The following is a 142,175-nucleotide window of genomic DNA, read 5'->3' on the forward strand; positions in this document are numbered from 1 at the left end:
CAAACTCACAATCTGGTGTTAACGAAAGAAGGTGAAAGGACATATCTCCCAACAATGACAACGGAAAAATAAAGGTACACATCAGCATTTGTAATCAAAAACTACTACATACTGTACTTGGGAAGTCTTCTGGGGAAAGATCATTGGCATCTAGTGAGGACATCACTAAAAGTCTTGTGCATATGATATGTATGAGACAATGATGCCACTGGAGGGTGGATGGACGGACCCTTAGGAAACTGTCACTCACAAAACCGTTCCATGACAAGAGAAAGTAAGAGATGTAAAAAGGATTGGTTTTCCCCATCCCCACCCCCTGAAGCATTACAGATTCCTTCTCAATTGTCGGAAACAGCCTCTTCGAGTCTCAGTTCATTTGTTTGTTGGGGTTTTTTTTTGTGTGTTTTGTTTTGTTTTTTTTATTATTTTTTAGAAAAAGTCTTCATCTTTTGAAGAAGTCCATCCATTTCTGAGATGCAACTTGGTTCCACAGCACCAAAGAGCTTCAGCTCTCTCTCCCCTTTGATTCGCCCACAGGGGCTATAGGGAAGGACTGCTGACCACACGCCATTCCCAGAGCCGCCATCCCATAAGAAAGAGAAGTGCTTCTTGGGACCCTTCTTTGCATTCATCTTCTTGAAGAAGTCTCATTGCTCCAGAGGTGCTGGGCCCAGCTGCAGCCGCCTTGTGCAAGAGGAAACAGATGAAGCTGCTCTCTTCTCTTCCTTTGGAGACTCCCAGTGGTCTTGGAGCCCTTTTCAAGAACGCAATTGCTTTATTATTATTATTTAAAAATATTTCATAGTTTGTGGTTTGTTTTGTTCTTTTTTTTTTGTTTTTCTTTTTTTTTTTTTTTCAAAATAGTTGTCTTTTTTTTGTTCCCTTTTTCCATTGCTTAAATTCTAGAAGCTCTTGGCGACTTCTCATTGCTGATGACAGGGTGTTTCTTCCTGTTGCCATGATCCTCAGAGCAGCTGCCTGTCTCTGGTCCATGTAGAACACTCAAGAACTGTAGTTCGGACATACAAGGGCAAAGGGGAGCAGGGCCTCAAGGAAGAGGAGTAGGAGGACACGTTGCTATCAGACCTCCACAGACTGAATTTGGTTCATCTGTGCTCTCATCACCTGGATACTGTTAAGGATTTTCTTCTGGTGTCCTGCTAAAGTGACCCCAACTCGCAGAATGTCCCTTTTGGAGGAAAAGAAACGAACACCATATAAACACCACGTTTTTCTCACAGTAGAACAAGTTCATATATGAGCATATTCCATATATGCAACAAATACATGCAAACCTGGTGAAACCTCTACTCCTTTTTGACTCTCCCTGGCTTTGCAATTGCTACCTACCTGCATCACCCCTGGAGTACTGGAACCTCAATAGAGACCACAGGCTCTGCTCATTTTTCGTAAGTGAATTTGCCTTAAGGTTTTCTACCCATGCATGGTTTTGTTTCTTTCTTTGCATGCTTAGATTATCTCTTTTTGTGACACAGTAACCCATTTCTTCCATCCCTGGGGACACACATCGTCAGCAGCGTGAATCTCACTCCCCCCTGTGCAGATGATGGTTGTTCTTGCTACCTTTGCTTCAATCTGATGAGGCCATCAAGTGATAAACTTTTGCTACTTACCCTCTTCACTAAATCGCAACAATCTCATTTTTCCACTGCTTCTACTTTTTATAGAGAGTAGGCATCTGGGAAGAACAAAGGTTGTGCCAAGAGCATGAAAGTGGCTCTGTGGTGTTCGTATCTGTGGTCACTCCAGATGAGTTTGTTACTCATCTCCTCCTTGGTGGGTAAATCTCAGTCACGAATTCTTCTAATCAGGCAATAGACAGCATTCAAGAGATGTGACCTGTACCTGACTGTAAGGATTTTCAGTTGCCTTTTCTCCTTCCTTGAGCGTTAGGAATAGATTTTTAAGAAGTGTGGCAAAATGCTTGCCTGTTTTAGACTGGAAGTCAATGGGCAAAGAAGGGTAAACAGGGGCTCCAAGGAAAGGTGAGAAGAAATCCTCTAGCACAAGTGGCACATGAGCTTGCTTTACTTGTCCCAGCCAGATGTGCTGAGCTAGAGGAGTTTCCTTCTTGGATGAGTCTGGCACCTTGACTTTAGCTTTTATTCTGATTGGGAACAAAGACCAAAGACTTCACTCATGTCTGTAACCAGAATAAGACTGTGGCCCCACACAGCCCTGTGCTTCCTCAGCTTTCTGCCCTGGACACAGATACTTCATTGGCCCAGGTGTCGCAGCCTGCAGACAAACTTAGGCAGGCTGGGATGTGGTGTAGGTGTGATGTCCCACTTTAGGCAAAGTTCTTTTTCCCTCTCCTTCAGATTTTATGGGCCCTCTTTCTGTTGTATGAACACAGTCTGTAATGTGCCAACATCATCCCCAGGGCCCTGGGGTTGTATCACAGATGTACTGAACAGTCACAAATGCCATGTGAATTTCCTAGCAGCAAATAAGAACAGAAAGCCAGAAACGGTCAGTTTGGCTGCTTGCGTGAGTGGATTCTGACTCATTAATAGATTTAAAGACTGGAATTAGGGACCAAGTGAAAAAGAATTCCTGGTTATGAGGCAGAGACATTGTAGCACTCACAGATGGCTTTAATGCTTGGTGCTTTCTTAGGTTTGCTAAAGCTAACTGCAACCAACCACAAATCCTTCACCAGAGGCATCAAAGTCCCAGCTTGCCCCAAGGGATTTCAAAACCCACCACAAACAGGTTTCAGCTGCCTGCTTTCTCTGAAGAACTTGCTCAGACTTTGCCACTAAGGGATGTTTTTAGTGGATGCAGGGCAATTCAGAACAAATCTGAAACCATCTGGACTTTCAGAGGCCTTTCTTAGTCAGAAATTTGTTTGCAGTGTGCTTGTTGCCATCACTGACACATCACACATCCAAAAGGACTGAGTCTGAAACTGCTCTTGAGTGGCTGGAGAATGGTCTGATGCTGGCCTAAATTCTCTATGTTTTCAATGTTGGGTTTTGGAGACCCTTGTGGGGTTCTTGTTTTCACAGTGGGGACGTGCAGCATGATAGTGTGGAAATGAATTCTGCGGATCCAGGGCAGCAGACAGGTACACACCGTCCGGAGACAAGACAGAGCCTGCAGCACAAAGTAGCTCTGCAGAAACTGAATGGACTAGAAGTGGGTCCACAGAGCAACAAGTGTTATAGAAACTACATTATGGGAGAATAAAACCTAATTCAATAACAACCAGTTGTTGTCAAACTGCTGAGATTTTCCCTTGTGCTTTGGGAATAGAAGCCAAGGCACTTACTCTACGGTCATCTGAGATACTACGTCAAAGGTGGTGAAGCCAGCACTGGCAAAGCTCTCCTTGTACTGGCTCATCTTGATGGCATCCAGCCATTCATCCACAGTGTTGAAGCTGGTATAATCTGGGATTGTGCGGTCAAGTAGGGGGAGGTTCATCCTGAAACACAAAAATGGGGAATGAGCAGAACAAACAGCAAAAAGCACATGTATTTCTGCATCCTCCATCAGCTGAAGAGATCTGGACCAGCACCATTCACAGTGCCTGCATTGCACCATATTACGAAGTACCAATCAGAAAACAGTCTAATTCAACTGAGGGAAGGATTGTGCAGAGTATCAGAGAAGCCTTACCGGATCAGTTTGTACAGGAGAGGTAGGAGCCTTCAAAGATGATGGGATGCAGCTCTAAAATCATGGCTGCAACAGGGGAGAAAATACATTCTCTGGGTGTATTTCCACCCAGTCCAGGGAAACATCAGGCTGCTCGACGAGGCTTTATTTGCCTCCATTGCATGCGAGATTCAACTACCAAAGCAACCACATTCATCCAGCATCATGTGCACACGAAACCAAAGTACTCCTTTAACTCTGCAGTTAGAGCCACTATCCAACTCAGTGAGCTGTGTTCACCACATCTAACGTGTCCAAGGAGAGAGACCAGAGTGATCTTGATTTCTTTTAATGGCCTTCCTATAAAGGACCAAACATCACAGGGCAAGCTGCCTCTGAAATAACTAGCCTTGAGAGATGCAAAGATGGTACCCACCAGGACACAAAGGACAGCAGGTCTGCAAAGAGAAGCCGTAGGACAAGAGGAAGACAGAAATACACACCCAGAGGAAAGAGGTGCCATGGCTTTCAGGCTGTTAGGATTTCGGATCATTTTATCTAAGGTGTTGACAATTTGCCCAAATTTGGGTCTGTGGTTTCGATCTTTCTGCCAACAGTCAAGCATTAGCTGGTGCAGGGCGTTCGGACAATCCATAGGTGGTGGCAGCCGATAGTCCTGCTCAATAGCATTTATCACCTACAAGAGGAGAAAGAGAGATCAATCCAGTGGCAATAAAACCTATTTAATTCATCACGTTCCTTTTCCTGGACCTTGAGTGTAACTAGCATGGCCAGACATACTGCAGCGGGGCTGACTGCCTGCACTTCTTGCTGCCTACCATCTCAGCCACCACCACATACTCCTATAGCTCCCAGCCCTCTCCACATCACGTTATCCGGTGAAAAGATGATGGCCTTGTTCAGCTGACATGCAGCCTTGCTGACTACATGTGATGAGCCATGCCCATAAGTCCCCTAATCCAGGGAGAGCATCCCCACTACCTTGACAAAGATGCGTAAGCCTGCAGCGTCAGGCATGAGTAAGGTGAGTCAGAGAGAAGGGTTTGTATTTTTGGACAGGTACACAGCACAACACAACAGCTCACTGGGAGGAGAGCATCCCTGTCCAGTGAAGGGTCTCTTTGTGAGTTACAGACAGGGGAAGCTGCCCCTGTGTCTTCCTTTCTCCAGGGGTGCTCTCTACTCATTCCCACCAACAACCCAGGTGACAGTCATGCCACGAGACAGGGCTGGGTGCACTGAGCCAGCAGTACATGTTGGATCTTCCCACAGTCCTGTGCACATGCAAACTGGAGCACACAGTGAGGAGGACTAAGTCAACAGAACCAGACACATGACAACTTTGCTACAGCATGTAGAGAAGGGTTGCAGCACACCTTGCCTAAGCCATGATGCAGCTCAGTGGGCCAAACACAAGGCGGCTTTGGCTGCTGCGTGTTTGGTCTCTTCTTACTTCATCACACAACATGGGAAAATGTCTGGTCTTGCAACGGTCAGTGGAAAAAGCACATGCACAAGGGCTAGAGGCTCTTCTTCAAGGGGAAGCCTTGTCATTCTGCTCCTGCAGCCCTCCACCCTCTCCACAATCAAGGAAGATGGAGCTGCACAGCTTTTTCCAGGGGCTTCTTACACATCACAGTCCAAGCTTGCCATGGGAAATTTAATGACCCTCTAGTGGAAGATGACCTTGACCACGGCAGGGAGGTTGGACTAAGTTATCTTTAAAGGTCGTTTCCAACCCAAACCATTCTGTGACTCTAGAACAAACTTTTACCAAATGCCTGCGGTCTCCTGTAGATGAAGATGTGCTTGCTGCTCCAGGAGCTCTCAGGTCAGTGGTAGCATTTCCTTTTCCACCTGCCTGCTCCCTTTCCTCCTGGGCATCTGTCTACCATCCCTGAGGGTGCTCACATTAACCCCTTCCTATTGCCCTGGGTGTTGTACAGTCCCTAACCTCTGCCACAGCAGCACAAAAGCCAAAGTTATCCCCATTACTTCTTCCAAAGGTGTTGACCTTGGACACATCTCCCATGACAGAGGAGGTTCCGGACATGCCACAGGCTGGGTCTAGCTGTAGCCATGCTTTGGCCTTGCACTGCTTCCAATTTCAGTGCTTCTGCTGCTCGTTTCTTAACAACTCACATCTTGATTGGTCATATCCCAGTAAGGCCGCTCGCCATACGACATCACCTCCCACATGACTATTCCATAGCTCCACACATCACTGGCCGATGTGAATTTTCGGTACTGAATTGCCTCAGGTGCTGTCCATCGTATTGGGATCTTCCCACCCTGCAGGAACAAAGAACAGGATAGTAACAGAAAGAGCAAGAGTAATTGGAAGAGACAACTGTCCAAAATTGCCCCTAGACTGGGGGACCCCAGGACTATCCCTAACACTCCATCAGGATGTCTGTGGTTTGTCTAGCAAAGTCCACAAAACCATCAAGGATGATGATTCCCCTCATTTGTGTGGTGACCTGTCTCAAGGCTGCACCAGCCTCTTGGGGAAGAAGCTTTTTCTGTTCCTCACCTTGAACCTCTCAAGCTATGGTTTTGTCTATTGCCCCTTATTACACCATCTTGTACCACTGCAAAGAGTTTGGCTCTGTCTTCTTCGTAACTGCCCTTCAAGTACTGCAGGTCACTTACACATTCCCTCTCAACCTCCTCTTCATAGTATTAAACAAGCCCAGCTCCTTCTACCTGCCTACTCCTATAGCAGCCTTCAGAAGGACAAAATGCCCTCTGTGCTGGTAAGGTCTTTTGTGACAAAAACGAAGGGTGAACATCTTTAGCATGGCATGCTTGGTCACTGGTGGAAATGAGATGGACTGGGTAGGCTGTGGGGTCTCTGTCGTCCTGCTGGGCAACAGCAGCTCTGGAGAAATCAGTACTCTCCACTCCCATAGAGGAGCTATGCACTGAAGTGCAGAAGAGTGGCATACACAGCATAGGGCCACAGGGCAACACTCTGCTTAAGACCTTGTAGCCTCGTGATTTTCCACTAAGAACTTTGGACTTGAGCCATTCACAACTCAAGAGACTTTCTGAAGGGAAAAATCTTCCCCCGTGCTGAAAAATAAGCAAAGCTGTCTGTGTTCTGTGGCTCTGAGAAGATTAAGGAACATTATGTTTTCTCAGTGAATAACTACCATGTCTTACTAAGGGTCTTCTAGGACTTAACAGGACTCAAACCCTGTACATGCTAGAACAAGATAATGTTCCTTAATCTCCTCAAAGCCACAAACCTCAGACAAAATAGTTTGGTTTTCACAAGAAGGGGAGACCAAGCGCTCCATACCAACCATGCTGTCTTCCCCATCAGTTATAGCATTAACAGAGCTCCTGACAAAAAGCAGATTTTAAAAATGGCTGAAAAGAAATCCATGGATTTCTCCACTGCCCCAACAATGACTTATGGGCCAATATTCATTACAATCCAGCCATAACAGTCCTGTGCGAACATGTCAGAGGACTCCCATCTGGGCCACGCTGGGTGGTTATAATGCATCATCCCAACTAAGAGCTTTATCAAGGACATGTAGATGTTTGCAGACATGCCTGGAAGAAGACCCAGTTATCCACAGGAATAGGGCCCACCAACAGCCCCAGGACAGCTGGACAGGACTTTGCAAGAAAAAATCTTCCTTGATTCATTTCATTGGTCTTTTCCATCTGGCACCTTATTTCCATTGCTGACATCCTGAAAAATGTCAAAGTGAGGGATCTTCCCCTTTCCCTGACTGCTTCCTTCACCACCCATCCCTCCCCCTCGTGAAGAGCAGCTTTACCAGTGCACTGGTGTAGGTAGGATCAGAGGTGTCATCCTCCAGAAACCGAGAGAGGCCAAAGTCAGACACTTTGCAGACCAGGTTGCTGTTCACCAGGATGTTGCGGGCAGCCAGGTCCCGATGCACGTAGTTCATATCGGCCAGGTACTTCATGCCTGCGGCGATGCCCCGCAGCATGCCCACCAGCTGGATCACTGTGAACTGCCCGTCGTTTTGCTTAGGGGAAAAGAGGGAAAGAGGCCACATGAGAGGAGAAAATGCACAGCCTGGCATGGTCAGGCAAACAACCAGTAGCTTCTTTCTACACTGCATGTCAATACACATCTGTTCCACAAGTACCTAAGTTCCCTCTCAAAGAAAGAAGGTGGAGAGCTCACAGGGCTGGAAGTCACTCTCACACCCTACGGGCATCACTGTGATGGCTGCTGTTATTCAAAGGTGGCAGATCTGCCAGACCTTGCACAGGAGGGTTTATAAGGGACTACCTATTCCTAGGTTATCTCCCTTCAACACAGTGAATTATCCATTTCAAACTCAGACGTATAAATATTTAGACAGAGCAGCTGCAGGTGAAGTTCTGCTGTGTTAAAGCTATGTCAGACTGTCTTTCCATGTCCACAGAGGCAGAGTTTGTACAGGCATCTGTGGGCATGTGTAAAGGCAGGCACAGCCTTTTGCTGGTATGAGTAGACACACTTAACAGATGATAGCCTTGGTGCCACCTCCACTTCTGTTGCTGAAACACAGACCACTGGACAATGCAGCAGCTGCCCCAGTGACAACGAATGCTGGACAGTGAAGGGCACTGCTATACTGGCACAAGGAAGGGACCCTTCCTCTCCACTCCTCCTCTGCCCCAACATAATCTCTGGAGCTGCATGCTCCCGGGATCTCATACCCGTAAGAAGGAGTCCAGTGAGCCGTTCTCCATGAACTCAGTAATGATCATGACTGGGGAACTCTTGGTCACTACTCCCTCCAGGTGGATGACATTGGGGTGGTCAAACTGCCCCATGATGCTGGCTTCGCTCAAGAAGTCCCGTCTCTGCTTCTCCGTGTAACCAGACTTCAGGGTCTTGATGGCCACAAAGATCTCTCTTTTACCAGGAAGCTTGAGATGCCCACTGCACACCTCACCAAACTCCCCTGTGAAGAGAGGGAAACAGGTCAGGCTTGGCAGCCTCCCACATCTCTGCCTTTCTCCCTGAGGGACCATGCTCCCTGCCTGCCCGAGCTCACCACCCACCTTCTCATCTGTGCTTCCTTCCTCGCTCCACACCAAAGACCTCCCTTCAGGTGGATTCATCACTGGTGAGGAGCACTGCACATGGGACTACACGTACATGGGAGCTCCTTGTCTCCAGCAAGGGGATGTACTTGCTCCTCCAGTTCTGGACCACCTTACTCCTGCTAGTCCAGGCTGGGGCTAAGTGCAACACACTACTGACACTAGCCTTCCCAGTACACGTAAGGCTAAATCCTCACCAAAGCCTGACACCGCAAAGGAGACTGCTGCTGAGGGCCAGCCAGCCATTCCCAGTTCACCTACCTGCCCCAATCACCTGCTCAATTTTGACACAAGAGATATCGATTTCTTTTGCAAATTCCCTGACAGCCTCATTGGGATCTTCGTAGGTGAACGGATCAATATAAATCTTCATCCCTGGAGTCACTGCATAAAGGTGAGGGAGAGAGTCAGACAGACAGACGCAAATGGAATGACTGATGCTGTCATCGAGGAAAAGAGAAACCTGTTGGTGTGAGGGGATTTCTACCTCAGCAAGTCACATCATGAAGGGCATGAAGCAGACACAGCAAGGCAGCTCGACAGAAAACATGCAGAGCCACGTTTGCACAGGACTATTAAAGCTGGATTGTAATGAATAGTGGCCCATAAGTCATTGGAGGGCAGTGGAGGGCTACATGATTGGCTAGGACTTCAAACTGACCACGGAGAACCACACATCCTCTGCAGCAGGATTTGGCTTTAGCAGATCCAGAGGAAAAGCAAGAGAAGCATTGGCTTTCAGGAGGTGGTGCACAGGCACACCAATGCCACACCACACTCATCATGCTGCAGCACTGCAAGAGGACCATTTGAAGACACTGCAGCTCTGCCACACTGGCCTCCTCCGCATGCTGCTTCCACCTCATCCCATCATCCCATCAGAGGCATGGGAAAGTGGAGGAGAAGACCTGGGCTTAGCACTCAACACAGGAGGGACAGTCTGCCCCTGTTCTGATGGTTAACCCTGCCTGAGGTTTGGGTCCCTTCTGTACCCTCCACTGCCAAGACAAGCTGTAGGGGACACTGGGGAAACTGCAAAAGCCAAGCTCTTCCTGCTAGGCAGACCAGAAGACACAGTGATATGCTTATGTGAAAGGCAATGGCCATGGGACCTGGTGAGGCTGGACTGCTGATGCCACACGGCACGCTACCTACACCGTGAGACGGCTCCTACTTCCAGTTCTCCCCTTTCTATACTTCTTTTCCTGGCCTCTGGCTTGCCTCAAAATTAGGGGTGTTTGGAGAGCAGAGCTCACAGCTCACTAAATAAGGAGCCCAGCACAACCAGACACACAACTCCTGGCTCCATGTGTAGGATTCAGGGTAGCTCCTGCAGTGCTTACAGGCTCCATGCACCTTGGCAATTTGCTAACCATAAGCTGTAGCCTCTCCGTAGCAATCACTGCTGGGGAGCCGAGCAGGCACTGTGCCTTGGACTGGCGTCTTGAGTGATGATGTGGCTAAAAGGCAGCCCATGCCCATTATCAGTTCATCTGCATCCAGTGGCATTGTGCCTGTTCCAACAGTCATGAAGGCACAGCTATTAATGCCATCACAGCCTGAAGTTGTCACGTTACGTCCCGGACCCCAGGAGAAAGCGCGAATGTATGTTTACACATGCAGCATGGGCTGACAAACAACTGAGAGCTGCTGTTCCGTAATCTTTCTTGAGTGTCATTTTGCCTGGTAAGTTACAGCAATGCAGCCCCCACGGGGCTGCTCTGGCAAACTCAGTGCTCTGCCTCAGGTAAAGGCAGAAGCAACAGTGAGTCTTGTGCTGAAACACTGCTGATGTTTTCCATTCCCTAAAGAAGGCCCAGGTCTGTTCAGGAACACGGTATTCAGAAATCCTGAAGCTGCAAGTATAACACGGTGTAAAAAACGACTGAGATTTGAACAAAGCAGGATTATAGTGACAGATGAGGGAGGAGAAAGGCATTTCAGAGGGCATGCAGCAAGGGGTTAATGAGAGGAATAAGTATGCACTGGGGTGAGGCAGGGTGTGAAAGCAGATGTGCCTTGCAGTACACAGGGGTGTTGGAAGAAGGCTGCAAGAGAGGGCATGTTATGTGTTTTATCAGACACCTATACAGAGATGTATATACTAGGATTCAGGGAGCACTGGGGTGGGCACTAGCAAAAGCAGCACGAGGTTTGTGGGTTCCTGCATAGGACAGTGCTCTGCAGGAGGTGAGTAGGTTGAGAAAGGGGTCTTCACTGCTGCCCACAAGCCGGGCAAAGCTCAGGAGTCAACATAGCAAGACAAGGTGCAGTGCCAGCAGCTGCAGGGGTGCGTGCTGGATGTCACAGGGATTCGCAGGGCATGCACAGATGTTCGCTGCATGGATGGCACACAACAACACCCGGTCTGGACAGCGGGACAGGGATCTAGATCATAGGGCACTGGTGGGTGAGCTAGAAGGCACAGGTCCTCCTGTCTACCCATGCACACGCCAGCCTGGCCAGGTGGCCTGAGCGCTCCCCACATGCTGCAAGGAATGAGTGAACAGGAACACAAACCGAAGAGAGAGCGGACCCCCAGGGCTGGCGGGGGGCCGCAGTACGTACTGTGGCCACTGGTATAGTGCTGCAGCTTGTCGGTGTACTCAGAGTCTGCACGCTCAAAGCCCCGTCTTCTGGAAAGAAAGGGAGTCCTGAGCACCAGCACGGCTCCACTGGGGCTGAAGATGCACTGCAGGGGCATCTTTCCCTCTTCATCTTCCAATCCCCGTTTCTCCCCTTCCCTGCCACCCACTGCCTCCAGTTACCACCTCCTTGTACAGCCCCAGCCCTGGTCATGGGCTCAGACTGACCTACCTGTTGCATACAATAATGATGACGACCACAGCAATAAGGAACACCAGTCCTGCCGCAGAGGAGCCAATGATGAGTGGCAGTTTCTCCTGGACACTGGTCTGGTATTCGGCTGGCAAGCAAGGAAGAAAGAAAGGGTTACTGTGGCACAGGAATGGTCTACACTCACAAGTTCACCAAGGTCTCAATGGCATCCTAAACTGGAGAGACATCAATCTGATGGCTGGATCACTCTGATAAAGAATTGGCTGGATGGCCACATGCAAAAGAGTTGTGGTCAATGGATCAATGTCCAACTGGAGACCAGCAACAAGTGGTGTTCCTCAGGGATCGATGCTGGGACCTATCTTGCTCAACATCTTTGTCGGTGACATGGACAGTGGGATTGACGCACCCTCAGCAAGTCTGCTGATGACACCAAGCTCTGTGGTTCAGCTGATACACTGGAGGGAAGGGATGCCATTCAGAGAGACCTGGATATGCTTGAGAGGTGGGCCAGTGACAACATCATGAAGTTCAACCAAGCCAAGGGCAAGGTCAGGGCAATCCCAGTTCAAGTTAGATATAAGGGAGAAGTTCTTTAGTGTGAGGGTGGTGAGGCGCTGGCACAGGGTGCCCAAGAAGTGGTAAATGCTCCATCCCTGGCAGTGATCAAGGCCAGGTTGGACAGAGTCTTGGGTGCCATGGTCTAGTGTGAGGTGTCCCTGCCCATGGCAGGAGGTTGGAACTGGATGATCTTAAGGTCCTTTCCAACCCTAACAATTCTATGATTCTAAGGTCAGAGCACATCCCTGAGCCATGTCCACATTTGCATGGCTATTGCTAATGGGCTTCCTGGTATGGTTTTGGTCCTGGACCTGTAGTGCTATCCCAGGCATGGGGACCAGCACTGCTGCCAGTGCACCTCCATCTTCCTCAAGTCTCTCTAAACCCTGTGTCACCTTTATATAAAGGCATCTGAAGGCTCACCTTCAGTCATAGTCTGGAAATACATCTTGCCACTATACCGGCCATACCCAGCCACAGTACGTGCCCGCACTTGGAAGACATAGATGGTGCCAGCTTTGAGGTTTTGCACTGCCACAGTGTTGGTGGGGCTCTTCACTGTTGTTGAATTTAACTCGCTCAGATCCTGCCAAGAAAACACAAATCTGTCATCAGGAAAGTAAGTGGAGAACCAGGCGCTGCATTTCTAGAAGGAGGAAGTGCAGGAGACCAGGGCAGCATGGATGGAGAAACGACCATGAGGAGAGCATGGGCCTGAACAAACAGGTTATTTCTCTTGAGCCTGCATTCTGGCAGGAAGACACAGAAAGAGGGATGTGAGTACAGATATCCCTGGGATATTACCTCTCAGGAAAAGCTTGGATGAAGGTGTTAGATAGGAAACTCAGGTCATTTCTCCAAGCTCAATGGGGATAGGAACTGCTTCCCTCTTCTGTACCCACTTTCTCTCAGCACTCCTTCGTCCTCACTTCCTCCTCCTGTGACTGATCCAGCTTTGGTAGCCTCTCCATTTGCTCTTCTCCATCTCCTTTTGCGTGAGCTAGAGCTAAAGCCCACCTGAACCTAGGGTTTTGGACCTCAAGAGAAGTACTGCTACCTGGGCCTGTGTCATGGTTTAAGCCCAGCCATCACCTCAGAACTATGCGCTCAGCCACTCACTCACTCCCCCCTTTTCCCCATTTCCCAGGCAGGATGGGGAGGAGAATCGAAAGAATGTAAACCCCACAGGTTGAGATAGGAACAGCCCAATAACTGAAGTATCATATAAAAAGTATAATATAAAACTACTACTACTACTAATAACAATGATAAGGGAAATAACAAGGGGAGAGAATAGTTTTATATAATAATTTTATAGTTTAGTTTTATACTAAAAGGGGAAAGGGAAAAAAAACCCAATAAACACAGGCGAAGCACAATAAAATTGCTCACCACCCACTGACCGATACCCAGCCCGACCCGAGCAGCGATCTGGGCCTTCTGGGTGACTGCCCCCAGTTTCTATCCTGGGCATGACGTGCTGTGGTATGGAACACCCTTTGGCCAGTTTGGGTCAGGTGTCCTGTCTCTGCTTCCTCCCAGCTTCTTGTGCCCCTCCTCACTGGCAGAGCATGAGACTGAAAAGTCCTTGATCAGGGTAAGCATTACTGAGCAACAACTAAAACATCGGTGTGTTATCAGTGTTGTTCTCAGACTAAAGGCCCAACGCAGCACTGCACCAGCTACTAGGAAGGAGAAAAAGAACTGTTACAGCCTGCTTCACTCACTGGTTTGCAGTACTCCTGCCCAGAGACTGCTCCAACAGGGACCATGCCAGGTTTTCAAAGCTGGGCAACCAAACAGCATATTTAAAAGCAAGAATGAGATTACATCCAAATTTGAGCAGCCCCATCATAATGGTATGGATAGCATTGCACTTGTGTAGACGATGCATCCATCACTGTTTCTTAGTAATTACGCCCTTTTAGCTGAACACTCAGAAGCACTAGTGGATGGGCAGGGTCTCCTTGTGCGAGCCACTGTACAAGAGAACAGACAGTCCCTGTCCCTCCAGGGACATGGAGAAACAGGTCAACAGAGGATGAAAGAGGGTGCTGAATGTGGTCAGGGCTAGGTGGGCACCTGGCAGCCATGAAGTCCCGAAAGCCAGCTCAAAGCAGCAATATATGCAAACAGCGCGGTTTCTGGGAAACAGAGACATCTTAGGGAAGCCAAGCTGTGAGTACGAGCTCCCATAAAAACAGGCACAGGCAACAGTTTCTGAATCAAATGTGTGTAGCTCTGTTGAAAGTGCTCAGCCTTTCCGGTAGCACCTCCGATCTGGCAGGTCAGGGTGCCTTGGCAGGATCACCAGTTGGAAGAGATCAGCAGCTGACAGCTCAGAATCTGAGCTGGCAAGTTTACAGGCAAACCTCTGAAATCTGCTCACTTAAGGCACTGCAAAGGGCTCAGCAAGCCCAAGAACTGCCACTCCATACAGGCTGACTAGGGAGGTGAGATAACCTCATGAGAAGTAGGCAGGGACTGGCAGAAAGGAGTCAGACACATAGTTTGTGCAATGGCATCATGCAGGACTGAGGGTGTGATCAAGGAACTGGACTTGTCTCAGATGTGAAACTCCACGGTGGGGGGGGCATGGAGGGATTTCTTCTTGTCCTGTGCTAACATTAGACCGGAATGAAACTCCCTGTGAGGAGCAAAGCATTCACTCTTCCTAACTTCTGCAAGGACTCTTAAAGGACAGAGGGTGTCAAAGCGGTGATGAGGCAGAAGATCCCACCTTGTGATGAACCAAGGTTTCATCACACAATGGTACAAGTCATGCAGGATGCTGCTCTCTTGTGCTGCTTTGGCTGCCTGCAGGCATGGTGAAGGAGGAGTCAGTGGAGGCTCTGCACTGAGCTTTGCACACCCTTTGCCTGGGCTGCGTCCTCAGCCTCCTCAACTGATGGAGCACAGGGTGAGTCAGAAGTTGTCTTCCTCACCCATAAACGGTGGAGTTTGCCTTTGGGGGCTGCTGGCCTCCTTTCGTTTCTGCTCAGCCATCTGGTGACTTTGCTTTCACATTCATTCCCTTCTGACAACAGCACTGGTACCTTCACTCAGAGGATCTGCACAGCCAGAAGCCGTGGTACCAGCAACATGAGAGGTCCACAAAGAACAGTCATTCACTGTGGGGCTCCATACAGCAGACCATGTTGAACCAATGTTCTCCTTATGTTCCTGGGAGAGCTTGGTGCTTTCTCAATTAGACATCGTGCTGGAACAGAACCGCAAATGCACTGGCATTTGCAAGATGGATTATACTCAAGACCTGGGGTTGAGCAGACTATTTGACTCACAGCTGCAAAGCAGCTGAAAGGCAACATTCATGGAGTTAATTTCTTCTTGTATTAAGCTTCTGATTGAGCAGTGCTCTGGTGTGGATGGCTGGTAAGAGAGTGGTCTGGCAGGAATGCGTTTCTCCCAACACAATGTGTAGTCAAGCGTGCAGTCAAACTTGAAGGCTCAGAAATGCTGATGGCACATCACTCTGCAGGGTAATGAGGAGCACCTCTGAAAACACCTCAGAGACCTCCACTATTAACAGGTTCAGGAAGAGTTTTTCTCTTCTAAAAAACAAAAAAGCCAGTTTTATCCACCTGGACCTGGCCCTGAAGGTGCCCAGGTATCACTGGGGTGTTTGGGAATTAGACTAATGACAGTGAAAAGCTCAAGTACAGAAAAAAAGCCAAGAAAGATCAAGCAAAGATGAACACACAGGAAACTGCCTTGTGTGTCTGACCAGGCCTTGGACCTTTCCCAGGAAGGCTAAGAAGGAAATAGGTCAGGACATGTTTACAGCTTTTAGTGCTCAGGGGCTTGCATGAATCCTCCCAGGCCCTTGGATGGCACAAACAACACAGTTGTCTTAAAATCTTTTGTCCAACTGTTCGAGGGGACCTCATCCCTGCTCTTGGAGGAATGCAACGGGCATGCTTACAAGATGGTTTATAACCCGGGAAATCGATGTCTGTCTATCTGAGGAAGGTGTGCTCATTACGCTGCTCTCCTTTAATCCCAGACCACAAATAAAAGAGCATTTACAGCTCTCCACCTTCCCTCATCAAACCTATTCTTTTCCCCTGGCATACAGCTCAGCCATCAGCTCTCCAGCAACCTCTGCATTCACTTCAAACACTTTTCCCCTTCCACCCCTAGGGCTTCTCCAGTAGGTCAAGGGCATCCCAGGCAGTTTAGAGTCCAAGTCCAAGCTGTTGTTTTTTGCACAGGTTTGTTAGGTTCGTTTTTTGGTTTTTTTTTTTCCTGCTGATTTTGGTTTTAATTCGGAAATCCTAGTTCAAAATAACACACTTCTCATTTCCTCATAGTTTTGCTTTTGAATCCTCATCTGCTTCCCCTTCCCATGAGTCAAATTTCAGCTGAAACCAAAGTCTGATCAATAGAGTTCCTTGAAACACAGATAGTCTGTGAAAGGCCCAAAGCATCTGCAAAAAGTGTTTCTAAAAAGTCATGCTTTATCATCCAAAATCAATCAATAAATACATACGTAAAGCCAAAGGAAAATGTCAGCCGACTGGATTTGGCAGACAGCTCCTCTGTGCATCTGCACAGCAGCACTTTGCTGTGGTTCCTGAAGCAAACAGAGCCACATGTACAAAGCTAGTCCAAGGCTGTGTGCCAAATCATCACATACATCTGAATTTCAGCCCCTATGGGATTGTGTGCATTAAAGAGGGATGCTCAGATGTGGTAACAGGGTACTGCCAGCCGCTCTGGGGGTACATCAATGGGGTCCACAGCTCCCTGACTCTGATGGAGAACACCACTTGGGTGGAGATCTCAAAAGCATTTGCTCTCCCAGCCAGGAATCTGATCAATTGCATTGTGTTAAAGAGTGTCTGGATGCCTCTCACAGGAAAACGGAGCCCCTGACAGAAGCAGCGTGGCCCCTGGGACTGCAGGAAAGCTATCACGATTCTATGATAAGGCCATGAGAAGGCTGGTGAATGTCTTCTATGAGGAAAGTCTGAGTGAGTTGGGGTTTTTCAGCCTGGGGAAGAGAATGGGGAGACCTCATTGTAGCCTTTCAATACTTAAAGGAGGCTTAAAAGAAAGATGGGGACAGACTTTTTAGTAGGGCCTGTAGCAATAGGACAAGGAGTAACAGTTTTAAACTGAAGAAGGGCAGATTCAGACTAGATATAAGGAAGAAATCTTTACAATGAGAGTGGTGAAAGACTGGCATAGTTTGCCCAGAGAGGTTGTGGATGCCCCATCCCTGGAAACATTCAAGATCAGGCTGGACAGGGTTCTGAGCAAGCTGATCAAGTCGATGTCCTTGCTCACTGCAGTGGGGTCGGAACCGGGTGACCTTCAAAGGTCCCTTCCACCCCAAACCATTCTGTGATTCTATGAAATACCGGGACAGAGCGCCTCAGCACCAGCACATGGGGTTGCCTGCCTTGTCCTCTCTGCTGGGGCTAGGCTCCACCTGAGAGCCTGATGCCATGAAAAGCATTGCCCGAGTGTGGTGTGGGCCACTTGTCCCTGTCATCAGGGACATGCTGTACCCTAAGCTCTGACAATGGGGCAAGCAGATGCTCCCCTTGCAGTTCCTTGTGACGACTGGCCACGAACAGAAGCTTCTCCTTTAGACAAAAACTCCATTTATTTACAGCCTCTCCCAGAAAACAGAGGGGAGGGGAAAGAAAGAAAATGGGGAAGAGATTAAGAGAAAGTAAGAGGAGGAGAATGAACTCCCTGAGATCTTCTGTCCCTACGCTGAGGGTCCCTGGGGAAAAGACCAGATCTGTCTTGTTACCTTGCCACATATTCTGGGATCATTTCCAAGGGTCAAATAAATGGCTGTGATTTATGCGATATAGGTCAGGACCTATTTAACAGCTTACAAAGAAGCTCCCCCCCTCCCCATTCTCCCTCTGGCTCTTGGTGATGAGAAAATAGGTCACAGGCAGGCAGTAGGGGGGGGATTAATCATTTCTTCTGGCAACTGCTGGGAAAAATATTTTCAGTTCCATTTAATCATAAAGCTTTTTAATTAGTTAGTTTGCAATTTTTAATGTATAGTTTATAAGCTCTTGTGTAAGGGGGCAGATTCCTGGAAGGAGGAATCACCTGCTCCCCACATCCCTTGGCTAGCGGGGATGAAGTTCACCAGCGTGGCAGAGCTTGGCAGGTCCTGGGACCATGGCCATTAGGTCTCTCAGCAGCCATGCAACTCCAGCCCCATGGGACAGACGCACTGGCACAGCCCTGGCCCGCAGTCCCTCTGCTTGCATGGGCAGGGAGGATGCAGAAGGAGCATGTTCCTTGGGGATGAAGAGCCACAGCTGTAGATCCCCTTCACATCAGCCTCCCCTGACTCTGTAGTGCACTATGTACCCTCCACAGGAGTATGGGGTGGCTTCTCCCTGGTACAACATCTGGGTTCAGACTGCACACAGATGCCAAACTTACCTTTGGTGTAAATACACAGAAAGACAGAATTACACTGCATCTTGAAGACTGGACGCTCAGCTAGCGTGGTCCAGCCAGGGACTAGATGCTCCCTATCACCCCAATTCCCCATTAATGCCTCAGTAGGGGAAAGGGAAAAATTAGAGCTTGGACCCTGGCTGCTGAGCTCTCCCTGCGATGGGTCCACCTGTCACAAGTGCTGGAGAGGTGAAGGAAGAGACTCCTCCTAAAGACCAGCAGCTTTTCCACACCTGGAGTACCTGCATTGTCATTGGAACCACCAAAAGCTTGACAGCCACTGCTACTACATGGCCAACTGCAGCAAGAGAGGTAACCTACTGACCAACCAACCACTGTAGCTGGTGTTTCACCCTTACAGGAAGCTTTGCACCACCTCCTCTCCCAAAAACCTGTCCCTGAACCCAGCCAAGGTCCCGCAGTACCTTCTCATAATATTGCAGCTCATAATCCAGGATGACTCCATTGGGTTGGTCAGGCTGAGACCATGAGAGGGTAATGCTGTCCACGGTGCGGCTGACCTGGTGCATGATGGACACAGCTGAAGGAGCTGGAAGAGAGATCAAGAGAGAGGCCTCAGTCAGATGCCTGCTACGTCCCCTGGCTGGAGGTAGACAGGTGTATTACTGATGCTTGGAGCTGCCTCCAGCAGTGGCAGGGCTATTCAGGGGTCAGGAGATCCTGGCTGCTGCTTTTTGCAGAGAGCAGCTAGGGGAGGACAAAATGCTTCTGCTGCACAGGAAGAGTCTGTAATTAGACAACATGCAGACAGCGTCTCAGGCAGGAAAACAGACCATTCCCAGGCAAAGTGAGGCCAGGGTTGGAGCAAACACAGCCTTACTCCCCTGGAAAAAGCATTACCAGCCCAGCAACATGCAATCCTCCGTGCTTGCCTTGGGGAAATAGAGGTTTTGTACTTTGACATTTGCATAGAGAAGCTTTCTAAGGCATAGGCAGATGCAGGAAGCAAGCAGCTCCTCTTCGCCTTGGTGTGCTGGGTCTGCAAGACACACATGCCAATCAGGGGAGGCGCATAGAGCAGCCTGAGCAGGCAACGCAAACCTGATCTGACACACTGACAATGGTGAGCCACCCGCCTCGCCAGAGTGCCCTGGAAACAGCACACCCACAGATGCCACTCGTCCCACTGCGCACAATGGGACCTTCCAGCAGCTCCTCCGACAGCCCAGCCAGACGTCCACCCCTTCACTGCCCTGTGCTGCCTCCATGGCTTGACACATGGCCAGGTAGGAGCAGGGCGGCCTCGGCTGGGACCACACCATGGGCAAACGCTCTTCCAGGGACCTGTGCTGCCAAGCCCATGTGGCAGGAGCTCAGCACGGAGCACTGACCAGCTCTGTTCCTGCCTGCTGCAGACTGGGGCAGGCGAGCAAGCAGCCTGGACTGCTTTTAACCTGGGTTGGCTCAGTCATTGACAGCAGAGATGCTTCAGCACTGCAGGTATCTGCCTACAGCCCCCTTGCTGGAGGGGTTGGCACACGGAAGTGCCCACGCTGCCCTCTCTTCACTCTGAGAGCAGTGAGCAAAGCATGGGTCCTTGTCCACCCCGTGCCCAGCCTGCTGACAGCAGAGCCAATGCAGCTTGCACAGATGTCAGTCCAGAGCCCATCCCAGACATCACACATCACCAGCCCAGCCTTGGAGGGTGCTAGCTCCAGCACAGCCTTAGCCCTGGCACATCTGCCAGCACAGAGTCACTGCTTCAGCAGCTTCGGGGCAGAGGGCAAGCCTCTGGGATGGGAGAAAAATGGAAAGTGGTAGCAAGAAAGCTTCCCCATCACTTGCATGCCAGGCCTAGTTATAAATGGATGCAGAGAGGCTTGCACTCAGAAGGGCTTTTACCAGGTCCGACCCTTTCAATATTTCATGGAAGAACAACTCATTTGACAGCTCTGAGAAACAGTTTGGAAGAGCGGCACACAAAGCAAAGCATCAATTACCCATCTCCAGTCTGGTTTCCTTTGGCACTATGAGCAGCGACAGAAACTGTGCCAGCTGAGGACAGCAGACACAGCAGCGGTGGGACTGTGCTACTTGGACCAGTGTGGCTGCAGCATGTTCTTGCACATTGCTGTAATGAATTACAGCTGAGCAACTGCTCTCAAAGTATACCAACAGAAGCCATCCATCTGCCTCTTCACTACTGGGTTTCTGGATTCAGAGCACTGTAGCTCTCAGGATGTTCAATGTGTGCCAAGGGGAGTAAGGGCTGGATATGATAAAGCAAAACCTGCCACCGCACTGCTCCACCATTTCCCTCATCTCCTTGGGTTTCCCTACTCTTGAAGGAAGGTGCAATGCAGGTGAACCTCAGCAAAGCGCTGGTGATCACCAGGTTTGTCCAGCACTCATTAAAAGTAAGTGCAGAGAACTTCCACCATTGGAAGTATCCAGGGCCAGGGCGGACAGGCCTCGCAGCAACCTGATCTAATGAAAAATGTCCCTGTCGATGGCAGGAACATCTTTACAGGTACCTTCTGACCCACACCATCCTCTGATTCCAACAGATCCTGAGACCAGCGCCCTACCTCCTCCTAAACGCCAATCCTCCTATCCGCTTCTGGCTAAGCCAAACCCTGTTACCCACCAGTCTGAAACTCTCCATCATCTCAGACCATCCCTTATCCCTTATCTCCTAGTCCCACTGCTTCAGGGCCCATCTTGCAAACTCCTGGGATTAGTTTCCCACACTGGTGTGAGATAAAACACAGGTAACAATTGTGGAGCCTGTGAGCCCTCTCCAGACCTTGCTGCTTCCTTGACAACACATTTCAGAGGACATCTGCAATCTCCAAGACAAGTATTTCTCCCTGTGGAAAAAGGCCTTGGAAGGAAGATGTGACCAAGCTACAGATCGTCCTGCAGCATGGGATCGGGACTGAGCACACAGCCCACGGTCTCTCTGGCACATCCGAGCTGCACATGCTCTGGGAACCCGTCCCACACTCATACAGGCGACCCCAGGACAGGGGCTGCATACACCCAGACCTGTCCCACCACAGAACTGGGATGTGGCGACATTCCATGATTTAGACACAGGTTCCATGGCCGGCCTTGCAGCTGGAGAAGCATCTCCACTTCGGGTCCCTCCAGGTAGGAGCAAGGACCCTGGGATGCTCTCCTGCCACTTCCGTGCACTGTGTGCCAGCCTGGGAGCAGAAGGCTTCTGCCAGGCATCTCCTGCTTCTCCAGGCCATGCTGAGGAAGCTGCAGAAGATAACAGCTAGAGCACCGTGTGAAGCATTTGTGACCAGCCATGGCCCAGGTAGGCAGCTGTGGAACACGGTGAACCTGCCCTCATCTGGCTTAGAGAAAAGAGAGCCAAATAGATGAGGGCTCATCTAACAAGCCTTAATGAGGTAAATGCATGGCATGTTGGGGAGGAGGCAAGTGAGATGGGTGAGTACAGCTACTTCAGCACTTCTCTTCTACCTGGGGCAAAGGAGTGTCTCTGGATAAGCAGGAACCTCCACCATCGCATCTTCTCAGTGACTGCTCTTGCTATCACAGACAAAGGGGAAATGCACCATAATAAAAGATTTAGGTCAGATTTGACCTCTGGAGCTTTCTTAGCCCAGCTCGCTTGCAGAATCATTTCAAAATCAGCCTTGTCTAGGCTCGAGCTTGGGACTCCAGCACTTTACCTTAATGCACCAGGAGCTGAGCAGACTTCTCTGCTCATGGGCAGCTCTGCAGGATGAATCCATGGGGGTGTCCAAAGCTCTTATTGTCTGGCTTTTCTGCAGCCCCCACAGAGTGCAAGAAGCTGCCTGAGCTCAGCTACTGGAGACACTTGGGAAGGATGGGGATCCGGATGTACCCCCCTTCAGGTCTTAACAGCGGAGCCTGTTGACAAGGGTAGAAAAGATTAAGGGAAATAAGGAAAGGGGCGAAGACACGAAGGAAAGAAGTCTGAGTTTTCCAGGAGAAACAGACACCTTCAGGCAATACCTGAGAGAAGGCCACAGCGACTGCAAAAGCCAAGGCAGCTTGATGAGACAGCACAAGGACAGGTCAATTTTGCAGGGAATTGGGAAAAGCTACCCTAACATTCTGGTCTGAACATCGGCACGAGACTGGCAACAGAGGCCAGGCAGTAAGATAATCACAGCTGAAATGCTTGGGGTGACCCTGTCATAGACAGACATCCCGATTTCTCTGAGGACTTCATATTATGATGAGCCCGCTGTGCTTCTTGCGAGGTTTGCCTTGCAGTGACTGGCCCTGTTCTACAATGCACCTATTATTTTCAGGTTGAAAATATTATTTTCAGGTGCTGGAAGTTTAGAAAACAGACTTTTGTCCTCATAGAAGAACTGAAAGATCATGAAAGATCCTCTTCCTCTGTCATCTGAGTTTCTTGTGTGCTTCACAGAATTTATCAGCCCACAGATCAATCCGATGACTCTTCTGAACCTTCCCCAGTTTTCTGTTAACCTCTTTTATAAACATCAACCTCAAAACTGATCGCAGTAGCCGGTAACCATCTCTTTTAGCCGCAGAGACAGCATCCACCTCCTCACTCAGGTTGGCTATTCCTCTGCATCCAACACAACCCTTCTCTGACTCAGCCCAGCCCTCCGTCAGCTTGTGCAGAGCTGCTGCTCCCTCTCTGCCAAGGGACAAGGTAACTGCTGCTTCCTTCACTCTGTGCACTTCACTGCTGATGGAGGGCTGGAACAAATGCCTCAGGACCCAGGACACTTCTGCATTTCCTATAACCCTGTGTTGTGCTGGGAGCAGGGTGAGAGGCCCTGGATGCATCTGAAATCAGCGTAATCAGTAAAACTGCCATGTAAAGCTTAGGGCAATTCATTGCAATAAACCTGACAAAAAGCAGCAAGGGGGCATCACACAATGTATTGGGTGAACGGGAAATAAATAGGCCTGTCTTCCTCCTTGGTGTTACATCCCTGAGTTGTACCAATTAGAGGCGTTCTTAGGAAGATGGAGTGTTTCCCTCCCCAACCTACACCCACGATACCAGGTTTTCTCAATCTGGCCAAACAAGACCAGGAGTCCTCAGGACATCTGCTGGGGCACCTTCCTCTTTTATTCAAACAGCATCCATCTGGGAGCTGTTACCTTTCTCCTAGCCCTGCTTCTTCAATATCCTATGGTGGCCTCCCTCCTATTCCACTTCTACCTTCTCAGTACAGAGAGACCAAGAATAAAGATGTAAGAGTCTATAAGGAATCACTTAACAGGAGAACAAGCAGGCATCTTCCTCACAGACATCGAGCAACATAATTTGACATCCTGTGACATAGCCTGATCCCTTATGCATGCTGGTTCATCCCATTCCAAGGGACCTATCAGGGCTGCAAGCATCCTATTTCTAATAAGCTTTGATAGCAGAGCCAAATTTTCCATGTCAGGTCCTGATCTTGGGCCACCACAACTGCCAGAGGCTGCTGCCACTGGTTTTTAGTAGGTCTAACTCCCAGTGATGTGATGCTGTCGAAAGAAGCCCCTCTTTACCTACACACCAAATAACACCCACAGCACTTCAGGGCTACTCCAGAACCTCTATACCCTTGGTGCTGCTGTGAAGCTGTGGAAGCTCACGCTGCTCAGGCTGGGAAGCTGGACTAAAGGGAATAAAACCGCACAAGAGACTGCCACCAGACAGAGCGACACTACAGGGAGCAGCCCAGGGCGTTGGACTCCCCAGGCAGCATCTTCTGCATCAATCCCTGTCTGTTTCATGGGACACCTGCTGGGGGACACCAGGATCTTCCTGCAGCTCCTCTTTCATGATCTTTATACCATTTGAAATGCTACCAATTGCAATCTGTCCCCCGTTTTGCCCCTACCCCCTGCCTTCTTCATCTGCCAGTCTCGCAAGGCTCAGCCTTTCACTCCTTGCCTACCAGTGGGTCAGCGCTATTGAGATCCTGGTACAATCAAAGCGCCTCCACTCCTCCACTGGCTTAGCTGGAAGAGTTAAGTTACAGGCAGCAACCCCCCTATCTCTGATCACTTTAATACCACTAACCCATGTCATGTCAGACAGAGTCAACATTTGCTCTGGAAAACACTCAGGACAGAGAAAGCAAAGCCAAGCTGGCCTGTGGCCTCTCCCCAGCAACACTTTGAAACTACCCAGGGGACACAGAAAAAGAGGTGAACAGCTGGGAGTTTTCCAGCATCTCCTCGGAGCCCTCCTGACAGATCCTGCAGTGTCAAGTTACTGGACCGGGAGCTGCTTTTATTATTATAGGAGAGTCAGCAGGGAATTCTGGCATTTTCAATTACCCACATGCAGAAGCGGCTGTGATCTGGGGTCAGGATTAACTGCATGACCCCCAGCTGAAGACAGAGTGGCAGGGAAATGCACCATGATGTTGCAAGGCACCAGCTAGTCCAGAGGCCATGGGACAGGGCAGTAAATGGGGAGATGTGGGGCAGAAAGCTGCTGACAGAGAATCTGGTGGTGGATGCCTGCAAGTGCCTTGCGAACATGGCACAGAGAAAGACTTGGGAAGCCTTAGGGTAGTGGACAAGCTTCTCTCCCACTGCTTTTACCCAGGGATGCAGCCTCACTGGTCACTTAGGTAGCTCCATCACATGGCAACAACATGGGAACAGGATCCCACATGGTACCAGAGTGGGGCATCCCTCAGTACAGGGCGTCCAGCAGGTCCCAGAGCTCCTTCTGCACTTCCAGCTCTGCACAACCCCAGCAGCTCACTGCAGAAAGACTAAAGGATAAGTGCTGTGATCAGTCATGGAGCAAGGGCTTCCCTGACCTTGAAGCCACAGGGCCTGGAGACATTTAGGCTGGAATCCAGGCTCCAGCAGAGCCCAAACCCCATTGTTTGAACTGGCAGGAGCACACAGGGCCTCCATGCAAGGCTGCAGGCAGGTGAAATAGGCACATGAGGCTTAGATGACCTCTGTTTCTCAAGCATGGGCAGAGTAGGAAGCCAGGAAAACTCACTCTGCCCTTCCCCACAGACCTGGGTGCCTTGTCCCAGGAGGTTACCCAAGGAACACATAATCCACATCAGCCCTCGCTCCTTGTCCCAAGGCACCCCAGTCCCACACAAGCCCCAGAAGGCAGCTGTCACTGTGCAATGGTCTAGCTGTCCTCAGTCCAGGTCCAACCGCTCCAAGCCCCGGTTCTTCATGCTCTTACTCAGCTCAAAGTCCAACTGCATCGAATACCTAGCTGAAAACTGACTTCTTTGGTTAAACCTCCATTTTTCACTTCTCCAGGTAAAGCACTCCCCCGGAGAAACTCTCCAAGCCCTCCTGGAGAATGGATTTGAATTGGAGATGCTTTCCTCTAACATGAGCACTGAAAGCACCACAGGAAGGAATACCTGGATGAGGAAGAGAGGAAGGGAAGTTTTTCCTTTGTCCTCAATAGCAACACTGGTGACTGTGCTCTGCATGGGAGGCTGGGCTGGAGACCTCCAGAAGCTCCTTCTCCATCAGCACTTCTGTGTGTGTGACTCTCCTGCCAAAAGGGTTCACTATTGCTTGGACTATTAAAACGTTTGCTCACCCAATTTATTTCCCAATGTCCTCCCCTTGATGGCTTGTTCAGGAGCTACATCCTTTTGAAATCATTACCTCCAGCAGAAGCTGAGGAAAGCCACCCAACATCCCAGGGATGGCAGCACTGGAGCTCTTCACAGTCACCCTCAAAGCAGCAAAAGCACCGGGCTTGACAGAGCTCTAGAATCCTGGGATTTCACAGCCTGTGAGGTTTTGGCTTCCAAGGTTCCTGGCAAGGTGGCCCCATCAGGCTGGTACCCACACTGCTTGTGTGCGTTGAGTGTCTGGAAGAGTTCCCAGCAGGCCCAGCCTCCAGCCCCTAGAGTCTGTGACGACAAACGCTGGAAAATCTTAAACCCATGGCAATGCAGCCCAAAGCTGGCCCTGGCTCCGGCCCCATTGAAATCGGCAAAGGCTTTGGTGTAGATTACAGCCTTTAAAGCAGTTCCTTATGCCACAAGCCCAGTGACTTGGCCCAGGCAGATGAAGGCTTTTGGCTGTCTTTATGCTCTTTGTTTAGTTGAGTTTGCAGCCTTCGTTTGCATGCTGCCATCCTGCCCATGGAGGAGGCAAAGCTCAGCACTGAGAGGAGACGTTCCAGAGGATCCCAGCATCCCGCCACGCAGCCAACTGGAGCGGGTCTGGGGTCGCTTGGCACCAAGGTCCTCCCCATCTCCTGCTTCCCCCTCCCTATGGAAACCTCATCTGCTGCAGATCAAGGCAATGTCATCAGCAAAATGACACCTAATGCAGAGCATCCCCTTGGACCCACTGACTAATCTAAGGCTGAACTCATTCCTTTGCTCTCTTTCATGGAGGACTCCACCAGGCTGGTCTTCCTTTTTATGGAGGGCAATTTTGGAAGCATTGGAGAGTCTGGAAAGAACATTTACTGCCCAGCCCTACCAATGCAGCAGGCTCCTGCACACTTGCCAGTGGCTGTGATGAACATGCACCGGGTTGCACCCAGACAGGCATGTTGAGGATATTCCTGCCTGAACCCCATCAAATAGAGACTTATCATTTTATGCATAGACAGGACTACTAAATCACAGCGACTCCTCGATGGACCAAGGGACAACCAGCCATGGGGGTGCGTTAAGCCTGGTTTGCTACAATCATCTATTATGGTCCACATAAACATGCTACTGAGCGGGGTGTGCTCAGCTGTTCGAGCACTGTGACCCTGACGCTGGCCTCCCTTATCTCTGCAGCCTTGCCTACCTGCCTCCAGCATCTCCACCTGCCTGATGATGGCACTTAGTGCCTCGTGAGCAAGCAAGGCAATCAGCACTGCGGGCTGTGTGCGCCAAGTGCAGCAGTGGAGAGAAATCACTCCTCTTGAACACGTAAGCAAAAGGTAAGCTCCTGAGCCCCTCCATCAACTCTCAGCAGCAGGGACGGCAGCACGTTGTGGGCAGAGGCTTCACCAGAAGGAACTTGCCACCCCATTCATCACGGATGCGCTTTTGTTTTCTGCCCAAAGCCAGCTCCAGATGCATTGGAACAGGTTTCTGAAGTTCCAGGCAGGTGTGGGAAAAATGATCCTCAAATGCAACAGGGAAGCCTGGGAGTCAGCAGGGGGAGAAGCCCACAGAGCCGGTAGCAGGCAGAGAAGGGCATCTGCTAGAAGGGCTCAAGCAGTGCAACCCATACCCTGCCCTGCCAACATCCCCCAACTGCATGTAAAGAGCCAGCAGCTGGCAGAACTCCTGCCACCTGGGAACCCTGGCTGCAGATGGTCTCCAGTGGGCAGAGAAGGGACTTGGACATGGCAGGGTCCCTCCCGAGCACTTGTCACGGTGCTGCAAGCCAGGGAGATGCAGGGAAAGCAAGAGGCTGGGCCACCAAGTGACAGGAGGAGGGCAGCAAATGTCAAGCTGCAGCCATCAGGTTTCGGTGGCAACAGCCCTGGGTATGAGGCGGTCAGGGTGAAGGTGGGAGCTGTGGATGAAGGAAAGCAAAGAGGGAGAGAAGAAGGGCAGCAGAGCCAGGATGGTTATGTGGGCCCACGTGCAGGGTAAGGTCTAGCTGTTAAAGCTGGATAACAGATGCAGCCATGAGGACGTCAAGGTTTCAGGAGGCTTTGGAGCCTAAGAGCCAGCCAAATAGTCACAGAAATACATCCAGTGAAGTCCTCAACAGAAGAACCATGGGATGTAAGGGACCTCAGGAACAGTCTTACAGTAGCTCAGCAGACACATTCCTTGCTCTGTCACACAGACAAACAGGCTCCCCTGGCTCCCTTCATGTGGGAGATGGCTCCACAGCTCAACATTTCTGCTTTTCCACCTCTCAGCATCTTCCTGGAGGTATCATGGTCCTCCTCTGTCCTAACAATGCTTGTGTCAGTTTTCTGCACAAGAAATACTCTACCAGATCTTGAACCATCAAGAACTATGAGACTGCTTCTCATTGACCTCAGCCACCTCAGTCCAGCCTCCTGATTCCGCTTACTGGTGGGAGTACTCTCCCATTTAGGCAGCTCCTGGGCAGCCTTCCAGCTTTGCCAGTAGTTTTCCCAATCAAATGTTTTACTGGTGTCCAGACAGGCAAAGTCTACTGCATGCCTTAGAAAAATCACTCATGTCATTGGGAAAAAGCCAATGTTACACACACTCGTGCACAAGGACTTGATGGACCCTCTATCTCTTCATGTGCCAAGTCAAAACTGGTTGCCTTTCTGAACGATGCTTTAGCCAAAGGCAGGACAGAATGGGAGGCCAATTCATATGCAGAGTGATCTAAAACATCTCTTGGCTTGCACCTTTGAAACTTAGTATAACAAAGAGCAATGGCCATAAATCATAGCTTGGGAGGTTCATGTTGAACATAGGGAAAAGCTCCCTGACCGGGGGGAACCCTGGGACAAGTCACTGGAAACGTGGGGAGATCTCTGCCTTTGGGAATTACCAGTAAGTGCCTACCCAAAGACATGGCTGCCCTGATGTATTGCTGGCAGTAGTCCTGCCTTAGGTGGCAGGTTGGATGAGAGATCCAAGATGTTGAGATGCTGCAGTCTCCTGCCTTTTACTTCTATACTGGAAGACAACAAGAAATGGACATTCAGAGCTTTTAAGGTCTGGAAAGCTCATTCCACCTTTTCAAGGTGATTTCTGCATACGCTTTCCCAGGTTGTTTCAGGCAAGTAATTCCTGACTGCAGCCAGCTCAGGGCAAGGCTAAAGCAGCATGAGAGAGATGCTGAGTCCCTTCTTGTGTTCCGAAGAGTGCAGGCCACTGCTGTGCATCCCTGTGAAGGAGGAAGCCAGCCAGATCTTCTGATGAAAGTGAGAAGATAAAAGCAAGAGCCTGTGTGCCCCTGGCAATACAGTTCTCTCTCTGTCTAGCCTGCAGCATAACTAATGTGACAAGCAAACAGCAAGCTGGATGGCTGGTGAGAAGTGCTAATCCCTGCCAACCTTATACCTTCACTTTGCCTGCTACCCTGGTTCCACTCCTTTCTCTCCTCACCTGACCCCTCCACGCTCCTGCTGCATTTGGCAGTAAAGCTGCAAGGGACTTCTTTTGGTTGAAGGTGAAGGAAATCTCTCTCTGCTCTTCCCAGGATCTGTCCTGCCTGTGCTGCATCACTCCTGGCTGAAATCCCTACCCCTACATAAGGGCCAGGCCAGATCCAGTCCATTCACAGTTCATTCAGAGCAGAGCAAAGCCATGGCCCACGTGCTAGTTTTGGACCACTGAAGCATTCAGCTGTCCTTGAGCTCACAGGCACCTCTGAGTCTTGTCAGGATAGTCCTGTCCCATAGGCAGTGCCTGGTTGGGATGCAAGCCCCTGGTTGGGATGCAAGCCACCGTGATGCAGAAATTCAAACCCTGATGGCACAAACATGATGCTCATGTGTGAGCTGCACATCTCCCCAGCCAAAGGACCCATTTCATGACATACTGCTGTGAAATGCCACCCGGAATAATAGTGCAACAAATCCTAAGTTATCTGGATCCACAGAAAGGGAGAAGTGCCAGTTAACTCTGCCACTGCGGATGGTGCTCATGATAGGTTTATCAGGAAAGTGTATCGGTTTCCCCTGTCACAAACTAGCTTGTATTCACACTGCATTAGGTGTTTATGGCTCTTTTCGGCTCTGTTTGCAGCCAAGAGCCTCAGCCACCAGAGTAAATCCTCCCTTCTGATCCCATGTGACACAAGAGTCGCTCACAAAAGGCATACGCTCCCAAAAACCTGGATGTTCTTCCCTCCATCACTGGGAGGTCTTAAATTTATCTCTGGATATTCCAGAGCCCAGGGCTCTTTCCTCCCCTTCTCAGATCACAAAAGCCACAGGCTGGTATCAACAGGTACCCTATCCATGTGCTATTTATGTCACCCCAGCCCAAGGAGCCCTTTCACTTGGTGACTTTCCCATGGCACTCAGCCAGCCTCAGTGCAGATGGGGCCTGCAAATCCTCACAGTACCAAGATTCTTCCCCCCCACCTTCCTCAAAGAATGGCCAAAAATTAGCAAGCAGGGGCTGTGTGTTGTCACCAGCAAGAGGGTCGAAACTTGGCTTGGCTTTCAATTAGTCAAGTGTCATTATTCTGAGTGCTGGGCTATGTTCAGCTCCTTAACCCCTGGCTTCTCTCCTAGGCCTTCCCTCTTGGGATGCTGGCATGGCTCTCAACCACCCTCTTGGCATAGATCTTTTGTTCTGGGATGGCTGAGAAAAGGCTTTTTAGTGGCACCTGATCTCTGAGCGATGGGCCACTAAACGGTGTGGCTTGTTTTCTTTAGCCACATCATGGTCCCTTACAACTGGCTGTGTCAAATGGCAAGTCCTGGATCTCCCTCCTTGGAGAGTTGCTGAGCTTCGGGCAAAAGAAGCCACTCGGCTGCAGGATGCAACAGGCAGGCAAGCAGAGGGTGAGCTGGGAGATGTACAAGCATGGAGCTGGAGGTCAAGAAGATGCCTGTTGAGAAGAGCAGGGAGAAAACACAACCTAGCCTCAGAGGTGACAGAAGGTATTTCATAGGAAGGCAGTGGAGACCATGCAGAGTTTGCTGGAAGCAGTAAATTCCAGGTGGCTGAAGAGCGAGTGGTGAGCAAAGAGGTGGTGGGACGAGGATGCTTAGTCCAAGCTCTTTTTAATTCCTATTCTGCTGATCCTGGTCTTTTCTGATCTTCTATCTTGTAAGAAAGGAAGCATCACACCTCCTGTTCTAACAAAAACCTGCCCTTTGGATGTTAAACACCTTTGGTCTTTATAGGACACTCACTGCAAGAGAAAGGTCCAGGAAATCTGCCTCCAAGCACAGGCTGGTGCTGGCTGCTCTCTTTTGACCAACCTTCTCCTAAGAAGAGAGCTGGCCTGTCCCTCAGGGCTCTTCTCTGCACCATGGTACCTGGACTGATCACTGTTTTGTTGGTGGGACGGAAATGATGACATTACAGTGAATTGCAAGGGGCACACCTTGATAGTCTAAGGCCAGCATCACCTTGGGCAATGAAGAACACGAGGACATGGGCTGAGAAGGAACTCGAGGGGATCCAGCCAAGGGTGACCAAGGCAGTCTGGGGCACAGGGCTTGTGACAATTGGAGAGAGCTGGCCTGATAATGGAGATATTAAGGGTGAATGTAATCACAGCTACAACTGCTTTGAGCTCCATTAGAAGAGGGTGGAAGCTCACTCTTCCCAGCAGGGGCAGGTGATACAACAAGGGGCACAAGCCACAAATCAGGCTGCAAATTATGCCAAGTCTTTCCCAGGAGGGTGACTTTAGTCCTGAGAGAAGTGTCCCACAGAACCTGATGGGATCCCATGCCCCAAATCAGGCAGGGCAGCATGACTTTGTGCAGCATCAGCATCATCTGCACCACATGAAATTAGTTTTAACCAAGGCTGGCACTCAATGGGGACTCACACTGTGGCCAGCAAAATTATTAGAGACCTGGGAGATGATATAAACCCATGGCTGTCAAATTGTTCATCAAGTGTCCAAAATGGCAGAATTGGGAATGCAAACTTCTGTGCGGAGCAAGGATCATGGCTTGATGGCTGAAGTCATGAGAACAATTACAAGGTTGTGCTTGGGTTTGGAAACCAAAATGTAGGTCCTGCTTTCAGAATGGGAGACTGCATAGAGGGAAGCAACGTTTGAAGGCAACAAGACAGAAGACACCAGGGAGGTAAAGACCTGACCTCATGGCTAAGCGAGGCAGCCCTTTACACTTGGATGTGTGACAGGAACAGTGAGACCAGCACGGGCAGCAGTTTATCTGCAGCAGAGCTGCTATGGAGTACAACATCTAATTCAAAAAATTATGGTGAAGAATAAAGAAGTTTCCACAAAGATCCATGTTCTGGAAAGCCACCTCATAGGAAGAAAGGATGATTCAGTTTGGTCTAATTATGCCTTAATATTTGTTGATAGAAGCCACCCACCGCCTGTGTCTACATAAGGAGAAATGTCCTAACACAACACCACACAGCTAAATAAGTCATGTTGATGTAAAGGCCAATGTCAGTGAAATCCAGACCCTGCTGCAGAGAGGTGCAGCAGTGATGACCACAGCCACCTTTCTCTGGAAGAGCAAGGTGAATGGTGTCTCACCTTCCTGATCTTCAGTTTCCTTTTGGGATGAGAGTCACCATCACACCTCCAGCCCCACTCAGCAGGTGCCCGCTGGCTGTTCTGTTCTCTTGCTTCTCGTTTCTTACTCTCACAGCAGCTCTTCCCTGATATGCTGAAGAATTTGTGATAGCTGAAGGTGCTGATGCTGGTGATGTGACTTCTCTCCTCAGGCCCGAACTCACTGAGCACAGGTGGTGGCCCAACAGTGATCCATTTATCGCTGGGTGGACCTCAGCAATTTGGCCTTGCTTTAAACCACGACATCCCATCATGCATTAAGTCCATCTCTTCCTGAGATGGAGCTCCAGCTGGCTGCTCAACCCAAAGCAAAGGCAGAGGGAGGCTGTAACGCCTCTTCCCCAGGCCCATCCCTTCCCTCCCTCTGCAGCTTTCCTCTCCCCACAACACCCTTCATTCTCCTGTCCCAGCCCTGCTTTTGTGTCTGCAGCTTCTCTTACCAACTGCTAATGATCTACATCAAGGCTGCCAGGCAGTGCTGAGGGTAAGCAGAAGAATTCAGATCCTCTAATTACAGAGGAATTAGCGAGCAGACAGTTAGTGTTTAGTGCTAATGAATAGATACATTAAGAGAGACATCACACAGGCTGAGAAGTGTGAGCCCTGATAATAAAGGAGTGTCAAACAAGGAAAACACAAGGAGGAGGATCCAGGGGACTGAGAAGGATTCAGACGCAACTCAGCTCTCTGCTTTTGCTAATGTGGAAGTAGCCACAGGCAGTACATGAAGGCAACAAGCACACCATACAACTGCAGAATGCAAAACCTGAGCATTCAATAACTCATCTGGAGGTGTGCAGAGCTCCTTCCCATCCCCAGGTAGCATTGCACCCACTCCATCCCCATCAGCCATCTCCGTAAAGGAACCTGCAACAGGTCACCATCCCAGACCATCTCCTCTCTCCTCATCCTGTGGGATGTGTTCCTGCTCGCAGCCAAACCACGGTTCAATGCTATGCTAAATCTGCCTTCAGGGCTTCTGATATGGTATTGAAAATACTGATCCTGGGGCTCCCCAGCTAACTTGAGATCAGAGGTTGCTCTGATGGGTCATGGGTGACCATGTTTGCAGGTTTACCTCTGTCTTGGCACTCTGCATGCCCAACCAAGTGATGCCTATCTACACCATTGTGGCTGCTTAACCCCAAACCACGCCCATCGTGTCCCCTGCAGCTAGTATACACCATGGTCTCCAGGCAATTCAGTGCAAATGCAATCATTCACAACTGCCAAATTCAGCCTTAAAGGTCATGTCATGGCCAGTCAGCCTGCGGCTTGTTCACACAACCCCACACATTTGCTGCAGCGCTCAGAGAGACCACAGAAACTTGTTTTCTCCCACACATGCTTGTACCTTATTGACTTGCTTCCACCATCCAGAGTATGCAAAGCCCCAGTGTGTGCTCCAGCTCCAGATGGCTTCCAGGTGGGCTGTGGAGAGCAGCCTCTGACCAGCAGCATCCTGGGGCATCCCACCACCAGCAGAGCTGCTGCAGCCCCCCTGACACATCCCTTCCCCCAGCAAAACCACCTTGCACAGGAGGAGCATAGCAAACCCCATGCCAGCACACAGCTGCAGACCCCAAATGAAACCCTTCCAGCTCTGCTGCTTGGTGGTCTTCCCCAAGGTGACTCCGCAGTGCCACAGGGCCTGGGGCAGACCTCCAGATGGTCATCATGCATATCCATCTCCTAGCTGCACTGCTGTGCAGCTTTCCTCTGCCTTCATGGCCTGCCTTGGCTTTCTGTGCAGTCAGAACAGAGATTGTAGCTTGTGTCAAAATGATGGAGCTAATGTTACCGTCCCTCCTTAAGAAACAGGAGCAGCAACAGTGAGCACTGCAGCTGTGCCTGCAACACACCCCACCTTTTCACTGAAACTAAGAGGTGTTTTTCACAGCTCAGGCTTGGGCTTCATCCAGAAATTGCCAAGCCCATGCAATGTGGCCATCACCAATCTGCAGAGCAAGCAACACGATGCCCCATCTCACCCCACCTCTTCAAGCTCTGCTCACCCCACAGGGTTTCACCCACTACCTCTCAACCAGGAGACTGCTGCCCACCACCCCTTCCTGGAGAGGTCTGCTGGGAGACACAGGGCCAGGTCTTACCAGCCTGGTTGGTGGTGATGTTCACCGATGCAAACTGCGGGGAGAAGGGGCTCTGGTCGGTGACACCATTCACTGCCTGGATCTCGAAGGTGTACTGGGTATGGGCCAGCAGGTCACTGATGTAGATGCGGGGCTCCGTCAGGCCCAGCTGGCGTGGGGCGAACTGCACATTGTCCCCACAGCGTGTGCATGCCCCACGGCCAGAGCCGCAGCTCTTGCAGATGATGTTGTAGACCAGGTCCTCCCGGCCCCCCGAGTCTCGTGGCGGGGTCCACTCCAGCATCAGAGATGTCTCGTTCACACTGGAGATGACGGCCTGGGGGGCAGATGGGATAGCTGTAAAGGGAACAGACAGAAAGGTGTAAGAGCCAGAGCCCTGCTCATCACTACAGGGCCACCTGCACCCCCTCCTCTTCCCCATCCCTGGACAGGACTCTGCAGTGGGCATGCGCTGAGCTGGATGCTTCTCTTGGTGTCAGGGATGTGTGCAGCAAGCTGGATACCCAAAGGCAAAAGTGGGAACAAAACCTGTTCTCCTAAGCCAGGCTGATGTGATTATGTGGCATCCCTGGCAAAATTAATCGGTTATTTTTTTATAGCATGTCTGATTTCTGGCCCTTGCACTCATGTCCTTCATGCCAAGACGCAGGTCTTCTCATCTGAGTACAGCCCTAGAGTGAAGTCATCCCACTTCCTAGAACAGCACAAAACAACCCCAATTCCTGTCCTCCCTGCACATGCAATGTTTGCAAGCACAGACTGTCCCAAGGGAAGAAAGCCCCGTGTCTGCAAGGCTCCTCTGGACAAGGTGATCTGAGCCCCCGTGACTCCTCCAAAACCCCACTGAGGCAGATGCCTTTGGCTGATGAGCATCTCCTTTCCCAGCCACGTGCAGTCCCTCCCGCTCCGGTTGCCTCGAGCTCACATACTGGTGCATGGCATGTCGATAGGATCAGCATCGGCCCGGTAATACCCATTTCGGCACACGCAGTTTGTGGCCCCTTCTGAAGTTGTCCGGCTGTTAATGGGGCAATGGACGCATCCTTCATCGCCTTGGCTGGCCTTAAAGGTCCCCGATGGGCAGCCTGGAAGAGAACCAAGAGCAGTGGTAAGGACTGGGGCTGGTGGGGATGCCCGGAGCCTGGTGGTGCTGCCAGGAAACACCCTTTGGGGCTCTGCAGAGTCCGAAGCCAAAACTGACAAATTGAAGTGAACAAAGTGGAGAAGGAGCAGCCGGTTTTCAGGCGCTGAGGAGGCAGGAGCTGCTGCCTGCACTGCCTGCAGACATCAGGTCCACATGCAGACATCTCCTCCTGCTATTCTGCAGCCATGAGGGCAGAGCAGGGACCACGCATGGAGTCCTCGGAATGCAAAGGGGATTTTGAGCCATTGCCACCCTAAGATGCAAGCAGCGGTACCAAGTCAGACCACGGTCACCAACAGTGACCACCCAAGGAGCAGGGCACAATCCAGGCACATGCACTGGTCATGATACCTCCCCACCCTCCAACAGTCCAGGATGTTTCTCAGAGGCAGGCTCTTTGCATTTAACATCTCTTGTGGGACGTTTCTTCCACTGAGTTTTCCAGTCCTTTCTTTACTCCATGCAAATGCTCTGCACCCCTTTTATCCCAGCAGCACAGAGCCCCGAGGTGCAACCACAGGCTGCATGAAGGAACTGCTGCCTTCTGCTTGGAAGCTGCCATTTAATTTGATGCAACTTCACACCTGCAGCGGCAATGAACACTCAATCACCATCCATCTTCTCCATGACCTCTAGGATTGCACAAATCTCTGTCATGCCTCAAGCAAGCTGCATAACAACATTCACTATTTTATTCTCTACTCTTTTCCCATCATTAAGTGTCCAAATTATTCTTTAACCACCAATGTATCAACTGGACTACTCATTATAGCCCCAGGGCCTCATTCCTTAGAGACACTGGGCCAACTCAGCCTATCTCTGTGTGTGTTTGTGTGAAGTTTGGGGTTATTTTCTCCTATTTGCATCACCTCAAGCCTATTGAATTCCAATTACCTTCTCATTCCCCAGCCGCACTGTCTCATAAGGTCCTTTTGCAACTCTCCACAGCCAGTCTTTATCTTCACTACTTGGTATCATAGCTAGAGAACCACTACTTGGTAGCAGCGTGCTAGAGTCTACCTCCACTAGAGCTCAGATCTCTAAGCCACTCAGAGATGAAGAAGATGCTCCAGTAGCAACAGTAGCTCAAATATACGTGTGTTCAGCCAGGCAGGGTTGGTGGCATGGGGCACGCATTGCGCCTGCAGCAGATGAGTGTTGAAGGCTGGACCATGATGTGAAATACAGTATTAAGAGACACAGCACAGGTAGCTAAAAACGTCACTGCGAAGCTTTACACACCACAAAGTCCATTCTAAGTCAGGGCATCACCAACGCCATAGCACAGCCTTTAAGCATTTATCCGCACGGCTCTCGGTCGCGACTTTCTGCCGCTGTTGATTTCCTATGCAGCGCAAAGAGCCTGGGGGTTGGCAGGTGGTTTCTGCACTGAAACGAGTTAAACAAACTTCTCCTTCAGTTCACTGCCAAGGCATTCAGGAATGAGGAAGATCAGAAGAACAGCCTGGGAAACACATGCACTCAGGGCTGCTGTAAGCAAGAGAAGGGCTCAGAAGTAGCTATTTTTTCCTTTGGGGGGAAAGAAAAAGAGGAGAGGCCAGTTTTCATCTCCCTTCCTTCAAAATTACCTTGAGTTTCCAATGAGAAAAGCTCTACAGAAAACCACCATCAAGCTTTCCTGCTTGCAAAATCTCTCCTGCCTCCTACAGTCAAAGAACTGCTGAAAACCTGGCTTCTCCTCATGTTCCTGGATCCCTCCACCCTCGCTGTCCCCTATCAGCCATGCATTTGACTCTATTTCTGACCCTATTCCCAGCATGTCCCTTGGTACAGACCCATCTCAGAGGGCGTTAAGCTGTTGGGAGAGGTGATGGATGCATAGTTCTCTGTTATAGAGAAGTGATGTCGGCTCTGTAGCGGAAATGGTACCAGGGTCCAGGTACTAATACCAGTTTTTGAAGCATGGTGAGACCAACACACAAAATGGCCCTAGTCTGACATCCAGGGTGAAATACAGGGTCATTTGATCGAAGACATTTAAAGGCACAGGCCTCTTTCAGCTTCTTGAGGCTTATTTTAAGGATAACAACTTTCCTGTAAAGCAGTTTCTGCATCAGATACAGGTACAACAAAAAAGTGACACTGCTGAGATTTAGTAACTGGCCCCAAGAGATAGAAAACATTCTCCAGGTTTGGCCTGGCACAGGCCGACGGCTGCAGTTTAATACTTCTGCATCTTCTGCTCTTAGAGAAAACAGCTTTTAATTTGGAATCCACCCAATGTCTTGTTTGCGGAGTAAACAGCAAATCAAACCTGGAATCTTCAGGCAGGGGCTAAACCCTCTCCTGTTTGAACAGCCTGGATGTTCTCATCACTTGCTGGAAGACATGAGGACACCTCAGCTTTCTGCCCCAGGTGGAGACAGCTGCTTCCCCTTAGACTTGCAATGAGGGCAGAGGCAGAGCATCCCTAGAAGCTACTGCTTGGGAAGAGGGAACTGAAACACTGAAAGCATGGAAATTTTTACCTTGTCAGAGCATCCTTCATCCCAGGAAGGTGACAGTGGTTTTGGCCCCATCACTGAAGCAGGGCGGATTGCAGCTTCCCACGTGGTGGGTTCCTGCATCTCCAGCACCAATTGGAGGATGCTAATAGGGGCTCACAGGAAACATATGGACCTTTAATTGCCTCACTGCTGCACACAGGCATGGATGGCTGCCTCACCAGAGCACAGCTTCGAGGCAGCAGTGGGTTTGCTAAGAGCACTGGTAGCTCTCTCAAACAAGATTCGGAGCACCTCACCAGCACCAGGTGTCCTCACTTCCCACCCACCCATTCCCAGGGCACAGAAGGGAGGTCATGCCTGGGAAGCCACATGCTTTGGGAAGGGAATGCCATGGATAGGAACCCATGGACAGTCCTGCCCTCCCCTGCAGGCGGCCCACACCATGGATCTGGGAGGGAAAGCCACTTCCACAGCATCTGCTGCTGGAGGCAGCACTGGCATAAGGCTTCCAGCCCTTCTTCCAACAGCACTGCCTATCCCATGGCAGCTTGGTGGAGAAAAGCATCCTGTAGCTCAGTGTGAAGGAAAAGCCTTTGATGCAGTGTGCAAGAGGAGCCACAGAGGGGTTCACTGCCTTTCTCCAGCCAACTTAATCCAGTGTGAGCTGAGCAGGCTCCAATCCCCTCTGCATCAAAACTGCCCTGGCCTTCAGAGCCCACCCCAGACCAGCCCTGCAAAGAGCTCAGAGCAAACAGCTCTTTCTTGCAATGAAGGCTTCTGAAATGGCACCTTCAGTCTGTGCTAATGGTTCCGAGGAAGGGCCCTCCTCGGCTCCCTTCGCCTGGCTTTTGTTCCTCCTGGCAGCAAGGCTCCTTCCACTTGAGCAAGGCGTTTTTAACGGCTGATGGAAAACAGGCAGCCCTGGCTCTGTCAGTTGGGATCTGCCAAGAGTCTTAAACCCCCAACCTTATCTCCCAGCTGCCTTTCTTCCCCCTCGGGGCTGGAGGCAGGGGGCAGGCAGGCTGGCGCTGCAGCCTGACATGGGCAGCATCCCCGGGGCTGGGTTCCTCAGCCACATCCTGCCTCTTGCCCTCCCCTGCACTTTGGCTCTCCCACAGCCCTCCCTGCTCCCACCGGCATCCAAATCACGCCGCAGACCCTACACAAGCCTCTGGCTCCCCTGGCCACGCGCCACGGGACTCTCCCTGCACTGACCCCACACCAAGTGGGTGACTGAGATTTGCTCTCATAAAGAAAACGTGTCCTGGGGATACTGCCACAGTTAGCTTGCGGTTGCCCAGTTCAAGGGCAGTATGAGGAACAAGAGTGCAGTACAGGGTCACCAAATGGCCAGCTCTGGGACACAGGGTATACAAGGAGAGGTGGAAAGAGCTGGGATGGCTTACCTGGGATAAAGGGGGCAACTAACTGCAGCTGTCTGGGGGCAGATGCAAAGACGACAGATGCAAACACTTCCCAGAGAGCCAGACTCTGCATCAAAGGACAAGGACCACAAGTTCAGAGAGGGCAGCAGGAAAAGCTCCTTCTCCAAAGGATGGTGCAGGTCACAGTGGTGCATCTCCTTCCTTGCAGGAGAGTCAGCTAAACACTGTGGCTGTCTTGAGCTAATGCTGGTGGCAGTCCTGCTGCAAGTGGGAGGCTGGACCCCAGCCCACAAAGCCTCCTCCAACAGCATTTCTAGGTCTGTACTGCTCGTGCTGTGTGTGAGGGTACTTACAATGTTGTCCAGTGCAGGAGATTATTATGTCCAACCAGCTCTGAATTTACCCCTTTTGCCTTTCGTCAACCATGCCCTTCTCCTTGCAAGATGAGGTGGATGTTGTAATAACATAGTCACTTTTCCCATATTCTTCTCCTTTCCGCCCCTAGCATCTTGATCCCTGGTTTAAGTTCTGCATGCAAATGGGTCTCACTTTGTCTCACCTGCAAAAGTTGCCCATTCGCTGCTTGTTCCTATCCCCAGGCCTTCACACGATGGTGTTTGTCACCTTAGCAGAAGTCTGGTCTCCGGACCACCCAAAGGAGCAATGCTGCCCATTGCCTTTTGGATCTGCTTACACTTCAGCCATGGCATCTTCAGCCTCGACATTATAGTGCTGGAGGGAAGAGGATTCAATCCTGCCTTGCAAGGCTGCAGTGTAGGAGGCAGGCAGTAAAACCCAAGCTCCTTAGCCTTCACATTGGAGTTGGCTGCTAGAGAAGACCTTGGGACCTCCAGGTGCCACATCTCTGCACTCATCCTTCCTGGGGCGGCACAGGTCCTCCAGTTTCCCTCCTGATAAATGTAATTAACAGCCTCCACTGTTACCTCATACTTGAGATAAGTAATTAATCCCATTGCCAGGTGCTGTCACTGCCAGCAATTCTGACAGCATTTGGAGAGCAGAGGATAGAAACACAGAAGGGAAAACAGGGTTAAATGAGATTAACTGAAGGGGAATGTGCTCAGCTGACTTTTGCAATGTGGATTAAAGAGTTGTCAGCAAAGGAAGTCACGATACACATGTTCATGTTTAACCCCATCATTCTGCCCAGGATAGAAATCAAAGCAGATGATACAGGCCTGTGAAAGCATCCTCCAGTTACTGGTGGATTTTAGATAGATCCCTATGCCATTGACTGGACCAACCTCCTGCGCCTCACCAGCAACTGGAGATCAGCTGGGTCACATCATCTCACAGCACACAGGTACCACCTCACAGGCAGTGCCAGGACTCCAAAACCAACATCCCCTACAACAGTGCTCTCCACAGGTGCCCTCCAAGCAACCTCATCTGCCTCTTGGCTTCAGCCCAGGGCTCCTTCAGACACAACCCCCAGACAAGGATTTCCATGCTGCACCTTGCCTGTCTGCAGCTAACCACCACCTGCATGATACGAGAGGTCACCTCTTATTCCCACCATCATCCAACCTTTCACCTGGTCCATGGGCACAGGGGCAGCACGGGGTCAGCGTGGGGCTGTGACGGGACCTTAGTACTGGGGTATGACAGAGGTTTGGAGAGGACCGGGAAGGGCAGAGTAATGCCCTGCTTTGGGAGCTCCCCAAAAGAGCATGCTGTAAAGCCCTGCAAGGGACAAACAGTCCCCAACTCCTCGCCAGACTGTGCTCAGCCCAGCCCAAACAAGCTCCGAAGACCAGGAAAACTGCACAGCCCTTCTGGACACCATGAAACTGATGGTGGCCATCACAAACTGACCCTGCAGCACAGCCTGGACCAAGGCAGTCACAGTTGCCTGCTCTCCAGCAAGAGCATCACCAACCTGCCAGCCAGGACCACGCTGGGCAGGGAGCAGCCTCACCCAAACCCTTGCAGCTCCAAACAGGGCTGAGCCCTTGCATCGGGGGCTTCCCAGCAAATCCCCCTGCAGCTTCCCAGGGTCATGTCCTTGCAGGCACCCTCAGAAGTGCAAGCTGCTGGCAAGGCAGATGGGGCACCAATGGGATGCACACCTGCAGCCCCCTTGCTGAGTGGCTCTGGGCGGCACATCCATCAGCTTTGGCTGTCAGGGAAACATGCCTGGAATTTCTTACCTGCCCAGTCAGCTGGTTCAGCCTCCCCAGCCCATCACAGGGACTCTTAAAGAGAAATGGGAAGCTTTCTGACCCTACCTGAGCACTGGGGTACTGCCAACATCACAGAATCATAGAATCCCAGACTGGTTTGGGTTGGAAGGGACCTTAAGGCTCATCCAGCTCCAACCCCTGCCACGGGCAGGGACACCTTCCACTGGAGCAGCTTGCTCCAAGCCCCTGTGTCCAACCTGGCCTTGAACACTGCCAGGGATGGGGCAGCCACAGCTTCTCTGGGCACCCTGGGCCAGGGCCTCAGCACCCTCACAGGGAAGAGCTTCTGCCTTATCTCTGAACTTCCCCTGTTTCAGTTTGAACCCATCACCCCTTGTCCTGTCACTACAGTCCCTGATGAAGAGTCCCTCTCCAGCATCCTTGTAGCCCCCTTCAGACACTGGAAGCTGCTCTGAGGTCTCCACGCAGCCTTCTCTTCTCCAGGCTGAACAGCCCCAGTGTTCTCTGCCTGGCTCCATACAGGAGGTGCTCCAGCCCCCGATCATCCTTGTGGCCTCCTCTGGACTTGTTCCAACAGCTCCATGTCCTTTTTATGCTGAGGACACCAGAACTGCACACAGTGCTCCCAGTGGGGTCTCACGAGAGCAGAGTAGAGGGGCAGGATCCCCTCCTTTGACCTGCTGATCACATCCCCAGAGTACAGACAGCAAAGACCATAATCCAGCATTTCCCCTGCTAGAGCCATTCAGTAGATGCCCAAGGGGAAAGGACCTCCCTATTGAAAGGAGACACAGAGCTGTATGTTTATCACACTGCTGTAGGCCACAGCAGGCTGCAGCCCCAAAGGCACAGTTCACAGCTCACTTCCAGAGGCCAGCATCCCTGAGTGAAACCAAACCTAGATGGCAAGTTTATAGGTTAGGAGCACAGCTGTGGTGGCAACAGATGCTTTGGACACCCTCACTCCTGCAGGCACCCGAAGAACACTCTAGGATGTAGCTCCAAGACCAAGCTCAGCAGCCAGTGGTGCTCTCCTGGGGATGCTGTGTGCTGCCGTTTAGGAGCAATCCCAGTCCAGCACATGGGTGTGATCAGGATGCTGCCAGCACCCATCCGGCCTCAAACTCAAACCCTTGCCTTTGTGGCTTGGCAGGCACAAAGGCACTTACAGCTTTAGGTGCTGGAAAAGGGCATTGCCCCTGGAGCCCTGGGGCAACTCACACGGAGCGATGCCAGCCAAGGTGCCACGAGGTTGTTGCTGTGGAGTGATGCGCTAGCAGACACACCAAACGTCACACTCGTGTTATTGAGCCTCTTCTTTTCTTCTGGTGCAGAGGATGGACTGATGTGTGCTCCAGCCAAAGACTGCGGGGTGTTTTCATTTCACTTTAGATTCTTTATTTTGATACTGTAAAAACCGCTCTCCAGGCAGGCAGCATCTCCTCCTTCAACGGATGCAAGCACTGCAGCGCTGCCTCCCGCAAGTGTGGCTGTTTGAACCTTAAGCCAGATTTCTCCAAGTGGTCTCCAGAAGAATTTAGGACTTTCACATTTTGTTACTTTGGTCTTGTTTAAATGTTTCCTAAAGCTTCTGCCTGGGACAGCTCTGCCTTCACAGAGTGGTATGTTAACCATTACAGGAACAGCTCGCAACCTTTTAACATGGGGAAAGAAGCAAAGCAAGCAAGCAAGTGGTGACATCAAAGTTGCACTGATGGAAAACCCCTAATCCTATAAACCCTTCCTGCTTTAATTGGTGTTAAAACAAAGATAATCTTATCTCAGCCCTATAAAAGAAGGGATAGGATGTACTTTCTAAAAGCCCCTCTAAAAACCCTCATAAACTTGACAAACATTCCATGTTTTGAGACTTAGGAGAATGGCTTTAATCCTAAAGGAAACATGAAAGTAAAAAGTTTCCCTGGACTAGAGGCCCTCAGGACCGCCCTCTTGATCCTGATGCAGACCTAGGGTCACACTCCCTGCATCACAGGGACAGTGGGGATATGCATGCACATCACCAACATCAGACACAGGGGCTGGGGGACCAGCATAGGCAGGAACCATCTGGTGTCTGCAGAGCCCAGATCAGGCGCCCAAGTGGACTTGTGCCTCCACCTCCAGGGACTCCAACTGCATCTGTGGCTGCTCAGTGTTTTCACCTGCAAACCGCCTGTCTCTACCTAACTCCCTTATCCCAGGTGTCGGAGGAGCAGGTTTCCCAGTCAGGGGTGCAGAGATGGGGTCTCTGAAGGACATCCTTACCTAACCTAGAGGCTCCAACCTCTGCAGCCAGCATGCAGAAGTGTTGACAGTGCTATTCCCAGATTGCTCTGACTTGACTTCCCACAGCATCAGCACCAGGGCCATTCCACCCTGTGTTCTCCTTTCCATATCAAGCAGGCACTCTGCCGACCCCCTTCCAGGTGCAGCTCCCAGGGGAGCACAAGCAGCTTTTCCAGGTGGAGGTGGCCAGGAACCCTGCGAGTGGGCACGCTTAATCATTACATTTTAATGCTGCTTAGCACCCAGTTTAGACGAGTTTCAAACACGCCAGCTGGTTAAATGCCAGCAGCCGCCTTCCAGATGACAACATTGCTCTGTGTCAGCCCTAGGTGCTGAGTGGAGCTGGCATAAGGGCTGGATAAGAATGGTTAGTGGTGGTGGTTTAAATCACTGGGGTGTAGCTGCATGGTAACTTTAATTCCCAGCCTGCAGTGAGCAGATGTAGGCAGGCAGCACTGCATGGCAAGGGAGGTCACACATCTCCCAGGCTGGCTGCACACGGTCTGCTTTCACATCCCAAAATGCCCCCAGGTCTGCTTACATGCTTAGCAAGGGCAAAACCCAAGGAGAACCAGCTCCCAACTGCTCTGGCACTGGGCAGGTATGCGTGAAGCACTGTTCTGGTTTGGGGCTCCCCAGCACAAGGAAAATACTGGAGCAGCAGCATCGGCAGCCACTGGAATGGATCTGGGCTGGAGCACATGGTGGGCAAGGAAAGACTGAGGGTCAGAGCCTGCAGAAGAGAAGGCAAAGGAGAGACCTTACTGCTGCCTTCAGTGACTCAACAAAAGGGTGTAAGGAAGATGAAGCCAGACCCTCAGAGGCAGAGACAAGGCTTAATGCACATGGGAAATTCCAGCTTGACACAAGGAGAACATTTTCCACCATGTGGGAGGTCAGTCAAGTACAGGAAGGAGGGCTCAGAAAGGTGCAGGGATCTACATCCTCAGAGGCAGCCACGACCTGTTTAAGGGACTGACATGCTTCCCTGTCACTCTAGCTGCCCATCACCAATACAGCTTCCACTTCACAAGCTGCTGGATGCCCAGCTTGCTGCCTGCTTGACGAACCACCACATCCCGGATGACCATAGGAGCACAGTGAATGTGGTTACACAAACAAGCTACTGGCCTGAAGGCAAAAGGGAGCCACTTACACCAGGAGAACAAAGGCCAAGCAGTTGTTAGAAGGAGCAGCCTGGGCAAAAAACTCACTTTTTCACTTTGCTTAAATTCAGGGAGTTTGCTATATCAGTCACAGATGAAAGTGATGGTCCCCTTCCCCAAAGCAGAATCCCTTGTTGCTGTCACCATGCACACCTCATGGACCACTGTGCCAGCCTGTGACTCCAGCTCCGTTTCGGGAGTCCATCTGTCCCTGCCACATGTGATTCACTCACGTCTGAAGAGGCACAGTTCTGGCCCCTGAACATCTCTGAGGCTTCCCCAGTGAGCAGAGCTGAAGCAGCAATGAGCTGCTGCCGCAATGTGGTGCAGTGGATTTTGAAGCACCAGGTTTCCAGCCTATGAAGGGAACTGCAAAAAGAAACCAAAACTGCTGTAGCTCCAGGCACCTGATCTGCTGAAAAGCCAGGGCTCCATCGCAACACCGTGTTCCAGAGGAGAGGAGAGATGTACAGCCAGTCTCTGATACCTTCATCCCTGCAGGGGCAATACCAGCTTTAAGCCAGGGATGGAGAAGGAATGTTGGGACTGGCAGGTTGACCATGAGACATTTCTCCTCCCCTAGAGAGGGCACAGCTAGAGCACTGGGGTCTGTCACTGCTCCCATCCTCATTTACACAGTCTGTCTGTCTGCAGTATTATTTAGAAGCAGTCAGAATGCTATCTGAGCACTGCTGATAAAATACACCCCAAAAAGTACTGTACTCAGAAGGCTTTGCAATGGGGAGAGAAGGTTTCTGAAGCATTATAACCTGAGTGCTAGAAATATGGGAAATGGCGGGAATAAAACCACTTGAATAGCCCCCACCACCCTTCCCAGCTCCCAAACTTTGGTGCCTATGTGTGTGATCATGGCATAGGACAGATGGGATTTGGGAGAGCACTGGCTGATGCAGTAACTGGCAGCTGTGCGCTCATGGGCTATCGCTGAGTGAACCCTCAACAGGAGAGAGGGAAGTGGGGAGATAGATAAAAGCAGGGCAAACAAAACCTCTTGAGAAGAGTTCATGTTTCCCCTTGTTTGATAGGTTTTTGGGAACATGTGGATGGCTGTGCTGGCATTGCCACTGCGTTCAGGGTTCTTGGATGCCCAGGATCTGATTTGGACGTCCAGCCTGCTGTGGGTTTGCAGCCTCATCTCAGCTCAACCTGTCCTGTGGCATCACCAGGTCAGGGGATAATAAGATCTTAACCACATTGCTACGGTTTCACCCCACTTTCTTTCTACTGACACACCAGGCACTTTCTGTGCTGAACCAGGCACTCGGAGGCTGGGCAGAGAGCACAGAAGCCCAAGCAAGGAAGCCACAGCTCTGTAATACACATGTATTTTTGATAGGGAGCTGGCAATACGATGCAGGGTTGCACAATGAAGTATGAGTACAGAAAACGACCAAAACCTCCAACTCTTTCCACCCTGCACATGCAGAAACAGCAGTGTGGACACACCATGTGCCAGGGATGCGCATGTGAAAGTTAAAGTAGGGATTTTATACATTATTTTCTAGGAAATCCTTTATAAAGCCTCCCTGCTTTGCACATCTGTAACAACTGCAATTCATCGCTGAATAAATACCCGGGAACAATTTCCACCATCAGCATTCCCTCTGTATTCAATGCATCAGTTTGGTAGTGCTGTCTCTGCAGCATCGAGGGGCGCAAGGGATCGACATCAGAAGGAGAAGGTGGAACCCAAGGCCCCCTGGCTCTCATTTCACTGATAACTTTCTCTGAAAGGATGCTCTGATGAGGGAAAAGCAGCAGCAAATAATTCTCCATCTCTATTCATCAGGAGCAGTTCTGTATGGCAGGACCTGCGAGCCAAGCGTGGACTGTCAGAAAGCACAGATGGCAAGAGGCAACTCTCAACAGCTCGTAATTCCCCTTATTTGGATGGAGTTTGCCTGCATCCATCAAAATGCACCTTCCACACCTGAAAGCTCTCTTCCACCAGATCTCATACTTCCATAGGCTCAGATTTTCACACTCCCACACTGGAAAGCAGAGAGGCCTTGGAAAGGCAGCGCAAGCAAACCTGACACAGAACAAAGGTGAGGCTGCTCAAACACAAGGTTGGGATTATGCTGGTTCCGATGCATGGAAGTTGAACTCGGTTCCTGCCTCTGTGCATTTAAAAGTAACTCCCAGTAAACCAGGGGCCTTCCCTAGCTTCCCAGATTGCCAGCGCTCTCCCACTGTGCTTGAGAGCTTGTTGCCAGCACTGGGCATGCAGGATGAGCATGGAACGCATTCCCAGAGATGCCAGCAAAACCACCAAGGACAGAACGGACAAGCAAACCATTGTGAATAATAACCAAAATGGCCTCAAAAGAGGAAATAAAACCCAACCCCAAACCACAATGATAAAGTGTTGCTTTATCATTGCTTTAAAGTGTTGCTGCCCCCCTTAAAAATGCTAGTCCTAATTTTCAATACAAAATAATTCTGGCCAAGAAATTACAGTGAAGGAGTAAAAAAAAAACCCGCATCTTAAAATGTCACAAACTGGCAGCAGTGGCTTTAAATTGGTAAGCAGAAAGCACAAGATAACAGCAGCTAAACTGGGCAGTGGAAAAACCAGGGACTGTAAGATTAACAGCAACCAAGAACGACAGAAAAGTGAAGCACATGTGCCTGCCCCCAAAATATGGCAAAATTGTGTGTTGTGACACCGAAAGACAGGAAGACATAATAATAGTGGATGCATAAAGGATGGTTTCATAACCAACATTAAAATTTCCCATTACCTCTGAAAGTAGGGAGAGTATCAGCGATAGCTCCCAATACCAGGCAGGATTAGATAACTTGTACCCAAGAGCTTTAAGAGCCAACCAAGGAAATCTCTGGGATGCGAGCGCTGGTGGTTATGAAATCAATCACTGTGAGACCACTTCAGGGGATCAGACACATGGGTACCACTGCAGTGTGTGGTTTCCAAGGGTAAGGTATGCTTAGCTCTCTCTGCTAAGATGATGGCACCACTGTCAGGGGTAAAAGCGTGACATCAAATAAGAGTCCCCTGATGTATTTCCTTGGTGCTGTGGAGGTTCACTGGTCACTTTGCAGAGTGGGATTGGAGACACTTGGTGCACTGGTGAGGTTGAGCATCCTCCCAGCCCCGTTCTGCAAGAAGTGGTTCTTAGTGTCACGTACCACAGAGAAGAAAGGCTGAAAACCACAGAAGCAGGGAATGGGCTGAGTGTGACAGCTCTGCATGAAGCTGCAGCAGCACTTCAGCGAGATCCTCAGATGGGTAAGGCAGAAAGTGCCCAACACGTTGTGTCAGTCTTTGATGTGATGCAAGAACTGCACATGGGCAGCGTGGTACAACCAACAACTGCCTGATCCCTCAGCAACCATATAGGAACATAGATTCAGGCTTCTTGATCTATAGACTGCCCAGCCATTGAGGGGTCCCCAAAGTCCTTCTCCAGGGACCTTCACTGCATTTCCTCAACGTTAGCTGCTCCTAAAGCTCACAGCATGGCTCCAGCTGACATAAGGATTTGCTCTGTCTGCAGAGGACCATGGAAGGCATCCATGCTTGCCTAGGTGGAAGCAGCTGAGTTATTTGGAGCAGGGGCTGCGGTTGGAGAGGGGTTTTCATCAAAGTGTGAGGCACCTGGAGCAGCTCCAGCCAGGACTGAGAGCAGGACAGATGGCAGAGCCCCCGCTAATCCAGACAGGCAAGCCAAGCTCAGGACTGCGCAGCTCCATGGGATGCTGCCAAGCATGAACTCCCACTTTAAAGGCCCCACGTGCTCTTACAGATTAACACAACCCCCTGAGAAGGTCCCATGAGGAGACGCTCGTGTTTGAGAAGATTTGTGCCCTGCCTGATGAAGGATGCTGTTCTGGAGCAGAGAAGGGAAAGCAGAGCTGGGCTGGAGCAGGGGTGCATGCCCAGCCCACTCCTGCTGCAGTTCTCATTAAAGAGTGCAAAACCCCAACGTTTCTCACCTTGACACATCTGCATCCTTCATTCCAGCAGGGCACATGCTGCAGAGTAGGGACATTAACAAGGAATTGCCTTATTGTTAGAGCTGCATGAGCAGAACTCTAGATGCCATACTTCTCATGGAGTATGGCAACTATGTCTTCTCCTTCTCCTCTATGTCTTCTCCTCTCTCTTCCTCCTTCTGATTCCATCTGCAATACAGAGCCTGGATTTCCATAGAAAAGCAATGTCGGAGGCAAGGGCATGCAGCTTTCAAGGCAGAGCTTTGCTTGGCAGGACAAGCAGATCCTTTTGTGCAAATAACAACTCTACTGGGACTAAATACAAGCTCCTCACAGCATGTCTAGGATGCTATGGCTCTTCCTGCCTATCTTCTCCTCCTCCTCTCCCTGCTGCTTTTGTTCTTGTGATTTCATCTGCTCCCAAGGGAAACCATCATTAACTGTCTCCCCAGCTTGTCCTCTGCCCATCCTATCCCCTACACAGATGGGCAACCCTCACACTCCTCACAGCAGGACACGGGAGCCTGCTCTCTTCCCACGTTGGTCCTCAATTGCTCTGCCGCTGGCTTTGCTCCAGCTCTTAGGTCTCTAGCTGGTCTAACATAAGGTGCAGGGGGTCCCCTGCAGGAAGGAGATACTGAAAACTGATGAGAAGTCCTTGGTGGCTGCTCTGTACAGGGAGCTCCTGGCATGAAAATGCTTGAAGTCAAATGAAGAGGTACCAAGCAGCGTGAAGGCCATGGGCCCTCCAAACCTGTTGGCCAGGCAAGACGCAGTGACCAGCTTCTTGTGTCCCTGTCTCCAGGAGACCTCACACAAAGCAGCACATTCCCGGTTACTCCTTCAGACAATGACTGGTAATCCTGAGCAGGCACAGACATCACGGACAACCCCACACTCTCCCACACCAAAACAGGGAAGGGATAGGAGCTCTCTATGCCATAAAATATGCCAGATGCAGGCAAAGCAGCAGTATGAAAGCATGTGGGCAGCTAATGGTGTGATGCTCAGCTCACCTGTGGTCCACTGTCCAGCCATCACAGCCTGGCTTGGAGGTGGCCATAGGCATGGGACCAGTACGGCTGGGGTCATGCAATGGTGGCTGTTCCTCCCTGGGAAAGCACAAGCAGATGGAGCACAGGAGCTGTGCTTCTCCCTGTGCTGGGATGCCTGGTTGGCCACTGCTACCCTGCCAGTACAGTGCCATGGTACTGGAACCCGGATGCTCACACACTGCTCTCTCTGGTCTAGAGCTGAGAATTAAATCAAAGCCGCGACAGGGACAGTTAATTAAAGCAGATTAGTGCGAGACTAATTAGGGACGCTGACACTGCAACCATCAAGCCCTGTGATGTTAATTAGCTGTTCATTACTGTCAGCTCCCTGTTCAGTATAGAAATATGAACTGCCTGTCTCCTGGGCATCATGCGCAGCAGAGCACGCCTCGGTCACCCCCTCCGAGGGTGCACCCAGCCTCCCATCACCTCCCAGCAGAGGCATCGTCACCAACAGCAAGATCCTCACCACCATCAGCAGTGAGATCCTCAACACCGAGTTCTTCACCACCACCCAGTGCAGACACAGCCACCGTCCTGAACCACTGTGACCACCAACAGCCAGGAGGTCTCCATCCCCACCTAGCAGCAAGATCATGACACCAAAACAGCCCAGCACCACCTCTGATCTACCACATCCTTGTTTCTGGACACCATCCCTGTGCCACTCTCAGGAGCCAAGTGGTGCCCAGCACTCACCCATAGCACTCCCTAAACTGGTACGCGCAGACATCCACATCCCACAGATGAGATGCACTGACATTGTTTCCCCTCACCCTCATCCTTGAAAGGGTACTAGGAGAGAGCATCACAGAATCACAGAATCATTTAGGTTGATGATCTTCAGATCATGAAGTCCAACCATTAACCTGGCACTGCCAAGTCCACCCTAAACCATGTCCCTGAGTGTCACATCTATACATCTTCTAAATACCTCCAGGGATGGAAGTACACACAACACAAAGAAAGGCTGTACACACAAAGGAGTGCACACAAAGGTTGCAGGGAGCACACAGGCACTGAAGGGAGCACACACCGTCTGTAGGAAGCCCATGGGTGATTGTAGGGAGCCCATAAGGGAAGGCATGGAGTGCACACAGGGTTATACGGGGAACACACACAAGTGACAGGGAGCACACAGGAGAGCACACAGGTTAGAGAGAGCGCACACATGGGTTGTGGGAAGCACACTCATACGTTAGAGAGCACACAGAGCCTGCAGGGAGCATACACAGGCTACAGGGAGAACACACAGGCACATTAGGGTGTACAGATGGGGCTGTAGAGAGCATATGGGCTGTAGGGAGCACAAATGAGCTGTACTGCGACACGCATGCTGTAGGGTGCTCACACAGACTATAAGGAGCACCCATACACTGTAGGGAGCACACATGGGGCTGTGCAGAGCACACATGGGTCATGCAGAGCTCTAGGGACTACACACAGGGCTGCTGTAGAAACACACAGCACACACAGGCTGAAGGGAGGAGCACACGCTGGCTGTATGGGCCACGCATGGGGCTGTAGGCATCACACACGGTGCTTTAGGGAGCACATACACGGTCTGTAAGGAGCGCACACCAGCTGTATGGACCACACACAGGTTGTAGGCAGCACACACAGCACAGGGAGCACATGTATGGTTGTATGGAGCACAGACATGGGCTGTGCAGACACACACAGGGGCTGCCTGAGCACACCCAGGCTGTAGGGAGCACACATGGACTTTAGGAAGTGAACAGATCGCAGAGAGCACACATAGGCTGTAGCGACCACACATAGGGCTGTACCTATCGCACACTGTCGGGACCACATGCAGGCTGTATGGAGCAGGCACCATTGTAGTGTGTTCAGGGAGAACACACTGGGCTGTAGCAGTACACACAGGGCTCTAGGGAGCACACACAGGCATAGGGAACACACATGGGGCTGTACAGAGTAAATACAAGCTGTAAAGATGGGGTCTTGGGGACACAAGAGTCTTCCTGTGTTTAGTGACAGTAGTGAGTATGCTCCTGCATAGAAGGATCTCCCAGTCGCATGGCAGCTGGTAGGCTGAACCAGCCTAAAATCCATGCATGTTCCTCAAACACAGCTACACCTTCCACCACACCTGCACCAATCCCCTCCAGAACCAAGCTGCATTCTCACATCCCACCCTGGAAAACCAGGGAGGATGCTCACACCTTCCCCTCTAACCTGTATCCTGCTCCAGCATCGCAAAAGCACTTCACTGCCTTTAGCCTCACGTCTGGTGCAAACAGGTGATGGGGTGGAAGCTAAGTGAGGATGTCCTAATGGGAAGCAATCAGATTCCACTGCTCCTCTCTCCCCCCCTCTCCGCCCCCCGAGCGTATTTAGAGCTTTCAGAAGGAAACAAAACTTGTTTATCTTAACGCTAATCAATTTATAGCAATCAAAATAAAACCCATTAGGAGCCATTCCCCATTTGAATTTCAAAGAGGCTTCTGACCCCAGGAGACTCTGAGCTGATTGATTAGAAATTTCTGACACTAATGTGTGTCTTCCAAGGGTCCAGTGTGGCTTTAATTCCTCTCTCCTGAGACACTGATTGTGTGTTAACATCTGTCAGCCCCTTCCTGCACTTAGGGGAGGGGAAATTCATGAGCACACTGAGTGGCACAGCTGTGGAGAAGACAGCATTTGCTGGCTTAAACAGCTTCCAGAAATCCCCTGAGGCAAATCATTTGCATGCTCCTTTTCTCTTTGGGCAACAAAAAAGGGCCCAACAACCAAAACTGGAGTGCAGCAAGAGATAAAAGCAGTGATGCAGAGCAGTGGCAGCAGGTGGAGTGGGCAGAGCTCAGGGCTGGGATTCTGGCTTCTGCATCACAGCTTTGCCCCTGACTCCCCTGTGTGGAGGTAGAAGCATCCTATCCCCATGCGTGAAGGCAGCAGCGGAACACAAACACGGAGCAGAGATGATGTTAACCTGCAGTGGGAGACAGCGGTAGAGAGGAGCCTTCATGCCTCAAGATGGAGCACAACTGGTTCATCAGTGTTTTGGATCATGAGGAAGACTGCACTTGTCTCCAGCTGAAGACAGAGTTAAAGCACAGCAGTGGAGGAATTCTACCCATTTGCTGCCGCATTTCTTTGTCTGATGCAAAAAAGCTGAGAAAGGTCAAACACGTTCAGGCTAAGGCCATACGCACAGTCACATGCACCTGCATGGGGGTAATCCATGAGGGGACAGTGCAATCATCCCTATACCCTCTTCCATCTGTACAAAGGGGTGGAGAAGGGGTGGGAGAAGAGGGGGTGAACCTGTCCATGGTAAAGGGGCACAGTAAAGACCTGCTGCATCACCTCTCCCCTGCAGCTTCCCCTCCCCAGTAAAAGCCCCCTCTGCCATGTTGGGACCAACTGCCTCTCACTTTGAGCAGATTAAAGCAGCTAATCTAGTTAATGAAAGCAAATCAGCTCAAAGGCCACTCCTCCCTGCAGCAGAGTGATGATGGTTCAATGGGAGTGAAGCTCGCCAACCCTGCCTGGTGCTCGCAGCTCAGGGCGAGGATGCTGAGCCGCTGTTGCCAATGCTGAGCTGTTGCTCATGCAACAGCATCATAATATAGGGACTGGGAGAATGAAGACCTCAGGCCCACTGTAGAAGAGGATCACATCCGAGACCATCTAAAGAACCTGAATGTGCACAAGTCCATGAGACCTGATGAAATCCATCTGCGGGTCCTGGAGGAGGTGATGGATGAAGTTGCTAAACCACGGTCCACCATATGTATTTGAAGAATCACGGCAGTCAGGTGAAGGTCCCGACGACTGGAGAAAGGGAAATATAACCCCATTTTCAAGAAGAATAAAACTGGAAAACTACAGACCAGTCAGTCTCACCCCTGTGCCTGGCAGGATCATGGAGCAGATTCTCCTGGAAAGCATGCCAAGGCACATGGAAAACAAGGAGGTGGTTGGTGACAGCCAGCATGGCTTCACTAAGGGCAAATCATGCCTGATCAATTGGGTGCCCTTCTATGATGGGGCTACAGAACCTCCTCACCTACTGCTCATGGCTCCATGGGTTTTATCAGCAGACATTCTTCAACTCCCTGCTAGGTGCAGTTACAGCAGGTCTGTCTCTGAGTGCTGCTGACCCATGCTGCAGTCTCCTGTCCCTCCATGCCATGCTACCACCTGAGGAATGTATTTAGCCCCAAGCTGGCTTCAGCACTGTTTCTCTATGGTTTCTCTAGCCATCTCCAGTGCAGAGGTGGTGCTCAGGTCAAGCTGGCTCCACGGTCCTGGCACATGGTTTTTCATGGCATCCTAGCAGGACTGCTGGGAAGAGACCTCTGGGGTCTCCAGGCCAGTCTCCAGCTCATAGAAGGGCTATGCCGAGCCCTAAATCAGGGAAGACTTGAAAATCTCTGAGGATGGCAATGCTCAACCTCTCAGGGGAACTGTCTCAGCTTTTTCAACGTCTGCCCTGGGCCTCTCAAGGTGCAGCTTGTGGCTGTTGTCACTTTCTATGTGATCTGGCACCACTGCTGACGGGGACTTGGCTCCATCCTCTTTTAATTGTCCTGTACAGAGCTGTAGCTGTGCTCAGATCCCTTCTCAGGTTCTTCTTCTCTGGGTTCTGTCATGGTTTAAGCCCAGCCGATAACTCAGAACCATGCAGCCGCTCGCTCACTCCCCCTCTTCTTCCTTCCCTGGCTCCAGGAGGGATGGGGAGAAGAACCCAAAGAATGTAAAACCCACGGGCTGAGATAAGAATAGTCCAGTAACTAAGGTATAACACAAACCACTGCTGCTACCACCAATAACAATAATGATAATGGAAATAACAAGGGGACAGAACACAATTGCTCACTACCTGCCAACCGATACCCAGCCCGACCCAAACAGTTGCCCACGGAAGTTGTGAATGCTCCATCCCTGGCAGCGTTCAAGGCCAGGTTGGATGAGGCCTTGGGTGCCATGGTTTAGTGTAAGGTGTCCCTGCCCATGGCAGGAACACATGGTTGGAACTGGATGAGCTTAAGGTCCTTTCCAACCCTGACTGTTCTATGATTCTACGTCCAGAAAACCACAATCCAGCCAGAAAGTCCCAGCAACGCAATGCATTCCCTACTGGCATCCAGAGTTCAGGCAGGCCCCATCAAGGGAGACCAGCCACTGCATAATGCACGAGTAACACATACTCACACAGATGCTGAGGATGTCGATCATCACGGTGCTGGAACAAGGAACCACGCTGAGCACCCCGCCGCAGGCTGGAGCAGGTGGTGACAAGTGACACGGTGTATCCTCCTGATGTCCCCAAACTAGATGGGGTTTACCAGAACGAAAGTCACTCACAAAGAGTAACAGCAAGATCTCAGGGTGCTGGGTGACTGGGCACTAACACAGCAAATGAAATTCAGTGGTGACAAAAGGAAACGAATGCACTTGGGGGAAAAGAGCCCTAATTATACAAACACAATGATGGGCACTAAATTAGCTATTAACATGCAGGGAGGAGATCTCGGCAGCACTAGAGATAATTCTCTGAAAACATCAGTTCAAAGCTCATCTATCATCAACAAAAAACCACACAAAAAAGGGAAAATGTAAGGAATTATTAAGAAAGGAACCCAATGCAAAGCAGGAATGTTATTAAACCATTGCAGGGAGTGATGTTTTGATCAGTGTTTGCAATGGTGGCCATCCTCAGATGTGATTGTGAGGGAGATAATAAAAATTATTAGGAATACTGAACAGCTTCCATCCAGAGAATCAATCAGGACCTTCCATTTGAAGCGAGACCACGCAGGGACGTATATAAAGCCATCCGGAACATAGAGATATGAATGGGAATAGATGGCTTGCAATTTCTTACAGTGTGCAAGGACATATTTTTTACATGGTGCATAATTAAATTGCAGCACTTACTGCCACAAGATACTGTGGGCACTGAAAATATGAGCAGCATGCCAGAAGACAAGAGGCATCATCACTCTATCCCTCCCTTATTGCTCCTACTTTCAGGCCAGTACAGACCTTTGCAAACCAGTAAGCACCAGGGTGTTTCTGGAAAGGTTTGTTTCCATCAAAGACACAGCCACGCTCACCACATGGGAAACTCTCTCTCGGACACCTCCTGACTGTGTTTCTGGGTCTGCCACTAATGGGACTGGGTCAGCACTCATAGGACCTCCCGCTACCAGTCAACTGGCTGCAGCCAGCAGCTTCCCAGGGGACATAACTGGAAGATGTCCATTTCTAAAGCACATTACAGCCCCAAATGCACCTTCTGGTTAGCCAAGCCCACAACCCAAGACCTCGAACAGAAACTGGAGGGGCTGCCAAATGAAGGCACCTCTGTCTGTGAGCAGAGTGCCCTCATTGATGGGCTAAGGACAGTCACCATCTCCCATGAGCACAGCAGGAGCCGCAGCAGGATGTCGCACTAAAGACTGTGTCCCCAAAGCCCCAGCATCCCATGACATTGCACTAAGGACCACGGACTATGTCCCCAGAGCTCCAGCATCCCACAGACACGAACACTGCAGCAAGTGGGTCTCTGAAGCCCTGGTCTTTGCCCTTACAACAGGTGTCCAACCCTGCCCATCTGCTACCAGCACTAAACCCACAGCACGGTGCCTGTGCGTGCATTTAAACCTGTTCTAGAAGGCTGCTTCAACTCATCTTCTGGCCTCCAAGAGCTGCCTGTGGAGCAAGAAACCACCCCAAAACAGATCAATGATGTCCACAGAGAGGTTGTGAAAGGGGAAAGAGCTTCTGGGCTTCCCATTTAAGGAGTATGTTTCCCTTCATGCTCAGCCCAGTGATTAGTGCTCGCCAGGGAATCGGAACTGCAAAATGAATTTGAGAAGACAGAGCAGTGTCAGGCTGTTAGAAGCTCAAAAAGAATCGTGGCTCCCCTGAGCCTGAAGACTGAGCACTTACCATTCACATTTAACAACCAACCGCTTCCAAGGCCGGCAGTGGGCTGCCTGCTGGGCTCTCCTGCCTGGCTCTTCCCCAAGGAGACCATTAGCACCTGAAAACCAAGAAGCCACGGCCTTGGCTTGGGGTTGGACGTGGTGCTGAAGAGCGAAGCAGGATGCTACAAGAGCCAAGGCTATGAGGCAGCTTCACGCTGCTGCGACGACGCTTGTATTTTTGGAAGCAGCATCCCAGAGGGTTGCAGTGGATGCTGCTTGTTCTCGTGCCAGCCCGGACTGATTTGGAAAGTTTGGTTAAGCTCCATTTGGCTGCCTTGGAGTTACTCGAGCACAGAAAAGGGGGGTTATTGGTTACAGGAGGTTTCAGGGGTTTTTTGTCTGAGCATAGTTCAGTTGGGAAAAGAGCAGATCTGGGCTGCCTGGTGCAGCTCTTGCAGTGAGGTGAAGCAGCCTCTTTTACCTGAGCATGCAAAATCAGGGCTAACCCAGCAGAGCGTTATTATTTAAAAGGACACATTCAGAGCTCCCAGCTCAGTCCTGTCTCTGCAGCTGGGGACAAGAGCCACCTTCTCTGCAGCCTCTATCCCCACTCATCCCCTCTGATCCTCTTCTCGCCTCCAGCAACAGCCACTCTCCCAAGAGCACTGATAAAACCACACAGGTTTCGCAGGAAAGCAGGAGCAAGCAGGGCTGCTCCAGGCTGCCCTGCACCTCAGAACAGCCCAGGACACCCCCTTCTCCCCATCAGCGCTCGCTGGCTGTAATGCTGATAATAAAGAAACCTCTGTGCGTCTCCAGGGAAGTGGGACTCGGAGAGGGGCACAAAGACTCCCGCAGCTGTGTGTTTGCAAACAACCCAGCTGAGCTGTGAAGAGGGGCTGAAAGCAGTAATTGTCTTTAATTAAAGGAGGTTGGAGGCATCTCAGGCTTTGACAAAAGACATTTCCAGTCTGCTAGCAGCTCCAGCACTCATCCCTGCTGCAGCCGCAACCCGGCCATGTGACAGCAGGGACATGGCCACAGCAGCCCAAGGGTGCAGATGTGGCAGTGCCGAGGCAATGCCATGTACCTGTGGGTACGAGACACATCCACACCTCCGCTGCCAGGAGCATCCAGCAAGCCAGCTCACAGCTGGACGGAATACTTGGGACCCCCACGAGCCTCACATTGTGCACCAGAACTGAGCCAGATGTGCCTGTGTTAGGACCCAGCAGCTGGCTGAAGGCATCCCACTCTCCTGCTTGACCCAGCTGTGCACGTGTCTGTCCAGGGGGTCACCTCCACCCTGCATGGTGTCTCAGCCTTGTATCGCTCTGCCCTTGCCACCTTCCTGCGCACAGAGGTGATGTGCACAAGCAGATGCTAGAACCAAACACCAAAAGCAATATTGCTGCAGTTCCTCCTGGCCTTATTACTCAATCCTGCCCATTACTGAGCTACCTGGGCTGGTGCGGAGCTCCGCTGCCATGCTGCACCCGTGCAGGCTCCTGTTGGGCTAAGAAGCCCTTACCACAGCTAGATCACACACTGTGGGACACCCATAGAGCCCTCTGCCAGCGCTGGCTCTTGCTCCCGGCCATGCTCTGAGCTTCAGGGAGACAACGAGAGTCCAGGGTACCCAAAACCCTTCCCTGTGAGGGTGCTGAGGCGCTGGCACAGGGTGCCCAGAGAAGCTGTGGCTGCCCCATCCCTGGCAGTGTTCAAGGCCAGGTTGGACACAGGGGCTTGGAGCAAGCTGCTCCAGTGGAAGGGGTCCCTGCCCGTGGCAGGGGTTGGGACTGGAGGAGCTTTAAGGACCCTTCAACCCAAACCAGGCTGGGATCCTGTGATCCTACGAAATGTCCTCTTTCCCTCCTCTCCTTCGTGCTTCACGGATGAAGCTCCCCAAGGATGGTATGCTACCCACCATTCGCTGCTTCCTTCCTCCTACCCACATTTGCTTTTGGCCTTCCAGCACACGGGCACGCAGGATATCATGGCTCTGGTTTCCATGGAAACCCCATCTTGTCCTCCCCATCCCCCAAAGCAGGCAACAGGGTTGAGCTGACGCAGCAGCGCTGTGTCCTGCTAGCCCACCCCTGGCTTGGCAACCTCCTCCTGGTTTCCACCAAAGCCCTTCTGACCCCTTCTCAAGGCAACACAAAGTCTGGAGCACTTCTGCTGCCAGATAAATGCGTGGCACCAACCTCTCTTCTTTGGGCAAAACTGCACTTGCGTCCAGCCCGAGCCTTCTGCTCAGCTTTGCACATTATGCTCTGACCGCTCTCTGAGGATCACCTGCTGTTCCCACACTCAGTTCCTACCTTGCAACTGGAAGCACCAGAAATCCAGCTCTCACGCATAGGCAAATCCCCGCCATGGGCCCTGCAGAGCTGCACAGAGCCAAACGCACCAAAACCCATTGAATCTGTGGAATGTGCACAGGCTGCATGCGAGCTGCATGTGCATGGGGCTCAATGTGTTCTAGAGGAACCACTGGGCATGCTGGGAAAGTCTCCATGCACATAGCTTCACCTGGGAACTCCTGGAAAGAGCCGTCATGCCCTAATTCAAGAGAAACAAAACCAAACTGGGACCACTTCCAGCTGAGCCAGACAGCAAAAAACTGTCCAGAAGCAAAAAGATCAGTTTTAATTATAGGTATGCTGAAGATACACACACTTACATTTGTCACTGTTTGCAAATGCACCGTACTCATGGCAGCAACACCAGTAAGCAGCGGGCGCAATGAAGTTCCTCATCTGGCTTCCTCATCCTCTTTAGAAAGCAGCACAACCAGTGCAGGCAGCACCCAAGGGCAATCCGGCGCTCCCATCCCCAGCGCTGCAGACCTTTGGCAGGCCCTAAGGCTAGGATTTGCACGGCTGCAGCTGGAAGACTGAGCTTGAGAAAGCCTGGTGATTATTTCACCTACCACAGCTACCTCATCTCTCATTCTTCAGTCGGTGCCACAGGTCCGCTCCTAAGGTGTAAACTGAGAGTAAAACACCACCATTACAGCTTGGATCAATGTCCGAGCTAATGTAGGTGACAGTAACAGCATAATCACTGTACTTGTGAAGGTGACTGGCAATAACAGTGAGGGCAGTGCTCACTGCACCACGCCGCAAGTAGCGATGCAATGACAAGTGAAGGCAATTGTTAATCCATCACTGGGGTGCACAGCAGGGAGAGGTGAACAAGAAACTTCTTGGGGTGTGAATCACTCCCTGTTTCTCCTAGTCCTTTTCTCCCCGTTTTTACTCTTCCCGTTTCATTAACGAGGGCTGTGCGTACACACCAAAAAACTCAAGAGTTCATTTTGCTCACTGTGCTGCAAGAAAAGGCTGGCAGCAGTAGGGCTTCCAGTGCAGTAAACCCTCCTCAGCTTCCTGCCTTCAGCTACAGGAATCCTCCGGCTGATGGCTGGCATGAGAGAGCCGATCGAGCATCCACTGCCTGGGCAGCCTGAGGAACCACCTTCTCCTCCCTTGTCACAGCTCCCTGCAAGCCAAAGATGGGGCTGAACAATCCTGAGCTATCCTGAGGTGGGGATGAATGGGGAGGTTATCTGCCAAAATAATGTTCTTTATTGTGGTGAAAGTAACACGGACGTCTGGCGGATTGTCACTGGCCCACAAGACTGGAAGGGTAAGGCAAAAGGGAGGGGAGAGAAAGGGACAGAAGAGGGATCATGAAAACCAGCTGGCTTCCACTGAAATGCCTCAAGAGAGAGAGATCAGCACCTTAGAAATCCCTACTTAAGGGTGTGATGCTCAGCAACATCCCGCATCCTGCCCATCCCTTGATGCTCCACTCATGTGGCACTTGAGGCCGCTGCACGGGGCACCAGCCCATAGCCCTTTGCTCTGCCTGCCCCAGGAGGATGCAGACTGCGGTTAGGAACTGCCCTCCTGAAGGGCAGGGAGAAAGGTGGAACAGCGTGATGGAAGCCACCCACTGATGTCAGAGAGCAGACGTCCCTGACACTGCACAGAGCCTTCCCGTGGCTCTGCAGAAAGCTCCTGGAGAGCTGATGCCATAAAAAGGCAGGGAGTGTGCATTTAATGGAGTGTGCTGTTTGCTGTTTGGCAAATACTATCTGTTACTACAGCCGCTCCAGAAGTCACTGCAATCCTTTGAAAAGCCATCCAGGCTGGGAGAAATGCCATTTGGAGCAAAGCATCCGCATTACTCTTACTTTATAAGACCCACTTCAGGCTGCACTTTAATTCTTACTCATCTTGAGGGTTTGAGCATTTTGATAGTTGGAAACGAAAAAAGCCCTTATCAGTGTCCATTTATTGTTCATTCTGCGGTTGTCTCCTGTCACAGCTGCAGGTGTAACAACTGTGGTTCTCCTGAGATCATGATGTTTTGAGGGGAAACTGCTAGCTTTGGATTGTGAGTTAAAAATTGTCTTCTTGAACATAGGCTTTCTGTGAGCTCTGAATGTGACAACAGCCTGAAAGGGCAAAAAGACACTGCAAGTAGGAGCTTGTCGTTGTTGAAAACTGTCAGCTCCCAAAGACTGAAGAACCAGAGATTCCCTCAGAATGCATTCTGAATTTGCCCCGTTAGCCATCATCCACCTAACCTGTGGACCCTCACTCATGGTCCAGGCATGCCCACATCCTCCCCGCAGCATCACTGTGGTACCCACAGCCCACAGAGGAGGGGTGAGCCAGTCCAAGTATAGGGATGTGCTTGAGCACAGAACCATTCACTCAAGAGCCCTGTTGGCCAACCGAAACCATGAGATAGGTTTTAAGAAAGGTCTCTCTCGTTTCTGACACAAGGAACAAAGCCAATATCCCCAGTTTGCCTCCAGGGATGCTGGGAAGATGCCAACACCTCGGCAGGTGCCATTTCAACCCACTGAAGCGAAGAAGAGCTCTCTGCCTTTGAAGACCTTGCTTCAGAGACCTAGAAAGGCTTCACAAGAATCGCCTACCCACAGAACACACCGTGTTCCACAGGTCCCCCTTTCAGGTGCCTTTCAAAGAGAAGGATCTGGGAGGAGCACGGCACCAAGTTGGTAGCTCCAGGTCTCAGCAGGACTTTTTCTGTCTCCCTTTAACAGGATGCTTTCCAAGATCTAGTGACCATCTTTAGCGTCTCTTCTCTTTATAGCACCTGGCAACATGTTTTGGTTTGGGGTTTTTTCCTTGGATTTTGGGGGTTTTTTGTTTGTTTGTTTGCTTTTTGTGGGTTTTTTGGTTGTTTTTTTTTTTAAAGTTTCTTTTCTTAGATTCAGCTTCTCCAAATGCCAAGAAATAAATGGGACAAGGGGATGCCTCAGGCTCATCAGACAGCACTCACTGCACTTCTGCCTGGTGCTGCTCTGCGTCCTTCATGCAACTCCTTCCTTATAGTGTTGAAGCTGTAACACTCGCCCGTGGAAGGACCGGGTATCACTAATTGGTGTCACCAAACTTAACGTCTCATTCAAAATGTGAACATATTGTGTATTGTGCTTGGCCAAACCCAATTTATCATTGTTTGCAGTTTGCTCTATGTTAACACAGCCATCAGGTGAGCTATGAACGCTTTGATCCCATTTCCTAACCGTTATGGGGACATTTACGTACACTTTCCAGTGATGTACTATGTTTCTAAGGCATATAGAGAAAAATAAAGAGCTTCCCTGGAGCTAATTAAGCTTTTCAAGGCCAGGTTGCACAGAGCCTTGGGTGCCATGGTTTAGTGTGGGGTGTCCCTGCCCATGGCAGGGGGGTTGGAACTGGATGATCTTAAGGTCCTTTCCAGCCCTGACTATTCTATGATTCTATGATTCCAATCATGGCTTCTAAACTAATTTTTCTGGAAGATTTTTACCTTGTATCACTAAAAGAACTGTGCTGTTAGAGAGCGATAATCTGACATCCAAACAACTTTACATCAGCACGGAGGACGGCTGAGGATGTTTCCCAGAATTAAACATGCAAAATAATCTCTTCTTCGCTTTGCCCGACCCAAACAAAAAAAAACCCACCTCAAAACCAATATTTTCCCCAATTTTCTCATGTTATATATGATGAAGAATATTCTCCTCTTGCCCCACAAAGATTCACCATTCTGATGAACTCAGGGAAAAAACTCTCCTTGCCCCCCAGATCTCCAAGCGCTTTGATTCAAAGTTAAAACTAATGGCAAAAACCACATTCCCTTCATTTTATGGCAATAATGAGTTAAAATCCTGGAAGCCTGGGCCTGGATCCCAGCTATTCATTCCAGTTCCTATTAATGTTTACCACTTTTACTCAGAAAAAGAGGGGGGTTGGCGCAGGGGGAAAGGGAGGCCTATGATGGAGAGAGTGGAAAAGCAGGAATAAATGCTGCTCTCCCACTGGCGTCAGCACAGGATGCTGCCAGAGCCGCTATTCCCCACTCACATGGGTGTAGCAAGATCAGGAATGTGGTGTTTGATCCAAAATGCTGTTTCTTCTGTAAAAATAAGTCCAGAGGAGATTTTTTTTTATCAGTACAGATGTCAGCTCCATGGAAGCAGCAGTGTTACCGGGGGGTCCCATCCTCGCACCCAGGATACAGTCAGTACTTACACGTGGAGGGTCAGAAAGGACATCGCTCTGGGGGAGACCCTCCAGGTCTGCTCTCACTCACCTCCTTCCTTCTTCCCGCTGATCCCAGCACCATGAAGTGCCTGGGGAGAAGGATGGAGGGACCAAGCAGGATGCGGAGCAGAGACCTTCCCCTAAACTCTACAGTGGGAGATCATGAGCAGGATGCCAAGGGACTGGGAAGCACCAGCTATGGCAGACAGTGGCAATGCAAAACTCCCCCATGTCCCCCTGAGAAATCCTGTGAATGGCCATCATTTCCACCAAGAAACTCTCAAGGGATTTTGCTGGACCTGAGATCTCCATCCCTTCATCCAACACCCAGACTCATGACCTGCCTATACCAACAAAGGAGAGTATGCTGTTCTCCTTCACGCTTCTAGTGGGCTGCTCTTGGGTTATCTCCTGCATCCTGCTGGGGTCTTTCCTATGCCTTCAAAACAGGGCTGGCAGTGCTCTGCTGTTCAAAAATCACACTCATGTCCTGTAAAACCTCATCTCATCACTTTCTCTATAGAGAAAACACTTCTGTGGAAGGTCTCAGCCCACCTCTTGTCTCGAAAAGCAAAACGAGAAAGCAGCTGTCATTGCCTTTGCCTGTTTTGGCCATGAAGATCTTGTCCCTCAGAAGCAGCATTTCCTATTCTGAGGTGAGTCACCCATCTCCCTCTGTCAGCAGCACATTTCTTGCCCCATTTGTGGACCACCTGTGACCCTCCTTGCAGGGTCAGCATCACTTCAGGGCTTCAAAGCGCCCAGAAATGAATGCCCCAGCTCCCTCGCCTGACACTCCCTCGATCCGCGAGGCTTCCCCTGCTCCTACTCCAACCTCCAGAAGCCCAAACACCAGCCAGCAATAAGCAGAGGACAAGCTGGCATCTCCTCCAACTCCACAGTGCACCAAGCAGGCTAGGAGTGGTTAATACTGAGCAGCTGCAATCCCCACCACAGCCCTAATTGGATTCACAACATGGAGAGGTCAGCAAGAAGCAGGAGGGAGAAGAATCAAAGCAATGGAAAGAAAGATGCTTTATTGTTGCTTCCCAGACGGAGAGGGAGAAGCCCAAAATGCAGTATCCACAATGACACAGAGCCACAGCCGGCTGGGAGCATTCAAATTGTCAACAACCCTATAGAAAAGGCAGACAAATTCCTGTTTTGTACTTGGGAAGAAGCCAGGTGATGTAATCATCTTATAGGATGATGGTGAAATACTTTCCATTCCAGCAGTAACTCAAGATGTTAAATAGCAGCTACTAAAGTTAAACATTGTCAAGTCAGTGTGTCAGGATAGCGTCTCCCCACGAGTTTTCAAAGAGATGGCTGATGAACCAGTGGACAGTTAATGTTCACTTTCCATCCACCGCCAAGTAGCAGGATGTTGCAGAGCTGTAGGAAAAAGCTCTTTGTTAAATGAGGCAGTCTTGGCTATTTTAGCAGTGCCATTGCAGCGTCAGTACCAGTCAGATAAGGATGTGCCAGCTACAGGATTTGGCCAGCAAAGGATGAAAGGAAGGTAGTAATAGTAGTGCCAACCTACGTACGTGTATGGAAAAGAGATTAAGGCAAATTAGGCTTGTATGGTTTTTTGATGCAATTACAAGACTGGCTGGGAGAGTTTAACAGTGTTAACGCAACACACCCAAACCTCTGCAGAGCATTTCCCTTGGTAACACATGATATTTTGACTCAGAAATTAGTAAGTCCACCGACACTGCGAGACATATTCAATGCATTAAAACTTGGCAAGCTGATGCTGCTATGGTCTGAGATCTAAACAGGGAATGTGCACAGAGCAGGTCTGTTTCTACTAGAGCCAACAAATATGGTTCATGCCTCTGGGCTATTTAACATTTTTATCAATGACCCAGGAGAAAGCCCAAAGCATTCCCAGTAAAGTTAGCTGATGACATGGAAGTTGTAGTGTAGTAAATACTTGAAGATGATAACACAGCGATCCGGATGCCTCAGTGAGCTGGGCACAAGCAACGAACGTGCATTTCAGCACAAAAGCATGTCAGATCACACCTCCAGGGACAGGGATGCAGGCTCTTCAAAAGCACCCAGAGAGATGCCATTGCTGAAATAGTTAAAGCAAAGAGGGGATGTAGGCAAAGGGAAGTCTCAGCATCCCCCTGGCACATAGGTTGTCACTACATACACGCATCCTGTGCATGGGATGGTGGATCAACCAATGGAAAAGCCAAAGCAGTGCCAAGGCAGTGTTTAACGGGCAGTTCTCCATCTCTGCAAACATTTACGACTGGCTGCATCTGCTCCAGCTCAACCAGGAATGCTTCCTGTAAGAACCTAATTATCCCTAAGGCCTTACAATTTATTGGCTGGGTCCAGCGTTAACACTAATGGGCCAGACCTGAAGCAGGCATGGAGCCATAAATAGCCTTTTATCTCCAAAACATCATGTACTCATGGCAGGTGACTTTGAGACAGCTAGGACATACCCTTCCCTGGCACATCAGAAACCTGCATGTCCCTCCAAGCCCTTAGCATATATTTGCCCCCTCCAAAACCCAAGCACAGCACAGTTGGGACACACTCTCACTGCTCTCCACACCTCTGGGACCTCTGCATAAGTGACATGAACATCACTGCTTCTGCACCCGAATTCCCAGCACACAAAGGGGTTGGTGGCAGATCTGCTGTGCTGGACCTCTAAATTACACACAAGCACACACATAGGGAAGCCCATCATGGAGCCTACCTGTAGGACACACATCTGCAAGGGCACAGACCTTATAACAGCTTTCCAATACCTAAAGGGGCTGCAGGAAACCTGGAGAGGGGCTTTGGACAAGGGCCTGTAGGGACAGGACAAGGGGAATGGCTTGAACCTGCCAGAGGGGAGACTGAGATGAGCTCTTAGGCAGAAGCTCTTCCCTGTGAGGGTGCTGAGGCGCTGGCCCAGGGTGCTCAGAGAAGCTGTGGCTGCCCCATCCCTGGCAGTGTTCAAGGCCAGGTTGGACACAGGGGCTTGGAGCAAGCTGCTCCAGTGGAAGGGGTCCCTGCCCGTGGCAGGGGTTGGAGCTGGATGACCCTTAAGGTCCCTTCCAACCCAAACCAGGCTCGGATTCTGTGATGATTCCATGTCCTCCAAAGATGGGTTGGAGCTGGAGATGGATGCAGGGCTCAATAGCCAGGACCAGCAGTCAGAGACTGCCATCCCTGAGCAAGCAGAGATCCTTGCAGGCAGTGTTCTCTACGGTGCAGCCCAAACAGTGAGAGAGCAGGCAGCACAATAGCTCTGCCTCTGCCGTTGCAGAGGGGAGCCAATGAATAAGGGAGGCAGAGAGAGAAATGCGCTTAATATGCTGCATGGGAGGGACAGGCGGGGGAGAGGGGGGAGGCAGCAGACAAAGAACAGGGAGATGGAGAAAAAAGACGCAGGCAGGGAGCAGGAGAAGGTGAAGTGGGGAGGACGCGGCTGGGCTGGGGGAGGCGGCGCAGGGAGCCCCTCGCCAATGCAGCGGGAAGGAGCCGGGAAGCGAAGAGGAAAGAGCAGGCAGGACCCTGCGGGATCGGGCAGCGAGGCCCAGCGAAATGGAAATCTCTTAACCACACAGAATTGTTAACTGCTCCCAAATCCTTTTGTGCTGGGGCTGCGAGCTTAGGGGAGCTTAAGCTGTTAGACGCATGAACTTCCTCCATCAATATCCCTTGCGCGCACTGCCGCGAGCAGGCCTGCGCTGCCTTTAGCCAGATGGAGAGCCCAGCGGAGAAAATGAGCAGCTCTTTCCAGCACCGTGCAGCTGCACCAAGGGGCTGTCCATTGCTTGGGATGCCCTTTTCCACCAGGACCCGTTGGCAGGGCAGGACCAGCGAGCCATGTCATCCCTCACGCTCCCCATCACGTCCTGTTTGGGCAACCGAGCCGTGTGAGAGCACTTCGCCCCGAAAGCCAGTTCAGATTTGCTTTTGTTTTGCTTCTGGAAAGGGGCCCAGATTCCCTCCCACCCCTTGAAACATGAGAAAACCTGCCAGCTACATGTACAAGTGAGTCCCCCAAACCAGGCGGCTCGCACCCTACCTCTGCAGGCACCAGGGGCAAGGACACAACAGGAGGTGGGCAGGGATGCATCCTGCAGGTCCTTTGTGGGTTGAGCTGGGGAGCAGAGCCCTTCCTCTGCCTGACCGAGCTGGGGTGATCAGCCCCTTTCCCAGTTCTCTATGGGGCTCACTGGAGGTGCTGGGAGAGGATAGGGGTCCTATGGCTGCCCTGCCAACTCCATGGCACTCTCCTCCCAGTCCTCATTCTTCTTCTGCGGGAAAGCAGAGGATGTGTCCCAGTCCGACACAATCCTGGGGTCCCATCCAACCCCGTGCAGGAGGGAAGAAGAAAGGGAAGAGAAAAAGGAAGGGGAAGAGGAAGGAGAAGGGGAAAGGGGAAAAGGGAAGGGGAAGGAGAGAGGCAGCCCCAGAGCCAGCTGCCCCACAGAAGACATCAGTGTGCCGGCCACCCCATGATTGATGCTGTTGGGGAGAGCGGGGCTGGTACACGCCAGCACTGGCTCGGAAACAGCTGCCAAGGTACTGGACCTCCCAAAATCCTGCTGCTGCCAGGCAAAGAGGAGACCCAGCCTCTCTCTCCACCGTGGCCCCTGGCTCCTGCCCACTCTGCCAGGCCAGAGCGTGCATAAGGAGACCTGGGAGTCACGGGGCACGAGGGGACCATCCCTTGGCTGTGCTGGCAGTGGGACCAGGGAGTCTCAGGAGACCGAAGCTGCATCAGAGCAAAGCGCAGGGCTGGGGGAAATAAATCAGGTGAGATGGAAAAGCTGACACGAATCATGTTGGCTTTCTGGTGTTGCTACGAGTGCTCACTTGTGTGTTGTAAAACACCCGTGTTCCCTTCAAGGCTGGGATTAGCCAGGCTCCCTTTCCACACTGCGTTGCAGCAGTGCTTCCTTGCTGTCCCCATTGCCACCCCATCCCTGCTACAGCTGGAGGACACGATCACCCTGAGCTTGGTGGGAAGAGATGTGCAGTGGCCCGGTGAGGAGCAGCTCAAATCACAAACATCAACTGACACCCACAGCACATCAGAAGCTGTAGTTTGATGCATAAACAGCCCAGCCACCAGCAGGAGACGTGGTGCCCTCTCCAAGGGGACAAACCCGACCTACAGTCCCAACTGAGAATGGCCAGAGACTGTTCCCCTCCCATCGGCACCTTCCCCATGCTTGCTTGGTGCAACCCAGCTACCCCTTTCCCACAGCACAAAGAGAAGAGATGCAGCTCCTTCCTCGTGCTCCACAGTGCCCACTGACGTATCTATAATTGATCTCAGAGAAACCCCAGCTCTGCTCAGAGTGTGATGATGCTATCAAAACTGTAATAGGATTTTGATATTCAGCCATTTGCTGCGGTTTGCTCTGTGCACGGGACAGCAGCAGGTGCCCATTAAACATGCAGCTCTTAGGTCCCCATCTCTCCCCGACAGCCCCAGCAGCTCCTTTCTAAACCTCCCCAAGCCCACACGTGACATGGGAGGAACAGAGAGATGAGAGCGGGCACGATGCTTTCAGCAAGGGTGGTGCAGAGCCTCTTGCTTACCCAGGACCCAGGACTGCTGAGCTGAGCAGGCACTCCCAGAGTCTGCCTTGAACATCTCTATAGATGGCAGGAGAACATCTACAGGGCAGGAGGCCTCTGGCTGCTGCAGGAGCTCACCTCTTCACCTGGGCACCACTGAGCCTGGCCCTGAACAGTCCATGATCACGTCCCACCCGGGGCCATTTGCACCTCACCATGCAAAAAATACTGGAGACAACTTGCTCCCTCCCAGGACATCACCTTTGGCTGCCTGCACTCCTGCTCCCCTCATCCCAGAAGCGTTTCAGGTCATACCAAGGCCCAGGGCACCAACTGAAGTGAAAACAGCCAAAGTCTTTTGAGAGGTGACTGCAGATTGGTGGCACACACCTCAGCAACACACACGTGCATCCCTCCAAGACCCGGAGAGCATCCTGAACCCACTGACTCTGAGGATGCAAAGGTTACCACAGAGCCTCTGCACCAGATGGATGGGCCCAGGGCACAAAGTGAGGAGCTGGAGGAGTCAGCATCCATACACGTGCTCCTCTCCCACCCCTGCCCAAGGAGGTTGCTCCCAGGCAGCTCATGCACATCCCTGCCGCAAATCCCGACTGCCCCATGGGCACAGCCACCGGCCCCAAGGCGCTGCGCAGTGCGAGACCGAAGCCAGCAGTTACCTCTGCAGACAGTCCCATTTTCCACCGACTCGTAGCCTGCCCGGCACATGCAGCGGCCGATGGGCACCAGCCACTCGCCATCGCCGTTGCAGTACAGCTTGATGGGCACATCCACCTCCTCCGCATTGGCGATGCACGTCCCCCGGGCTGCCACCAGCGAGGTGCTCTCCGCTCCTGAGAGGGTTTCCTGGAAGACGGCCCCATTCTGGATCACGCGAGGACACTTGCGGTAGAAGACACGGACAGCAATCAAGGACATGCAGCCCCCATAGTCCTGGAAGGCCAGGTAGAAACCGTTCTTGGAGACAGGCCCAAAACTGCGCACCTCAGTGTTAATCTTCATCACCCGTCCGCCTAGGTCCACCTGCGAGAAGCTCTCATCAGCAGCAATTGTGTCCACTTTCATCCAAGGATTCTCCATCCAGTTAGGAAAAGTCTTGGTGGCTGAGTCAAAGTCCGACTCGAAATAGTAGAGGTTAAAAGTCTCCTTACAGGAGCCTGGGACGTTAGGGATGCTGCTGCAGTCCCGGACGGAAAATTTCATCTCCACGTGGATGCGGTGCGCTCCTCGCCTCCGGATGTACTTGGTACGGAGCCAGTTGTTTTGGCTGGATTCAAAGACGTTGCACACCTGGTAGGTGCGAATTGTGTTCATGTTCTCGTCGTACCCGCTCACCTCTTCCCACTGCAGACCGGACACAGGAAGTCAAAGGCTTGCACCAAACTATTGTTCCCAATCCACCTCACCTCTCCCCAACCCCACCACGTGCTAAGAGGGCAGACTTTGCCAGTGCCAGCTGCCCCACGCTGTGCCCACCCCACCACCTCACCCAGCACTGCTCCGGCATCACCCTGCAAGCAGCCTGTACCTACACCTCCATCCTGCTCTGGCAGGGTTTCACGCTCACTGCATACATGGCAGGCTCCACTCTGTGGGAACAAGGTGGCCCAAGCCCTCTGCAGAGCTGGGGGCCATCTCACTGCCATGAGCATCATGCTCCATGCCTGGATTTATGCTAAAGCACCTTTGCTGGGGGTGGCAGAGCATGGCAGGGCCATGCACCGTCTCTGCAGGCAGTAATGTCTCTAGCAGGGGCTCCCGCCTGTGGGCTGCACTGCACAGCAGAGCATCGCAGCAAAGGAACACGATGCCTTTAGCAGATGTACTCCCACTGGTGCCACTGCAGTTACAGACGTGGCAGACACGACCCGGAGTGCGTAACGCAGCCGTAAAACCTCCTCTCAGCCCAAGGACTGGCTGCGCAATGGGCCTGTAGCCAGCGGCCTCTCCCTATGGGCAAGAGGGAAGGTTTATGGGAGCCCAGCTGACCCCACTGTGTACCCACAAAGGGAGATGCTGAGTTAGATCCTGCTGTAGCTCTTATCCTTGCCCCTTCAAAGGCCAACACGTTCTGGAGTCTCTCCTGCAGGTTTTCACAGGGCTCAACCCCAGCTGTCCTAAACTGCAGCTATGGGATGTCCTATGAGCAATGGCACGACAGTAACATCCTTCTCAGCAAGACACTTGGAGCTGACATTTCCCCATAGGAAGCTCAGCCCATCTCCCCGAGCCAACTAACAGGTAACTCTGGAAAGTCTCTGAAAAGTCTGGGGCTGCTGTGACACCTCCTGGCCCTGTCCTGCTCCTTGCCCTTTCCCCAAGCTGGTTTTTCACAAATCCTTCCGCTCTTGTTGTCTCCATCCTTTTTAGGATGGGGAGACTTCAGGATGGGTGATTGACCAGATAAGGGCAGAGCTGCAGCCAGTAACCGGCCACCACTCCTCTGTGGTGAGCACAGATTGAAAACAAAGCACCTCTGACCTGGCTCACCAGAGCATCCCCCCAGCCCAGACCTTGCAGGAGTGCAGAGCATCTCTCTGTGCTGCCCTCTCCTCACCAGCAGCACCCTCCTGATGCTGGTGGCAGGGACCGGGATGTAGCTAGCGTGTGACAGTCCCAGCCAGCTGGAACGGCTTCCAATTAGTTTGTTCATCAACCTGCTCAAGTGGAAGCCGAGCTGTTTCCCACGGACATCAGACCCTGAGCACAGCCCTGCCCTGGATGCAGGATCATGACATCCAGGGCAAGGTAGCCCCAAAGCCCAGATCCAGCACCAATGCCAGGACAGAGATGGGCACAGAAAACATCAGGAGCGGAGCACCCCCAGCCCTCAGCCTGCAAACAGCCTCACAAGGGCACCCAGGACTGTAGAGGGAGGCTCAGGGGATGGGAGACAGATTGCTCCTCGCACATCAAGGCTAACAGCCCAACAGAAGGCTGTCAGGGAAGATCCCCAAACAGCTCCAACCACTTCTGATTGGCAGTGACTGGAAATCTGCTGCCATCGCTGGGGGAGGAGGAGAACATCTTCACAAAACACAGGGGGAACATTTGCTTTCTCTTCCAGAAATAAATTTGGTGTGGTAGTGGAAAATTGCAGGATCTCCACCTTTTTGAGGGCACTGGCTGGGAGCAGGTGAAGGAATCAAAGGCAAGACATAGGGAAGCAATTCCTTCCTCTGCCCTGCCTCTGATATGGCTCTCCATCACCTGGACCACTCCTGACACCCACTCTGAAACAGCATGTCAGCCACCAAGACCTGGAGATGCCCAGTACTGCCCCATCCACACCTGCAGGGCCCCCAGGGAGGGCTCAGGACGTGCGTCTGAAGAGCTCAGCCCTGGTCAGGCAGGAGCAGCACATGGTGGAAGGAGAGTCTCTACAGCCAGGGGATGAACAGCAGATGGTGGAGGTAGGCATAGGAACACCTACAAGCAACAGGGGAGCTTCACAGTCAGGGAAAAAACAACTGTTTGGGCTTTTGGACCTTTAATAATCAGCAATGAGGCAGTAAATGGGTAGCAGATTTTGTCTCCCAGGTGATGCTGGCTGCACCTGCCTTGCCAGTCACTCATGGGCAGGATAACCTTTGTCCTGTCAATGGTCATGAAGCCACCCTGGGAGAAGCTGCGAAGGCACTGCAGCATCAGCACCCACACCATGCACAGCACAGGGCACACTACATCCCCCCTGCAATGGGAGGCCATCCCACCAGCAAGGCTGTGCTGGACTTTCTAGATGGGCATCCACATCCTGATGGGGACAGGGACGTGGGAGCACCCTGGAGGCGAGGACCAAGACAGCCTGCATCTTCCTACATCCCTGCAGCAGCGAGCTGGGGGCTTCCAAGCTGGGAGAGAAAGTCACCCCCATACAGCAGCCCCTGCGCTTCCTTGATGCTTAATTAGAAGCCTCTCCCTTTCTCCTCGCTCTCTAATTAACATGCTGGGAGCTCAAAAGAAGAAGGCAGCACAATAATACGGGGAGACGGCTTCCAGCAGGCCCCGGCCTCATTACCGCAGGGCCGGGGAGCGGGAGCAAGGCGTGCTTTACATATGGAAACACCGCAAACAAGAAAGGCTGGGCAAGGAGAGAAAAAGACTTGACCTCTGCTCCTGCCTATTGTGCGCCCATCATCCCCCTTTGGCGGCCGGGCCAGCGCTGGTGAGTCGCCAGGCTCGCAGGCAGGCGTGGGGCTTTCTCATGGTGATGGGGACCGGTGCCGGCAGCGCCTGCGCTCCAGCACGGCAGGGCTGCTTGGGAGCTGCGTTTAATCTCCCCAACAGAGGCTTTTCTTGGCTGTTTCTTTTCTTCTGCCAAGTCAGCTTGGGGAGGGGGCTTGCTGTCATCCTCAGGGTGAGGCCACAAAACGTCTTCATCCAGCCCCTGCGGAGGGCTACCATCAGCTACCATCTCTGCACAAGGGGATGGGGAGCATCTTCAGCCTTTGGCCGAGCTGGATTGGGCCACTCACGCCTGGGGGTGTCGAGCACTGAGGCTCCACGCTGCTGCTGGCCACCGCAGCCAGAGCTGGGCAGGATGCTCTGAAGCACCTTGATGCTCCACACAAAGGTCATGGAGGTGGCTGGGACTCCTTCAGCTTTGTGTCGTCAGCAGAAAGGTGCAGAGATGCCCTGCCTTGTTCCAGCTCTTCTTTAAAGAAGCTTCCTCTGGGTGTTCTTGGGATATGACTTGGGGAACTCTTGGCACCAGGCAAAGCAGAGAGACAGTCGCTGCTGAGCCAGCTGATGTCCCTCCACAAGATGCCAGGAATGCTGGACAGCCATTTCAGGACTTATTAAATGGCTGCTGGGGGTGCAACCTTGCAGGTCAATGCCCTCAATCCTTTTCTTTTCAAGTGATGGGCAATGGGATAACAAGTGAGATACTGGGGACAAATGACAGTGGCTGCATTTCTCCTCCTTCCTGATTTTTAAGTGGCTGCAGACCAGTTTTATAGAGAGTATGATTTCTTCAACACCACATTGCCCTGATGCTATAGGGTGAGAATTATACCTCTCCAGCACTGGGGCATCTTTTGGAAGCATCACCTTCTAGAGGGCTACTGGAAACCCCAACTGTCACCCACCCCTCTTGTGCTTTTCCCACTTGACCTTTTCACACGGTCAAGGCACTTGGCTTCAGCGACTGACTTCTGTTGAGCCAACCCACCTACATTCATGTGCAGCAGGAGACCCCAGACCAGGCTCGAGGCCCCCATGATGCAACCGGATAACTCACCCCTGATGGAGGATGCACCGTCCAGCCCAGCTCTGCCGTTGCTGTTGTGGAGTCCATCAGCGTCTCTACAGGAAGAAGGTGAAACAAGGAGTCAGTGACTGGCTGGTGAAGGCCTGCGGCAGGAGAAGGGGAAAAAGTGAAGAGGAGCCAGCCCAGGGCCGCAGCCATGGAGCCCAGCCTGTGCTGTACTTTCTGGCCAGCCCTTGGCTGTGGAGGAGCCAAGAATTGATCTCTCCACCCATCTGCTTCCCCATCCATTGCCCATTTCCCCCTGGCCCCCTTGTCTCCTGCAGTGCATGAGAGCCTTTGCCCTTCCACCCTCCAGCCCAGGTAGGCTTTGCTCCTCAAATTCCAGAGGCAGGGTAGTACAGCCCCAGAGCAGCTCTGCTGCTGCAGACAAGAAGCCCAGCCTGAGCCAGTTCCTTCCATCCCCTCTGCAGTTTCTCTTGCAAAAGTGGGATGTTTTTTTCTGCATGGCAGGCAGAATCCTCGGTGATGCTGAAGCACATGGGAAGGAACAGCACTTTAAGGACTTAAAAGTACTAAAAAATTAAACCAACATTAAACCCATGTTCCCAGGTGATTTGGGTTGAAATAGGTCAAGCGATGCTGCCGCCAGTACCACAGAGGAGAAGTCTCCCTGAGCCACACGGGTAGCAAAGACTCCCTGTCCTTTCCACAGCTGGTCACACTTCCAGTACTGAAGTCCATCTCATCCCAAATAGCTACAGGTCGGCCTAACAACACTGATGGCACAAGAAAGGATGCTCAGGTTATGGCACCCCAATACTTGGGCTAACCTGTGCAGGTTTTTCCCATCCAGCACAGGAATGGGTCAGATGGCTCCATCAGAAATACATTGGACAGCCAATTCCATGAGTGGTTTCCACAACCTGGGTGACTGCACATCCTCCAGGCCTGCTGTTGCATGCTCATTGCAACACGGGGATTTTTCTGCACTGTGCCCGATCATGACAATTTAAGAAAATAGGACAATATTCCAGTGTTTAGGAAATGGAGTTTAGAAATCACACCCAAAGGTTTCATCACACCAAAGCTGGGCATGGGAAAAGTGTGATGCTCGTGGGACATATCGTGCAGGCCAGAATACAACCAGTGATTCTGTAGCTGAGACTAAGGTGATGCCCACGGAAGAAATTCTACTCCTCTACTCTATAGGGAGAATGTGAACGTGCCTCTGATTTCAGAACATGCACTCAGGATGCCAGCTACACTTACAGGGATGCTGGGAAGCATCCATCACACACACAGGTAAGACAAATACCAAATTCAGCTTGCAGCTTCACTCTCCCTGCCCTCCCAGTCAATGCAGGACAGGCAGGGAAAAAACTCCAGCATTAGGGATCTCAAGCAAAAGTATCTTATGCACAAGATGTGCACACCTCCCCATCAGCTCACAGAGAGGGATCAACACCATCCCATAACCCATCAAACGGTGCTCCTTCCCATGGCCACACTGGCTATAGTATCCCATGGCCATAACAGTGTCCTGTTGCTGCTCCTCACCATCAAAACCCAAGCGTACTGGCACAAACCCCCCAAAAGCAGCTCCACCTCCTCCACTTTCACTGCGTTGAGCAACAACAAAGGAAGAAAAGCTCAGCCTTGAGCAGACCCATCCTTTAGGGGACAAGCCTGGATGCAGAACCGAGCTCTCAGCCTGCCCAATGGTGCACGTGAACCCCCCTTTTCCCATCAGCCAGCCAAAGAGTGCCTCAGCACAGATATACTCCTTGCACCTACTTCTGGCAGTAAATCACTTTCAGGCTGTGGGTTGTTCGTTACTCCTGGTTAGAGCCAGAGGTTTCCAGTTCACAGGAAACCAGGATTTCAAAATCTGGTTTGATTCCAAGAGTAAAAAGCAAAAATAGTGCTCTCCAAACTTTCCCACTAGGAAGAGTTCTGGAAAACAGCTAGTCCAGAAATGTTGTCGCTCAGATTTATGAAACTTCTTTCTCGACTGAATATTGGTTTACATAGGTTGATAATAGTGTTTATTTTATCAGGGGATCTGGCTTTTTCATTAAAACACCAGTGGCACTTTGATCTGAAAGGAAAACAGCATTTTTCACCCAGTGCTAGCTAGAAGCTGCACTGATTTACAAAATAAGCCCTTAAATTTGTTACTTTAACTATCAGTGACAGTGGTGCGTAGTAAATACATTAACAGCAGTGACTACCCTGTAAAACAAGATATACTCTAAACCAATATAAGTAATTCCCCAAATAAAAAACATCTTTTGAAGCATTTTGCATTTTTAGAAGCCTGTTATTTAATGAAAACACAATTGTTCCTGGTGCATTACTGCAGAGCACGCTGACCACAGCCATTGCCTCCTAAGCTCAGCTGAAAACCTGCATATCTCCTCGGAGCTCTGCATCTACCCCAGCTGGCCCAAGGCCATCTTGTGTTGACCCAAGCCAAGGAGGAGTAGAAATGTGCAGGTTTTTCCAATGGCCAATTATTTCCTCATTAAAAAGAGAAGATCTTCCATTAATTGTACTCTGAATTTACACTGTTCGCCTGCCAGCTATTAGATTTCCTTTCACTTGCATAAAGACTCTCCTACCCAAGGCCTCCTTTCCCTCTTGCGGTGCTTACGGGTGGCAAAATGTCATCTCCAAGACAACTACATTATCTGAGCTTCCTTACTCTTCCACCTTGAAATAAGTTCCTTTCTTTGAGGTTCCTGTTTATCAACCTTCTTTGTGTAGGGTGGATGTAGGGTCCCCACTTTAGCACAGCTTCCCTACCAAATTGCTGCCCTGGCTAAAGTCCCTTTGGGGATCAGTTACATGCTAGAGCTTAGCAGTTTTGCCTGCATCAGAGTGAACCTGGTCAGCAGCATCACTGACTGCAAAAGTGAATGCGAATCCAGGGCAGATTTCAATGGTGATGGTGGATTTGTTCCATCCATTGACAGTTGACTTCAAAACACCTCATTGCCCAAGTAATGCCTGCCACAGAGTCATCTTGCTTGTATAGCTGGCCAGGAGCACCCTCACCTTCCACCCAAGGTCCATGTGGTCCTCCAGGGAACAGCACTGTCTCATCCCTGAGGAGTTCCTTATTTCCAGACAAAAGAAGCACATCAAGTCATTTCTCCAGCAAGCAAAATCAGGAGTGATGCTCAACAGCAATCCCAGGCTCAGATCTCCACAGCAAGAGGCAGTGAGGAGAAGGCAGCCCCATGAAGACACAGCCAAGCCCTGCTCCGACATCCCATCATGGAAGTGCTGGCACAGAGTCCGAACTTGCAGCCAGGAAGGTTTAACAAAAGTAAGACAAGGCCTTACCCACCCACCTCAGCCACACAGGGGAGTCTGAGATTCCCCTGGGGTCTGTTCCTTCTTCAGACGGATGGGTTGGAGGGGACTGCAGAGCCTCATCAAAGAGGAGTTTGCAAGATGATTGATTGTGGTCTGCAAAGATCTACAGCAGGAGAAAACAGTAGCAAAGAGAGTTCCCTATAGCCCACGAGGGAAATTGCAGCTACAGCTTTGCCTGGGAGCTGAACCCAGTTAGACGTGTGGAAAACAAGATTCCATTTTACTCACGCAAAATTGCCTAGAGAGGTAGAAGGGTAATTACCAAGAGAGGCAAGATCTTGCACTGTTTGTATCCTTCCCCATTCCAGGTGTGCCAGCAGCTGGAGAAGCTGCACGCGTTGCTGCAGCGTACATTGAGCAGGAGGTTGCCTTGGTTCCTTCTGGCTACCAAGGTATGATAAACAAGGAGATATTCATGGAGACCTCTGCGTGGATGGGTGACTCCGGGCACCAAGACATCAACGGTGCGGAGTTCTGCAGCAGGTACAAGCCGCACACAAGGTGCAATGCATGCCAAGGAATGGGAACCCATCTTTCGGCCACAACATCCCATCCTACCCAAAGGAGTCCCAACAGGGCTGCCTTCAGCCCCTTGCAATCTCTGCACCCATGGTGAACTGTCGCTGTATCTCACCAAGCAGGTCTCTGGATCCTACCTGAAGGCTGCCCCATGCTCATAGAATCATAGAACAGTCAGGGTTGGAAAGGACCTTAAGCTCATCCAGTTCCAACCCCCCTGCCATGGGCAGGGACACCTCACACTAAACCATGGCACCCAAGGCTCTGTCCAACCTGGCCTTGATCACCGCCAGGGATGGAGCATTCACAACCTCCCTGGGCAACCCATTCCAGTGCCTCACCACCCTCACAGTAAAGAACTTCTTCCTTAGATCCAGTCTAAACTTCCCCTGTTTAAGTTTGGACCCATTACCCCTTGTCCTAACACTACAGTCCCTGATGAATGACACCTCACTTGGAGCATTGTGTGCAGTTCTGCTGTCCTCAACATAAAAAGGACATGGAACTGTTGGAACAAGGCCAGAGGAGGCCACGAGGATGAGCAGGGGCTGGAGCAGCTCCTGTATGGAGACAGGCTGAGAAAGTTGGGGCTGTTCAGCCTGGAGAAGAGAAGGCTGCGTGGAGACCTCAGAGCAGCCTTCCAGTGTCTGAAGGGGGCTATAGGGATGCTGAGGAGGGACTCTTCATATCCTGCTCCAGGCACCCAACAGGACCAATTGATGGATGGACAACCCCAACCCCATCTGTTAGTGCTGTGGAGAGAAGGTGCCTGCTACAACCAGCAATCTGGGCAGCTTCACTCACTGTCACAGCCAATGCTTTCACAGTGCCATCATCACACAGAGCAAACCCACATGGGAAGGGGGTGGGCGGCGTGTCTGGCCCTGGCCCATCTCTGGTGCCTTGCAATAGCTGCAGCTCAGTGCAACGCTCTCTCCAGAGCAGCATTTTCCCAGTATTGTTGTTTGTGTTCTTCCCTCCCGCGTGTTTATCTGCAGATTCACATGCTACCCACGGCATTATAAATAAACCTGCAGCTGCTCAAAGCCAGCAGACACAACCCTGGCCCGCTTCCCACCAGAAGCCGCACTGCTCCCCACGGGGCAGTTAGCAGATAAGTGCCTGTCCTTTTCACTTTGAAGATGCTTTCAATAAGCAACTTTCTGCCAGCGCTGTGGCCCATAGCCGGCGCTGTTCCTTGCCATGAGGGCTCTGGCTCTATCACTCTGCATCTAAAGATGCGTCCTCACCACCAAACCACCACCTCCAGATGCTCAACAGCCACACTGAGACACCATCAACTGCAATGCCAGTGACCTCCTACGCTGCTCAGCCACAAGTGAGATGCTGCTGCATGAGTTCTTCCCATCTGGCCAGGTCAGGACTGAGACTGGCAGGCAGACCTGGGAGGGGAGGACAAGACTGGGATCACACTGGGTACGGGCAGTGATTGGAGACACCAGCACGGCATGGCCAGGGCTGGGGATGGAGTGACAGCACCAAGGAACAGTGGCAGAGAGGCTGGACGGGCAAGGGATTAACAGAGGAGCTGTGCATGTTGCAGGCACACTTCTCTGTGTCCGGAAAAATAACTGCCATGGAGTTCTGCCAGTTCGGACCAATTTAGCGCATCTGGGCCCGGGTTTCTCAGAAGTCCTGGCAAATCCTTCACATTCACAGGCTGCAAACTCATCCAGATAAAGAAACAGCTGGACAAATAAATAGCCCCACAGATAGCTGGAGCCTCCACCCTCATTTTTCCACCCACAACTTTTTCCCTTCCCCTCTCACTTCACAGGCCAGCTCCTCCCGCAGGGTAGGAAACGTGCCAGCATTTTAATCCTGGTATACCATTAACACAGTGAGCAGGCTTCTCAGTTAACCAAGGATCGCATCAGCTGTGCCCAGTGCTGGACATTCAAAGCAGGTAAGAAGTTGCCCAGACTGGTTTGGGTTGGAAGAGACCTTAAAGCTCCTCCAGCTCCAACCCCTGCCACGGGCAGGGACCCCTTCCACTGGAGCAGCTTGCTCCAAGCCCCTGTGTCCAACCTGGCCTTGAACACTGCCAGGGATGGGGCAGCCACAGCTTCTCTGGGCACCCTGGGCCAGCGCCTCAGCACCCTCACAGGGAAGAGGTTCTGCCTAAGAGCTCATCTCAGTCTCCCCTGTGGCAGGTTCAAGCCATTCCCCTTGGCCTGTCCCTACAGGCCCTTGTCCCAAGCCCCTCTCCAGGTTTCCTGCAGCCCCTTTAGGCACTGGAGCTGCTCTCAGGTCTCCCCTTCAGGAGCCTTCTCTTCCCCAGGCTGCCCCAGCCCAGCTCTCTCAGCCTGGCTCCAGAGCAGAGCTGCTCCAGCCCTCGCAGCATCTCCATGGCCTCCTCTGGACTGGCTCCAACAGCTCCACATTCCTTTTGTGTTGGGATGCTGCAGGGTGGCTCAGCGCCGGAGCCCAGCAGGGCCGGGATCCACACAAACTCCTCCATGCAGGCAGATGTGCTCCTAAAACCATGAATCCAGCCTGGCCTCAGGCACAGCCACCACATCCCCATGCAGGGGGAGCAGCTAATGAGAAACCCGTCTGTCCCCCGCCCTGAGGAGCCCCTGCCACAGATGTATTTACCCTTCCACAAGCTGAAAAGCCCTTCTCTGCCTCTTGTGCTTTACTGCAGTCTTATTACAGTAGTTTTGCCAGCAAGAGTGGAGAGGGGCTGAGCAAACCCAGTGGCCCTTCCCTGCAGCCCCGAGCTTTGCTTTGCCTGGCCGGTGGCCAGCGGAACAAACTGAAACCCAATCCCCCCCAGGCCGATCCGCTGGCGCGGGAACAGCACGCTGCATTGTGAGCCGGCGGCTACAGGATATTTTGGATACTTCACTCAGGGATCCACTTAAACTCCAAGAGGGAGAGTGATTGATAGGGAGCGAGAAGAGGCAGTTGACAGAGCTGGGATGGGGACCGCCGGCATCCCGCCCCGCAACCAGAGCCCCAGAGGCCACAGCGAGGGCAGCGGTATCAGGTCTTGCTGGTGTTGTCGGTGCAGACAGGCACCTGGTCAGTCAAAGCCCTTTCCTAAAACATTAGGTCCAGCCAGACCCAGGGAGGTAAGAATAAGCATCTCCATCTGACCTGCCAGGCAGACCCCCAGCTGATGATAGTCCTGGGGGCTCACAAGGCACAGAGCGAGGAGGCCTGACCCCATACAGTGCTGGCAAGGGAAAGATGTCACCACTTCTGTGGAGCCACAGAGCCTTCCTGGCCCCTCATCTCAACAGAGCATCACTCCCCAAACCTGCCTGAGAGCCCTAAGAGACTCGCAGAGCCAGCGGGGGATTGAGGGATGATGCTGGGACACCCTCACCCATCGACTGGGTGATGCTCAGCTGCCTGTGACACCCAGACAGGACCGGTGTCAAACAAAGGGACATCTGCCCTTAGCTCAGCAGCCCCACTGGAACCTCCCTCCTGTGTTCTTCCCCACCTTGCTGGCGGATGCTGCCATGAGCTGGACTCTGCTTTCCCCATTCCCACCTACATCCTTCCCTTCGCTTCCCCTGATCCCCCAACACCTTGTCTGACCACCCACATCACTGTCCTCAGGGGAGCAAACCCAGGGCTGATGCTGCTGTGCAGAGGGGGAACCACTGACATCCTTGCTAGACTGGGAAATACAGAAAGCAGGGTTTGGAGCAGAGCTGCTCCTGGCCATCTAGCACGCAGCAAACCACTGCATGAGCCTGGAGCAGGGGCTGAGCACACTGTAGAGAGCAGGGCTTGCTTTCTAAGCTCCAAGAGCTAGGAATTGCCCATCTCATCTGCCCATGGGGAGTACGGCCCAGCTCTGGCTCTGAGAGGGTCTCTGCTGAAGGAGCAGTTCAGCTGGATGCAAGGAATGACCACGCTCCACCCGGCTGCCACATTGCCCCAGTTATCACAGCAGATGCATCCTTTCTGTCCCCAGTTTCCTGACACCGTCTGCCCCAGAGGTCACAAGAAACACAATAACCCCACCAGGGAGCCCAGAAAGCTGCTCCAGCAGCACCAGGGACCAACAGTCCTTGCTGGCAGCATCTGTCCCAAAAGGAGCCGGGACTTGTAGGTGGTCTGAGTTCAACCGAGGGCAGGCTGCTGGAAGACACAATGCAGATGCTAAATGCCAGCGAGCAGGGGCCCTCCTGCTGCTGCCGGGAACGCGGTAGCCACACAGAGAAGACACAGATGCAGGCGTTTAACAGCCATTGCTACTGTCAGTGCTAATGACTCGATCCCTGCAGTGGCACCGACCCCATCGTTGCAAGACACCACACGGGAGGGAATCCCAGTTCTTAAGTTACCAACTTGTACAAGATGCAATGCCCAGGGTGCAGGGCACCTCATCTCCCTCGATGTCCCAGACTCACTCTCCTGTGTCCCATTCATAGCACGTGGCGCCCGCGGACCAACTCCTCTGCATCCCTGAGCACAGGGCCGAGGTGACCTCAGGAGATTTGGGATGCAGCAGGAAGCCCGGAGGCTGCAGAGCATTACTGGGTGAGGAGCACATGCCCGATATTCATCCCTTCACCCTACTAACCTCTGCCCATTATCTGATGCAACGAGCATTGAGGGTAGCAGCAGGAATGACATGCGGCTGCATTTTGGGCAGCTCTGCCTCCCCTTCCCCTTGGGCCACCCGCACCCAGAGCGGAGCCAGCATGTGCAGCAAGCCCCTGCCTCACCTCCCAGCACTGCTGGCACCAAATGAGGTTTTGTCACCCCGCATGGTGGCATGGGCTGCAAGCAACTTGTTCCCAGCAGGCTCCAGAGCCCTGCTCAGCATCCCAATTGAGCTATCCTTAATGGGCTTCAATTTTAATTTGCTTTTATTGGAAAACACAGATGGTGACCCCCCTCTTCCTCCTGCCTGAACATATATGGGGTAATAACATTTGCAGGGGAAAGATATTATCTCCAAACACAGCCAAAGCTCCAGCAGAAGCCCCACCATCACACAGTGATGCGCAGCCATGCCACGCAGCCCTGTGTCCAGCTCATAAAGGCAGGTCCATACAGAGCCACCAGCATGGTGTGGGCAAGAGGAGGCAGCACCAGCATCCACTAAAGGGGACTTACAGACCAGGACCACCCCCTGGTGCAACCAAGCAAGCCTGGCAGATTAACCTGGCTAGCTTCTTCAGTGACTGGGTCTCTGTAAAGCGTCCCAGAGCACAGGGATGCTCAAAGCTGCTGCCTAGGGCTGAAGGGGCACACTGTATACCCCCCCTGCCTGGGCCAGCCCCTGCTGCAGCCCCACAGCTGCTCTGAGCATGCCTGGCTGCAACCAGCAATTCAGGTCAGAACTCGGGCTGCACGCACCCCAGCACCCAAAACCTGGTGCTGTGGATGCTTCCACACATCCAGCAGTGCCGGTGCTGCCGTGCAGAGCCCCAGACCCCCTCTCACAGCCCCTGCCACCGAGCACATGGAGCTGGGTGAGGATGCTCTCCACCACGCACCCCTGGCTCTGTCATTCCTGCTTGCCGCTGTTCTTACATGCAAACACGCTGCTGGCTGGCAGCAAGCAGGAACGGCTCAGGAGGAACCCCATGGCCAGCCAAGCCACAGAGGGATGCCCCATGCCCTGGGATGGCTGTGGCCATGGTGGGGCTTTGGATCAGGCTCCCAGCCACAAGAAGCCTCTCCCTGGGACACACACAGGAAACCCCAAAATCCCTACAAGGAGCTTGGCTTCCTTCTAGCCCCTCCCAAGGCCAGAGCATCTCTTCACCATCATCCCCTTGTTATCGCTGGGGGTTTGCTCACAGACACAGAACACAAACCCTGCATTCCCTCTGGGCCCGCTGCCGCAGATAAAGCCACAGAGGAGCCGGCGCTGCAGGCGCTGGGTATTTTTAGAAAGCTGTAAATGTTTCCTGCATTGGGAAAACCCCATCTTCAATAGCTCAGCACGGAGAAGGCTTCCTCTTTCATGCCCAAGTAACTCATTACACGCTCATAAAACCTCAGCAGGCAGCAGGCTGAACTAAGGGGATGTTCCACCAGTGGGTGCTTCAAGGCTCCTGCTTGGTGGTGGCCCTACCCCAGCAAGGGATGTGCTCCCTCAAAGAATCATGGAATGGTCTGGGTTAGAAGGTACCTTAAAGCTCATCCAGTTCCAACGCCTCCTTCCACTAGAGCAGGTTGCTCCAAGCCCCATTCAACCTGGCCTTGAAGCCCTCCATCCATTGTAGCACTGCCCATCGAGCAGGAGCCAGACAGCAGCCCTCCATCTGGAAAGAGCATCCCCTTAAGCAGGCAAGAGATGGGCAGTGGGACCACAAGCAGAGCTGCCATCACCCGCAAGGGCTACACTGAGGAGCTGAGTGATCACAGTCCATGCTGGGACATACCTGCAGGTGTGCAGACCAGCAGCAACTGGAACAACAAGGAAGGTGGCAGCAACTTATGAAACTGCTCTGCTGCTCACGCAGCTGATGGAGAGCACAGGCTGGGGTCCAAGCTGCCACCGGGATGGGATCCTGGAGACCCCAATGGTCATGGGATGAATTTCCATCACAAAACTAGTAAACCCAGTGTGGGTAAATGCAGAGCAAAGCTCGTTTTGCGAGCTGAAGAGGAGCACATCAATGAAGCGGGGATGAGTGGTTGCGTAGGTACAGGCAACCATAATCTGGTTACATGAACGTGGGAAGAGATTTTTGCACCCTCCAAAAAGAAACACAGCCAGAGGTGGAAAAAGAGGCAATTTCCAAAGTTGAAAGGGATTATTAGCAAAAATTGATTAGGGTGGAAACGTAAACAAAAACAATGAAGAGTAATTACAGCTTAAGAAGGCTTTGCCAAAATCTCATAAATCTGAGAGCATAAAAGGCGGCGTCTTTAGCTTAAAATTATCTTGGCTTTGAATAAAAGCAAAAATTGCAGTAAAAATAAACATATTGTATAAATTAAACCCGGGGGAAGTTGGCAGCACAAAATCAGCACTTACACGATGCAGACAAGTTGCGAAAGGAGGTATCAATGAAAGAAACTCGACTGCCAGGAAACAGAAAGGAGAGGAAAAAGTTTAAATACACCAAAAGCAAACACAACCGGAGCTGTGGAAATGCAAGTCCATGGGGATGCTCAAGTGTGAAGTCAAGCAGCAAAACAGATGCCCCAATGCACTGGGCTAAAACAAGAGCAGAGCCAGGAGGGACGAGAAGCGGCAGCTCTGAGCTGGAGAGCAGCAGGGGCCAGGGAATGCCGAGAGCCATGGACCGGCCTCAGCCCCCTCACTGGCAGCATCCCAACGCTGTGCCCCATCCAGGAGCGAAGGATGCACGGGATGCACAATGACGGGGCCACGTTAGCAACTGCAGTTGTTTCCTAACAGCAGCAGCATCCTCATGACAACTGTTTTCTCTCATTCATTCTTTCGTGGGGTCAGTAGAGCCCTTAAAGACCCCTGGGATGAGGCCAGCCTTTTTGCAGACAACACTTTTTGCTGTGCACCAAGTAGGGACAGAGCAATCTGAGGATGGGGAATGATTCTGCAGCATCTCACAGGGCTGGTGGAAAGAAGCTCAGGCATCTCAGTCCAACCCCATCCCCACCACAAGAACAGGGCAGCTCGGGCTTGGCCTCGCTGATCCTGGGAGTGCCCCATGGACCCGCTGCAAAGCCATGCAGACATTTCCAGCTGCTCAGCAAACCCTTCCCAGAGCAGCAGGGTACTGAAAACACATGGGTGCTACCTATAGCGAGGCTACAGTGGCTCTACAAATACTGCAGGAGTCAAACCAGAGAGATGCCTGGGGCACCACCTGAGCAGCCAGGATATAACACAACAGAGCGAGCATCGGGAAGGGCAGATCCAGCACAGAGAGCTCTCCAGAGCAAAAATCCCCAGGTAGTACGGCCCCACGCTCCCCATGCCGCACTGGCACGTTGTCAAGGAGGTGCAGCAAGGGGGACACCCCCTGAGCAAGCTTTGAGGATAAAGCATCAGAGGTACCAGTGTGGATGCTGGACAGATGCTGCATCCCTCTGTGCTGCAGGTGCCACCCCCCGCCACATCAGACACAAGCATCAGGAGTGTCCTACAGGAGGCAGGGAAGGACAGACCCATTCCTGCTCCCTCCTCACATGCAAAACCACCCAGCCAAGAAGAGAGCAGCCCTGCATCCTCTGAGCACCGAGGGATGTGCAGAGAAACACCTCCAGCTTTGCAGGGTTTAGCACGGGCTGCCCAAGCCTCATGAAAGCACCACACTTCCAAAATTCAATGTGCAGGGTGGCAGAGGCATCACCCGACAAAACCCTCAGCCTTGACGTGGGAAATCAGGCGAAAAGCCTTATGCAGGGAATGCACCATCCCCCAAATTCCCTACTCAGCATGAAGCAGCCTTTATAAATCAATGTCTGCAGGAGGAAAACACGTGAGGGAGCAGCAAGTTCATCCTCCCCTTGCTGCTGCACTCCTGATCATCCCTGAATCCCACAAGTGCGATGGAAGGGATCTCTGAAGGGCTCAAGTCCCATGTTCTGCTCAGGGAGGGAGTCTGGTGCAGCCAGTGTCTATGATGGCCAAGCCATAGGGAACCACCAGCACCCTGCTCCGCCACCAGCACTGCTGGAGCAGCTGGGATCTGGGATAGACAGGGAATTCCTGGCAGGCAACATGGGTAGCCTGAGCTGAGGGTGGCCACATAGACGTCCTCAAGCCCAGGCTTGCACACATAGCTGTGTACACGGCCATCGTGCCTCCTCCTGCCTGGAAAGATGGATGAGCTACAAGTGCCATGGAGAGCCAGAGGCTGTGATGCAGCCGAAATCCAGATGTGACCCTCTGGCTACCTGTTCCCTGGCAGGCTGCTTACAAGCAGAGGGTGAGCACAGCCTGGGGCTCAGCTCCTCCGAGCCTGGAAGCTGGAGCACATCCAGCTGATTGGATCTCAGCAGGTACAGAGCCATGTCTGATGCCAGTCACCATCCACAGGGCGTCATGGCTGGTGCAGCAGGAACAGTCCCATGGGAGATGGGCTGCTACCACAGGCAGCCTTGCAGGCATCAGTGCTCTTCTCATCCAGCTGGAAACCCTTCCCTGCAAACACCCCCAGGCTCTGCTGCCTTCAGTGAGCCCCTCTTGCCATAACATTACCCGGCTGCTCACCAAGAACACTTGATGCCCACTGAGCTGCCCACCTCGAATGCACAAGGCAAGTCCCCAAAAACCCAGTATCCCGGTGGATAATGAAGGTGGGGACCAGCCAGTCCCAGCCCTGCCAGGAGCATGTCTGCACCTCATCGCACCCCAGGCAATGGAAAACATCTCCTCCTCGAGGTTAGGAATACCTCCTCAATTCGTAGGAGGTGCACCTCCTGTCCATGGAGGATGCAGCATCCTCCTCCATGTCTTCTGATTTATTCTGCCTGGAGAGCCGAGGCGCCGGCAGGATGCGCAGGGCTGCTGGCCCCATCCCTCTGCTCACACTGCCCGGATTTATGGATTAATAAAGCCCGTTGGCTGAGCCTGTGGTTACTCCTCTCAGAGAAAATAATTAACTCTTGACGCAGTTCTGACTCACGGGATGTGGATTTGAAGCAACTTGGTAAAACCTTAAAGCTGCCCTGCTCCAAGCAAGTGATAACATTATCACACCAGGGCAGCATTGAGACCAGGCTGGTGCGCTCCACACAACCACTCGTCCCCACGCTGTGATGTCCCCAGGCCAGGACTGATGCCCAGAGAGAATCTGCAAGGAGCAAAGCCCTGCACCAGACAGCCAGGATGGATGGGAGAGGTGTGGGACAGGATGGAGCTGTGCCAGCCAAGGAGGTGACACTGCTGAGGGCCAGCAGGTTTCCACAGCGGAGGAGCTGGGTGAGTGTGAAACACAACAATTGGACTTCAGGTGCCTCTTAGATAAGTTTTTTCCCTTCATAGAATCATAGAATGGTTTGAGTTGGAAGAGACCTTCGAAGCTCATCCAGTCCAATCCCCCTGCAATGAGCAGGGGAACCTTCCACTAGAGCAGGTTGCTCCAAGCCCTGTCCAACCTGGCCTTGAACTGCGCCGGATGGAGCATTCACCGCTTCCTTGGGCAAAAAGGACTCTTCTTCCTTAACCAGCAGCAATGCATCGAACCTATCAGCTGAACCTGCACAGCCCAAACCCAACAGAGAAACCAGCAAATCTCTATCAGGAGCCACCTTCTCAGGTGAAAACTGGTTTTGCCAGAGCATCGGGTCCTAGACCAGCAAAGCAGGGCATATCTCCTGCTCATAAAGGCTGTTGTCATTGCACATCCTCTTAAACCCAGCCATTAGCAGCGTTTCTTCAGTCCTAAAACACCCTGTTCAACTCATCTGACACGGCCTAATCTGAGGCAGAGGCAGTCTTGGACTCCCCATTTCAGCAGGAAACCTGGCCAAGGCTCCTGAGGAGGACAATAGTGACAGCCAGGGAGAGGTGAGTGCAGGGTGACCAGCATGCCTGAACCGATCTGCCACAGCGGACTCTGCTGTCACCTCCTGGCTTCTATGGAAAGGAGGTGATCCAACCAAGGCATCATTGGTATGTCAAGCCATCAGAGCTGGGGCTAGGACCAGTCTACACTGTAAACTCATCACAGAGCAGTTAAGCCAAAGAGAAAGCTGGAGAAGACATCTCAGTTCGCATTAGTTCAGCTAAGCCACCCACACGCCAATATAAATCAGAAACATGCTCAGGACATGAAATGGTGCAGCAACATGTGATGGAAAGTCAACATGTGATGGACACAGCCAACAGCCTAACAGATTTCTGCTTCCTGCACTGCCTGGAAGCGGTAGTGCCTTGTACCTGTCAATATCTGTCATTGTCACACTCTGTCATACCCTGCGATGGGTGAGGACAGGCTTGTTGCATAATTTTAATGCACAAAGTGCAATAAAGACCCTGAGGGTCTACAATTTCAGACCTCCTAATGACAAAGAAAGAGGGCTACATCACTGGACTGGAAGCATGTAATTGCCCCAGCACTGATGATCACAGCCCATGTTGACCAAAGGGAGGCCAGGCCAAACCTGAAATGGCTTTGCCCATTGTTCCAAACACATTCATTTCTCAAATCTCATAAAATTCACAAGCGGAGTCAAACAGGAAACAGGAGCAAAAAGCAAAATGAAAGGGTTTTGGACTAAACGATCTTCAGAGGTCCCTCCCAACCCAAACCATCCTGTGGTTCTGTGACTCACAGCACTTTCACAGGCCACACTTTGACAACCTAGGAAGACAACCACATCAACCAGCACCAAGCTCAGAGTAAAAAAGTGCTTGTGACAACTGCACATACAATGGCAACACATGAGAAATGGTAGGAGAATGAGCAGGCAACACATTTTATTGCGAGTGGCACAAAGTGAAGCAAGTTAAGCAGGGAAACCTATGGAAAAGCCACATCTGGCATGGCTGAAGAAAACATAAAGTTATGGCGGTAGAGTTTTAAGCATCTAGACAAAATGTTAAATAAAAATGCTAAAATTAATGGAAACATAGAAAAAAAGCATTGGCAATTGCCCACGAATGGAGACATTGCCACCTTTCTGAGCCCTGCCTCAGCACTGCACCACTCGCAGGCTGATCAATCTATTACCCTGCTTGCAATCACAGCTTCCCTCTCTGCTGTTCTTCACAACTGCTTGTGAAGGACGGCCATGGCCAGCCTGCCTGTGTCTGTATTAGAAAAGTAGGATGCCATTGCCATAGCCCCCAGGAGGACGGGGCTGCTTCCTCCCACTCCTAACACAGGATTCCTTAGTTCATACATAACTAATGACCCACGGACCGTCTGGCTGTAATGCTCTTAAACATCACACACACTGTTTGCAAGCATCCAGCAAAGAGGCAAGACTTTGTCCACGGTTGGAACTGATGCATCAGGACCACACGGTGACCAAACAGCTCCTCTCTTTTCTACACGTACAATGGCCTCTTTGAGGTGAGAGAAGCCACTGCCATCATTTATCTTCATTTCTGGGTTTTTCAGTTCTGACACTTTCATAAACAAGCCCAAGGAACCATGAACACATGAAATTCCCATATGACACCTCCACAATAGGTTGGAAAACCCAATTCTGGGGCTAGCAATTAACATCAATTGGAAGAAAACCACAAGAAAGCTTCATAGCTCCAATACTGGCCAATGTTTGCATGAATACCTGGGCAGTGGAGCAAACCCATGCAGCTCTTTCCAGCACCATGATCTGTGTTGACGATAGAGGGATGTTTCTGTTACTGCTGAGCAGGCGTGCACAAGAAGTTGGGAGGAGACACAGCCAGGACAGCTGATCCCAACTGACCCAAGGGGGATTCCAGACCATAGGATGTCATGCTCAGCCTAAAGTTATGGGAACGAGAAAGAAGGAGGGGGGATATTGGGAGTGTTTTCCTATGTCACCATTACACATGATGGAGCCTGCTCTCCTGGAGATGGCTGAACACCCACCTGCAATAGGAACCAGTGGATTAATTCCTTATTTTGCCTTGCTTTACCTCAACCCATGAGTTTTCCCACTTTTCCTCTTCCGATTCTCTCTCCCATCTCATTGAGCGGAGTGGGTGAGCTGCTGCACGGGCTCAGTAGCCGGATGGGGTTAAACTTACTACAGTGGGGAAAGAGAGAACTAAGAAAATCAAGCACATTTCACAGTGACAGACCCAACAGACTTCAGGAATTAGCAAGCAAGAGGCCATGAGGGGATGTCTGGGAGAAGAAGAGAGCTGGAGAGTCCTTGCAGACACTAATGCAGAAGTGCCTCAGTGCAGAAGGAGGATCACGTTCAGTAGATGCACTAGGATGATAGAGTGATGCAACAGTAGGCATTCAAGGTCTCGCTCAGCCTGAAATCACTTCTGGGAGAATAATGAAAATGCTGATGTAATTCAAATCATAAAGAATTAAAGAACAGGAGTATAATTAGCACCAGTCAACAGACTTCGACAGGAAACAGGTCTTGTCAAACAAATCTGATTTCATTCTTCACTGAGATTACAAGTTTGATTGGTGAGAGTAACCGTGTACAAGGCAGGAGGCTTTCTGCCTACTGGAAGCAGGAGGCGTGACAGCAGCACGGGGAGCAGAGCCAGCCCTGCCAGCCACAGCTCAGTGGCTGCCGGGACGTGCAACTCCCTGTCGCCTAAAACATGACAAAGGAATTAAGAGCTGATGAGCTGGTGGGTTCCAAGTAACAGTTCCCAGCACTGGATCTCAATAGGCTTTGCAAGAACCAGCCCCAAGTTTCATTTCTGCCTTACAGCCAGCATGATGGAGAGGGATGAAGGAAACCGATGCTATCTAATCCTCTTCCAGGTTTGCAGAGCATCCTCCAGTAAAAGATACGGGATTCACCTCCATTGGCATTCACCGTATGTAAAAATAATGCTCCCACTTTAATGCAGTTGTTAATTTTCTACAGATAGTAGCAGCAGAGAGAAAAGGGCCTCTGAGGACAAGGCAGATGATCTCAAACAGCCACTCCAGGCAGGTGGACCAAATTGCCTTCTGCAGGATGCTAAGGGAGGGGGTCTTGATAACAGCTTACATTAGAAACCCCCCTTTTGTGCTGGTGATTAAATTGACCAAATCATATCCATATTGGGGGCGTGGGAGGCGCACAATCCTTACAATAAATTAAAGCCTGTTGGGAAAAGCACTGGAAAGCCTGTTTTCCCCCAGGAAACCCTCCTCGAGCTGATGGGGCTCAGCAGATGTAAGCACCAGCCAGGAAAAGCTCCAGATGGTCCCAGTGACACGGTGGCACTGACGGGGTGCCCTGGCACTGCAGCACAGATGCTGTTCCCACCCGGCAGACGCTCACCGTGCATGAAGCAACAGGACTGCCTCAAGGGTCATCAATGGGACTGCCATTCCTGCTCCTTGGGAGCCAGCAGGATTAGGGCTAAGTGTGGGTGTCCAAACCAATGCCAGCTTTGCTCTTCCTTCTCCTCCAGAGCAGAACAGTGGGTTTAAGGTTTGCAGGAGACAGATGATTGTCCCACGCAGGCGCACCTACAATGGTCCACAGCGGAGCTGCCCCAAAACACAACTGAGGTGTGCGCAGACCTGCCTCAAGGATGCATCATCCAGGACAAGGAACACGCTCATCACCACCCACATCCATCCATCCCCTGCCAAGAGACTCCCCAAAGGGTGAACAACAACACTTAGAGTACCCCAAGGAAGTCCCACAGTTGGGATCAAACCAGGAGCTCTTCCACATGTGAAGGTGAAAGCACACCCATGGGTAGAAAGAGACCACTTGGTGCCCAGCCCAAGCTATAGAATCTTCAACAGCTTTTAGGAACTTGCTCACACCACAGCACAGACAAGACAGGGCTGCGCTGTACTGGGAGCCGCAGGAGTCCCGGGTCCAGTTCAGGAAACCTCTCCAGTGCCCCAGCAAGTGGCAAATCCATCCAGGAGCAGCCCTCAGCAATTGGGAGGGAGCAGCTGCTGTTGTCAGTGCTTTCTGGGCTTGTCACGCTGCCTCTTACCCCCTGCCTCCCAAGCCAACTCCTCTGACATCCAACACCGCCTCTGTCAAGGCAGACTCTGGGTCCCCTCACCAGTGCAAGCAGAAAAGCCATCCTCTGGGGGCTCCTCTAAAGCAGGGCTTCCCCCCACCCAAAGAAAAGACTTAGTCAAAGCAAATGCCAGACCCATTAAGAGCAAAGGACCTCACAGCCAACAGAGGAATGCCTGGGCCTGATGGACTGTTTATAGAGTCTTTTATAGGAAGGATGGGTAACCTAATCCCAACTACAACATTTTTTATGCTGCTCTATGAGGGTTCAGCTGTGATTAAACTGTTGGCACAGTCCCATGGCACATAAAACCATGGAGACCAGCAAGTCTCATCCCTGCCAGAGCCCTGCAAACACAGGCAGCAAAAGTATGCTAAGCATTAAAGGCCAGTGAGCCTCACCACAGGCCATCCCCACTCACACCTCCAACAGGCTTTGCTGCCTTAAGAGACCCAAATAAAAGCAACTCAGCCCTGATCTCCATTGAGTATTTATCCCTGATGCAGTCCGGAGGAGGGCAAGGGATAAGCACCCAGAAGCTGGATGCAGGACAGGCAACTGCTCTTGTGAAAATGTGCTGTTAGTGGGCTTCAACGTCCTTCTCTCTTAGAAGCAGTCCCAGGGTCAACACAGAGCCTCAACCACCCTCCTAAGACACTGGGCAAAGCCCACAGCAACATCATCCGAGCAGTTAAAACACTGGATTTTGAGCCAACTGCACTAACCTGAGATGATCCAGGTGGTGTGTCCCTGCTCCCCACACTAGACTGGAGCAGAGACCATGGTCCCCAGCATGGACAATGTCCCAGCTCTCCCAGAAGCCAGCCTCTGGGCAGAGGATATCCAAACACCTTCCCCTGGCTCAAGCAGATGCTGACCCAGGAGCCACTGTCCCCCTGGGACAAACCACCCCCAGGGTGCTCTAATTTGACTCTGATTTGGAGGGAGAGAAATTGGAAGAGCCCAGGCTTGGCACAGGGTCACACCAAACTCAGAGCAAAGTCCCCACTTCCAGACCCTCAGGTTACCTGGGAAGGGGAAAAGAGTGAGGGATCTGCAGCAGGAACCCCTCTGCTGCAAAGCATCAATGGGGACAGTACATGGGATGTGCAGGGTCTCCTTCGGCACTGCAGGTGGGTGGGATTTCTCCTGGCATTTTGAACATGGTGTTTGCTTCATTTTATTGTTGTAGAACTGGAACAGAACCAAGGCTTGGGTTTGGATTTTTCTGTTGGCTTGGTTGGCTCATCCACCCCTTTGTCTTGTCGCTGTCATGATACATCCTGGCATGACACATCATCCCCTCCATAGCCACCACACACCTACTCCAGGTGGGCTCCCAACACTGACCACATGAGGTGGCCTTTCAGAGCTGAAGCTCTGGAGCACATCGAGCCCAAGAGCCTACCATCAATTTCAAACCCTTCTTCTGCATCAAACACCACCACCGAAACCCTGCACTAAGCATCCCCAGCCACAGCAGCCTAGAGAGGGATGTGGCCCTCTGCACAGCCGGGCTCTTTATGTGGGATGGGACTTTGCCAGCAGTTTTATTTTAGCCCTGTGCAAATGTACAGCACATTCCTGTCGCTGAAGGGAAGGAGATCCCGCAGAGCTTTAGGATGCCATCACCTGAGCCCATGCACCCGTAGTCCCCAGTGCACCATGTGCAGGGTGATGGGCACCCTGATGGAAACAAGGTGGGTGGGAAAGCCATCATGGCTCAATGAGCACCCTGGGAGACCCACAGGCCAAGCCCTTCTCCACCCCTCTGGCCACTGAGCACTTCAAGGCTGGTGGACGACACACCCAGGGCTGACCTCATGAATCCAACCTTTTCCCCTTTTCCCTCTGTAGCCCACACACCAAGGACCTCCCAGCCACGCACCGAAACACTGCGTCGGCTTCTCAAGGGCTCAGCACCCACAGGGGAGCTTGAGGCATATTTGGCATCCCAAATTACAGGGAAGCACTTACCCTCGAGGGGGACCTGCCACGCATTCCCCAGCACAAAGCCACAGGGGCAGCCCCTGCCGTGCCATGGGGACACAGGGGCTCCACCGGTCCCTCCTGCTGGTCCTCAAACGTGCCGCTCCCAAACCTACCACAGTCCCTGGCAATGTCCCTACACATCCCTTGCTTTCCAGTCCTAAATTCAAGCCCCCCCACAGCCCCATCTTTTCCTACACAGAGACGTACGGTAGAGGCAGGGAGCAGCAAAGCAGTGCGAGACCCAGCCTGGAGAAGCTGTACTTCACCCCAGCCCCACTGATAAGCAAGGATGGGCTCCTGCATCAGTGCCAAGGGGTGAAAGCAAACACGGGGAAGGAACTGGTTTGCTCAGCTTCTGGGACATGCCCACTTGTCCCCCATGTCCCATCAGGATGGGGACAGCCACTTGCTCTGCCCCAGAGGTACCAGCCTGGATGCCCTTCCCAGCAAAGCCTTACTTGCACATGTTGGTACCTCCTGCCTGTCCCATGACTCACCATAGACCAATAGATGCCAGGAGACCCCCCCAGCCACTGCTCAACCCAAGAGGGAGCATCAGCCACCTCCTGGAGCGGTGCAAGGTTTATCCAAAGCCAGGAACAGAGACCAGACGACAAATGGGAGCAGCTGCCAGTAAAGCAGCCTTTCCAGGGGATCTGTGTGCATCCAAAGCTGTCGCTCTCGAGCCAGAACAGGTGCCTGTCACAGCAGAACCATGGCAGCTATTCAATCTGAAGGCACAAACTTTAACATCAGACCCCATCACTAGCAGCTTCTCTGCACTCCATCTTGCTTTCGGCCTTGGAAAAAGGAAGGTGAAGAGTCAAAAGGAGGAGAAACCCAGGTATACGAGGTGCAGGCTCTGCAGCACAGCCACACAAGCAGGCATCTCCCCATCACCAGACGATGCTCAGAGAGGATCCGTCCCCCATGACAAAGCCACATCACCCACCATCCCCCAGGGTGGGCTCCCAGCAGCACCCACCTACCCCAGGTCAGCTCCATCACCCACCTGAGCCGGGCTGAACCCCTCAGACACAGGGCAGAGCCTGCGCTGCTGCTCAACACCTCCCACCAGCCACACACTGACCCCTACCAATGCTGCCAACATCCTAATTAGCACCTTCCTTGTGCCTGCCCTGCTCCCCACTGCTCTGCATCTGTCCAAGCACTGTCTCTGAGGTTACCCAAAGGTAGAGCAGATGAATGGGGACAAGTCCTGGAGGTGCTTAGCACCCCTTCCTCTCAGTGTGCTGCTCCAGCCCGTGCCAGAGCCCACAGCCCTGCCGTGCCTGCTGTCAGAGGAGCTCCATGCAGCATCATCCACACTTCTGGTTCTATCCTTTTTGAGCCTCCAGAGCAGTGCTAACATACAGCAAGGGTGGAAGAAGCATAGGAGGGTCCTTGTTACATGGGGGCTATCCCTCCCCTCTGCAAGGCAGGGAAAAGGAGGGATAGTCCCCTCCTTTGTCCCAGTTTTGGCATGGACAGGACAGCTCCAGGCTCCGCCCAGGGAATGCATTTCCCTAACCTGTCCCTGGTGAAGCTGCTCTGCTTTGATTGCCCCCATCCACCTCTTTGCTGCCACAGCATCACAGACACCCCATGCCAGGCAGGAGCAAGCCTGAAGGGGCAGAGATCTGAATCCCACCACCCAAAACTCCAGCATCAGGTAATACCCTGACACCAGCCATTCCCCACAGCAGGTACCAGCAGCCACTCTCTGCTCCCTAGGGAAACAATCTTACCATAGAATCACAAAATCATGGAATGGGCTGGGTTGGAAGAGACCTTAAAGCTCATCCAGCTCCAGCCCCTGCCACGAGCAGGGACCCCTTCCACTGGAGCAGCTTGCTCCAAGCCCCTGTGTCCAACCTGGCCTTGAACACTGCCAGGGATGGGGCAGCCACAGCTTCTCTGGGCACCCTGGGCCAGCGCCTCAGCACCCTCACAGGGAAGAGCTTCTGCCTAAGAGCTCATCTCAGTCTCCCCTCGGGCAGGTTAAAGCCGTTCCCCTTGGCCTGTCCCTGCAGGCCCTTGTCCCAAGCCCCTCTCCAGGTTTCCTGCAGCCCCTTTAGGCACTGGAGCTGCTCTCAGGTCTCCCCTTCAGGAGCCTTCTCTTGTCCAGGCTGACCCAGCCCAGCTCTCTCAGCCTGGCTCCTTGCAGCATCCTCACGACATCACCACCTTCTCTCCCTCCCAGAGCTGTGCCCATTCCTGCACCAGAGCAGAGAAGCAGCCACATCCTCACTCACATTTAACACGCAGGTGCTCTTGGCACTGCAGCTTGCGCACACAAAGGCTGGGGATGCACGCACCAACCCAGCGCTCCTCACCTGCAAGGGCACTCCGCAAGCAAACGGGAAGTGGTGGGAATCCTGCAGGAGATCCACAGGAAATGCTTTCCACAAAGCTGGCACAGTGCAGTTAACTCCTTGCAGCCTGGCCAGCCCCTTCTCTGCAGGCAAAACACTCGTACACCTCGCTTTACTTCATTCCTGCTGCTCCCAGTTCATGCCTTTCTCCTGCTCGCTTTGTCCCTTGACACCAGGCCGGCTTAAGAGAAACCAAAGGCACAGATTTATGACGCGGGGCTCACAGTGAAGGTTTCTGAGCTGCAGTTGTGGAGCCTGGAAATGGGATTTAGAAGCCAAGCGCATCATGAAACACGACTGTGACCTCTGCGCGGCGAGACGTGACCCCTCACGTGCTCCAGCCCATCGCATACCCAAGCATGTGGCGTGCACTGGCTGGGTCCATAAAGGCCCGGGGCTTCTTCAACCTCCTTGCAGCTGCACCCAACTCATTCAGCAGTTCCAGCCCTAATACTTTCCACCATACCTTGCCTTAAACCAGCTGCACACGGATTTGTCAGTCCAGAGCATCCCTGTCTCTTACTCAAGATCACAAACAGCTTATTCAGACACATCCTCAGAATAGGTGGTAGATACGGGTTAAAGGCATGGTCCTGGGCATGTCCTAGGACTAAGCCCTTCGTTTAAGTCATTCGGTGAAAGCAACCACACACCTGGATGCAACTTAACAGCCTATCCCTGCCAAGGTTGTCCTCGGACACATCCCAACCCTCTAGTCCCAGTGAGCAACCCAAGCCAAGCACTTGGGGTCCAGTGGCCACCCTGCATGAATGAGTGGCCTCCTGGGAGGCTCAGAAAAGCAGGATTTCTTCTGGAGACCAAAAATGACCCAAGAACTCCTTGTCAGAGTGCCCTAATCAGTCCTCCCTTGCCCTGAGAGACTCTGGGATAGGAAGAACCTGCAGTGCCACAGCATGGTGCATGTGATGCTCCTCATCCACAGCCTCTCACAACCCCTATGCACCAGGGCTGCAGAGGACGGAGATGCCTTCTCTCCCCTGTATCCTTCTGCTGAAGTTGTTCAGGCTCACAGAGGGTCTGGATACAGGGTCCAGGGGGTCCAGCCCCTGTTCAACCCTCCCTGCCTCTGCTCTCCCCCTCTTTTTCACAGCACCAACCCCGCAAAGATGCTCTTAGAATCATAGAACAGTCAGGGTTGGAAAGGACCTTAAGATCATCCACTTCAAACCCCCCTGCCATGGGCAGGGACACCTCACACTAAACCATGGCACCCAAGGCCTCATCCAACCTGGCCTTGAACACCGCCAAGGATGGAGCATTCACAACCTCCCTGGGCAACCCATTCCAGTGCCTCAGCAGCCTCACAGGGAAGAGCTTCTGCCTTATCTCTAACCTGAACTTCCCCTGTTTAAGTTTGAACCCGTCACCCCTTGTCTTGTCACTACAGTCCCTGATGAAGAGTCCCTCTCCAGCATCCTTGTAGCCCCCTTCAGACACTGGAAGCTGCTCTGAGGTCTCCACGCAGCTTCTCTTCTCCAGGCTGAACAGCCCCAACTTTCTCAGCCTGGCTCCATACAGGAGCTGCTCCAGCCCCTGCTCATCCTCGTGGCCTCCTCTGGACTTGTTCCAACAGTTCCATGTCCTTTTTATGTTGAGGACACCAGAACTGCACACAATGCTCCAAGTGAGGTCCCTGCAAGCCACGCTGAGGATGCGCAACCAGAGCTCACCAGGCTCCGGCACGGCCCCACACACTTCAGGAACACGTTTTTGGGAGCTGGGGCGACACTTCCCATGGAGCAGCCCTCCACTCAGCCTGCTGCTGGGCACACAGACCCCAAAGAAGGCGGCTACAGGCAGCCTGCTGCCCAGCGTGTGACAGCCATCACCTCGACACAGTTCGTCCGCTCTGAGCCTGCTGTCCCTTAAGCCCGGGTGGGAGCAGAGGGGTTGCTGAGCCCTTCGCAGGCAGCCCCCGACCACCTCTCTCTCCTCTCCCATGGCGGGGGCTCGGCAGCCAGCACAGGCTGCCCAGGAGCCCGTCCGCGAAGCCCATTGTTCCCTTTGTCTGGCCCTTTGAGCACAAGCCGGCGCGACGAAGCATCCCCTCCGCCACGGGGACGTTCACACGCTCGGCTGCCCTCGCTACTCCCTGAACCCAGTGCTGAGCTGCCCTCCCTGATGCTCTCACCCTCCCAAACGCACAAAGGGCAAAGGAGAGCAGCAACGGGCATCTTCCAGGGATCCCTACCCTTGCCCAGCCGCCCTGCTAAAACCAGGAGCCTGCGGAAGCATGGAAGGCATTCCCACACCCGGAGCCTCCATCATCACAGCCAAGGCTGTGAGCATGCAAAGTGATGCAGACCCCCACGGCACTTTGCCCCAGAAGCTGTAGATGCTGTGGAAAGCCAAGCTGGGAGTTGCGGGGGAACAGGGCCCCCCATCGAGCCCCCATCCAGCACTGGAACCTGGAGAAGGCACCTTTCCCTTTGGCACAGCCCTGCAATGACACATCTGTGACAGGAGGCTGAGCCAAAGGGATTCCTGGTTTCCCTCCCACCACTAGCAGCACACCAGGAGGATGCTCAGGGAGGAAGCGCAAAAAGCACCCTGCTTTCTGCAGCCCAGCATCGAGGGCTTCCTTAAGCACCCGGTGCCTGGGATAGACAGCGGTAGGCTTCACCCTGCCCAAGGCACTCCCGCCTCCACCCTCCACTGCCCCTTGTTTTAAACCTGCTACTTCAGAACTCAAAAGCAAGTGAAAATAAGATAAAAGAATGAACAGGCATCCCTCCATCACCCTCTTCCTCACACCGCCGTGTCCCCCACAATCTGCATCTTCCCTGAAGCCCCCCCACCCCTGTACCTCGCCTGCGCAAGTGTCTTGGCCCTCCTTTCCCAGCCTTTCCCAGTCCTGAGTTGATGCTTTCAAAGAGCCATCCACAATGACTTTAAGATCTCTTTCTTAAAATGCTAATAAGTAATTTAAAGACTGCCACTGTGCATGCATGGGTTTAGGGTAATTTTTTTCCTGTGAATCCCTTTCCATTCATCACTGACTACATTTAATCTGCCACTTTATAGCCTGGTTATCCAGTGTCATGAGATCCTTTTCCAATATTTTAAAGACAACTGTTGTTTTTACCATCCTCAATCACTCCCTATAATCTGCAAACTTTCTTGCCTCTGAGCTCCCACCCCTTCCCAATGCATTTATAAGTACATCGCACAGCGCAAACCTCACGCTGACCCCCATCCAGTGGGAAAACTGACTCTTTTGTTTGCCCCTCTTTAAGCACATTTTAATCCATGAGAGCCCTTCCTCTAAACTTACTGGTCTGGAGTCTCCTGGATCACCCAAGGAGCTCTTCTTAAAGGATGCTCATCCCAATACTCATTGGACCAGTTTATTTCCACTTCTGCCACCACTTCAGGGCCATCCCTCAGCCCTGCCCTGGGGAGGAAAACTCCTTGGCAGCAGTGCCCCTGGCCATGGCCATCTGGGGGGGTGCACTAAAGTAGTTCCCATCTCCCCACTTGCTCCATCCCGGTTGGGTTTACCCTCCCAATTCCCATTTGTTGAGGTGGAATTTGGGGGGATAATTAATTCCTTCTCCCAAGTTATTTTCCAAACTCCTCTCAGCCTGACAGAGCTGGTTTTACATTCACTACGCCACAGGCTCTGATTTTTCTCTCCTGTCTTCCCCTTTTAGATACCGCTTCCAATATCTGAAGAACGTGTTTTTACCTCCAGCGACCTCCTTCCATTTGCCATTTAACCAAGATATATGTACAAAAACCCCAACCAAACCTCACACGTTAAATGGCCACATCCATTTATTCTGAGTTTTAATATCATTTCCTTCATCACGTGCAAGTACGTCACTATTTCAGCTTCTCCCTTCGGCGACCTCCTTCATTCTGCCTTACTTGCAAAGTGTTACCACGTAGTATTTTTCCAGTATGAGGCTGCCATACAGAAAAGTGCTGGTCATTTTACAGATGCACTGGTCAGCCTCTGAGCTAAAAACCTGATTTGTTAGACCGACTGATAAAACTCCACCAACTTTTGGAGCTCACCAGCCCCTTTATATCCCTTAACATCTAGCAATCAGTGCCACAATTCAGGGTAGAGGGGTAGCGGAAACCAAATGCTGCTCCCTTCATCCCTGAGCATGGAAATTCAGAGAGCACACAGCACAGCACTCCTTCATAGAACCCCAGCCCCATTTGGGTTGGAAGGGACCTTAAAGCTCCTCCAGCTCCAACCCCTGCCACGGGCAGGGACCCCTTCCACTGGAGCAGCTTGCTCCAAGCCCCTGTGTCCAACCTGGCCTTGAACACTGCCAGGGATGGGGCAGCCACAGCTTCTCTGGGCACCCTGGGCCAGCGCCTCAGCACCCTCACAGGGAAGAGCTTCTGCCTAAGAGCTCATCTCAGTCTCCCCTCTGGCAGGTTCAAGCCATTCCCCTTGGCCTGTCCCTACAGGCCCTTGTCCCAAGCCCCTCTCCAGGTTTCCTGTAGCCCCTTTAGGCACTGGAGCTGCTCTCAGGTCTCCCCTTCAGGAGCCTTCTCTTCTCCAGGCTGCCCCAGCCCAGCTCTCTCAGCCTGGCTCCAGAGCAGAGCTGCTCCAGCCCTCGCAGCATCCCCGTGGCCTCCTCTGGCCTCACTCCAGCAGCTCCACGTCCCTCTTGTGCTGCTGCCCCAGAGCTGGATCAGGACTGCAGGGGGGTCTCCTCAGAGTGCAGCAGAGGAGGGAGAATCCCTTCCTTTACCTGCTGCTCACACTCTGGGGGTGCAGCTCAGCACACGGGGGGGAGTTCTGGGCTACTCACCTCCATCCTGCTTCGCTTGCAGAGCCAGCACACCCCGCACAGCCACCCCTGTGCTTGCACCCTGGCACAAAGTGCCGTCCATTCACTCAACAGATGCCTAAAACACCTGATACCTGTATGAAGTTGGTATTGATACATCCCTGCACACACATGTGGGGCACCTCTCCTCCCTCCTGGCCCCCAAGGGGTCCCCGCCTGCCTCCAGCATCCCCAGCAACACTCGCTCCCTGTGCTGCCTGCATCCCTGGGTACCAGCTAGGGCAGAGCCCCCTCCTAACCCTCCCAGGCGCTGCCTCTCCCTCCCTCCTGCCTGGCTGCACGTCAGCACCTTATCGCAGGAGGCCCCGTGGTTACCCCCTTATCTAATGCTGAACCTTTGCCTCCGAGGACCTCCCTGCTACCCCCATCCCGACGCGATGCAACAGGCAGCCACGCTTCAGTCTGACGTCTCTGCAAACCAGAAGCCAGGTTTGGGAGGGACTGCAAATCAGGACGGGTCTTTCCTGGTAAAATAAAGCTCCTTCCATGGAACAGGACCTCAATACCCACTCCCAGGCAGACCCATGCACAAGGACCCAGCTCAGCAGGGTTGGTCTGTGAGGAGTGCTGGGGCCGGAGTGGTCGGCTCAGACTCTTAACACAGCTCCAGTTCAACTCACACAAAGGCACTCAGGCCTTGGGAGCTATCGCAGCATTCAGTATTTACTCAGCTCCTCAAGCAGGTTTCACAGCCCCGCTGGTGCCCACCCCTCTTTACAGCCAGCTCAGGTATGTGTACACAAAGAACTAGTGCAAGCAGATCCTTAGCCCGCCTGCAAAGGGGACCGCTGCTCCCACCCTTGGGGAACAGCCTCCAAGCCCCTTACAAGCATTCCCAAGGCACCCTTTACATCCCCAGATCCCTCTCCAAAGAACATCAGTGGTCACATCACCTCCAGGTCATGGTTCCCCACAGCCCTGTCCCCTTGGCATCCCCCTCCTGCTTTGATCACCCACAGAAGCTGGAAATACAGAGGGATACGGGAGCAACTGCTGCTTCAGCATTGGAAAAGCAGAGAAGCAGAGTGGCAATGGCAGCTCCATAGATGTTCAAATCAGGCATCAATTCATTTGGTCTCTAAAAGGAGTTGGTCCTGTTGCTGCCCTGGTGTGACCTGCAACCCCGAAGGTATGGCTCAAGTCCTTCTCTACTGAGACCATGGACCTGGACCCAACAAGGCACAAGTCAATCCCTGTGGTCGCTCCAGCCCTGGGCCTGGAGAAGGCTATGGAGGTGCTTAGCAGCAAGTCCTGACCATGTGTACAATAGAAGTAACCATGTTTTAACACTAAAATATGTTACAGAATGCATAAAATACAGTATACGGTATAGTACAGACATGTATGCAGTATAATAAATGTATACGTGCACATTATAATACATTATTAACCACGCAGAAACACAAAGGTCCTGTCTCCAGCTTGCTCAGAGGATGGGGCACACGTATTCATGCCCAGCACCTCAGCCACAGCGTGCCCCAGACATACCCGATCCAAGCAAGGATATTATCCTGCCCCAGCACCCCCGTCCCCAAGCCCATGGATGAGCTCAGGATCACGACCGCCTGGCACAGAAGGACGATCAGCACTTCCCAGGATGCTGCTTCCCAGCACAATTCCCACCAGGCGATGCTCCCTCGCCCATCAGAGCCCACTGCCCCCTCCCAGGGCACCTGCACCCTCACAGGTATTAGGGCCACCTCGTCCCTCCTTTCCCGTGTTCTGGCTCTCCTCCAGCCCTCGGGAAGCCGGCCAACACCACAGGGCTTATGGAAAGTTGACTCCAGCAGGGAGAGGAGCACCTCTGGGGGCTTGTTCCTGCCTCGCACACGAGTTACAGCCGGGCTGCTGGGTTTAAAATACCTTCAGTGCCCTCACCAGCTCACCCCGAAAACACCTTGGAAGCATCAGTACTCCAGATGCACACCAGCAGGAACACAAAGAGGAGCCGTGAGTGATAGTGGCACCATTACCAACCAGTGTGGGCTCCAGACCCTGCCCCGGCTCCTTTGTTCTTGACTTTCTGGTTTTGGTTTGGTGGTTTTTTTTGTCTAAAAACACACTAAAAAAGAACTTTTCCTTTCAAAAGCCTGAACTTTCTCAGCTGCAGATATGTTACCTTGCAACTGCCTGAACAACTGTACGCAATCCTTCACCTCTGCTTTATGTACGTTGTCATCCACCTCCCCGTTTTCCATATTGATTTATGGTTTACGTTCTTTTCACATTCCCTTTTAACAGTGCCGGTTTTAACCAAGCAGCCTTCCCTCCCGAGCCCAAGCCACGCATTCTGCCGGCCAGTGAGTAATCAACTTCCAATTTTCATGCACACTCCTGTTTATATTTCCTTCCCTATCGGCTTTGTTTCTAATTAAGGTTTGTTAAATGCAAGTGAATATATAGCATACAGAGAAATATAAAGCATGTAGATAAATAAACACCCCCCACACAGGCGCACTGACTAAAGGCTGCACTTTCAACCACGGATCCCAAAGCACTTTGTCATGTTCATTAACAAAACCTTGCGGCTCCCTTGGGAAAGATGCCGGTATTATTTTACGCCTTGTAATTAGGAAAACTGAGGCACAGAGGAGACAAGTGAAATTACCAGCATCAGAGAAAAGCTCCATAGCAGAGCTGAAAACAGGACTCAAGTGGCAGGATCTTCAGGCAAATAACCAGGATGCGGTTTTCCCCTTTTTGCCCCCATTTTGGCCTTGGGAATCTGCCGGAGCTGGTGATGGCAGCATGGAGAGCATCGCCACCACAGAAGTACCTGCAGCCAGGGTGATGTGGTAGGGTCCAGCCCTCACCTCCTTGGCCAGTGGCTACCAGGTAAGTCTGCTCACACCAGCGGGGCCCAGGGCATCTGGAGTTGCAGGCAGCCACTGCGCCCAAGCATCCCAGGGAGCTTCGGGAAGAGGCAATTCCCAAAGGGAAGGAAGGAGCAGCGGTGCTCCTAAGGAGCTGCGTCCCACATGTTTTTACCATATCAGCTGTCCAGAAGCCTTTGCAAGTACGGAAAGGCTGGGACATGGTAGGTGGTTGCCCACACCAGCACTGCAAGTGACCACTGCAACCCCAGGACAGACAGGAGGCAACAGCAGGGGCAAGGGGAGGACCCCACTGAGCCTATATCAACACATTCAGCCCCAGATGGGGACAATTACTGGAAGCACAGGGCTGGGTCCTCACTGACCATCTCCCTGTGTGCATCCCCATCCATGGAGAAGCACATCTTCTGGAGATCATCTCAGGTGGATGAAAGCCCCCGCCAGCGCTGCCTGGACCCTCATTCCCAGATGTATATTCCTCATCTCTCCGGAGGAGCCCAGGTGCTCTTGCATTCCAGTCCCCACTGCTTCTGCCATGATGGTGGCAAAGTCACCCACTTCTCCACGCAAGCACGCCAGTGTGCCAGGAGCAGGTCACCATCCCACAGCACTGCCCAGTGGCTCCTCTCAGGGTGCAGGAAGAGCAGGGTGGGGTGATGGTGTCACCCCGTCCCTGCACAAGGTGCCAGCTCCATCTCCTGCTGTAGTCAGCACCAATGGCTCTGCACAGCCCAGCCCGCTCGGCCCCGCTGGCCAGGCACAAACCCCATTGTCAGTGTCAGCTACACCAGCTGATGAGGCCAGATGTCCCACGTGGACATGTATGCTCCCACAAACACGCTCACCACCCCAACCCTTCCCCCCCATAATTAAAACCATACCAGGCTCATTTGAATAGCATAGCTGGCTAGCGCTCTCCGCTGCGACGTAAATAGTCCTATTTATGCCAAGCTCCCATATTGTAAATATCACGATGTATATAGCTGGCCAACCTATGAGTCATCTCCCAAAACTCCAACTTAATAAATGGTGCCTCATCCATGTTCCAGACAAACACCGTCCGTGCGGCTCCCACCGTCCGGCGCCTCCACGCCCCGGGCCAACGAACCGGGGGACCACAGGGACCTCCCGCAGCGGGCAGCCACCCGTGGACCGCGCTGCTCCGGGATGAGCCGGGTTCTGGCCGGACACGATGCCCTCACCCCTGCCCAGCCCCGCTCCCCAGCGCTGCCTGGGGTGCCCGGGCTGCAGGCTCGGCCGGGGTGGGCTTGGGAGCGGGAGGACCAGTTCCCCCCCTTTCTTGGACCCCACGACCGGGCTCCCACCCAGGACCCTCCCCAGTGGAGCTCCCCACCTGCCGTTGCTTTGTCTGAGCACCGGGGGAACGCGGCGGGGAGCCGCGAAAGCCACGCCGCCAGCAGGGAGCCGGCCGGGAGCTCGGGGATGCCGGCACGGCCTTGCTGAGCTGCGCCCAAAGCTTCGACCCGCAGCGGGCACGGAGCGGCGGAGCCCGGGCATCCCTCAGAGCACCCGGGAGCCGGCCGAGCTGCCGGCGGGGGATGCCCGCCCTGGCGAAGGGATGGCGGGGAGACGGGCTACGAGACCGAGGGGGTCTGGGGACGGCGCGGGGGGCGGCGACACACAAGGGGCCCCTGGCTCGGCACCGGGCTCCGGCGGCGGCACCTCCGGCTGCGGCGGCACTTCCCAAACTTCACCTCCCTCCAGCGCTGGAGGGGTGCGGTGGGGGGGGGGGCACACACAAAGTGCCGCCCCCTCCCCCAAAAAAGGGGGAAAAAACCCGAAGTGGGGCTCGCCCGGCCCCAGGGCGGCCCCTGCCTCCCCCCCCCCCCCCCCCCCCTTTTCCCTTACCTTCCACGGCGGCGAGCAGCGGCAGGAGGGCGAGGGGCAGGCAGCAGAGCCACAGCGGCCCCATGGTGCGCGCCGGGCCGGGCATCAGAGGCGGCGCGGCCGGCGCTCCATGGAGGCGGCGGGGGGGAGGCGGCGGGGAAGCGGCGGAGCCGAGCCGAGCCCCTCGCTGGGGCTGGGGCCGCCGCCGGCGCGGGCACGGCCGCGGGCACGGAGCGCACCGCCGGCCGGGCCGAGCCACCGCCGCCGCCGCGCGGGGGAGCTCCCCGCGCCGCCCGCCCCGCCCCGCCCCGGGGAGCCGCTCGGCCGGCGGGGGCGGCGGCCGGCTGGGCGGCGGCGGCGGGCGGCGGCGGCGGCCCTGGGGGGGAGTGCGGAGGAGGGCGGCGGGAGAGCGGCGGGGGGCGGCGGGCGGAGGGCGGGCGGCGGCTCCCCCCGCGCCGCGATGGTTTCTCCCGGCGCTGTCGATCACCCGCAGAAAGCCGCGGGTTCAGTCCAAATCTGCCCCGCCGGGGCGGGCCGAGCGCCGCAGGCAGCGGGCAGGGGGCGGGGGGGGCCGGCTGCCGGGTCCCCGAGGGATGCCCCCGCCTCTGCCCGGCCCAGCGCCCGCGGCCCCGGGCTGAGCATCCCTAGAGCCGGGGAGAGAGGGAGGTGGAGGAGGGTGAGTTGGTGTGCGCTGCTGTGATTGCTGGTGTGTGCTGGGTATGAGCTTGTATGAGCTGGTGTGCGCTGCTGTGATTGCTGGTGTGTGCTGGGTATGAGCTGGTGTGTGCTTGTGTGCGCTGGGTATGAGCTTGTGTACGCTGGGTATGAGCTGGGTGTGTGCTTGTGTGTGAGCTCATGCATGCTGGTGTGTGTGCTGGGTGTGAGTGCTGGTGTGTGAGCTGGCTGCAGGCAGGGAAGGGGACATGACCAGCAGGAGAACGTTGGGGTTGTTCAGCCTGGGGAAGGCTCCTTAAGGGGAGGCCTTAGAGCAGCTCCAGTGCCTAAAGGGGCTGCAGGAAACCTGGAGAGGGGCTTGGGACAAGGGCCTGTAGGGCCAGGCCAAGGGGAATGGCTTGAACCTGCCCGAGGGGAGACCGAGATGAGCTCTTAGGCAGAAGCTCTTCCCTGTGAGGGTGCTGAGGCGCTGGCCCAGGGTGCCCAGAGAATACCCCTTGGAGTCAACCCTGGTGGGGCAGGAGCACAAGTTCACTCATATTCCCTCTGTGTGGGGCCATTGTGAGTTGGTCACAAGCCCCATTCACACCACATGAAGTCAAGCAGTACTCTCCCCGAAGGTGCAAGCTGACCCAGCTCCACCTCTTCATCACACTCCAGATCTGACCCCTGTGCACTTCACAAGTGTTTGGAGGCGATCAGGGCTCCCTGATGGTATTGGCCATGTGCATGAGCCAAGTGGTCTTCCCCAACTCACTGTGGCCAGCTTCAGGCTCTGATCACCTTTGGAAGCTCTTACCACAGCAGATGTTACTGGTCATACAGGCTGGCCTCACATTCAATGCAGCAGCCTCCAGAGAATCCTGTGCCCCACCTCCTTTCATCTTTAGTGCCTCATTAGGGTTCACTCTTGCATGGAGAGAGCTCAATTCATCACGGAAGGAGGCAGAAGGGCAAGGGACAAGCAGTGGTCTTGCTGCTACTGCCTCCGGATGTGTTCCTGTGCAGGACAAGAAGCCCAGGTATCAGGCTCCATTATAGTCCCCTTGCTCCCCACTGCTCTGGAGCACTCAGTATTTCCCATCAGATGTTAGAAAGCGCTCTCCATCCCCAACCTTCTCAAGCCATCGTTTCAATCTTTCCAGCCCCCCAGGCTGTTGTTGTGTCCTGCGAGTGCATCCCAGAGGATCCGCACAGTTTTCCCGGAGTCCAAGAGGAAGCAGCAGCCGTGTCTGTTTGCCAGTGTCCACCCAGACCCTCAGGATTTTCTTGCGGCTCTCCAGGGCTGGGTTGCTAAACACAGTGGGAATTTTGTCCTGAGGAGGCAACAGTCACTGGAGACCTTCCCTCTCCTTTGAGCATCCCCTTAGGCTGTTGCTGCTGGAGATGGGAGCTTGGACTATGCAGATTGACTGCTGCAGTGACTTTGGAGCTCTTACATACTCCTTGGAGTAAAGTTTGTCCCCTGACGATGCTCTTCAGGGTAAGTCATGAACTGTGAGCTCTGTTCCCACCTCATGCCTTCACTCTGCTCCCAAGGAGAGCTTCCTATGACAGTGGCAAACCAACCAGCAAGTGCCACAAAGCATGACTCCATGATGAGTGACGCCGAACCGCCTTCAGTGTCCAGGTCTGCACCTTCCTCTCCCTCTGTACCAGAGTTGGTGGCCTCTGTGTAAAATGGTCATGGACCACGGAGTGCTGTTCGTCCTCACTGCTGTCCTCACCCAGACAGGAGACGTGATGCTCCCCTTGCTGCCATCTGATGACAAGTGGCCGCAGCACTGTCTCATGGACTTGACCACAACCGAGCAGTGGGTCCCACCTTGGGAGGCAAGGTCTATTGGTTTTACTGGTAGATGCTGCCTACATCTGACCTTTGGGCAGTGCCATCATCAAACTCTCAAACCCTGCTGCAAAAAAAGTGCTGCTTCTCCCAGTAAGGGAAAAGCAGCAGGACTGGGGTTCAGAAATGGGACAGGCACCACTTTGGTTACACCGACGTGTTAGTTTACATCAAAAGATGGTTCCCAGGCAGACAGAGCCAAGAGAGATGACATCTAAAGGACATTAAAATGGGTTTGATGGTGACGCGTTCACTGGAGCATTTTCAGTTCCTGGTGCAGGAAGAACAGGTTTCATTTGCACATGAAGCCTTTGGCTCATCACATCTGCAGGAGGTGGCTTCCTCTCGCCCTCTGCAAGGTTAAAGAGGTGCAACGGGCGACAATCAGGAGTCATGGCAGACACAAAGGGAAGCAGCAGGAGTGAAGCAGCGCCTGTGCAACGGGTGGTGTAGAGCTGTCATGCACAGACTCCAGGCTCAGTGCAGCATCCTGGAGCCAGGGGAGAGAGGGAGCATCACCCAAGCAGCCCCAGCTACCAGAAGGATCCAGGAGAAGCTTCTTGTAATTGGGGTCTAGGAAAGCTCCTTCTTTCAAAGCCACTTGCTTAAGTTCAATCCCCTCATCAGGGAGAGGGCAGTTAATTTTGGGTGTGAGGGATGGGGAATGAGTCCCATGGTGGCATCTGGAGCAGTAAATCTGCCTGTAAAGACCCATGGAGAGCAGGCAGGCAGCAGGTCTGGAGCCCTGCAGGAGACCAGCACCCTTGCTCAATCTCTGCATGCTAAAAGAAAGCTTTTCAGCCCCTGGCTGAATCCCTGGGGCTCCAAGGAGCCTCGAGCTTCCAGGGGCAGGTCAGGAGGAGGAAAACACGAGCTTATTTTCACAGAAATTGGAGTCCGCCTGCAGCAGCAAATCCCGTAAAGCAAAACCCAAGTGAAAAGCAGCTTCAGCTGTTCTGGCTCTGGCTGTGACGGGCTTGGCCCGGGGCCAGTGAGTTAATTCTGCCTATTAACTAATAGTATGGTATTGTTGGTAAAGATTCATTGCTAAACTTCTGTTTTTAAGATATCACTTATCATTTGAACACTAAACTCTTGATCCCCAAACATGTATAGGCACCATGTAGCCCTGGAGCCGTGCTGCAGATAACCAAAGCCACCTCTGGCTGGGGAGGCCGGGCAGCGTTTAACCCTTTTTCCCCTCTTTGTCTGAATGATAAATTGTCTCGAGTAGCACTTTCCAAAGGAGAGCAGGCCCTCCTGCTCGGGGACCGCTTATTATCACCTACTTAATGTTCCCAAGCTCAGCAGGGATGGAGGAACTGTTCCCAATCGCAGGTTTTTCTAACCTCCGTGAAGGGTGTGTGAACAGCAAGAAGCCCCATGGATACATGTGATTGCAGGCTGTCACGGACATCAGCCTCCCCCTGTCCTGCCTTGCCTTTTCCTGTCACCCCAAATGCTCCATGGTCCAGTGAGGAGCAGGTCTGGTCCTTTGGGAAGAAGGGTGAGAGCAGCAGCGGCTGAGACCCGGGTGCTGCCCAGCACCTCGCAGCTCAGGATGCTCAGTCCCTCATCTGTGTGGTAAAGGGACGTTCTTCAGGGACCTCAGTGCTCTTTCACACCCCTCCCAGAGTGGACCGGTGTCTTCACCAGTTTTACTGGTCTCCAGCCACCATCCACACAGGCATTGGCTGGAACCCGCTGCCCTCCCCACTCCATTAGGGACATCGTGATGAGGTTTCTCTGTGCAAAGTTAAATCAAGATAAGGCTTTTACATCCCTTTATGTTTGTGAGGGTACCTGGCCCTGGACGGCTTGTGCTGAAACGTGACACTGGAGAGCCTGAGTCCTCACTCAACCTGTTCAGCTTGTTGAGGGTCCTGCCCGGAGGCAGCTGATGGATGAACCAGCAGCTCCCTCTCCCCTTCAGCTCTTTCCTCCAGCATTTCTGAGCTCATCTATTTCTAAACAAAAGATTCATGCATGTGATGAATCCTGATGCTCCCTGGAAACAGAAGCAGGGATGAGACAGAGAGAAAAAGAGGAGGGTAAGAGGATGGCACAGGTCAACCAAGCATCATCCTGTGCTGGGACCCCAGGAACGCAGCAGAGCCCCAGAAAAGCTTCAAGGGAGGATTTAATCTCTTTGGGGAGACAAGGGGGCTGCAGAGAGGAGTGAGGAGCAGAAGGCAGCCGTGTTTCTGTTGCCGTTGCAATGTCTGAAATCAGGTTTTAGAGCCTCCAGCTAAATTAAGAAGCAGAAGTCAACTGGTAGATTGCACTGAAGATTTGAAATTGCACTCCTAAAATGAATGAAACTTCTGAATGGTATCCATGGGAACAAATTAAAGAGAAGAGGCACTTTTGAAGCATTTAAAATAGATTTAGGACTGCAGAATTGGGCAGGAAATTTTGGATGTTTTGTTCAACAGCTAATACGAACCCAGTTTATGATGAGAGAGCTGAGCGCAGGCAGGTGAACCTTAGATGGAACGGGTAAACCTTGGACTAGACTGCAGAAACTATCCATTGGTGGCTGTGTGCTAATTGTAGAGTTTAAAGAAACTTCAGGAAAAGCAAACTTCATAGAAGTATCTCCTTTGGGACTGGAAACGTGTCAGGTCTTCTTGACAAAGTGAATGCCCATCATAAGCAGGACCTTGCAGAGATGGAAAGAAACCTGATGAAGGAATGCAAATGTGAAGAAAAACATATAAATCACAAGGAACTCCCAATTTCCCAGAAAGGAGAGAAATGCAACGACCAAGAATACAAGTTGTTAATCTGTGTTATAAAAAATACAGAAAGAAAAAAAACCCTTAGATATATAGCAAAGAATGGGTGGACTCATCACCAGAATGTCATGTTATGCATGTAAATCTGATCCAGAAGACTTTACAGCCATGAGACATTGACTGGCAGAAGGTGGGTTTTGTATTCTGGAGGCTATTTTTGGTTTAGTCCTTGATTATTTTATGGTTAGGCAGAAATTGCAACGTTAGAGAATAAATCTGCCCAGTAGGTAACCTCTGATGAAAAGCTGCCAACCTTCTACATACTGACAGAGATAATGACATTAAAAGATGCACGATTTAATTGCTTTGATTTTTAAAGACTTCTAAAAGAAAAGGATGTAAGCCAAGATATCCCCAGCCCAGAAGTCTTCTGGAAAATAGCTTTAAACTTGTTCAAAGGAAGCTGGAGAAGTTGAAATGTCAGAGTCGGGTCTCTGCTTAATACTACAAAATTACAGGGTGACATCCTTGAAATTGAGACTGCTGAAATGGCATTTAATAGGAAGCTGGAGAGAAAAGTACCTGGGTTTTGCCAACGCAAGTGTTAAAAATAGTTTTGCAGATGCTTATGAACGCTATGAAAAAATGCACCATTATGTTCAGAGGCACTCATGAGCAACATCCTCTGGTGCCCTGAGATGGTGTAGGTATGCGAGAAGTCAAATACAGGATCGAAGGCGGTGGGATGTTGTGAAATTGCTCTTTTCTCCTAAGAGGTGATCACTGCAAAAAGACAGAGCTGAAGGAGGAGATCACATCTCCTTCCACAGCAGAAGGATGGAAGAGAGACCGGTTGTCTGGGTCTTTCCAAAGAGGAGCAAGCAAAGGGATATGAAGTGGCGTGGAGAAAGTGGAGCTGTGTTCCCCAAGGTCTGGAGATAAAAGGTCAGGAGCCTGTGAGAACGGTGCCGTGTGCTCTATGATGGGCATTTCACATTTCCTCCTTGGCTGTGGGAATATCCACTCCCTTAAGGTTTAGCTAAAATGTGATTGAGGTGGAACAAGTACTGCAAATGAGAGCGCCGCTGGACGCTGGCAAATGCGGGCATAAGCTCTTCATGCTAATATTCACTTACCTTTTCTTTATTGAAGACTCATCTAAGTAATAAACTCTAACACCAACTTACCCTCTCCTGCCTGGGGACCATAGAGGGATGATCATGGGGATGATCATTGGAGAAGCACACACGAGTACAGAGACAGGGGGGTGGTGAGATGGAACGGGGCAGCTTTAACGGTGTGCATGGGGTGGGCAGAGGGAGCCTAGAGGAAGGGGAGGCAGGGGAGGAAGGGCTGTTACACAGGTCCCTGCCATGCACACCGAGCACAGGGGGACACGGTGGTCAGAAAGGTCCTTTCATTGAGCCCTTCAATGCTCTTGGAGAAGGCTCGTTTCATTTATCCATGCAGGACTTGGTCCCTGCAGCTACTGGCACATCCTCGGCCCATTGGCATCAGCATCCTGGCTGGTCTCTGAGAAACTTCTCCTTCAGGAGCCTCTCATGAGTACCTGTGCCCATGAGAGGTGTCCATGCTCCTGCATGGCCAGCGTGATGCCAGCCTTGTACAAGGGAGAAGGTGTATCAGTGGACAGAGGAGTCCTTCTCCATGACCCCTTGGAGCCCTTCAGAGTGGCCAAATCACACATGGGCCAATGCAGTCTGTTCATGTCATCTGATGGGGTTTCCAAAGGCTTTCCATTAGGTCCCTTGCCAAAAGTATTTAAAGGAAAGCAAGCAGCCAGGGGGTTACAGGGGAAGTTTCTTGTCTTTTTAAGCACTTAAGAGATGGTAGCAAAGAGTAGTAAGCAGCAGGTACCATGAACAGAGGGAAATCACCAGTCAGTCCTGCAGGGTCTGAGCTGAGACCTATCTTCAACAGACCCAGAAATGGCAGGAAATAAAACGCGTGAAGTTCATTGCCAGGGTTCAGGAATAGGGGAGGTGATTCTTCACATGGATGGGAGAGTTGCTGTGGAGCTCCTTGGCAGAGCTACACGAAGCTCACACGGATTCAAGTGGAGACTGGGCAAGAGAGACACAGGAACATACAACACAGAGGGAAATCCATGCAAATAGTTGGGAAGCCTTCAATAAAAACCTTTCTGGGCTCATGCAGGCCCCCAGCTTGTCTCCTTTCTGCCATGAAAATCCTTCCCAGGCCCAGTGAAGCTGAGGTTTGCCCCATGGGCTACACCAACCTCTGTGGCATCAACATCGTGCATGTACGGGGACCACCAGCACAATCTTGCCAGCCCCATTCTTTCCAAGCTCAGCTCCTGAAACAAAGGGTGTCCCCTGCCATACTCCTCTCGAGGCTGCTACCAGAGAGGTCTTTAATGTGGTTTTAATGTAAAACAACTCTTTGCTTTTTCCTTCCTTGAGATGGTTTTTGTTCTGCCTGGGGAGCTGGGATTGCCTTGAGCCAGAGCTGCTGTGTCAGTGCTGGGATGGGGACCTGGGCAGGAGAGTGAGAGCAGGGAGAAAGGGAGCAGAAGTTGGGAAGCAGCAGGCAGCCCTAGGGGGACCATGGGTGCTCCATCCCCGGGAGGCACAGCAATCACAGAGGCCTCCAACCTTGGGATATGGAGGCAGGGAGATGTCAGGCTGGCTCTGTGCTGAATACATTTCTCAGCAGGCATCCTAGGAAGGAAATAAATCAGGCCGTGATTTACCTGGGAGGACAGACACTTCTTCTCAACTGGTTTTTAATACAGAAGCATTTCCAGGAGCGGCTGTTCAGATGCCTGGGAGATGAGTGAGCTCGGTGCCTCTTGAGTCAAACAGGATTTCCCTTCTTTTCAGAGCAGCAAAACTGTGCTCTGTAAGTGGATGTTCCAGCTAATGAGGTGTTAAGTGTAGAGAGAATCACAAGTACTTTAGGGCAGATCCAGCTGCTAGTAAAACCAACAACTAACACCAGGATTGTCCTCAACTTCCAGGAACAGCTTCAGACAAAGAAGCTGTCCTAGGGGCAGGATCAAGGGAAAAATAGGGGAAATACTACCACAAAAACATGCCTGTATTTCATGTTACAGCTGCATTATGTGGTTGCACATGTTCTCTTTCCCCCGCCAACAGAGGAGTCTGGTGACAAGGGGCATCTTTGCAGCAGACGCAAGGAGTGGTTTTTAGGGACCAACTAGAAACAGCCTCCGTAGTCCTGAAATACCCCAGTTTGCCGTTGAAACGAGCACAGAAGATGTAGCGCATTATGCCAGGGAGGTTTATTTAGCACAGGTCTCTGCTCCCACAGAGAAGAGAGGCAGTTTGGGTTTGAGCTACGTCCCTCGCTTGGTCATCAACCCTGTCCTCAGGACACTTCCACATCCAAGAGTCAAAATTTCTTGATGGTATTTTCTGAACAGGACCTCCTCAATCTTACACCATGGACACAGGCTCAGAGGGCACATCAGATGGGCAAAAAGCTCCTGAGGAGGTTGGAGAAGACGAGATAGGGCAGAACAGTGTGAATGTCCTACACATGCAATCTCGGGACGCATGGGACCTGAGTGTGGTGGATGGAGGATCACAAGCATGTAGGAGAAACACACCAGGTCCCCTCAAAAACACCTCCTTTGGCAGACGTCCTGCTGGCTGGATGTCACTGAGGGAGGCTGAGAGTCCGTGGTACCCTCAGGGCAGATAATAGGACACCAACAGCTCTAAGACCCGCTCAAGGGCTACAGCAATGTAAGGAAACCTGGGGTGGCAGGAAATCCCCTGAAGGGTTTCCAGGACATCCACGTCTGCCCTGACCTGGTGTTGATGACAGTCCTGCTGCAAGCAGGAGGCTGAACCCTGCGTGGGTTTCCACCACCACCTCTAGGATTTATGCCCTGAAAACAGCAGAGAACTGGCAGAAGGCCAGCATCTCTTGCAGTGCTGGGGTTTACCTTTAAACATAACAATGACAGCAGCCCTGCTTTGCTGGAAAATACCTGCCCGGTGCCAGGATCCTGCATCCTTAGATGCCTAACTGACAGAACTGGGCATCCTTCGGGAGTCGAGCTGTGTTATCTGATGGAGGGGGATTATGCTGTGAAAACTGCTCGTTGGGGATTGTGTATTAACAGGATATGCTCGGCTAGTTGACAGGAAGCAATAAAGTAATTTGAAGGAGACTGGGAGAGAGTGTGTGAGTTCCTGCGTCTGTGTTAAATCACGGCGCTAGATAAGCAAACAGCGCAGCCCTGGAGCGGGGAGGAGCTGCCAAGAGGGACTTGCCCAGTGCCAGAAATCTCCAGGAGCTGCCGTGAATCCAGCTCGACCGCAGCATGGGAACCACTGGGGTTGCAGTTGCAGCAACCCCAGCCTCTGCTCAGCAGCTCGGCAGGTCCTGTCGCTTGTCACCCCCGTGGCTGCGTGCGAGAGTGGAAGCAGCATCCCCGGGCAGCTCGGAGACCCCGGTGCCTGCGTGCAGGAGCCCAGCCCACCGGGCTTTGAGGGGCTCCGTTAAGCAGCTGCTCCTCCCCGAGATCCAGGCCTGCGGAGGAAGGGGAGGAGACCCAGGACGAGCAATACGTGCAACTGCAAGAAATGAAGCTGCAAGAGCCAAGGGTGAGCCAGAGGCTGCCTGCAGCGATGAGGGGAGCAAGGGGGGCTGCTGACAAGCATCAGGCACTTCTTCAGCAACCGGCGCAGGTTTCAGTGCCCTACTCGGATCCTGACCCCCATATGTCAGCACACACAAACCCTCATGATGTCCCTTGCTCAGCCTCCCCACGTCCTGCTGGAAACCAATATGGTGAAAAACCAGCAGCATGTTCCACCCTTGAGAGGCTTTTCTGGTATCCAGGAGGGGACATTTGCAGGCCTTCTGATGTGATCTCTGAGCCTTTTCATCAGGGAGATGCTTTCACACCCTGCGTGATTGCCCAGGGAGCTTGCTGCCCTGGGATGTGAGCTCCACAGGGGCTACAAAAGCGTGTCTGCATTTGGTGGACTTGGTGACACTCAGACTGCTCTCCTCAGAAATAACAAGTAAAAAAAGCCATATATGCTGCTTTCGACCACAGGCACCCCCCCCCCCCCCCCCCGACCCTGTCCCCACTTTTCATGGGCATATTGGTTGCATTTCATGGGGCATCACAAGTCCTCCCTGCTAAGAAGGCAGTGGTGAAGGGAACAAGGGAGGTGGATCGCTGGAGGCAGATGCGGTCAATTGAGCAGTGAGGCTGGGACATGCCCATGTGTTCCTCTTCTGCTTTTTCAGCATTCCCTCCCTGATCCCTGCACTGACGCTGATCCCCAGTGGAAAGAGTCACCAGTGATGTTCTTGCACCCCTCCTTCTTCCCACGCGCCTCACACACTCTTTGGAATAACCAGGCGGGACAAATACGACTTGTTCTCCTGCCTGTGGAAGAACTGCTCCAGCTGGCTCTTCCAAGTGCATCCAGTCCAGCCACCGCTCAAAGTTATCTGATGGTCATGATCAGCAGCTAAATGAGCCTGTACCTGTGAGTCCTTCTCCCAGACTTCTCCTTTCACAACTGGAACGGAGCAGGCTGTGCTGATGAACTAGCTGGATGGATACACAGGCTGTCCCCAGTCAGAGCTGACACTACAAGCTGAGGCTGTGTGTTCTGCAGCCCTTCGCATCGGCACCGTTCAGCAGACTGGTGTGGATGGCCCGTGGTGCCCTCCAGCTCCCTCGTCTTTAGTCTGGTGCTGTTTGTGCCTCACACTCACCCTGGAGAGCCACGCACCCACTGTTGGGCCTTCATCACCAGCTTGGCACCAGGACTTACCTGACCTGCTCATGAGTCACTTCTGCATGCAGCGGGGAGCAGCATGCTCCGGATAATGGACATGCCCACTGCCATCCACCTCTGATCAGAGGGCTTTGGAGCTCCCCAGGTGGGAAGGAGCTGCCACCATTCACCCCTGCACGCAACATGCTTGCAACCCTGATGGGACTGCCCAAAGCAGCCACATCCCAACCTCAGCCCGACTCCTGCTCACATCCTTCTGCTCCACTCCCTCTCAGTGAGAACCAAGGCAGCCTGGGGCACCCTGATCCTCTTTGCTTCTCCAGCACTTTGTCCTCCTGCCCTGACATCCCCACCCAGCTGCAGGAAAGAGATGTTCTCCCAGTGCATGACCCAACCACATCACAGCAGAATTGGAAGTGCTCCTGGATCACTGGCTCCAGGCCACCCAAGAGGAAGGGCCACTCCCTGGACTGGAGTGGAGCCAGGCTAGAAAGAGACACAAGCTGCCTTAGCTGCAGTAATTAAATCCCTAGCCTATATGGGAGAGAACATCGCATCTTCCCACTCTCTCTCCATACTGCTGCAGGACGTGCAAGTCACTGGCATCACTTGACAAGCACATCAGCTGTCCCCATGAGAGGTGGAAGACTTAGGCTGGGCTTAGGCTCCATTCTTTGCTGTGTCCAAGCCTAGGCAGGGCTCCCAGCTCCTCTGGGCCAGCTTTCTGAAAGCCCCCACGTTGCCTGACCTTTCTGATCTGCGCACCCATGTCTGAGCATCACAGAGTGGCTGCTGGCAGCCTGGGGAAGCAGAGAAGCAAATTTCTGGTGTAGACTGACCCTGTTCAAACACATTCCTGTACTCATCAATGCCCAGTGCAAAGAGAATTGAGGCTGCAGGACAGGCAGGAAAAAGAAGAGGCCCAATGAGTGCAAACCCGTGGGATACAGGATGTTTGCTGTCCTGCAGTACCTGGAAGTCAGTATCAATATGTGTTATTTACTAAGTCACCTTCATTGTCTGCTTCTAGGGAGGGATAGATGGTTTCTCCAGACCGGACTAGGAGTATCCCTGCCTTTCACCTATCCTGGGGGGAAACTCAAGTTGTGTTAGCTCTGCTTGGTATCTGCAGGAGCTGGAAGCCCTGGTGAACTACAGTGCTGCCTTGACAGAAGGGGATTTCCTTCCCCTGCCTGGCTCCAGCCTCTGGAAGCTACTGCCCACCATCTGCTGTGGCCCCACTCATGGTTCCTCTGGTCTTGACAACTGCTGGCTCCAAAGAAGCATCAGGCAGCTGCTTGCACCCTGACGGTGGGATGGAGGATAGGATCCCATCCTTCCAACCTCATCCACATGAAACATGCCATTACTCTGGCTTCTGAGGGCCGTGTGCTGCTGGATGACCCTGAGCCTGCCCGAAGCCCCACAATGCTCCCTAAAGCCCTGGGTGCTGTGCAGCAGCGATACAATGCCCCAGCATGGCTCAGCTTGTGTGGGACCAAGCACCATCACCACCACATTGGCTTCCCAGGGGGACCAGGTCACCTCCACTGCGTCCCCAACAGTCAAGGCACCATTAAACCCATGGAAGGTGTTTTTTGTGCCCAGGCTGCCGGCACAGCTCTCCTGCCCAGAGGCACCAGGCTCTGACCCTGCTCATCTCACTCCCCGCAATGGCTCCTCCTGCTCCTGTCTCACCCTGAAGGACCAAGGGGGGTACGGTACCCACACAGCCCCCGCCGCAGCCTCCCCTCCCCTGTGAGCAAGGCCCCCTACCCAAAGCATCCCCATTGCTGCATTTACCGCGGGGCTCCGCACCGGCATGGCACGGCCTTTCTTCCTTTTCATCCCTTTCTCACTCCCTGAATGCACTTTGCTTGCTTTGGCAGCACAGGGCAGGGAGAGCCCCTGTGCCCCCCCCCGCTCCTGGGGATCCCCCCGGCAGATGGGGCCGAGATATGAATGTGCACACAGTGAAGCCCCTAAGAGGATTTGCTGGTGCCCCTTTCATTGCGAGCCTTTGTGTGCTGCTCCGCTGCGGTGGGACGGCCCCGAGTTCTCCCCCGGCTTCTCTCTCTTCCACTCCAGAAGAAAAGAAAGTGCCTATAAAGGCCTTGTTTGTCCCGTTTGTTTGAAGGGACCATATTGCTGTAGGTGCTGTGGGTCCCGGCGTGACAGCATCTCTGTTTTGAGAAAGGGCGACGTGCGGCTCCCTCCTGGGAGGGTCCAAGCAGGCGGCTTAGCCAGGCGCTGGGAAAAAAGGTTTCAGTTGCATTTCAATATCCATTGAACCCTGAATCCCCGGGGATGGGTTTTCCATGGGCTTTGCAGACAGACAAAGCCAATGGAGGTGGAGGCTGGGAAGATGCTTCGGAGGCTGGAAAGATGCTTCGTCTGGTGATGGGAGGAGGACCCGCGAGCCCCCCAAAATCCCATCTGGGAGAGCTGAACAGGGCTGGCAACGTTGCTTTTCCTATGACATCTAGTGGTAAAGCCATGGAAGGAGGAAAATGTCGGCTGGGTTTTCCCGGCTGGGGCACGGCCATCTCCTGCTGTGGCATTTTGCCCTTTGTATGGCAGCAGACAGTCCCCCCAGTTACGAGGGAAGCAAAAACGAGCTGCACAATAGCCTCAGCGGCTCAGAGATGTCAAACAGTCCACCCCGAAACGTGCGCTTGCCCCTGTGCCTTGTCTTGGGTTTTCAGGGCCCCAAAGCAGATGCCTGGGCTGGAAATGGAAGCACTCACAAGCATGCCTCCCACCCTTCCCACTCCAGTCCGTGCTCCAACATGTCCCCTCGTTTGCCTGCCAGCTGCTCCAGGGCAGCTCTATGACATATATGTCAGGCCTGGGAGAATTTCCAGGGCAAGTCATGCCCCATGTCTTGCAAAGCAGCAAAATGTTTGCAGCATTCAGAGGCAAAGTGACCCTGCACCACGAAAGGTGGCTCGAAGGATGCTCGCAGGGCATCTTGCCCCAGCTAAGGGGGCCTCCGAGCCCGCGTGGTCCTGGTAGGGGTGTGACAATCTGAGATTGAATAACAACCTGGGCTGCTCACTGATTAACCAGACTGTGTTCAGGTGTTGGCAAGAGCTTCAATACCTTACTAGACACTGGAAAATCCACTCTGGAGAGCACACATTGAAGAGGTTAATCATTAATGTCTCCACTATAGGATTTCAGTGCAATTTATGATACTAGAGCATCCCCGTTGCTGAACCATGAGCTGCCGACAGCGAATGGACATTGTCCCAGGGCAAAAGGGACCACTGAGCCTAAATCCTGTTCTGCACAGCCTGTCTCCTGCAGCAGATCACCTTGACTTGGCAGACAGGGCATGCAGGAAGGGTGCTGTAGATGCAGCAGGGTGTGAGGACTTCAGGAGCACATTGACAGTGGGATGAAGACAGCAGAATGAGGAATGAGGGTGCTTTGGTGGTCCTGCACATAGGTAGAGCAGCTGTAACCATCACTGAATCTCAGACTGTTCCAAGTGGTCGTACTACACCATGAGCAGCCAGACACACAGCTCTAGCAGACCATCTGGGGCTGGGAAGGGCCAGCTGATCCTTGTCTTTCTCCAGGCAGCTCTTCTATGTGCAGGGCCAACACCCAAAGTCAGGGAGAGGCACCCAGCACTGCACCCGTAGTGGCTCTGCATCCTGAGGGACACTCTCCTGCAGGACCATGCTCCATGCAGGCAGCTGGTGGCATTGGGAGGACCACCCTAGCACTGCGCAGAGCTCAGGTGCCGTCATAGGAGCAGACTCAAGGTCTTGGTGGCTGCTGGGAGCTCCCCACTGCAGGTGCCTGGTGCTGTGGACAGAGTGGGGATCTCCAAGAGCTGAAAATGTGCAAAGCCCTCCTGTTCCCAGAGCCTGACCTTCTGCTCAGCCCTCTTGGGCATCCCCACGCCGCAGGGCTGGATCCATGGCATAGGGTCAGCCTTGTACAGTAGAGGACATCGGGCTGTTCAGACCACACAGGGTGTGCATCTCCAGGTCCATGGTGGATGTGCATCTCCAGGTCAATGGCAGGAGTGCATCTCCCTGTCCACCGTGGGTGTGCATCTCCAGGTCCACAGTGGGTTTGTATCTCCAGGTCCATGGTGTGTGTGCATCTCCAGGTCCATGGTGTGTGTGCATCTCCAGGTCCATGGTGTGTGTGCATCTCCATGTCCTTGGTGGGTGTGCATTTCCATGTGCATGGTGGGTGTGCATCTCCATGTCCTTGGTGGGTGTGCATTTCCATGTGCATGGTGGGTGTGCATCTCCAGCCCAGCACTGCTGGCAGGAGCAGCTCCCTTAGGGATGTGCAGGGCTGTCCGGCTCCCTCCCAGCTGTCTGTAAGTGCTGCTGCTGACCCATCCTGTTCTGTCTCCTTGGTGACTGCACATGCCAGCATCCCCAGACAAAAGCTCTCCTGGCATATAATGGGAACAGAAGGCAGCACTGGGCAGTGCCTTCAGGACTCCAGCCCCTGCTCTTTCCGAGTCAGCCAGGGCCGCAGACTCCCAGATGATCCCCATTCAAACACCAGATGGGTATTCCAGGTATGTGTCCATACGTGTTGCACACATTTCCCCAGGGACCCTTCTGCAGTGCAGCAGCCCTTGTGAGGCTGCACATGGCAGCCTGGCTGTGCTGTGGGCTCCTAGCTGTCTTACTTGGTGTTGGCTTTCCCTCTGCATGTAAATGGAAGATTTAGGGCAGCAGGAGGCTGTTGGGAGCAATCCTGGACTCCACCATTCAGGTACCGACTGCCCAGCCTGCTCCTGCGTTGCTCTAATCTGCAGGATGGGTTGTGCTTTGCATGGTGTTTGTGTGGTTTGCATCAGTGCGTACGCCTGCTACGTGCCATGGGTATTAATTCACATGAGCCTCTGACTTGCCTCATGTGAGGCGCATGGCTGCCTATGTGACAAGGACTGGGCTCAGGGCTTGTCTCACAGCCACACATAGGTGGAGATCACAACATGTACTGCACGGTGTGTAACTCAGCAGGGTCAGTTCCTCCCTATGGGGAAACTGAGGCATCTGGGGGGAGTGTCATTGATTCGTCCCCAGTCACTCCCAGGAGCCAGTAGTGGAAGGAAGAAGAGCTTTGCCTTTCCCTTTTCTTGCAAACCACAGAAAACCTCAGGGGAGGAGAGCAGGGCCTCCCAGACCCACATTGTCACATCTCCAGTGCTGGTTTAGGGGTTTGGCCAACAGAGGCAGAGAGGATCCCCAGCACGGCAACTGGTCTGAGCTCAGGAACCATGGGGCATCTGCATGCATGGGATGGGGGAAACCCCAGCTCATTGAGATGCATCCCTAAGGAGTGAAGGACATGCACAGGGACAGGCAGGACCAAGCCGTGCTCACAGCAGGCTCTCCTGCATCCCCTTCTGCTGCTGCTCCATGTAGGGGCAGAGACTGGGGGAGATGCTGCTGATGTGGAGATGCAGGAGGGTGGGAGGCAGCAGGAAGCGGAGCGGAAGGAGCCGAGCTCGACGTTGAGCTGTGCCTGGAGCTGAACGCTGGCCAGGCTCTCCATCCCCGCACATCCCCATGGAAACCTTGGCCTTGTAGGTCACCGATGGCCACTCTGGTCCAAGCAGCCTCCCACATGGATGAAGCCACTCTCCATCACCCAAAGCTGCAAAGGGGCGAGGGATGGAGCCCTTCCCAACCGCTGCACCCCACACCCCAGGGTCAGGGATGCCTGAGCATCCTCTCCCCTGGCAGCATCCCTGCCTCCCCTGGGGCTGTGTGTGTGGGGTGCTCCAGCAGCAGCATCACACCACCCAGTTCTGCAGGTCCTTCCCCTCCTTCGCTCCCTTCGCAGCGCAAGTGCCCTGAATGCTCCATTTGAAGCTAATTTCGGCTGAAATCTGGTTTGCTTTCCAGCGTTGCTGCTTTAAATTGGAGAGATTGACCTTGTAGCAGGAGGTGACATGCAGATGCACATCAGCAGCCCGTCAGAGCGGGCAGCGGGGGCCGGGGGGGCTGCGGAGCTGCCTCGGGGGCAGGCCAACTATTTTATGAGTAATTTAATATCTGGAACACAGACTTCATTCCCAGAGATCTGCAGGGGAAAGAAAGAGCCTTTCTGCAGCCCTGTAAAGGCTGCTCCTCATAAGGAGGCAGAGCAGGAATAAAGGGCTGGGACTTAACCCCTTGGTGGCCAGCCCGGAGCAGAGTCTCCACAGCTCCCACTGCTTGCAGAGAGGCCAGGGAAAGCAGAAATTCCCTGTGCAGGTCAAGGTGGGAGACAAGCCAGTCCCTATTGCTCCAGGGAAAAGAAGGAACTGCTTCTCACCATTCAAATTCAGATCCAAGCCTGGGTGAGGATAGGGGAAACAAACTTATCAGAAGCCCTGAGGTTAGATCTGGGATAACAGGTACCGAGAACTGATGGGGCTCAGCACAAACAGGTCAACACCTCTGCAAATGCCACAGTGTTCGCTGGTGATGTCAAACCAGGCCGTGGGACCATCATCATCCCTGGCTCAATCTTACTGATAAACAACACAGCCAGGCTTTGATCTCTCCAGTTCAGCTTCACTTCCCATGGGACCTGACAGGCACCTTGCATGCTCCACCTCATCAGATCCTGCCAGAGCCCTCCTTCTGCCTGCACTGGAGCTTCGACACAGTGGAAATCTCCAAAACCCAGGTAGATGACCTGGTCAATGAGAAAATGAACATGAGCCGGCTGCAGTGTGCGCTCGCAGCCCAGAAAGCCAACTGTATCCTGGACTGCATCAAGAGCAGCGTGACCAGCAGGTCCAAGGAGGTGATCCTGCCCCTCTGCTCTGCTCTCGTGAGACCTCACTTGGAGCATTGTGTGCAGTTCTGGTGTCCTCAACATAACAAGGACATGGAGCTGTTGGAACAAGTCCAGAGGAGGCCACGAGGATGATCAGGGGCTGGAGCACCTCCTGTATGGAGACAGGCTGAGAAAGTTGGGGCTGTTCAGCCTGGAGAAGAGAAGCTGCGTGGAGACCTCATAGCAGCCTTCCAGTACCTGAAGGGGGCCTACAAGGATGCTGGGGAGGGACTCTTCATGAGGGACTGTAGTGACAGGACAAGGGGTAACGGGTTCAAACTGAAACAGGGGAAGTTTAGATTGGATCTAAGGAAGAAATTCTTTACTGTGAGGGTGCTGAGGCACTGGAATGGGTTGCCCAGGGAGGTTGTGAATGCTCCATCCTTGGCGGTGTTCAAGGCCAGGTTGGATGAGGCCTTGGGTGCCATGGTTTAGTGTGAGGTGTCCCTGCCCATGGCAGGGGGATTGGAACTGGATGATCTTAAGGTCCTTTCCAACCCTGACTGTTCTATGATTCTGTGATGCAAGGGAAACCTCCGTGTGAGGATGTTCTTGCTGATCCCTGATGCCAGGTGACAGGAAGGGTGGATTTTAGCATCCTGACAGCTCTCTATCAGTGTCTTGGCACATCAGTGGATTTGCTCCCAAATGTGCCTGGTTGTTGAGAGTCCGCATAGAGTGACCATCACATGTGCTGCTTTTTGGTGTGATCTGGTACATGATGGGGCAGGGTGCTGGGTGACATGGCCATGGTGCTTCTGGTTAACTCTGTCCCACCTCCAAGCACCCCATGTCTGCTTAGGGCAAAATGCTTACACCCCGAAACCTCCTGCTCTGAAATCACCTCAAAGCACCACCCGCCTCGACATCTGCTCAGCATCTGGTGGCCTCTGCATCTTGGTGGAGGCCCGACGCCACAGGCGAGGGTCACAGCACCACCTGGTGAAGCTCCACGGCTTAGCTTTGGTGGGACCGCGAGGAAGAGCCGGGCTCATCATGGAATGGAAAGAAAAGTCCAAAGGGAGGGAAGGGGAGCAGAATGTGCGCGTCAGGGCAGGCCTGCAGGGAGCACACATAGGGCAGGGTGAGTGCGCATGGGTGCACGGTGTGAGCACGCACTGAGCAGTCAATACGTGCGTGGAGCAGGATGAGTGTGCACGGGTGGGAGCGTGCACACGCACCGGTGCAAGTACACAGGGGGCATGCAGAGAGCACTGGGACAGCTCTGCCATGTCCCGGGTGAGAGCAAAGCCTGCAGCTCTCTGCAATGGGTGCAGTCAGGGCCAGGTTAAAGTTTGGAGGGTGGCAAGAGCCCACGGGCGAGATGTAAAGGATTAACTAAAGATGCAAATCAGTCCTTTCCCTGAGACAGTGAATGCGGAGCCCTGTGATACAGGCTCCTCCTCTGGGTGGTCCCTTGGGAGGGGGCACCTGCATTTTGGCTCTGGTCTCCGTGTGTGCTGTAATAGCTGGGGAGAAGGGGTCCTCTCGTGGTGGGGTGGAGACCTCAAGTCTTCCTGCAGGGGCAGAAGCACCCTGCCCACACTGAGTGGCCATGGATGAACTGAACAGGGATGCTGCATGGACCACCAGCCACCCCAGCACTCACAGCCCTCTGTTCTCATTTCCTCATCCATTCTGGATACCTGAGAGCTTGTGCTGCTCCATGGCCCATGCACTAGTAACTTCCAAGGAGCAGACAGCTGCCATTCCATGATGCTCATGCCTGTGGTGGCATTAGGGATGCTGGCTGAGACCCGTGGCAGGAGCTGTGGACCTCTGTGTTCTGGCTGCGTAAGTGAGGTGCACTTCAGAGACAGTTTTGGTACCTGCATTGCCCTCTGACTCTCCAGGTACAGCCAAGACCCTGGAAACCCTTTGGCTTGTGCTGGTGTTAGGTCAGACATCAGTTTTACAAATCAAAGCAGCTCCACTCCAGAGGGGTCCTGACAAAGACCTTTTCAAAAGTCCAAAATGATCACATCAATTACTCAGAAGGCAGAAAGCTTTATCGTGCTGTTCACCAGCATCCCAGATCCCTTCCTGCTTCAGGTACCTCCTGCCCCCGCCTGCCCTATTGCATGGGGTTAACCCGTGCCAGAGGAAGGACTTTGCATTTGTCTCCATCAAATGTCAGTAGGGTCCTGCCAGCTCACCTCTCCAGCCTGCCAAGGCTCCTTCATTGGCAGCCCTGTCCTCCTTGGCTTGCTGACTCCTGCAGACCTGCTGAGGGCTCAGGAGACTGAGCTGGTGTTTGCTGCCCAGCCTGGTTTTGGGGTCAAAACTCTTTCCCCCCCCCCTGCCCTGCTGACCCGGTTGTATTTGGGATGCTGCATCTCCAGCTGCAGAACGGCACAAGTGATGCAGCTGCATTCTAAAGGCATCGCAGTGCTCCCGCACAGCGGGATCTTTGGGATGCAATTGCCAAGCATCTCTTCTGACGTGGGGCAGAGCTCTGGGGACACGGGGCGGCTGCACCCCAGGGGACAGAAGCCACAGATTTTGCTGGGGAAGGGACGCAGCGCGGATGGTGATAGGAGGAAGCATTAACCCTGCCCGGTGCCTCCTCGAAGGCAAAGCCTCGCCTCCCGCTCCTGCCCGGTCCCTGCGAGCGCTGCTCTCCCAGCCTGCGGGACAGGGATGCCAGGGCTGATCCAGTCTCCAGTGCCATCTGCCGGCGATTTACCCAGGACAAACTGGAGCCTTCAAGCTGGCTGCACCAGCGCTGGTCTCTGCACTGTGCAGGGCAGTAATGCGGGGCCCTGGACCCACAGGCAGACCCCGAGAGTTCAGTGGCAATGCTCCATAAAATCCAGTCCATATCCGACCCCCATACCCCTTTATCATCCCCTTCATCAAGCCCCTTTCAAATCCCAGACCCCCACAAATATTCTTCTCTTCTATGTAGTGAGTGCCCTGTGGACACCCCAATGGGCTTCACAACCCAGCACAGCCGGGCTGGAGGCTGCAGGCAACCTGCCCACCCAGGTACAATGACGGATTGTCACCTTCCCCAGGGATGGGGACATTCCTGGGGTCCTCAGCTCTGGAGGTCCTTGGGTCCATCAGCTCTACTGTTAATAAAGACATCTCTGAGAGGGCTTGATTGTGCTTTAGGACTTCACAGAATCATAGAACCCCAGCCTGGTTTGGGTTGGAAGGGACCTTAAAGCTCCTCCAGCTCCAACCCCTGCCATGGGCAGGGACACCTTCCACTGGAGCAGCTTGCTCCAAGCCCCTGTGTCCAACCTGGCCTTGAACACTGCCAGGGATGGGGCAGCCACAGCTTCTCTGGGCACCCTGGGCCAGCGCCTCAGCACCCTCACAGGGAAGAGCTTCTGCCTAAGAGCTCATCTCAGTCTCCCCTCGGGCAGGTTCAAGCCATTCCCCTTGGCCTGTCCCTACAGGCCCTTGTCCCAAGCCCCTCTCCAGCTTTCTTGTAGGCTCAGGGTAGCCATGTAGATTTGCATGTCCTCTGCTGGCAATACAAGGCTGCTCTGGACACTCCCCAGCTGCACCAAGGGATAGCTGTGTGCTCACCCCTTCCGTCATGGCATTGAGCTCTGGCTTCCCCATCACGGCTCATCTTGGCACAAGCTTCCACAAGCTTCTCTGGATATTACAGTTACCACCACCCAAAACGAAAGTTCTAGAAGAGGTTGGTGTCCCCACATCCAATGAGCCTCAGGACTCTCCAGTACAACGCTGTCTCCAGCATCTCCCCATCTACCACCTGTACCCAGTGGCTGCAGTTTTCTCACTGTGTTGTGTGTCCTGCCTCCTGCTAGAGACCATGTTTTCCTCTCTGTTTTCCTAACCCTGGGCTGAGACCTTTGCTATGTGGCTCTGTGACAGTGATCTGCAGCAGGAACTGCATGAGTTATCTGGCTCTGCTCAGCACTAATGAGTCCAGGTTGCACTCAGGGGTGTGAGAAGCAGTGCGCTGAATATCTGAGTATTATTGTGGGGGACAGAGGCAAATCCCAAGCAGGAAGGAATCAGCAGCACAAAGAGCTGTCATTTAATGAGCAAGAGCAGCAGCTACGTGCTTAAGGCCCTAAATCTGGAGCAAAGATTCAGATTTCCAGGGAAGTCCTCAGCCCTGGGGGGATAAGCCAGCTACAGGAGAAAGAATGCAGAACACCCTCAGGAGACTAAGCATCGGGGAAGATGAGGAAGCCAGAGAAGATGCTGTCGGACCCTTCTATCCCCACCAGGGAGTTCTTCTCTGTTGGCTCCAGCCAGATGGACTCGTTGGCTGCCAACTTGAGGACCACGCCACCCGTGGTGACCTGGTAGCTGCCCTGCACGTAGTCACAGAAGGTCACCACCTTCTCACCCCTGCTGCCACCCCGGCCCCTTTTCATGCTGAGGCACAGGTTGCCCCTGGACGTGACGTGGTAGGTGAAGTAGTAGATGCCAGGGATGCGGCAGAGGAAGCGGCCGTACCGGTTCTCGTAGTGGCCCTTCTCGTTGGTGATGACGCGGTCGAAGCGGATGGGCTGCTCCCGGCGTGGGTAGGGGCCGATGGTCCTGGCAGCAGAGAAGGCGGACTTGTGGGTGGCCTTGTAGTCACCAGGATCCCCCGGAAGGCCAGGGATTCCCATAGGACCTGGTAATCCCCTTGAACCAGGGGGGCCCTTGGGGCCAATCTTCCCAGGGTACCCTGGTAGTCCTGGGTCTCCCTTCTCCCCAATGTCTCCTTCATGATCCACCTGGCCAGGGGGACCTAGAGAGCAGAAGAAAGAGTCATTGTGGTCTCAGCCGATCCCCACGGGTCTGCAGAGGGCACTGAGAAGGAAACCACCAGTACCTGCGTGGAGTGAGGGTCAATGGAGAGCCCTACCTGCCTGGCATCAGTGACGCACCCTGCTTTCGTTCCTCCAGTCTGTCCCTTTTTTCCCCCGAGCATCACCCCCACCTGATAGCCCCCTATAGTCACTGGTGGAAAATGGATTGCTTTCCTAGGACCATGCACCCGGCATTGCCTTTTCCTGCTCTTGGCATTCCAGAGATGACATTTTCCCCAATGGCAACCTCTCCTCCTTACCTCGGTCACCCTTTAGGCCATTCTCCCCATCTCTGCCGTTGCTTCCAGGCCGTCCTGGTGACCCTGGGATGCCTGGGATGCTGCCATAGGTGTTGCAGAGGGTGGAACTTGCAAGCTGCCCTCCAGCCAGCCAGATCAGCATCGCCCACAGGGTCTGCATCTGCTGGAGCACAGAAGGACATTGAGCGGCTTGGCTTGTGCAATGGGAGGGATGGGGCAGGCGCTCTGTGCTGCTCTGGAGGACAATAGCTAGAAGCACATCTGGGTAATGCCGTCAGGGAGGGAAAACATCCTGCTCCAGAGCCAAATCTACTCTCCTGATGGCCTTGGAGGGACCAACCCTTTTGGGCATGGGAGGGTTTGTCAGTCTCTTCTTGCTTTTAAAGGACCAGTATACAAGTGCCCAGAGCTTCAGTCCCATGAATATCTGGGGACAGGTTAGCCTGGCCCAGGGGTCTGATGCCAGCCTGGCCATGCTGCTGCCACAGGCATGTGCTGCAGGTCCCCACTGCTCCCTCAGAGGAGAAATTCTCCCCCTCCACCTTAGGATCACTCCTGCAGGGTAAAATCCTTCCCCATGCAGGAACAGTTTCTCATCTGCAAGCTCTTGCTTCCCACCAGCATATCTGCGGGACAGCAATCCTTGCAGGTTGCAATGAAATCCCCAACCCTGCCCTCCAACCCCTGTGAGCTCCTGTTGTGTTCTGCCACATGCCTGCTGCATCCCAGGAGCATTTCTGTATCAAACCAGCCTTACTGGGACAGCCATATGGGCTTCTGGTCCCTGCGGTCCCATCCTCCTTCTGCCCTCCCTGCATCTCACAGCTCGGCTCCTTTCCCCAGCTCCTGGTGCAGCTGTGTGCGTGGTGAGCACTGCACGTTCCAGGGCTGTATCTGGACCCCACATCACCCCGGCACGCTCACTCACTGGCCTCAGGTGGAATTTCCCAGCCCCTTTCAGACTGATGCTCAGACGCTGATCTCCCTGCTGGGCCTTTGTCATCTCCCCTTTCGTCTCCCCCTTCCCCAGGTGGAGCAGGAGCGGTCGAGGTCCCATCAGGGATCTCCACCACCTGCAGCCCAGCAGCCCCCTTTCTCTTCTGCTCCATGCAAGGCGTCAAGGACCAGGAACCTGATGCTGCCAGGTTCCCCACGGTGCTCCTACCTGCAGGGTGGAGTTGGGGCTCAGCCTTGCCCATGTCTTGCTCTTACCTTGATGTTCTCGTTGCACAGACGGGGAGATGGGGCAGGACACACCAGCGTCCTGCTTGGAAATGCCTACATGGAGAAGCAGAAGTTTGCTGGAAGGGTTATTGTGAAAGCTTCTGAGCCACATCCCTTTTTTATCTTTAGCTCCTACCCTCTCTTCAGTGGCACTTTCACATCCGCCACGATGCTGTCCATCAGCTCAGCAGAACACGCCATCCCCAAGCAGCACCCTGTGACCCCAGGCGTGCAGCTGTGGCCTTGGGGAGCAGAGGGATGTCTGCTCTGCCCTGCAGGCTCCCTGGGTCATGCTGGCTATGGGGAATGCTGCCATGGGCTCCAGACAAGTTTGGGGTAACCCCTCAGGAGTGCAGAAATGTGCATGCGTTGAACTGTCATCCCCCAGGCTTCTCTGCACATACCCAGCTCAGACCAGAGGATGCTACAGGGTCTCAATATAAATCACCTTGAATCTGTTCTCCAGGCTTTCCTAAATGCCGAGGATGGGAAGCGATTCCGTCCTGTGGTAAAAGCATTTCCAGTCCTGCTTTCTGCTGATGCTTGCGGTGGTGAAGCACAGGACGTTCATGGGTGATGACCTCCTTTTCCACTGCACAAAGTGTGCCACCAGGAGGACTCTTCTGGTGGGCTTTGGTGGGCTTTGTAACCTCCAAAGCCTCCAAAGCCACAGGCTCAGGGAAACCAGTGCTTCCCCTGCCCTGAACCTGTTAAGGCTGGGATGTCCCAGCCACCAGAGGCATGGCTATGAGGTGTGCTGTGTGCTCTGTGGCCCTCTGCAATTGAACTGGAGGGGAACAGGAGTACAAGGGCCCCTACCTGGAGGAGTCTTGGTTCCCCCTGACCTAGGGACATGGGCACACGAATTACCCCCTTCCTGCAACCAGTGTGGCTGTGAGTCCTACCCCACCGAGCAAAGCCAGGGTGGTGAATGGTGTGTGATGCTCTGATGCTGAACATGGACAAGCCAGGGAGCACTTGGGGCTGTTCTGATGCCACATATGCACACAACATTCACCCAGACCTACATGGGCTCCACCTACAAGTCATGGAGGAACAAACCCGCTGGGCCACATGCACTGGGGAAAGTTTTATTGACACTTTCCATAGCTGGGTGATGGCAAAGGCGCTGCTGCAGACCTGCTTCAAGACACATGGCTGTCCTGCTGGGAAGGGGAAAGGTGCAGAGAGACCTCTGCCTCAGTCAGGTTATATGGGGTTCTCAGGCTGGATGCACGTGACAGTGCCAGCAGCACCCTGGGGGCTTGACACCATCACTCTGGGTGCAGATGCATCCGGATGTGCCTGTTTGCCCCATTCAGTGGCCGCATGTGCTCGGTCCCCAGGCCTGGCCATTGTGTTTGGGGCTAGGGCTGACGTCTCCACTGGGGCTTCCCACCCAACAGAGAAACCTGGAGCATCAGCAACAGCCTGGCACAAGCAGCAGGATTTGCAGGGCAGAGCAAAGAGGTCAGCATGCTGGGATGGGCTCTGGTGGTCCTCTAGTCCGGGAAAAGCAGGAACCCAGAGAAGATGCTGTCAGAGTTGCCGATGCCCACCATGCCATTGTAGTCGTTCACTGTCAGCCAGACCTGGTTCCCAGCATCCAGGTGGAGGAGGATCCCACCAGAGCTGACCTGCATGGTGTTGGTCTTGTGGTCACAGAAGCTGGCCATCTTGATCTCATCCTTGTGCAGGATGACACAGAGGTTGGCTGTCTGCGAGGTGTGGAAGACAAAGTAGTAGAGGCTGGAGATCCTGCAGGTGAACTTGCCCGTGGTGGTGTTGTAGTCATGGTTGGTGTTGGTGATGACGTGGTTGAACACCACGGGGATGTTCTTCAAGGGGTACTCACCCGTCTGCCTCGTCACTGAAAATGCTGACTGCTGCTTCTGCTCGTAGCTGCCCGGCAATCCCGGCTCTCCAGCCATGCCAGGGTCTCCAGGGTCTCCAGGGGCACCAGGGGGACCCATGGGGCCATTCTTGCCTGGTAAACCAGGGCTGCCTGGTTCCCCTTTCATGCCCTTGGGACCTCGTGTTGCAGGAGTGGCGGGGATTCCTGTGGTGAAAGGGAGCGAGCATCAACGGCAGGATGTGGGGAGAGGCTCTCCTCTAATCCCTTCCCTCAGACAGGGGAGGGTTGTTGTCTCTCTCCAGCTGCTTTTCCTCCTGCCCTGTCCACAGAGGATGCTCTCCTTATGCCTGTAAACCAAGGCAGAGCAGCCATGGAGGACCCAATGGACCCCATTGGACCCCGATGGAACCTCTGTGGTTCCCCTCCTTGTTTACTCACCTGGCTCGCCTTTGGCTCCCTTCAGCCCATCCCGGCCATCCTTGCCCGGCAGACCTGGCATACCTGGCAGGCCTGGAACCCCATAGCAGCTGTGATGGGCATCTCCGGTCACAGCAGACCCCAGATTCAGGAGCAGGAGGGCGAGGACCAAACGGAGCTGCTCCCAGGAGCTCTGCCCCATTTTGGTGCTCTGGAGCTTGGAAAGGGAAAGAAAGTGTTGCAGACTGGGGGCATTGCATGGTGGCTTCCAGGCCATGGGACAAAGGAGGTGCTATGAGGCTGACTGCACCAGGAGCTCCTGGCTGTGATGGCTGAGCCCTCAAGGTCCCCCTCATTCCAACCGCCAGGTGGTGGACCCCAGTGATCCCCCCCTCCTCCAGCAGCATCCTCACTTCCCTGGCTCTGCCCATCAGGTTCAAGCCCCCCTCAGCTGAGGATCTCCCAAGACAATCCTTGGCCCATAGGAACAGGTCTTCCCCCAGCAAGACCCGTGTGCATCTCCTCCCCATGACATGTGTGCAGCCTGGCCGTGCCTGTGTCTCCTCCGCCTCCCCTCACACAGCCCAGTGCTGTGCCATACTGATGGACTCCCAGCCCCCATGCAGCCCACCCCAAACAGATGGACCCCGCAGCACCTCTTACCTCTGGTGGGGGCTTCAGTGGTGCTGAGCCCTCTGGCTGCTGTGAGCACTGCCTCCGGCACAGCAAAGCGTGTGTGAGTCCGTGCCACCCTCCCTGAGGAAGTCTCAGAGTTAGGAAAGGGCCCTTGGGGACCCAGGAGCCCCAGATGGGTTTCACATCCTCCTGACTGGTTGCTTCCTCTGAGCAAGCACTTTCCTGTCCATCCAGCCAGATCTGTACTTGTGCCACTGCTGCACATCCTGAACTGATTTCTGAGCAGCAAGGCAGTGAACGGATAGGGAGCAGAGCCCCATGTAGTGCAATGAAGGGCTTGTGCAAGGTCATTGCCTGGCTCTGATGGGACCACGCGGCACCCTCAGGCAATGGCACTGAAGGATGTTTCTCCTTCTTTCTGACCCGCAGGCCATCAGTCCTCCCTGTACCTTGCCCTGTGCTCCACCACCTCTGCTGGGTACTGGCTTTGCTGGGAACCCAGAAACCCTGGTGAGGATATTGCCCCTTACTGCTGAGCTGACCTCCTCCTCACTACTCCAGCAATGGGGACATCTGATCGTCCAACATGTGTGTAGCAGCCCCAGGGTATGGCACCTACATGGATTCTTGTTCTTGTGGTTTAAACCCAGACAGCAACTACGAGCCACAGAGCTGTTCAGTCACAGCCCCCTGCCATGGTGGGATGGGGAGAGTCGGAGACAAGGTAAAATCCATGGGTTGGGATAAGAAGAATTCAATAACTAAGATAAAGTACCATATAATGCTAATGCTAATGCTAATACCAATGAAAAGGGAGGTAACAAAGAGACAGAGATGAAACAAAAAAATACAACCAGCAAACAACACTGATGCACAATACGATTGCTCACCACCCATGGATGCCCATCCCAATCCCAAGCAGTGATGCCTCCTGGCCAGCTCCCCCCAATTTCTATACTGGGCATGATGTGCTGTGGTGTGGAATACATGAGAGACTGAAAAGCCCTTGATCAGGGTAAGTGCTACTGAGCAACAACTAAACCATCAGCATGTTATCAGCATTGCTCTCAGACTAAGGCCTAAACACAGCACTGCACCAGCTACTAGGAAGCAAATTAACTCTGTAACAGCTGAAACCAGGGCACTTCTCTGATGCCTTCTGGCTGCCTGATACCTGCACCGGCCTGCAGTACTGCCCACTAGTCTCACCCTGCTCCCCCAGGAGAGAAGAGCATCACCTCAACACTCCACCGCCATCATCCCACAACCACACCATCCACCCTGAGGTCCCTGTCACTCCTTGCTGAAAGGCTGGAGGACCACAGCTGCTTTTCCGCTTCCTGGGAGAGTTTGGGTACCAAAGGGTACCATGTGGGTGAAGTGCATGGTCTTCCTGTATCTACCCTTGTACAGGGCAGCTGCCTTCAACTCATCCAAGAAAGGACACACATCGGCTAGTCCCAGACATTTCCTGTTCCTCCCTGTAATTGCTCTGCTCGTACATTCAGTCTCTCCTGTCCCTCTGCCTTTGCAGTTGGGCTCTGTGGTTGGCCAGGGGCTGGAAGGGATCACTTCTCCCACTGGGCAGCTTGGGAACAGACCCAGGACAATGATGGTTTGGGGAAGACACATGAATAGGAAAGAAAAGCCAAGCAGCTGTTGTGGAAGAAGGGTTTATTTATGCAGATGGAGAACGGTGTGAGAAGCAGCAGTGGCTGGGTGCCAGAAAGGCGTTTGCAATGGTTGGTGTAGCAGAAGCAGTGGCACGCAGTGATTTCCCACTCAGGAGTGAAGAACTGTAGCTGGTAAAGTTGTCTCCAGAGACAATCGGACTTCTCCAGTGTGGGGTCTGAAAGCCCTCTGCCTCCAGGATGGAGTGAGAAGGCTCACATGGAGGTAACTGCTCCAGTGCTGACCCATAGCCTGGCCACTCTGTGACACTTGTGGAAGCACAGGACCCATCTGGTGACTCAGTTTTGCAGCCATCTGTGTTTGCTGTGGTACTGAACCATCCCGTGCACTCGCAGGGGGAGCCACCATGCAGGCAGGCAGGTCTGGGCTGGTGGATGGACCCATCAGCCCATCAGCGGGTAGAGCATGAAGCCACTGAAGACGCTGTCTGCCTCGGAGCCGCTGTAGATCATGCTGCCCCGAGCAGGGTCGGTGCTGAGGGAGACCCGGTCCCCCTGTGCCAGGCTGAGCACGCTGCTGCCCGAGTTCACCTGCAGCATCTGGCGGCTGTTGGAGTCGCAGAAGCTGACCACGTTCTCTCTGTTTTTGGTGATGCTCAGGCAGAGGTCACCACTGGAGATCACCTGGTAGGAGAAGTAGTAGATCCCGGGGATGCGGCAGGTGAACTCCCCGGTCTGGGGGCTGTAGGAGCTCTCCTGGTTGGTGATGATGTTGTCGAACACCACGGTGCTGCCCCTGGACGGTGGGGACCTCCGCGAGGCAGAGAAGGCAGGATGCGGCTGCTCCAGGACATTGCCAGCTTTCCCCTTGTGGCCCTTTGGCCCTGGCTGCCCAGCGAACCCAGGGAGGCCAGGTAGGCCATGGTAGCCCCTGTTCCCTGGGATGCCAGGAGGCCCTGGCTCACCTGCATCCCCTTTCAGTCCCTGGATGCCCGTCCTCTGTGCTGATCTCCCTGCAGAGAGGTGGTGAGCGGGAGAAGTTCATGTGTGTCTGTCATAACCTGAGCTACTCCCACAGCCCGTGATGCTGCTACCAAGGGGCCTGGGGCTCCTAGGTCACCTGCACTGTACATCCCCAGCTCCCCCTTACCTGGCTCTCCCATGTCACCCTTCTGCCCCGGCCTCCCATCAAGGCCAGGGACTCCGGGGAAGCCGTCCTTGCCATCTGGTGCCCGGCACACACCATCCTCCATCAGGACCATGCCCAGCAGTGCTGCCAGGGTGCTGGTCGCCAGCCAAAGCCCAGGGTGCATCCTGCCTCCCTACAGACACAAGGGTGAAGGAACTGGGGATGGAGGCAAGCACACAGCAAACACCCCTTGGATGCACACACATCAGGTGCATCCGCTGATCTACCATGGCACCCGTGTGTTGTTCAGTACAGATAGGACACCACATTCAGTAGTGAAAATAACTTCACAGAAGGATTTTAAGAGTGTTTCCTTATGTGATCTGAAACCAGTGATGTTACAGAAAATCTGACGTGTGGCCATGGCAGGACTGTGGGATTGGAAAACACGGGACATGAAGCACAGCATAAACGCTTTGCATGCCCTTGGGATGGGTGGTTGCTTGTCAGATGCTTGCAGGGAAGTGTTGAAGCACTGAGATATGAGCAGTGGTCCCATGAGATAGAGACCACAAGAGAGGAAGCGGTGCAAAAAGACACAACAGAGGAGGGATAAACAGGAAAGGGATAAACAGGCAGAAAGAGATCCGTCTGTCCAACACATAGAGCTGGGAGACAGAAGGGATGTCCTGAGCACACAGACCTGCCCCAAAACCTGAGGTGCTCAGCCTGGAACAAGCCTGCAGAACCCAGCGATGTCCCCAGCCACATGGAGCAAGGACAGATTACTGCAGCCCTCCCTTCCCCCTGGCATCGTATTCTCCTCCTTTTCCTACTCGTGGAGGAGGCAAGTGGGGCAGGGAGCAAGGACCAGTGAGTGTTGGCAGAGGAGGCACATGTCCCTTGCTGCTGGGGTGACTTACCTCCTTGCTGGGATGAATGAAGACAGAGCAGTCTGAGCAGCAGCTCTCCTTGCTAGAAGCTTTTCCCTGTGAGCAGAGAGGAAGAGAAGCAGGGTGAGGGGATGTACTTGCATGCACGGTGGTTTGCCTGGTTGGGGAAGAGGAGTGCCAAGTTTCGCTGTCTCTGCATGAGAAACTTGTTCCCTTTCCTGCTGTGCTGGGCACAGTCAGGGAACAGCTTGGTCAGCAGAAGTGCAGGACCACAGCGCGCCCAGCCTAGCCCAAGGCGCCGTCCCTGCAGCAGCAACCAGCAGTGGCTGGGCACAAAGCAACACAAAGGTGGAGACTGCCCAAAGGCATCCCACAGCTCTATCACTGCAGGAGGGGATAGGAGGTGTGAGCATGAGGCGGCATCCAAGGGATGCTCGCTGTGGGGATCACTCTGGGTAGCTCCTGGGCTGGGTGATGGGCACAGCGTGACTGTCACTGGTACCCAGCCTTGTCATCGCTGCTGCTGGGGGCTGACCCCCTCAGATGCCCACCTTGGGGCTGCTCCCTGACAAAGCAGGGCTCCAGCAGAGTCAGCTCTGCTACAGGAGAACCCCCAGATGCCACCAGTACTCAAGCCCCACTGCAGCAGGGAGCAGAGGGATGAGATATGCCTCAATGAGTGCAGCAGGTCCTTGGGGATGCTGGGGATCAGCCAGGCCACCTCTTGCAGTCCCAAGGAAGGTGTTGTATTGTTTCCAAAACAGCTTAAAAAGGAAATGACTGATGTGAAACCAAAAGTGAGCCCACAGACCCTTTCCAGACAAAACTTTGCTCATGGATGCATCTCCATTAATAATTACCTTCGGAGATCTATCACTGAGCTGAGTGTGCGTCCTCTTAATGCAATATAATACACATCTTTAACCAAAATGTCACCCTGTAATAAATCAGATGCCCAGAAGAAATGCAGTTTTATTTTATCAGAGTTCCCCTATCAACCAGACCTGTATTTGTGTCAAGAAGAGATGATGGGTGAGTTTGAAAAGACCTTCTGCAAAACAGAGCTTCTGGACAGCAGCCGCGTTTCTGCTCTACTGCCCTTCCTTAACATACACTCAAAATGTGATCGCTCTGTCGTTTCATCCAGGATTGATGAATGGCCTCATGCTCCTGTGTCCTTTGTCTCTGACTGTCCCTCTAACCCCACTGAAATGCTGAATTACAGGGATATGGTTACAGGTTTCCAGCATCTCCTGGAAGACGGTGTTGGTCCAGGTGGCACCTCCTCCAGGTTATTGAGACTCCTGATAAGTGCTTAGCCCCACTTGCTTGACTTTCAGTGTTGCTGTGTTCAAGACGACCTTCTTTCTGCATCCTCCCCCTGATCTGCAGCTGGGATATCAGTGGTTCCAGAAGATGGATGGATGGATGGATGGATGGATGGATGGATGGATGGAGGAATGGATGGATGGATGGATGAATGGAGGGATGGATGGATGGATGGATGGATGGATGGAGGGATGGATGGATGGATGGATGGAGGGATGGATGGATGGATGGATGAATGGAGGGATGGATGGAGGGATGGATGGATGGAGGGATGGATGGAGGGATGGATGGATGGATGGATGGATGGATGGATGGATGACGAATGGATGGATAGATGAATGGAGGGATGGATGGTGGGAGGGAGGGATGAATGGCTGCGGAGAGATGTCCTGGCGGCTTCTGCAGACCACCTCTGCCAGCCCAGACATAGCCCCAGCCTGGCACGCTCCTGCCCCTTGCCTCCGGGTGCCTCTGGGACACGGCGAGGGCCGCGCCGGGCAGTGGCAGCGGGGACACAACGCCGCGAGGTGGCAGTGCTGCCTCAGCCATTCCCGGTGACAGCCGCTCCTCCTCCGCGTGAGGCAGAGGCCGGGGGGACCCCCCCTTAGCATCCCCGTGTGCCCCGAGCGATACCGCGGGGTGTCCCGCTGCAGAGTGAGCGCACGGGCAGCCCTGCCCCGGCACGGAGCCACCGCGCATCGGGATCCGGAATGGAATCACAGAATCACAGGATGGGTTGGGTTGAAGGGACTTCAAAGCTCATCCAGTCCAACCCCCCTGCAATGAGCAGGGACATCTTCAACTAGATCAGGTTGCCCAGAACCACATCCAGCCTGGCCTGGGGTGTCTCCAGGGATGGGGCATCCACCACGTCTCTGGGCAGCCTGTGCCAGTGTTTTACCATCCTCATTGTAAGAAATTCCTTCTTCACATCCAGCCTGAATCTCCCTCTTTTAGTTCAAAACCATCACCCCTCGTCCTGTTGCAACAGGCCGTGCTAAAAAGTCTCTCCCCATCTTTCTTATAGGCCCTGTTTAAGTACTGAAAGGCTGCAGTAAGGTCTCCCTGAAGTCTTTTCTTCTCCAGGCAAACTGCCCCACTGAGGCCACAAACGCCCTTCCCCAAACCTGGAGCAGTTTGGCACCCCCTGAAACTGGGGCAGAAGTGGTGTTTTCTCAGCAAGGATGAAACCATGGTTGTGAAGCCCTGGCAGGTTATCCCTGCTGATGCAGGTCCAGCAGCGTCCCAGCAGCACCACCACCAGCAGGGTCCAGCATGAAACAGGGACAAGGACGATGAAGAGACCCGCAGACGATGTGAAATGGGGTCAAGCCCAAAGCAGAGGGGAACGTGTTTGTACGCTAGAGTATTCAGCAGTTGTAGGTACTCTGCAGAGCCCACCAAAGCCTGCCCCAAAGAAGACAGCCCCGGGTCCAGGGAAACCTGGAAAAAACCTTGTTTTTCTGGTGATCAGCAGCATTTTGGGACAGGCCAGCTCACCAGCTGCAGAACCAGTCCGTGTGGGTCCTTGGGCATCATTAAGCCACCAGTGACTGCAGAAAACACGGATGCTCTGAGCTGTGCTGGGCCTGGGGGAACAGCACCACTCGGGTGAGCATCCGCATCATTTAGGACAGCTCTCACAGCCTCCTGGCTCTGCTGCAGACCCAGGATCAGCATCGCTCTGGATGGATTTTACCCTGAGCAGCCCTTTTCCTTTCAGGATGGGGCAGCTCCTTCATGCCTTTGCTGTCCTGTCCTGGTAGGGGTGGGTGCAGACCGGGGTGCTGGTGAGGTGTGTGCGGTGCATTGCTGATCTCCCACCACCTCCCTTTGTGCTGTCTCCTATGCAGTGACAGGAAGGTGTCAGCTGCCTGCTTTATCCTCCTCTGACAGCTCCTGCCTGTCACTGCTTGGCCCCCCAGGGGATCCCAGCAGGGAAGGCAGTGAGGAGCATCTCTCCCTGTTGTCTGCTGTCAGGCAGCTCATGTGCACCTGCAGGCACTGGGGATGCAGGGAGGAGACGTTTCAGCGGTCAGTTTTCTCCCATGGAGGGGTGCAGTGCTGGGGTGGCTCTGACGCATCCTGCCAGGTGATGTGAAGGAGCTGCCCCATGGCCCATCCTGGATTGAGGAGGGTTTCTCAGGGTAAAATCCATCCAAGAGCGATGCTGATCCTGGGTCTGCAGCAGAGCCAGGCGGCCGTGAGAGCTGTCCTAAATGATGCGGATGCTCTCCGGACTGGTCCCAAAATGCTGCTGATCACCAGAAAAACAAGGTTTGCATGAATGTGCAAGTCTCGCATGCTCCAATCAATGGAACACGGAGCTGGGATGGTTCAGGTGCCCTAGAAGGATTTCCTGCGATGTCAGCTGAAAATCAGGCTGAAAGGCCACTTGCCACTGTCTAAGACGTTGAAATTCCTGTCACTGGGATGTGTTATTCCTATGACAGAGCAGGTGTGAGGGACAAGGGCAGGTATGTGGTTTAAAAGCCAGGATTTCATGCTCCAGTCCTTGCTCACTGGAACCTGGCATCGATGCACATCCTTGTTGGCTTGGGGGATGAGAGGAGATAGGTGAAGGCTGAGCAGCCCTGGGCAATGCTGGGCAAGCTTGTCCCATCCATTCTCCCCTTGTTCTCTGTTCAGGATGTCAGGGCTTGTCATTATTTGACATGTGTTGGATAGTTGGGCTGCTTGTTTCCCATTCTTCAATGTATCTGTTATTTATTTATTCGTGTGTGTAACAAGCAGTTCCGGATTGATCACTTTGGCATGTAAATGAGCTGCTCTAGAGCTTGTCACTGGAATTTGGAGATTGGGAGAGTTTGCAATCAAACACAGCCGGAATCTAAATTACAGCATTTCAGGCAGTAACAGCAGGGAGAAGACAGGAAGGATGTGCCATAAATACGAAGGGATCAGAGCAGGGTGCCCAGAGCTATAATGACAACGTGCCAGGAGCCCCGAGGCATGCAACAGGAGCCCCTGCTTTGCAGTGCTGAGGTGTGCCTGGCAGGGCTGGTACTGCCCCGCACTGATTTTCCCAGGGGAGAAAGGCAAACAGAGGAAGCAAAAGGCTTTTGGGGAATGGTAGGACCTGGTCTGTGGCCAAGGGCTACTCACACTG

At 52.9% G+C, this 142,175-nt stretch overlaps 4 protein-coding genes across 6 annotated transcripts; all 4 read right to left on the bottom strand.

Moving 5' to 3' along the window:
* Positions 1-403: 403 nt before the first annotated feature.
* EPHB2 (EPH receptor B2) lies at positions 404-107,141 on the bottom strand (the record flags this gene model as incomplete). Of its 3 annotated transcripts, none has more annotated exons than XM_080631102.1 (16): positions 404-1,189; positions 3,296-3,451; positions 4,128-4,321; positions 5,788-5,937; positions 7,440-7,655; positions 8,338-8,585; positions 8,989-9,111; positions 11,296-11,363; positions 11,545-11,653; positions 12,511-12,673; positions 18,972-19,096; positions 34,797-35,132; positions 35,726-35,881; positions 70,157-70,841; positions 74,740-74,804; positions 107,057-107,141. In XM_080631102.1, 16 exons carry the CDS (start codon positions 107,139-107,141, stop codon positions 1,081-1,083), a joined length of 2,988 nt encoding a protein of 995 aa, XP_080487228.1. In that variant the 3' UTR covers positions 404-1,080. The 3 variants fall into 3 exon arrangements, with proteins under 3 accessions (XP_080487228.1, XP_080487227.1, XP_080487229.1); XM_080631101.1 differs by having other exon boundaries at positions 11,248-11,363; XM_080631103.1 differs by lacking the exon at positions 107,057-107,141 and having other exon boundaries at positions 11,296-11,408; positions 74,740-74,799.
* Positions 107,142-128,992: 21,851 nt separating this feature from the next.
* On the bottom strand, positions 128,993-131,227 carry C1QB (complement C1q B chain). Its single transcript, XM_080631116.1, has 3 exons — positions 131,144-131,227; positions 129,932-130,091; positions 128,993-129,610 (listed from the first exon to the last, which is right to left on the bottom strand). The coding sequence occupies exons 2-3, from the start codon at positions 130,089-130,091 to the stop codon at positions 129,036-129,038; spliced, it is 735 nt and encodes a 244-aa protein (XP_080487242.1). The 5' UTR covers positions 131,144-131,227; the 3' UTR covers positions 128,993-129,035.
* A 1,053-nt stretch (positions 131,228-132,280) lies between these two features.
* Positions 132,281-134,126, bottom strand: C1QC (complement C1q C chain). Its single transcript, XM_080631115.1, has 3 exons — positions 134,091-134,126; positions 133,449-133,644; positions 132,281-133,214 (listed from the first exon to the last, which is right to left on the bottom strand). Exons 2-3 carry the CDS (start codon positions 133,627-133,629, stop codon positions 132,658-132,660), a joined length of 738 nt encoding a protein of 245 aa, XP_080487241.1. The 5' UTR covers positions 133,630-133,644; positions 134,091-134,126; the 3' UTR covers positions 132,281-132,657.
* Positions 134,127-135,732: 1,606 nt separating this feature from the next.
* On the bottom strand, positions 135,733-137,859 carry C1QA (complement C1q A chain; the record flags this gene model as incomplete). The annotated part of the gene is given in 4 exon segments (XM_080631114.1): positions 135,733-136,707; positions 136,845-137,016; positions 137,747-137,847; positions 137,850-137,859. Coding segments are annotated over 4 exon segments (852 nt in total). The 3' UTR covers positions 135,733-136,138.
* Positions 137,860-142,175: the final 4,316 nt, after the last annotated feature.

The sequence above is a fragment of the Psittacula echo genome (assembly GCF_963264785.1).
Source record: "Psittacula echo genome assembly, chromosome: 17".
Lineage (NCBI taxonomy): Eukaryota > Metazoa > Chordata > Aves > Psittaciformes > Psittacidae > Psittacula > Psittacula echo.

Bases quoted from the DNA above. Each gene is read 5' to 3' on its own strand.
- C1QB (XM_080631116.1), bottom strand. From the start codon at position 130,091: ATGCAGACCCTGTGGGCGATGCTGATCTGGCTGGCTGGAGGGCAGCTT. The intron at 129,611-129,931 runs GTAAGGAGGAGA...TCTGCTCTCTAG, and splicing joins TGGCCTAAAGGGTGACCGAG to GTCCCCCTGGCCAGGTGGAT.
- C1QC (XM_080631115.1), bottom strand. From the start codon at position 133,629: ATGGGGCAGAGCTCCTGGGAGCAGCTCCGTTTGGTCCTCGCCCTCCTG. The intron at 133,215-133,448 runs GTGAGTAAACAA...CTTTCACCACAG, and splicing joins GGGAGCCAAAGGCGAGCCAG to GAATCCCCGCCACTCCTGCA.